At 40.8% G+C, this 111,362-nt stretch overlaps 1 protein-coding gene and 1 non-coding gene across 5 annotated transcripts; one reads left to right on the top strand and one right to left on the bottom strand.

Annotated features, from left to right (window-relative positions):
* The first annotated feature begins 19,904 nt into the window (after nucleotides 1-19,904).
* Nckap1 (NCK associated protein 1) lies at nucleotides 19,905-86,161 on the top strand. Of its 4 annotated transcripts, none has more exons than XM_021657461.2 (32): nucleotides 19,905-20,207; nucleotides 28,387-28,404; nucleotides 29,356-29,466; nucleotides 41,850-41,942; nucleotides 42,231-42,287; nucleotides 42,924-43,066; nucleotides 43,150-43,240; nucleotides 45,925-46,062; nucleotides 46,939-46,987; nucleotides 49,490-49,646; nucleotides 52,659-52,715; nucleotides 53,561-53,657; nucleotides 53,955-54,061; nucleotides 54,711-54,843; nucleotides 56,487-56,568; nucleotides 57,889-57,947; nucleotides 61,110-61,255; nucleotides 61,907-62,039; nucleotides 64,716-64,835; nucleotides 68,702-68,841; nucleotides 69,910-70,041; nucleotides 72,225-72,443; nucleotides 72,810-72,940; nucleotides 73,113-73,210; nucleotides 74,812-74,905; nucleotides 77,496-77,578; nucleotides 77,929-78,009; nucleotides 79,928-80,021; nucleotides 81,978-82,094; nucleotides 82,658-82,767; nucleotides 84,357-84,446; nucleotides 85,272-86,161. In XM_021657461.2, exons 1-32 carry the CDS (start codon nucleotides 20,100-20,102, stop codon nucleotides 85,386-85,388), a joined length of 3,405 nt encoding a protein of 1,134 aa, XP_021513136.1. In that variant the 5' UTR covers nucleotides 19,905-20,099; the 3' UTR covers nucleotides 85,389-86,161. The 4 variants fall into 4 exon arrangements, with proteins under 4 accessions (XP_021513136.1, XP_060246368.1, XP_021513137.1 ...); XM_060390385.1 differs by having other exon boundaries at nucleotides 41,856-41,942; XM_021657462.2 differs by lacking the exon at nucleotides 28,387-28,404.
* Nucleotides 86,162-106,417: 20,256 nt separating this feature from the next.
* Nucleotides 106,418-106,523, bottom strand: LOC132656173 (U6 spliceosomal RNA). The gene has a single exon (XR_009594096.1). It is a non-coding gene; the product is annotated as a U6 spliceosomal RNA (small nuclear RNA).
* Between the last annotated feature and the right edge of the window lie 4,839 nt (nucleotides 106,524-111,362).

A 111,362-nucleotide genomic window follows, 5' to 3' on the forward strand; every position in this document is an offset into this window, starting at 1 on the left:
TGCAGGCACATACATATACATCACTTTAAATAAGTAGGTACTTTTGAAAAAACACAAAAGAAGAAAGAAGCCATAGAAGAAGAAAAGCCCCACAATTAATTAGCAAAAGCATAGATGTGAAAACTTAAAACATGTTTGCAGGGACACGTTCTGGGTACAAAGGGTGCAAACTTTCAGAGTTCCCTAGAAGAACAAACTTAAAGGATGAATGTATTCCAAAGGGGATGTATTAGGCTGGTTACAGGACATGGGTTAGCTAACAGTTGCTGTTTCCTTAGTGGAGAGGCTGAGAAATCGGTGGATGCTCAGCTTACAGGTAGGGATGCCCATACAGTTCCAATCTGGTACTTAAGGAAGGCAGGCAGATTCCTGGAGAGACGTCAGTCTTCAGTCCAAGTTGCAGGATGAGAAAGCTGGGTTGTGCCTGCGGAGAAGGACGGCAGCAGTAACGAAGTAGGCGCAAGCCGCCAGTGGGGAGTGCAGGTGGGCAGACAAAAGGCAACAGTGTTTCCCCTGGACCACCACCAGAAAATGTTGCTGGCTACTGTGGCTTCCTCCTTGTTTAATCCTTGCAGGAAATGCCCTTGCAGACACACCAATAGGTGTTTATCTTAGTTGACAGCCAAAATTAAGCATCATAGTCATACTGTATTATGTAAACTTCAAACCCCATGTAGAGCTATTTGGGTTTACAGTGTTTATGGACATTGTGAATGCCATAATAAAATATTATTACAAGAGATGAAGAAACTATGTCTGAGGACCAATTAGGAAACTGAAGTATTAATTTAGTTATGAGACATGAAAAATGGGATTTTTTTAAAAGAAAGAAAAAGAGAGAGAGAGAAAGAGAGAGAGAGAGAGAGAGAGAAAGAAAGAAAGAAAGAAAGAAAGAAAGAAAGAAAGAAAGAAACCTTTTAAAAACTGATGACTCACAAGAGAAGCTGGGTGCAGTGGCACATGACTGGAATCCCAGCACTCAGGAGGAAGAGGCAAGTGGATCTCTGTGAGTTTGAGGCCAGCCTGGTCTACAAAGTGAGTCCAGGACAGCCAAGGCTACACAGAGAAACCCTGTCTCAAAAAAACAAAAAGAGTGACAGAGAGAAAGACAGAGACAGAGATAGAGGCAGACAGACAGACAGACAGACAGACTCAGGCCTTCATTGCTCTTTCAGAAGACCTGGGTTCAGTTTCCAGCACCCACAAGGTTAGCTCACAACCATCCATAACTCCAGTTCTAGGGGATCGGACTTCCTTTTCTCCATCCCTGCGCACCAGGCATACATAATACATACAGGCAAAACTCAAACACAAATAAAATAAAATAAGTAAATCTAAACTAAAAAATTCAAACAAAGTATGTCTGTTCACCCAGCCAACTGTTTACCTCTTAAACAGTTGTGACTGGAGTCTTGGGATGGGGAGGAGTCAATTGAGGGTCTCACCAGCCTCCTGAGTCTGGCGGTGCTTCCATCTCCCTCCATAAAGGAATGTTAATGTCTTGAGGGCCTCGCACAGGTCAACACCTTGCTTCAAAATGACTAGGGTAGCATGTTAGCTGAAGAAGTCCATCAAAGATAACTGATTGTATCTAGTTAGTGAAACATGACATTGGTGATATGTTTTTTGTTTGTCTATTCTTCCGTTTTGGGGGGAGGGTTGTATCCAAGCTAGTCCTCAAGTAGTTATGTCGCTGACGAGCATCTTGAATGACCTGCGGTCTCCAGCTGCAGACACTGGTGTTGGGCATGAACCACCACACTGAGTCCTTCTGTTACCAGTACACTATTAACCTCTGAATTTGACTCAGGCTACATGGTGATGTTTTTGAAAACTGGTTTTGGTGTCACTGTGCATTTTTAATGCGCAGGCTTCCCTGGTCCTTCCACCGCCAGGGCCCATCGCTGAAACAAACGTTATTATTTTACGGACATGGGGGAAGACACAACTGCAGTGCGCATGGGCTGTTGAGTATTTGTGTAACATGTGGTTATTTATGCCTTCGAAGCACAGATGATTCTGCCCTGCCAGCTGTAGAGTCACACAACGCGCGTCATCTCCATGGTAACCATTTCTAAGTTAAATATGTTCTGAACAATGGGCCCAAAATAGTCTAGTACCCCCTTTTGTAGATTTCCACCATAGCGGTGAAACACAGCTTGGAAAAATCTGATCCATTCCTTAACCAATAAGCACACAGACAACAAACACATCTAAACCTGCAGGTTCAGGCATGTCTTTGGGTTTAGGGAGCACTGTTTTTTATATTACAGTTTACATAAGTGTGTGGAGGTGTGTGTATAGGTGTGTGCTCACACATGCTGTAATAGCTGTGGAGGTCAGAGGACAACTTGTGGGAGCAGATTCTGTCCTTCCACATGTGGATTCTGGGAATACAGCTTAGATCTGTGAGATTTCACAGAAGAAGCTTTTACACAGTCGTCTCTTCAGCCAGGTCTCCTGTTTTAGGGGCTAAAGGCCTTTGTGCACTATTACCTAAGGAGAGTTACCCTAATAACAAACAGACTAAATGCTTCAGCCTAATTCTGAAAATGTGTGTGTTTATGTGCATGTGTGTGTGTCTGTGCATATAAGGATGCATAGTCGTGCCTGAGGACACGAAACTTCGGGTGTCATCCTCAGGAGGGCCTCTACTCCTCTAAGATGGGTTTTTGCTGTCCTGGAGCTCACTGACTAGCTGGACTCACTAGCCAGCAGGCCTCGGGAGTCCTGCCTCTGCATCCCCACAGCTTGGCTTATGAGGACACACCACCAAGCTCAGCATTTCCTGTGGGTTGCGGGTCAAATCCATGTGTTTGTACTAGCAGGGCCAAGTGTCTCACCGACTACACCATCTCCCAGCCCTAGTCTGGTTTTGTTTTTTATTGAAGTTGGTTGCACTTCCTTAAAGATTAGAATATCTTAATTTTCCTAAAGAGGAAAGCTTGAAAAGGGCTCAGGGTTCTTATATGGGGGCAAATACCATCACATAGTTTTACAGACAGCACGAATCAGTCTTCAAGGGCAAAAAAAAAAAAAAAAAGACTCAAATTTTGGGTGGGTAAGGAGGTGGGGGGGTAGATCTGGAAAAAGTTTTGTGAAACAATGTGTGAAGCTCTCAAAGAACTAATAAGGGGGCTGGAGAGATGGCTCAGAGGATAAGAGCACTGATTGCTCTTCCCAAAGGTCCTGAGTTCAATTCCCAGCAACCACATGGTGGCTCACAACCATCTAAACATGAAATCTGGTTCCCTCTTCTGGCGTGCAGGTGTACATGCTAACACACATTGCATAAGTAATAAATAAATAAATCTTTAAAAAAAAAGAACTAATAAAAATACATCCACTGACAGCCCCACCCCGGTGTGCTCATTCCACAAACAGACCTCCACATTCTTCAGCTGGGGTCAACCTCAGAGTCCCCAAAGAGCAAGAAACACTCTGGGACCCTCAGATGAGTGTGACCAGGACAACGGCCACAGATGTATAGACTCTTAGAAGGCAAAGCTGACTCTGCTCAGCCACTGTCATTGCTTGGCTCCTTGGAGTTTGTGGCTCTTACTATTCAAGATCACATCACAGTGTCCATGCCCACTAAATGCTCTGTGCTCCAGCACCTGGCTAGAAAGAAAGCAGTGTGGCGAGTCTGAGTGAGATACGGTACCCATGTGTTCTGTTGGTGAGGAATTCCTCAGAAACATCAGGGGGAGGATGCTGTATGCCTCCCATGACCAGGCCTGTTTTGAGAACCTACACGTGTTTAATCTACATCAACGTAAGCTGTGTACTTGTGCATAACTTGGAGAGAGAATTTCTCTTCAGGGCAATTTCCAGGCCTGTTCATATTTAGAAGTCATGAATAATTTGAATGCTGTTGATAAATATATCTAAATTAATCTCCAAAAAGGTTAAAACCATATGTGGAAGTATCTCTTTTACACAAAAACCTTGGAGCTGGTGAAGTGGCTCAGCTGGTAAAGGCACTCCCGATGAGCCTGACATTGCAGTCCATCCTCTGGGAGACCTCTGTCTGGCCTGCTCTTCTCTGACCTCTGCATGTGTACCTTGGAATGCATACATTCTCACCTACACCCACTAAGAATAAATAAAAATGTAATAAAGATTTTAAAACAGATTTACTTATAAACTTAAATTTTTTCTGTTTATTAAATTACAGAATCTTGTTGCTCTTGATTTTGAAGAGCACTTTTTCTCATGCTGTAAAACAATAAAGAAAATTAGGCCTGGGTAGTTTTGTGTGTTACCAAAAGCAGACATTTTTTTTTCAAAAATAATTCAAAATTATAAAGGTTATTATTTCACTATTTTATTATAAGCTCTTTTTTCAATGACTCTTGGGTTTAGCTTAAAGTTTACTAAATAAGTATTAAATGAGTATATTGTTGATCTTGTCAATAAACTAAATTAACTTTTCCAAAGCTTACAGCTAAGATTACCAGCAAAAAAACCTAAACAAACAAAAACAAAACAACAAATAAACCTTTTTCATTTATTTATAATGGGGAGGGGTAACTATTCTCACTAGCAGAACAAAAATTATTTTATAGTTTTCTTGTTGGTATAAGACCCTAGCAAATGTTTACTATTGAGGGAAAATAATAATACTTCACTCTGAGTACCAATATTATCTGATTAGAAAATCACAAGTTCCCAGGCACCTCTGGCTCATACCTGTAATCCCAGCACTGGGGAGCTCTGTGAGTTTGAGGCCAGCCTGGTCTACCAAGTGAGTCCAGGACAGCCAAGGCTACACAGAGAAACCCTGTCTAAAAACAAAAACAAAAACAAAACAAAAAACAAACAAAATTAAAAAAAAGAAGAAAAGAAAAAAAATGTGAAGTTGTTTTCCTTCTACCTACATAGCAGCCAGAGCACTTTTTACACACTCAACCTCCCTGCTCACGCCTCATTGCATGAATGCGCTGAAGAGGCGGTGGTCAAGGGGTGTTTCGGACAGGGCAGGCAGCACAAGGCTGGCTGGGTTCATCCTGGAGCCGGGAAAGGATGAAGGCAATTATTCTGAAGGAGGGTTCTCCCTCTTTGCTGGCAGTGACTCAGCACAAGGAAAACACCAGGGCATGCTTCCTCTAACTCTCTAAGATACAGAGAGCGGGAGTCCTCCGTCCCCTTACCACAGGCTGTTAGCTTAGGTTCTGTGTGCTAGAGATAAACATACTTAACTGATCTCCTAAATTTTGCCTTTGGAGTGGATGCTGCCAGGAATTTTGCTTTAAAAAAAGATTTACTTATGTGTGTGTGTTTATAACTTTTTGTTTGTTTATAACTTCAGTGCCTGAGGGAATTGAAAGTAGCTGTCTTTGAAAAATGTTTCAGAGGGTGAAAGAAGTGGCTCAGCTGTGAAGAGCAATGGCTGCTCTTCCAGAGGAATTAAAACCCAGGTTTAATTCCCAGCACCCACATGGCAGCTGGCAAACTCTCTGTAACTCCAGTTTCAGGGAATCTGACTTCCTTGCATAGACATGCAGGCACAACACCAATGCACACAAAAACAAACAAATCTTTGAGAAGGAGGGAGGGAGAGAGAAAGAGAGAGAGAGAATGTTTCAGAGCTTACTTTAAGAGTTTTTGAGGGCCAGTGAGATACCTCACTGGGTAAAGGTGATTCAAGACCCAGGACAAACATGGCGGAAGGAGACCAATTCCTGTTGGTAGTCTTCTGATATCTTCTCAAGTCCCATGGGACACACAGACCCCACACAAAAATAAGTAAATAAATGTAATCAACATAAATAATGAGGCTGGAGAGATGGCTCAGAGGGTGAGAACTCCTTTGCAGAGGACCCAGTTCCATTCCCAGCAACCAAATCGGTTGGCTCACACAACTCCAGGGGATGTGAAACGCTCTTCCAGCTTGCACAGGCGCCTGCACACCTTCCTCCCCACTCATATACTTACTCACAAAATTTTTAAAGTTTTTAAAATACAGGAAATTTGTTTATTATTATTTGTATTGTAGTTTTTATCCTACCACAAATAAAAAACATTCTGGTTTAGATTATAAGCAAATAAATTATTTCACACTCAAGTTTGGATAAATATAATTAATGAGTTAAAGCTGGCTGGGCATTGTAGTGGACACCTATAATGCCAGGACTCAGGTGGCTGAGGCAGGAGGATCACTGTGAGTTTGAGGTCTGTTTGGTCCACATTTCAAACCTTTGTCTCAAAAACAAAAATAGGGGGAAAAAGGTCAAAGATGGGTGATGGCTCCCTGCAAAATTAGTCTATCTCATTTCTCTCTCCCTCGCTCTCTCTCTCTCTCTCTCTCTCTCTCTCTCTCTCTCTCTCTCTCTCTCCCCCCCCTCCCTTCCCCCTAACTTTAGGAAACTCAGAACCTTTCTATAAAAGGTTACAAAGAAAAGGATACAAAGTGAAAGGGATACAAAGAAAAAGAAACCACTCACATGAATTGAGCTAATTTGTTTCCCACGGAGGGAAGACAACAAATTCTTCACTCCTAGTAACTGAGTATCTTTTTGTACAGTCTTGTTCCACAAAGAATCCAGGTCACTGACCTAAGTCTGGTAACCATCATTATCTAATACAGACTGCTCTTTAACGTTCCATGAGAATAATCAATGACTTTTTACTTTCTCTTTTTCTCTACTCAATGAAAACACTAGCAGTGTGAAACAGAGGCTCGATTGTATCAGTGGGTGGGATTGCCATGTGTTCCAAAAGTCAAGGGGAGCTATTTCCTGAGAGGATCTCTCAGCACCGAAGCATGCCAGTGTCCTGGTGTTTGAATCTCTCACCAGTGCTCGCTGCTGCTTCTTTGATGTTTGTGATCTTTGCGCATAGCTTATGTCTCTTCTTCCTCATGTCAAGTCTTTATAGGAAAGGATAATGAAGAGGGTGTACCAGCAACAGATTTCCTGACGTACTGCTTGCTTCACACAGAGCAGCTTTAAAGCTGAAAAACTGGCTGGGTCTACTTCAACAGCAGGTTTTAGAGTCTAAATTTGCAATGTTTCTGCCATCGTCCTAAGGCAAACTAAGTATGGCTTCTGTCGTGTGCAGAAACCATGGACGTGCTGTGAAACACTGCATCTAATTTAGGATGAAACGGCCAAGCCTGTGCCACTCACAGCAACGGGAGAGAGGGGAGGGAGACAAACGACAACCTGCAGGCAGTTTAAATCCTCACGCAGTTTTCAGCTTCCATGTCTTCCTTTCCACGAAAACATTGGCCAAGGTGTTCAACTAGAAAACAGAACTAGTTGGGTTTCACATTTGCAGCTCTCCTTCTCCTGTCTGTGGAGGTGCCAGGCTGGCAGCCAGAGAGCGTGATAAAGAGAGAACTTGAGAGGCTGATCCACTGTGGGTATTTGGCCTTGATAAAACGGGGGGCGCGCCCGTTCCAGAGGCTGCTGTATTAAACTGGTCAGTAAAAGGACAACCCCACAGCTTTAGGTGAGGTAAAACCTTCACTTTCTGCCATTTATGCCCAGCCAGAACCCGGACTCTCGACACAGTTACTTGCTCCGATTATACCTCTTTTCTTTTTTTCTCTTTGTGAAAAGGTTGACTACGTAGTCCAGGTAGACTGGAGCTCCATAGACTGCCTCTGCCTGCTATGCTTCTATGGGCTGAGTCCTGGACGGTAGGCATCGGTCACCATGCCTGATGGATGTTTCAAGGGAGAGTTCCCGTTAATCTATGATGCTTTCTATACACTCTGTGAAACAACAAAGATTGTGCTGGACTATGGATGTAGCTCATACATGACAGGTTCCGGGTTTGATGCTTAGCACCAAACCACACAAAACAACAAACTGTTATGAATCACTACCCACACCTATATATTGTTAGGATACAACAGCTCCTGGGATTTATAGCCGGGTGTTTGATGACAAGCAAATGAGAAATCTTAGTGCTGAGAATAAACACTGTATCACCATGTAAAGGAAATCTGCAATTGCTACACTCATTGGCTTTAAAGGTCTGCAGAAACTGCAGTTCTGTGTCTATGTCTGCTTTGACTTCTCAGGGAAAGGAGTGAAGCTGGGCTGTTCATCCCACTCCTTTCTTGAGTCAATTCATAGGATCCAAATCACCTCACCCTCTCTTAAAACAAAGCAGTCCAGATGAACTCTGTTATTTCCAAGTTGGGCTGTGTCAGCCAAGTTTCCTTTCCAACATATGCAGTTTCTGTAGTTTACAAACAAGCTCGTGTATGCTTATCTCCTGCGGTACACGACAGAACTGCGAGCATTCCAAATCAGCTTACCAGAGTTTCCTGCTCACGTCAATCCACTGCTTTACAAAACCCAAGGCAAGAAAGCATTTGTGAATGCACAGTAAGTGCTAAATTTCACTTTAGTATTTTAACTGTAGAATTAACTATTTGAAATAAGTAAAATGGATAATAGGAGATGGGATTTTCTTCTCTTCACAAGCTAAAAATAACTTGTTTATTCTTTCCAGTAGATACAAACTAAGATGATGGACTGGGAAAATGTGAAAGGGAATTATGGAAGTTCTGAGTAGATTATGATTCTAAAGAGCTATAAAGCAGCAAGGAGCAGAAGCAATTAAAAATAATGCAAGAGAAGCCTGGCACGGTGGTGCACAACTTTAATCTCAGTACTCAGGGAGGTAGAGGTAGGCAGATCTTTGTGAGTTCAAGGCCAGCCTGGTCTACAAAGCATGTTCAGGATAGCCAAGGCTACACAGACAAACATTGTTTCAAAAAACCAAAATTAATAATAGTAAATACAATAATAATTATTATAATGCAAGAAGTGGTACAACTTTAGTAAGAACCAACCTAGGTGGCACAGTGTGTTTTCATGTTTTAGTTAAAAACATTTTGAAAATTCCTTTTTCTCTCTATCTCCTTTCATGTAACCAACCTCAGCTTCTCCAATTCCTGATCTCACCTCTTCTATAGTTAGTTTTACACACACAAACACACCATATTGACTCCCATTCAGTATTGCCCTTATGTCCATGTGTTAGGGCTGACCACTTCATATCAGTAACCTATCAAAGAGCTCATCCCTGGAGAACACTGCTTCTCCGATTCTCTCTCCCTTAGCAGCAATTGACTTCTTAGAGGTTTTTGTTTGTTTGTTTGTTTTTGTTCTCTCCCCTGCCCAGGGATGGGTCCTAGTGAAAATTTCCCCCATCCATGCTAGCAAATGAACTGGTGTGGTGTCGTGCAGGCAGCCACAGCAGAGAGCTCATGCTACAGCATCCCAGTCACACTCACAGCACAGTGTCCTGAAGCACGCTTCCTGGTCCACCAGCTCTTGTACTCTCCACTCCTCCTTCCGTGATATTCCCTGATTAGCTGTAGGAGCACTGTAGATGCACCAGTTGGGGCTGGGCACCACAGAGTCACCTACTCTCTCAAAGTCGACCAGTTGTGATTCTACACTTATCTGCGGTGTAAGTAGTAGTTTTCAGATGCAGTTAGAAATCACATTGGCTTAAGAAAAGTGCAGCAGTGGGTTCTTCTCCAGGGCCTATGGCCTCTCCGGCCATGGTTACTTAGCTACATTTCTAGCGCCAGGCATGACTTCCATTCTGTTGAGCAGACCGTAAGTCCAATTAGTTGTTGGTTACTCCCAAGACACAAGTGCCACTACTGCACCCTTGGGGATATCATGCCATATTGGTCATTGTTATCGTTCACAGGCTTCACATGTGGGTAGAACTTTTGTTTTTCTCTCCTGTCAGCTTGCACAGCACCTTTCCATAGTAGTGACCAGCCCTCAGGGGGAAGGATTCCAGGTCAATTACAGCTCAATTACTCTAAGTCCTGTGTCCAAAGTGCATGGGTTCTTTATTTTATTTTATTACTTTTTTTATATTAGTTACAGTTTATTTACTTTGTATCCCAGCTGTAGACCCCTCCCTCATTCCCTCCCAACCCCACCCTTCTTCCCTCTTCTCCTCCCTGCCCCTCTCTAAGTCCACTGATAGGGGAGGTCCTCCTTCCTTTCCATCTGACCCTAGCTTATCAGGTCTCTTCAGGACTGCATTGTCTTCCTCTGCGGCCTAGCAAGGCTGCTCCTCCCTTGGGTGGGGGGTGGTCAAAGAACAAACCACTGAGTTCATGTCAGAGACAGTCCCTCTTCCCCTTACTAGGGAACGCACTTGGACACTGAGCTGCCATGGGTTACATCAGAGCAGGGGTTCTAGGTTGTGTCCATGCATGGTCCTTGGCTGGAGAAACAGTGCTTGGGTTCTTTAGCTATAAGGTTTTAACTTCAGGTTCTGTGAGGCGGCCAAAGGCAATGACAACAGCCTGTATTGTTTTAGGAATCTCTTGGAAGCCCCTGATCAACAATTTTAAGAGGTTTCACATGCCTGGCACTGGGGTTTTTGTTAGACTGTCTATGGTTTGGGGGATAAGCATTATCACCCCATGTGGCATAACTCCATTTAATACTATATTAAAGATATGATGCATATTTATATTTTATAATGTATTAACATACATTATACATACGTTAATATAATTTACATTTAATATATATTAGCATAATATGTATTATACATGCATTTTAAAGTAGTTTATAAAGTAATGTTTCCTCACGGCTTTTTAAAACATCCTTAGTGTTGTATTTCTCTTCCACCCTCTCCCTCTGTAACACCCTCCCTACTTTTTCCCTGGTTAGAGGCAACTTATCGTATATGACTGTGGTAACCCTGGATTTGCATTTACGTGGGAATATAAAGCTGAATTTATTTAATTTCAAACTGTATTTGCTTTTTGTGTATATATGTGTATATGGTGTGGCAGGGTGTGTGACAGTATACACTATGGTGCACATATGGAGGTCAGAGAAGAACTTTTGCAGGGTCATTTGTCCCTTTCCATCTTTCCATGGGTCATCAGGCTTACACAGCAAACGTGGAGCCATCTCTCCAGCCCCTACAATGGTGAATTTAAGCACTAGTGAACACCTGAATTATTAGACTGCAATGATGTCTTAATGAGGAAAAATCATCTAATGATGAGTTTATATACTTTAACCTAATGTATATTTTATAATAAAGGAAAAGGTAATGCCCTTAACATTTTCATATAATCACCTTAGAATTATAGTGATTATAGTGTATGCCTCACATGAAGCAGTGAAAATATCATTTTCAGAAATTATTACTTTGAAATAGGAGTTTTTCAAGCAAAGTAATTTAATGTAATTAGGTAAGTTTTTAATTTTTTTTTTGGTTGAATGCTAAAACACAATGTGCCTGCTATTTAAAGAAGGCTATTATGCCATAGCCATCACCCTACTCCCTTTCTGCTCCCTTCCTTCACTGTACTCAACCAACAGAGAACCCCACAAGCTTCCATTTTTCTCTGCATATGAATGTATATACCAATGCACAGTATATGATATACAGAGAAGGGCAACGGTGATGATGATGTTGATGGTGGTGATGTTGATGAAGATGACTATGATGATGCATGGGTGTATGCACAGGTCTGAGGACAGCTTTGTGACATTCTCTGCTGCTTTTACCTGGACGGGTGCTGAAGAGGGAGTTAGGCTGCCAGATTGCACAGCAAGCCCCCCAAGCAATGAGCCACCTCTCCAGCCCCTAACCAGCAACTTCTACTGCTCTATAGCAGGGTACCCAGCAAGGATCAAGAGTGGCTCTGTCCCTTTCTCAGTATGCATTTAGGGAGGACTTTCTCATCTGCCTAACATGACCAGTACAATTTAGCTATTAACAAGACTTGGTTATGAAGAGGGAATACATTAGCACATATCAGACAGCTGAACTGGCATACACAGTCCAAGAGCTCAGGACTGATACAGTAACATCTTTATCTGGCTTTCTTTCACTCGCCAAAACAAAAAATTGGTTTGGCCGCATGACAGCTGCTTCCTCTAGATCTCCTTCCTTTATGTCCTTCTTGCTTTCTTTAATGTGGTCAACTTCCATACTGCCACATTCAGCGAGTGCATCTCTGCCTAGTTCTCTCATGACCCAACGACTACTAGGGTAGGGATAGAGTGCCATGACAAGAGTACATACCTAGCCTGTGTTGGGCGACCTGAGGTCAGCTCCCAGCACTGCCACATAAACAAAGAAGGGCAATCTTGACTAGCCTTTTCGATTGACAACAACATGCTGAAAAACTTTCTCCTCTTGTTTCCTGTACTCCATTTGCCTATGATTTGCTGGTACCTCATAAGCTCTTTTGCTACTTTCATTTCCTTTACTTGGGGCCTACAGCTGTAGTTTGTTAGGTGTGGGGACAAGACAGACAAGATCCTATCTTGTTTATTTAACCTACTTTCAAACTTTATCTAGTTCACTGGGAACAAATACCAACTGTACTCTTATGGTTCCAAATTTGTATCTCCTTGGAAGCCCCATTTATCATATTCAGTTTCCCTACCAAGTTTTGAAGGAACCTTTACCTTTGAGACTGACCAAATGTAAAACTGTGAACAGATTATCTGTGTTTAGCTGGAAGTTAGGATTATCATAGGTTTAACTTGTATTATATAACTCCAGTTTTGTTCCATTGTTCATATTTTTAAGTACAAGGTGCTGAGTCCTGAGGCCAGGTCTTTGCATATGCTAAGGAAACACATTTCTGTGGATTCCATTGCCAGATTTATAGTCTAAGATTTAAAGATAAATCCAACCAAAGAGATCAATGAATGTTTTATACCCTGACATGGATTCTATTACATGTTATTTGCATATAGCAAATAAAAACTCATTTGCATTATGATTATAACAAGGAAATAAAATTAAATTGCTTATTGGATCAGATGTTTTTCCTCACAGAAAAAGCTGAAGGTCTTTGGATGATTTTAAAAAAGAATCTAAACTGGATCCTTGGTTTTGCAGTTCAGAAGTGTGAGTATGTATGTGGTGTATCACTGAAGATCTAGTAAGCTGTAAGCTGACTCTACCTGGATGGGAATGATTAAGCTGGGGGCTATAATTAATTTTTCATTGCTTTCTTTTTATCTTTTTGTATTGGTTCTGTTTCTGGTGCTCCTTAGTCTTCGCCGTACTGGAGAACAGACACTGCATTAACAATATAGTATGCATCTTATGATGTATTTTTTTCTATGACAAGTGTGGAAACCGCCATCCTTTCCCATGGGTCTTTGCCTAGAGTTAAGTCCCCTGTTTACACTACCATGTAGACAGTCTCTAACATGATTCTTGAATGACGACTCACTGAAAGACTTCAGTAGTTCGCCATTTACTTATGCTTCCCTCTTCTCAAAGTTCACCCCACTTTTTCCCTCTCTGAATCCGATTTTGGCAGAATGTAGCAGATTCCCAAAGGAAGGGATGGGCATATGTAATTAACATATGTATCTTAGGTGCTTTTAAAGAGGAACTTGTCCATATATTTTGAGCCAGCAATATCTGTGGTTAAGATCTGATAGAGGGGAAACTACTGACTTTGTCTTTAAGAACAGCGGATTATCACCTTTGACTGAAGGCATCCTAATCAAAGTGTTTTAAATCTAAGCACTCAGGAAAATATCAGCAATTTTTCTCTGTTCTTTCATTATGTAGTGAAACAACAGAGGGCTGGGTCAGCTAACTGATTTTAAAATGCAAAGTAAAAGAGTCTTCTCAAAAAATGAAAATCAAAGCAAACAAAAAACAAGACAAAAAAGACAAAGAAAGGAAGGAAGGAAGGTAAGAAGGAAGGAAGGAAAAGAACAAAACAAAACACGGAGTTGTATTGTGTTGGTCAGCTTCTCCTGGGCATAAGTGTGGCTGAGATTCTCAGTGACATTCCGCTGGAGAGAACTGATTTTTGCTTTGAGTGAGGAAAGGAGAGAAGGAAAGAGGAAAGGAGAGAGGGAGGGAGAGAAATATTACATGAAGCTGGCTTGTAAGGAAGTGGGGAGGATCTAGGAAGAGTTGGGGACTGGAAGAACAGGACCAAAATACATTGTATAAAAAAAACAAAAACAAAAACAAAAATCTCCCACAACACCAAAAAGCCCCACAGGCTGTGGTGCTGCAGGATACAATTTCCACATAAAAAAATAAAATGTGTTATTTAAAAATCCTTCACAATTAGCAAAGAGCCTTACATAAGCAAGTCTGTGTAGTTTCTGGAGTAACCAAAGCTAAAAGAAAGCTATGTATCTGTCAGGGAAAATATGTCAAGACATTAGCTGTGAATTGAAGAAAATACTTGTAGAAATTGGATAGGGTTAGGAAACTATAAAGGAAAAATGTAGAATCCTGTTGACCAGATGAAACAAAAAAATGTAATCTTACCTAACTGATCTTTAGTGTTAGTAAAGTAAACAGCATGCATGACATTTGAAGTCAGAGGAGTAAGGGATCTAATACCACATATGCTACTGTGTATGCGGTGGTCTTTCAGCAGGTAAAAGATAACTATCTACAAGTCAGTTTCTTTGTTAACTCATAGACAGCACTTGCTTACCATTCACTAGGTCTGGATTCTATTCTCCAGTATTGTATAGGAAAGAAAAGCAAACAGAAAAGATGGAATAAGATAATTAAGAGTGTGAAAACAAGATTCTATAACATCTCAAATGGTCCTTCTTGAGAAGGTATACTTATTAAAACCTGACATAGTGTAAGAGTACCTAATAAACATCAATTTAATTTCTATTCCTTATCTTATTTTTTTAATACAGGGATTATAATGTTAGTTGAAGAAACTATTATCATTAAAATCAAGTTTTGCTACAATAAACCTGCCCCCCATTCATATCTTCAATTATCGTGCACACACGTGCACGCACACACACAGACACTTGCATACATAAGTATAGGCTATTGAGCTGCTGCCTGTATGTGTACTTGTTTAGAGCTCACTTGGAATTGGATACCCTACCAGGAACTTCTCCTTGGAGAAGACTGATTCTTCCTTTCCCAGCAACCATTAACTAACTGCCTGTAGCTCTTCTCTTAGGGTAGGGTCTTGTGAGGGCATGTCAATTGGTGTTGTCACTGTGCAGGCTCGTTCAGACTTTTGAGATTCCTGGCTGCAGCTTGCCAGTCCTATCTTGCCAGAGCCTACCTCATGGCAGATGTTCTGGTCTCCGGTTCCTAATCTTTCTAACCCCCCTTTCACGATGTTTCTTGAGCTGTAGCTGCAGAGCGTGTGTTACCAATGTGTCAGCTGGGGTTGGGCACCCCCAGTCACTCATGGTCTGCATTTTGACAAATCCCTGTAGTCCTTTCCATCTGCTGTAAACGAAGCTTCTCTGACAAGACACCAGAGCTACTCATCTCCGGGTATAAGTCATAGCATCCGGGACGCAGTTAGGGATTTTATTAATAATTACTGCAGCAGTGGGGTCTTCTCCAGGGTCTGTGAGCTCTCCAGTCACAGCTTCTTAGCTGAGTTTCTAGTGCCAGGCTCGACTTCCATTCTACTGAGCGGACCTTACGTCCAGTTAGGTGGTTGTGGGTTCCTGACAATACACAAGTGCCAACCTTGCCCACTGGGAGCCTCTTGTCATAGTGGCCATTGTTGTGCTTGGATGGCCTTACACCTGGGTAGGACTACTTATTTCTCTCTTGGCAGCTTGTGCAACACCTTGCCATATTATGAAGGCCAGTCCTCAGGTAGGAGGCTTTCAGCCCAGTCCAAGCTTAGTTTTTTGAAGCCCTATGTCTGAAGTGTGTGAGGTCTTCAGCTATAAAGTCTAACCTTTAAGTTCTGTGAGGCAACCAAGGACAATGGCTACAGCCTATATCATTTGGGATGTCTCTTCAATTCTCTTAACTGAAAATAACTTTTAAAAAAATGTGTGTTTGTGAGTGAGTGTAGGACACGTTTTGGAAATGCTTTCTCATTTTCTCTCTCCCCACCACGAGGGCCCAGGGACTGAACTCTGGACATCAGACTCGGCAGGAAGCGTCTTTATTCACTGAACCATCTCAGCAGCCCTGTAAACACTTTTTTTTTTTAATTTAATGTTTTTTACTCACATGGATTTGGCCTATTACAGTTTCAGGTTAGTCTGTCTAAAAATTGTCTAAAAGTTGATAAAATCAAATAAGAGTAGTGTGCTGGCTAGTTTTATGTCAACTTGACACAAGCTAGAGTCTTTGGAGAGGATGGAAATACTTCTATATGATCAGGCTGTAGGCAGACCTGCAGGGCATTTTCTTAATTAGTGATTGATGTGGTAGGGCCTAGTCCATGTGGGTATGGCCACCCCTGAGCTGGGGTTCTGGGTTTTGTTAAGAAAACAAGCTGAAGCCAAAAATGGTGGAGCATGCGTTTAATCCCAGCACTTAGAAAGCAGAGACAGGTGGAGCCAGACTGCTCTACAGAGTGAATTCCAGGACAACCAGGGCTACCTAAAGAAACCCTGTCTTGAGGGAAAAAAAAAAAAAAAAAGGAAAACAGGCTGAGCAAGCCATGAGGACCAAGCCAGTGAGCAGCACCCTCCATGGCCTTTGCATCAGCTCCTGCCTCCAGGTTCCTGTGCTGTTGGAGTTCCTGCCCTGACTCCCTTTGATGATGAACTTTGATGATGATAAACCCTTTCCTCCCCACGTTGCTTTGGTCATGGTGTTTCGTCACAGCAACAGCAACTGTGGTGGTGTGAGTAAGAATGGCCCCCATAGGCTCATATATTTGAATGTTTAGTCACAGGGAGTGGCACTATTGAAAGAATTGGAAGGATTAGAAGGTGTGGCCTTGTTGGAAGAAGCATGTCACCCGGGGTGGCCTTTGAGATTTGGAAAGACCATGCCAAGCCTAAGAATCTCTCTCTCTGCCTTTGGATCAGTATGTAGCCCTCAACTATCACTCCAGCATCAGCCTGCCCTGCCCTGCCCTGCTCCTTGCTGCCATGCTTTCTTCCATGATGAAAACAGACTAAACTTCTAAAACTATAAGCAAACCCAACTAAATGCTTTCTTCTATAAGAGTTGACTTGGTCATGGTGTCTCTTCACAGCAATCGTGCAGTGACTACGTCAGTAATCTTAAGACAGTCAGCAGCTACAGATTTCTTCTACTGGTCACACTAAGGTATAAGCAGTTACAGTACTTGAAATTGTGTGGGAACCAGGCATGCTATACAGGCCTATAGTCTCAGCACGCTGGAGGCAGGGCAGGAGGACAACGGTCATAGGCACGTTTAATCCCCAGTCGGAACTATTGGGGAAGGATTAGGTCTTGGAGAGGCCTGTCACTGGAAATGGATGGGCTTTGAGGTTTCAAACGCCTATAACATTTCTAGTTAGCTCTTTCTGCCTCACACTTGGAGAAAGAGTTGTACACTTTCAGCGTGGGCTCCAGCAACATGCCTGCCTGCAGGCTGCCGTGCACACACAATGGTCATGGACTCTAACGCTCTCAATGTGAGTGAGCCTCCAATTAAACCAGTTCTTTCATAAATGGCCTTGGTATTTTATCACAGCATTAGAAAAGCAACTAAGACAACGACTAAGAGTTCAAGGTCGACCTGAGTTATGTAGTGACATGCCATTACAACAAAACAACAGCCTGTTCAGCCCCAAGCCACAGACAAACAAAAAGTTCATCTTCTGTTTAAAGTTATATATGGTTTTCTTGCTCTGTCTACACGGTCAGAGTTCTGTCTGAGCTGAGCCCAGATTGTCATTTAGGGCATTTTCAGCAGACTGACATTTTGGCAGCCCCACGGTTTGTAACTCTGGTGCCAGGGGCACCCTATTTTGGCTTCTGTGTGTCTAGGCTTCTACACAGCGCATTAATATACATGCACACTGAAACACCCATACAGGTAAAATAAAAATAAGTTCATCTTTAAAAAATACTTCTGTCCGTGTAGAGAGTTGATCCCTGGTTCCCTAAAGACACACACTGTTCTCTACATCCAGCACCTTTGTGCCTGTTTTTTCCTTTTGTCTGCCTGTCCCCAAATCTCCACAGCAGCTCTCCTTTTGTCTGCCTGTCCCCAAATCTCCACAGCAGCTCTCCTTTGTCTGCCTGTCCCCAAATCTTCACAGCAGCTCTCCTTTGTCTGCCTGTCCCCAAATCTTCACAGCAGCTCTCCTTTGTCTGCCTGTCCCCAAATCTTCACAGCAGCTCTCCTTTTGTCTGCCTGTCCCCAAATCTCCACAGCAGCTCTTCCCGTTTCCTCTTAGTTGTCTCAGGCTTTACTCCCAGCCTCTGGTCAATTTAAATGTTAGTTACCAGCTTGACAAGTAACCAAGTAACCTAAATTCCCCAATTAGTTAACAACAGAGTAAACAGCTCAACAGATGGTCTCTCTGAGGTGAAGGGGAGAGCGAGAATATCACGGGATGCAGCTCTATACATTACTACACACTGACAGAGAAACTTTGACTTTTTTTTTTTAGCGGGACTGGGACATTTATTTTTTCTTTAAGATTTATTTATTTATACAGTATTCTGCCTGCACGTGCAGCTGCAGGCCAGAAGAGGGCACCAGGTCTCATTATAGATGGTTGTGAGCCACCATGTGGTTGCTGGGAATTGAACTTAGGACCTTTGGAAGAACAGCCAGTATTCTTAACCTCTGAGCCATCTCTCCAGCCTGGGACTTTATTTTTGTTTTCAAGTCAGGATTACTTTGTGTAGTGTGCTGGCTGTCCTGGAACTCAATCTGTAGACCAGTCTTGCCTCTGAGTCAGAGTCAGAGATCTGCCTGCCTCTGCCTCCTGAGTGCTGGGACTGAAAGCGTGGGCCTCTACTGCCCAGTTGGACTAGGACTCTTTTTAAATTTTTTATTTATTATTTATTACAGTTTATTCACTTTGTATTCCTGCTGTGGCCCCCTCCCTCCCTCTTCTCCCCCTATGCTCCTCCCTTAGTCCACTGATAGGGGAGGTCCTCCTCCACTTCCATCTGATCCTAGTCTATTAGGTCTCATCAGGAGTGGCTGCATTGTCTTCCTCTGTGGCCTGGTAAGGCTGCTCCCCCCAAGGGGAGGTGATCAAAGAGCCATCCCCTCTTCCCATTACTGGGAAACCCACTTGGACACTGAACTGCCATGGCCTACATCTGAGCGGGGGTTTTAGGTCCTCTCTATGCATGTGGACTAGGACTCTCAACAGCGCGTTAAAAAAAGTCCACTCTGTGAACTCTCTCTGGTAGACCTCTGTAAGACTAGTAGATACAGTAGCTTTTTAAAATGGGTTAGAAGCTGTTTGTTACATTTCACTAGCAAGTTGCTTTGATGAATCCCGTATCTTACTAACTTCGGAATGAATGCCTTATTATTGAAGGTGGTGGGACATTTGTTATTGACAATGTATACAATATAAAATTAGCTCGAGTTAGGTAAAGCCCCAAATATCCAAATGCCCCGAGTCCCCCTCACCCCCGGGGAGTGGGAGTTTTTTCGCTCTAGTCATTCACGTGGAGACGCGACTGTTCAGGTTCGAATCCCCGTGCGATCAGGCGCGGACGTGGGGTGTGCTGAAGGCAAACAATCCTCGGTAGGTGGCGGGGTGGGAAAGCACAATTACTTCCAGGAGCGACCGGGATCAAGGTGGAGGAGGCCGGCCGCGAACCCTCGCACGCCGAACAACCGTCGGGTTGTGTGTGCCGCCTACCGCGTGCCCGGGCCTATCCGCGTCTCCTCCGGATGGTGCGTGTCCTCGACCGCTCCCTGCTGCGATACAGTCAGGACCTCCTTCCCGAGGCTCGGGGCGGCCGCGGGGGCCCGGCGAGGGACGGGGGGCGGGCGGCCGGGGTCAACCTTCGCGGAGGCCGCGAATCGCGGCCCGGCGTGCCCCGCGGCCCGGCCGGCGCCACAGCGCTGCCAGCGGCCTCGCGGGGGCGCAGGCGCGGCGGGTCAGCTGACCGGGCGCCGGGGCCGGGCGCGGGGAGCCGCCTCGCTCCCAGCCGCCGCCGCCGCCGCCGCCGCGCCTAGCGGAGGAGCCGGGAAGCGCGGCGCGGGCGGGGGCCGCGCTGGGGCGGAGAGCGGCGCGGGTGGAGGCGGAAGGGCGGCGGGCGGAAGCGGGCGGCGCGGCTGCTGTGTCACGGCGCGGGTGGGCGCGCGGCATGGGCGCGCCGCGCTAGGCGGAGGCCGCGGGCGGGGGGCGTGAGGCAGCTGCGCGCCCGGCTCCGGCGGCGGCGGCGGCGGCGGCCGCACCATGTCGCGCTCCGTGCTGCAGCCCAGTCAGCAGAAGCTGGCGGAGAAGCTCACCATCCTCAACGACCGGGGCGTCGGCATGCTCACGCGCCTCTACAACATCAAGAAGGTGCGCGCGGGCCGGCGAGGCCGGGCGGGGGGCGGCGGGCAAGGCCGCGGGCGCCGGCTCGGCCTGCTCGCCCGGGCCCCCGGGAGGAGCCGCGGCCTCGAGTCGGGCCGAGCCCCCGGCTCCCGGCGGCGGGGACCGGCCGGGCCGCGCATGGCCGCCGCCGTGCGGGAGGCGAGGGAGGGCGCGCGGCCTTCGCGGGCTGCGGCGAGCGGGCCCCGGGGACCCCGGGCGCTCGGCGTGGGAGGGTGGGGATGGGGCGCCCGACCCCGCGCTCCCCGCTGGCACGCTGGCTTCTCGGTCGCTCGAGGAAGCCCCCCACCCCACCCCGGCCCCGACGGCGGCGTTGTTGACGTTTAGGATAATTTCGTATTGGAGGTGGACGGGAGGGGAAAGCGAGGGTGGAACCGGTTTTCGGCTGAAATCCTCGTAGGCTGTGAGTCACTGGAACAGGAATAACCACCTTTCCTCTCCGCTCCTCCTCGTTTTAGTTTTCTCAGCCCTATCTGGTTAGCACCAAAGCACCATTCCTTAGATGGCTGTTCAAAATACAAACCAAGTGCTTTCCTATTGCTGTTCCCTTCTCAACAGTACGATGATTTGAGCAACTAACCAGTGGACCTAGTAAAAATCTGCGGGTCTTCAGATTAGGGAGTTGGAAGGCCAGATCGAAGTTAGGAAAAGTAGGTCTAAAGATGGGGAAAAAGGGTTGCCATTAATTTACTTTAGAGGAAAACAACCCCAAATCCATTATTTTAAGACCGCCTTGGTAAGCCTCATTGAATTTGGTACAGAGAAAAAGTTTGCCTTTGGTACAGTGTATACCTTTAAATCCTTGTGGAGTTCTGTGTATTTGTGTCCTATCTCTCATAACTTCCTTTGTAAGTGATATAATGTGAAATGTCCTCTTGACCATAGCTGTAGAATGTAGGTTGTTTCTGAGTATTGCCGAAGGTTCTTTTAAAATTTAGAATCCAAGCATTCCAGTATAAACTTGCTTTATTCCTACATTTTGATTTAGATGCTGGGATTCTGAAGCACACTGTTTTCAGTGAATAGTAAACGTTGGGAAAGGCCAGCTGTGTTGTTCTGATTACTCTCCTGGTTTTAATGATTGTCTGTAAACTCAGCACAGTCGAGCTAGGATGTATCCACGGAGTTTGTGCTCCTTGATTGTAACTTTATGGTGTCACTGCTTAATTAGTTTGGAAATCAAGTTCTATGTAGACTTTGTTTAAAAAAAAAAAAAAAAACAAAACAAAACCAGCAAGTCAGATGTTACTAAAAGTTACTGGTCCTGCGGTATTGTGGTTAAAGGAAATGGTTATGATGGTTTCTAGAAGAGGAAGTGAGAGCAACATCAAAAGTGATTTGGGTGCTTGAGCAAAACACTTTCTTAATGCAGCCAAGTCACTAAACATTTCTATGGTATAAATATAGAACTGACTTTAATGCTTCATCTCCATGTGGGAGATAGTAAATGGAATTCTAAGCATTTAAACTTACAATTCCAGTTCGATGCCCTTTTCTCAAAGTGTTTTTCACTTCCTGTTTTGTAAAACTTCAGGCTCTTATGTTGACTACTAAAATGGAAACTTATGTGAATTGGTTATTATATTTAATTGCCAAGCATTTTGAGTTGTTGAAATGCTGAATATTTCAGCACTTAAATGGATTTGTAGTTTCTGAAACTATTTTGCCTACTTGGCTTATGAGTTCCTTCTGGGAAGAGTAGTTCATTTTGAAACACTAATTCTTAGGGCATTACCTAGCACACAAGGCTTTGATCAGGGCAGAGAGAGGGAGAAAGAGAGAGGAGAGGAGGGAAGGGAGAGACAGAGAGAAGAGAACACAAGAGAGAGAGTGCGCAGGTGTGTATGTAGGTTACAGGAAAACTTGTGAGAGTCTGTTCTCTTGTTCCACCTTGAGGGTTCTTGGGATCAGACTAGGTCATCATCAGGCCTAGCCGCAAGTATCTTTATGCTCTGAGCCATCTTGCTGGCCCCTTGGTAGACTTGGGATCTTTTAGCCTGTGGAATTGCCTCTCTGTGTCTTCCCAGCTGGCTTAGGATTGAAATATTTGTAAGATTACCGAAAAAGGTGTTTGAACATTGAATCAAATTGTATCTGTTCACCACGTGTTTATAAGGTTCATGTTGTCTGCATCCTTACGGTAGTATAAATCACATGATCTTTTATTTATTTTTATGTTTATGAATGTTTTGAGTGCATGTATTTCTGCAGCATGTGTGTGCCTGATGTGCACGGAGGCCAGAAGAGGGTGTTAGGTCCCCTGGAACTAGAACTAAAACCTGGCACAAATGTTCTTATTCATCTTCCTGTCTTTCCCAGCCTAACATCTCTGGTGTTCTCCTGTATTTCTACATAACACACTGCATTTGGTTACCTAGCTACACCTCTCTCCCAGCAAGATCCGAATGTCTCGACACTGGACTTAATATGCCTTTTTCTCCAGTGCTAGAGAAGACATTCAGTAGATGGAGATAAAATGAATAGGGAGGAAGCCCTCTCAACATTGAGACTACCTAAAGCTTAACTTAGAAGGAAACATTCTTTTAAGAGACTATTTGAAGTTATCATAATACAGATCACATTAACAATTTTATTATTAAAATTTTAATATCATTAAATATTGTTAAAATCCATATTAAAATATTAATATTATTAAAATACTACAGTAATTTGGTTTAACAGGGATAGTTTTATCATTATCTAATTAAGTATACAGTTTACCAAAGCTTACAATATTGTTAAATTCTTAATAACAATATCAAATCTTACACTCTTAAGAGCCCAGTGCATTCATTAATAAATGCAGTATTGAAAACAGTGGGTAAAAATTCTAGGCATGTGATTACAATTAATGTACTATTAATTAAACTTAGTTTGAGTACTATTAATGAAACAAACTTAGGCCAATCATGATTCCTAATTGCGCCTCTTACATTGCGGGTTACATAGTTTTTCAGTGTACAGAGTTACTGTTTGGCTTTGTGATTTCAGTCAGCACTGGGAACCGAGTTCTGGAGACTGAGCTTGCCAGAAGTGGGCAGCCACCAAGTTAATGCTCAGTCTCACTATTTTGTCTTGGAAAATGAAGATTACAGGAGAAAATTTTTGTTTCACTGTTTCTCCTCATTCTAATTTTATGTTTTAAGTATATTCCCCATTTTAAGCAAAATGTCCTATTTCTGCTAGTTTACTTATGTGGTCCATTCCTTCATCTTGTACATGTTAAAATGCACCAGGGACTAAATCTTAGCAGTAACTGTAACAGGAGCGTGAGAACCTGAGGTTAGTCCAGCGCTGACCTAGAGTGCCAGCTGTGTCAGCCAGCCCCAGGTCCCGGTGAGAGAGCCCGCCTCAAAATAAACGAATGAATAAGGAAGCAGATAGATAGCTCAGTAAGTAAGTAAATGGTAACTCCTGAGAAATGCCACAGAGGTGACCTCTGGAGGCCTCTGTATGTGCATACATGTGCACACACCTAAACTCAACCCACTTAAAATCACAAAGGGAAAATAAATTTAACGCGCAAAGTTAATACAAAATATATCTTACCAAAGCAAATTGAGTTCAGATTTTCTCTCCTTGTAATACATTACAAAACCAAATAAAAATCTCCACTAATAATCACTGGTACACGGATAACAAAATGAACAAGATCTTTTCATACAATTCCATCACTAGTAGTCCACAGTTAAAAGGACAATTATTCCTGTGCTTGTATAGTTCTGTAAGGTTATTGGCATATTAATTCTACTCGAATATTCCTTTTAGTTGTTTAAAATTTGAATTTCATCTATCCACAGTCAGGTTTCTGAAGAACCTACTCTGAGTATTTCAGGAGCAGTGAGTGGCTCAGTGAGTAAAGGTACTTCTGCCAGGCATGGTGACCCAAGGGTGATCCTCAAGAGCCACGTGGAAGCTGGGCGTTGGTGGTGCAGCCTTTAGTCCTGGGAGATCTGAGATCTAGGTCAGCCTGGTCTTCAGAGTTTTCCAGGATAGGCAAGGCTACACAGAGAAACACTGACAAAAAAAAAAAGAAAGAAAAGAAAAGAAAAAAGATCCACATGGTGGAAGGGTAGGGCTGAGTGACTGGAAGGCTGTCTTCTGACCTCTGCATGTGCCCATAGCACATGTCAGCATGTCCCTGTCCACACTTCTCCTGCTGTCCCCCTTGTGTACACAAAAGAAACAAATTGTTCGCTGGAGAGATGGCTCTGCAGTTAAGAGCACTGGCTGCTCTTGCAGAGGATTGGGATTGGATTCCCAGTACCCACAGGGCAGCTCACAACTGCATGTGCTCTTAACTGCTGAGCCAACCCTTCAGCCCAAAATCAGGAAAAGTTTTAGTAAAGGATTTTGAAAGATACAGTGGTTTGAACCTCTTAAATACGTTTTTTTTTTTTTTTCATGATTTGTGCCTGGAGAACAGAAATTATAATTTCTTTATCTTTAGATCTGCAATTACTAGCATTTAAGTAAGAGCTAGAATTATTAATAAAATTACATGAATTTGACAGCATTTCTAATAATTTTGATACACTTTTCTCTTAGCCTAAACTATTAGTGGAATTTTTTTTCTACCCAAACTTAGGGAAAGTGTAAGTTTAAAGTAGATTGGCTGGCCAAAACATAGAAGGTACAGGAGAAAAAATGGAGTAGTGACCACTGACTATACAATTGAAAACTGTGCTGTATTAGAAAACTGACCAAGTGGACTGGTGTTAAGCGGCTGAGGTATGATAAGAATGAACATACTTTTCCCTACTGTGTTGGCATCCATATGGAGACCTACCTTCTGGTACTGAGAATTTAAGTGACGGCTTGTGTCTGGGTCCGGCTGACTAATCCTTGACCAGGGAGGGCATTTTCTGAAGCTCAGGCCATCTCTAAAGCATGGGTGCTTTTGACTATAAGAGCTGCTCAGGAAATGTTGCTTCTAGTCTCCGAGTTACAGCTGCTTTGTTGTTTCTTGACTTTTGTTTAATCTTTTATGAATAGGTTGTGGGATTTTGAGAGTGTACTACTTGAATTTTTAAAAAGTCTTGGTAAGTTCTTGAAAAATCATGTAGAATTAAGCTTGAAAAATTAAGTTGTGGTTTGTAGTCAGCTGTAAACACTCAAAGAAAGGTCTGAAAAAGAGGTATCAGTGGGAAAAAGTCTGTCAGATCTTGCCTTGATGTTTTTAGTCAAAGGCATATTATTTTGTGACTTACACAATGTATGCTGTTTTCTGGAAATCTATTCCTGGTGATAACATTAAACTTTGGTTTTGTGAGAAAATAGATGTTGAATTAACATATGAATATGAAATTGGAAATCCATATAGATTGAAAAGTTTTACTCTGAAAGTGAGAAGATGCGATTTAGACTGTATAGCTTATGTTCTTGACACTGAGCTCGGCACCTCACCTACCCCACATGTGTGTTTTAATCTTACTCACCCATAAGCTAATCATATCCTTGATTAAGTAATATGGGCTGTGGTCCATTTGGGTCAAAAGACAGGCCCTTTTCTCTGCACCCCTTTTTTCCCCTCCCCCCTTTTTTTCTTTGAGTACTGTGCATTCATACTGGGGACAGGTTGAGGGGCGGGGAGACGCTCAGTGTGCTGGGCAGGTACTGTACTACTGGGTTACACAGCCAGCCCACTGAGATGGCATGTAGGCTGATCTGGCTAGCCATCCAGCCTCAAGGATCTGCCTGCCTCTACGCTCCCCTGGTGCTGGCAGTACAGGCGGTTCAGGCATACTGCTCCTCCAGGTGTTTTCTTGGTTGCTGGGATCTGAATTCAGGTCCTCATGCACGCACAGCAGGCACCTGACATACTGAGCCCTTTCTCAGCTCCTTTTGTCAGCGTGTTTATCTGGTCTTTGTGATGAGCCTTTGTGAACGCATTAGTACAGATGGGGTTGGTAGCCAAGTATAGCGATGTTTTTTACTTTTATAAAGATCCAAGATGACAATTCAGAAGGAGATGATTAGTTTTAATTTTGATAGCATGAGGTGCTTTCTAATATATTGACAGTTTTTGTTCTAAAACGGTATAAATCATTTTCCTCCAACTTTTCTGTCCACAACTGAATTGTTTTTATGACTTAACCTTTATATATAGATTTCTGTTCAACTAGAATATTCCTACTGTGTAAAAACTATAACTGAGTTACAGTAACGGTATTTTGCTACTGTGTAGTTTACCTGGGTAACTTAATCAGATCATAGTTTAGTTTTTCTTGTACTTTTATTTTTTTCTGGGACATTCCTCATATAACTGTTTCTTTTTATTAAGTAAATATGTCAAGTAAGTTGATTTTAGAAAAAGTGCATCTTCTGTATATTCCTTATATTTATATTAGTTTTTTTTAAAGCATTCATTGTTTGCAAAATACACCAGTATGTTCCCCCACAAACACACGCCTGTAGAGAATATGGAACTTCTTTCTTAGGCAGGTTAGGGTATAATTCTCATCTCCCGCTTAGCTGACAAAGTCTTTGGTTACATGCCGGTCACGTGGCACAGCCAGGGCGAGAACACGGCTCCTGCTTTAACACTCGTGCTCTTGGCTTCAGGGATGCAGTGCTAGAGTCTGTTCTTAGCGCACTTGAGTTTCCGAGGTCAGTTCCCAGCACCCAAGCCCTAAGATAAAACATAAAGCTATATGCCTTCCGTAATAAAAACAAACACAGTATGTTAGACCTAGGGCAAGTGACTGAGAGAGGGAATTTCAGTTGCTAAGGAAGGTACACTAAATGTGCTGGTTCTAGATACTATGGTGTAGACTGTTACTGGTGATCTGTCTCCATAGTTGATTTCTAGGTAATTATAATCTTTATTATAGCCAGTCCTAATAACGGCATACATTTTTGAGCACTTATGTGCCAGTGCTAAATGCTTTACATGGATTATCTAAGCTCTTCAAACCCTCATAATGACATGGTGAGGTAAGTACTCTCCCTTCCACATCTTACAGAAAAAGAAACTGAGACTAGGAAATGTTATATATTTAAGGCCCCAGAGCTAATGAGTAATGGAGATCCAAGCCTAGCAGCTTCTAACAGAATCTGTCAGCTCAGAGGTGCTTTTTACCTATGGATACTGAACAGCACATAAAGAGATAATCCAATTCTAAAAGAAGTTATGTATAATTTCATTTTCCATTGAAATGGAATTCCTTTTTGTTTTCAATAAGAGCTACATACATACATATTTCTTTTGTGCTCTTGGGATTTGGGTACTGTTTTTATTGATAGTTGCTAATATACTGTTAAAGTAGGTACCCGGATTCTTAAATAAGTAGATTATAAAACATATATGGCATGAAAAGACAGTGTATTAAATCACTTTAGGATTCTGTACTGCCTTAGGCATGGTTGTTACGAGGAAATGCTAATTCGTAGTTATTTTTTAAGAGCAGTATCTTAGTTTTGTGAGTCTTGGTTATTTATGTTATATATATCTTGAAGAAAGAAAACAAATTAGAAGACTAGTCTATAAGAAACTATTTCAAAGAAATTATAGTCTGAGGGAAAGTCAGTTTCTGTTAATTTTATGTAGAAATGGATTTGCATAGTATCCTTGTCTTGTTAAAGGTTAAGTTCTAAATTTAAAAAAAAATTGTTTGATCTAAATTATGCTGAGAATTAGTACTGTGCTCCTATTTCCATTTATAAAAATAGGAATTTTTTACTGGATTTCTTTATTTTATGCTTTGGTTTAGAAGCTAGGTGATATTTGAAAAATAGGTTTTATTTGAGCTGAAGTACAACATTCAACCTGTAACAATTCATTTTTTATTCTTGGCTACCGTTTCTTTTTAAGGTATGTAAAATTTCACTAATGGTTTTGCTCCTATTTTTATAGCTGCATGTAGTCTTTATTTTTCCTTTTTCCTAGTATTTTAAGTTGGTTTAGAAAGAACACCAAGATACTGACATGGTTGTACACTTACACAGTAGTATTTAAATCTATATGAATCTGTTGTATAGTAGAACTCGCTACTTTAGTACCTTATAAATTGTAGCACCATACAGTTTTCATCTTGTATTGTTATTCTTAGTCTGCAGTGCATAAGTTTTCTACTGAAAAAGTATGTCATAGTTTGACAATCATTGTTTACACGTAATTTTCTCTCTTTTTATTACAATGCTTCCCCAGCAAGGACAAGTTTGGAAGGTTTGCAAAGCTTTTCACCTTCCCTCTGCCCGCTTGCCCGCTTTCAGATCAGTCTCATGTTCCATGACTTCTCTTTCTGTAATCCACAACATAGCCGAAGTAAACCAGGTCAGGTCACAGTGCTGTGTCTCCTCACGCGGCAGACAACTCTGTAAAGGCATGTGCTTTAAAAGTACTTCCCTAAGACAAAGCATCGCACTTGCACAAGCAGTCACCTCCTAACATTCCTTACTGCTAATACTTGCTGCTAAACCTTTCCAGTAACATTTGTAGCGTGCGTTCCAGTTCACTGCAGAGGAGGTTGTGCTGCTGATGTGGTCAGGTGGAGACATTCCCAGTATGCTTGTTTGTGAGCTAGAGCACTGACGGAGGTGCACTGCTTGAGGGGCTGCTGCTGTGAGGGACACAGTGTTGTAACTCCCGTCCAGAGGAACAGGAAACATGGTAGGAGCTAGAGCAGCTTCGGTCTTGTAGCTTCTAGTTCTTTTGAACGAGGGCTCTTGTATTAAATGTCAAAAGTGAATGAGGAAGCCTTTTGGAAAAGACATTCAAACATAAAAGCCTTCATTTTTATAACACTTAGACATTTCTAGGACTCTACTTAATATTTAAGTTTGTAATACTTGATTAGCTTCAGATGAATACAGTCCTACCTCAAACCAAAAAGGTTTTCATTTTCTTTTCCTTTTTTTAGGTTTGAGCTTTTTCCTTCACTGCTGTTCTGCGCTAACTGCTTTAAAACTTTCCATGCGTTTTTTTCAGTAGAAGAACATCTCTGTACTGTCTCCCATTGCATACTTCAGCTGTGACAACCCCTGCACTTTGCCTGTCCATTTTATCACCTGCTCACCAAAACCAATAAATCTTTCTGACTTCTGATTTCAGATTTGCTATTCTTCCTTGATTTTAGGAAGATACATTTTACTTCTTTCATTACTGTTGTTTTTGTAGGCATGTGGAGATCCCAAGGCTAAACCATCCTACCTTATTGACAAAAACCTGGAATCTGCTGTGAAATTTATAGTCAGAAAATTTCCTGCTGTAGAAACGCGCAACAACAACGTAAGTTCTTCAGTTTTCTACTTGTCGCACCCATTTATGAGAAGAGCATTGCTCAGTGTAATGTTCTGTCTCCCATTATCTACTGCTGTGTGCAACATTTGATTTACAGATTGTTGACCTTGTCTAAATACTTTTAAAGACAGTATTCGTTTCTCTGAAACTGGAAGAACTTCTAGCTCTATTTTATGCAGCAAATGTTGAATCTTAATTTGTTACACCATTTTCTTGGAAGGACATGTGACTGCTAGAATAGGCAGTGGAGGAAAAAGCAATGTGTGTGACTGCTTGGGGCATCTGTTCATCCTTGATCATTAGTTTTCTTTTGAAGGTAGCAGTGGCTGCACAGAGCTCTCACTGCTTTAGTGATGAGCTGTTTTTACTCTAAAATGTATTTGCTTCCCTGGCATTTCATGGTTCCTAAAAGCACTTCTGGAAGTACATGAAGTAATACGACTGGGGTCTTTATTCCCATATTAGTTCCTATGTGGGCACTTTTTCTTACAAAGTTTGGTCAGGTTTAATCTTCTTAGTGTGTTTATTTTTGGGTAGGTTTTTAAATAGTAATCTTATGAAAAACTAATTGTAGAATTGTTTTACTGTAACATATTTATAAATGCTTTATTGGTTTGGAATCTTTTCACCGGTCATTATTTTGTCCCATACTGCAGCTCTTGTTGTTTTTCTGCTTTATATAAAAATTTAGTCAAACAGTTTTCCCTCATGAGCTCCCTAACCTTGAGAATCTTTTTAAAAGGTATATTGTGATGTTTTTGTCCTCAAAACTGAATGTATAAAGGTATCACAAAGAGGTCCCTGCTAGAAAAAAAAAAAAAAAAAGGATTCAGCTCACACACTTTTAAAAAGATGATTATTTAATAAGGATAATTTAAAAAGCAAAAAACAGCATGGTGGTTCACTGACTAATTTTCATACAACCAAAAATTAAAACATTAAAGTAAATAAAAAACATTTTCCAAAATAGGTGGTGGTGAACGCCTTTAATTCCAGCACTTGAGAGGCAGAGGCAGGCGGATCTCTGTGTTTGAGGCCAGGCTGGTCTACAGGATGAGCTCCAGGACAGCCAGGGCTAGAGAAACCCTGTCTTGGAAACACAAACACGTGTTTGTTTTCAGTGCTTAGTGAAATAGTGCGTGATCTGCCAGGTGTGCTGGTACACTCTTTGGGTGGGCAGCTCTTGTGACAGCAGCCCGGTCTACACAGGGAGCTCTAGCCCCAGGGTCAGACTCCCACACAGAAACCAGAAGGTACACACGTGGAAAAACAAATGACCATGTCTCTATGGAGAGACTGTGTGCTCACCTGAAAGGAGTCCAGTGAAAGCCTGTCACTCCGTTCTGCCTGTGCCTGTTCCTAATGAAGTGTCCAATGTGAAAATCTCCTGAATTTGCTGTGTGGTAATTTTCACGTTCACATTGACTGAGTGTGAGATCCTAGACAATTATTAGGAGCTGATTAGGTACATATTAACTGTTTAGTAATAGTAAACATTTTTAAAGAGCCAATTAATTAATTTTACTGTTTTTAAAATGCTTCGCAAGCTGTTTATAGTAATAATGCTCTGCTGATCTTTGTTCTTTTATAGTTTTACTTCCCTTTTTGAAATTAAAAGCACTGGAAATTTTTGATGAACACTTTATTGAGATATGATTCATATGCCATATAACTTATTTCTTTGAAGCATACAGTTTAGGGTTTTCAGTATCTCCACAGAATTATTGAGTTGCACATACCATGTGTTGCCCCACGTGAAGTAAACTGATGATTGGTTTTCAGTGCACGAAACAACTCAGTTTAGAGCAGTTAATCACCCAGAAGAAGTTCTGCGTCCTGAGCATTGAGACCCCTGATTCCAGCCTCCTGATCCTAGGCCAGCCCTGATCTGCTTCCTCTGTCTGTGCCTAGTCTACAGCTGAGATGTAAATATAGTCATGCCATGTAATACTTTGTGACTGGCTTCTGCCACTCAACGCAGTGATTTCCAGCTTCAGGCAAATGCTAGCAGATTTCATACTTCATTTCTTTTTTATAGTGAAAATTATCCCACTGAATATAAAATACTTTACTCATTCATGAGCTAATGGATGTTTTTGCTTTTAGCTTTCTTGGTCATGAATAATAGTATTGTAAAACATATATATATATATATCTTTTCATGTGATACATGTTTTTTTGTGTTGAACCTATAAAATTGATAACATGTTAACTGTTACAAATATATAGTTACTATATATAATATATAGAGTTACTTTGCAGAGCCTGTTGGTCATATGCTTTTACAATTATTCTGTATTTGATATTCTGTGGTGTTCATTTTGTTTGGTTGTTTGGTTTTTTTGAGACAGGGCTTCTTTTTGTAGCAGCCCTGGCTTCCTTGAACTCAGTTTGTAGATCAGGCAGACCTTGAACTCACGGAGACCCATCTACGTCTGTGTCCCTCTGAGTGCTGGAATTGCAGGCTGTTTGTTTCAAGCCTCATCATTGAACAATGTATTGACTATTTCAGAGGTCTTATCTCAGCCTTGGTATGAAACTGTTAAAATGTTGATGTGAGACTCCTAGCTAGTTTAGATTAGGAAATAAGAACTTGAACATTATAGTTATTTTTCAGTTTCATAAAATTCATTAATAAAGGCTAGGTGTCATAGTGCACTCCTTTCTCCTTTTATTGCAGTACACGAGGCAGAGGCAGGCAGATATCTGAGTTTGAGGTCAGTTCTCTACCGAGTGATTTTTCTGGCCAGCTAGAGCTATAGAGTGAGACCTTGTCTCAAATAAAACAGCAAAAATTAGTTAATCGAAGTTTAAAGGTTTGAATGACAAGTGATGTCTGGCATTGATAGTAAGTGGCAGATTTCCTTCTGCCACAGAACATGCTTATGATTTCTCCGTGATTGACACTATTTCTACTTTGATTTATGCCTTACAAATAATACTTGTCTTCCATTTAAGAAAGGGAACTCAAGAATAGAGATTGTTTTAATGAAAGTCAACACTTTTCTTTTAAAGTTTCTGCACAGATTCTTTTTTTTAAAGGTTTATTTATTTAACACGTATTCAAAGCTGTCTGCCTGTACACCTGAACACCAGTAGAGGGCACCAGATCTCACTATAGGTGATTGTGAGCCACCATCACCCTGTGGTTGATGGGAATTGAACTCAGGCCCACTGGATGAGCAGCCAGTGCTCTTCATCTCTGAACCATCATCTCTCCAGCCCTACAATAGATTCTTTTAAGAAAAAGTTACTTTTACAACATTGTAGCTAAAAATGTTTCTGGTTTTGGTTCCTTCTGTAGGAAGGCCTCATTGTTATCTCCGAGCTTTTTAATTCTGTTGGAAGGCCTGAGCATCTGACTTTCAGTATCATCAGTGAACGCACTGCTGTTGGAAGCAGGGTTGCTGTGTACTGCATCCTCATTGTTTTCATTTGTCTTTGTATTCAGGCCCCTTTGTGGGCACGTATTGTATATTTAATTCTGGATTTAGGGGGGGAAACTGTACCAAAGAATGAGGGCTACCCCTTGCTCCCGTTATTATGTTGAATTAAATGGCTCATATGCTTCAAAGTGCGCTGATGAAATGAAGTTTTATTATAATTGTAACATACCAGTTTTATAATTATAGTAGCCACTTGTTCTGTCTCTGTATGTGGTGGGCTGTACATTTTGTTAGATTTTCTTTAATTTCAGACTGTCCAAATTATTGAATTTTCTATTATCTTGAAAGTTCAACTGTGAAGATGTCTGTTTCTCCTAGACGTGGGAAGATCTGTTATGATCTAACATAAGGAAAGCAACAGAAACCCTTTTAAAACAATATTATTTTCCATAGCAAATTTTGCAAATCCCCAGGTATTTATGTAAAAATTCTTACCATTTTTTTCAAATACTTTCAACTTAATTTTTTTCTGGTGTGTTCTTTTTTTTTCCCTTGAGTTTACATCAAAAATCCAGCTTATCAATTAAAAAAAGGAAAAAATATTCTTTAATTTCTAAACTTACAAGGTGGAGGCAGGAAAGTCAGTAGGTCAAGGTTATTCTCAGTTATAGCAAGTTCCTAGCCAGCCTGGACAACATGAAACCATGTTTCAAAATACAAACAAACAAAAGTGTAAAAAACATTTTGTTGGGCTGGGGAGATGGCTCAGTGGTTAAGAGCACTGTCTGTTCTTCCAGGGGAGCCGGGTTCAACTCCCAGCCCCCACATGGCAGCTCACAGCTGTCCGCAAGCAGTGCCGGGTGGTCAGACACCCTCACACCATTGCACATGAAATAAAATCAAATAAATTACTAAAAAATATTCTGTCATTGTAGAATTTTCCTATTGTGCATTGAGTATAATATTTTTATTTTAATTCCCAAAGTAATCGGAAATTATTAATCACAGTCATACATATATTGAATATATCTTAGGGTTTCTATGAACCAAGGACATTGTTAGTGATAGAGGGTGACAAAGGTGGTAGATTCTAGATCTGAACACAGGACATTGTCAAAATACCTTGAAGATCATTTCCAAACAAAGAAAAATATTTTAAGTTATGGATTTTACTTCTTTTCAGGAAGCACAGTAGTACAGAAGGCTGTTTTCTACTTAAGTAGCTTAAAGCACTCAAGGAGCAATACAACCAGCAGTAAAGCAGATCAACTTGCACAACATCACTGCATTTAAACACCATTATTATCCCTGGTGCCTGATAACAGAGAATATCAAATATCCAAAGAATGAATGAGCCTATTTGGTCATATTAATTGACTTTCATGTGTATTAAACACTGCCTTAGACTTATCAGGACCCCAAATCTTTTTAAGCTAAGGAGTCCCAGTGCTTTCTAAAAGTAAAGCTAATGCAGCTCTCATTAAGAATGCGCTATGGTTCCTTGTGAAAGAATAGGATTCTCGGCTTTAAACAGCATGTGTCTAGTAGGCATGTTAACAGTGTTGGGATCGCTGTAGAAGTGCCCTTGATGCGCCCTCTGTGGGAAGGAATTAGAAGGAAATGATAAAGACTTAAGTTCCTTCTTAGCCAGCCTTTAAGGGGCTGTCCTGGTTTTTCCCTGGCTTTGTGAGAGTACTATAGTGCTTCAGAATTTGAGGTCACATAGTAACTAAGAGATTTTAGGCAAATCATTTGGCATCTGAAGGCACCATCTTTCTTATGCCTAAAATGAAAATAACCTATCTCAAAGAGCAGTTCAATATGCCCAAAAGCATTTAGCATAGTCTGGCAAATGGCTTTAAAAAGGTAGCTGTTGTTTATATTACCTCTTTAACTCCCTGCATTGCTTCAAAGCCACTATAGTAAATTTCTAAGTGTTTCTCACTCCCCCATCCCCACCCCGCAAAACAACACCCTCACTTTTACTTGGATGGGTTTGTTGAAACAACATGCTACTGTGATTTGAGTTTCTGCTATCCTTTGAATAGCTCCAAGCTCAACAGCAAACTGTCATTGAACACTTTTTTCCTTTCTATTGTTTTCCCTGCCTTGAGCCATTATCATGTAACTTGATCGCTTAAACTAGAATTTTTATAATCTCCTTTGACTTTTATAAAACATCAAGCTGGATATTTTGGGCTTGTCTTGAACAGGGCATAGCTTCATCAAATTACCCCATTCAGGTCTTTGTTATCTATAGAGGCAAGTTCCATCTATCATAAGCCAAACATTGATTTTCACGTTTCCCAGTTTTCTCCACGTGCTGTTCCTTCCATTCTCCAACAGGGGAAGTAAACCGAACCAATATGTCTCTCAGAAACCTTGCATATCTGTTTTCATGGAGCAAACACTCACTCATTTGGGATGTCTGATGTCTAGGAGATTTAGGCCAACAAGTAAAACTTTAGTTTAAAATGAATGCGTATGACGTACAATATTGTACATGTGGTGACATTGAAATTCAGTATGAGTGTATGTATTCCCTAATGGAAACTGGATTGAATACTGTTTTTAACTAAATTGAACTTGAGTTCTAAGAAACTAAAAGAATTTCAGTACAGTGAGAAATAACTCAGGGAACCGTATTATTTTTAAATGACAGTGAAAAAGAAGAGCTGAAGGTTTTAAACAGATAACCAGTATTTACTTGGGTAAGGAAGCAAAAGAAGATGGGCTCAGTGGAGACTGTGAACAGCACCTCAGCATGTGAGTCTTGAGAGGCCCGTTAGAAATGCACTGAGCAACAAATTATGGTAGCAGTCTAGAACTCAGGTTAGGGTAAGCTAAGAATCAGAGAGAGTTAATTGCCAGGGATTTTAAGAGACTCGGACAGGACATGAATTGTTGATGAATGCGGAAGAGGATTTGACAGTAGGAACTGAAGGAATGTCCTGACTCAGTCACTGTTGATAATCACGAATTAGATTATAGCCAATTCAGCACCTATGCATTCTCTCTTACTGTAGGCTTCACCAGGGAATTGTAACTGAGGAAGAGAAGGACAGAAATAATTGAAACTGAGGCTCGTAAGAAAGGAGTTAGGCCATGATGATGAGTGATAAAAGAGGGGTGAATAGTTAAGGGGACCTCTGAGTTGAGAGGCTTGGTGGAAAAGTGTATCTAGTCTTCTAAAGCCATCTAATGACTCCTACTTTCCAAGAACAATAGATGTCCAAAAACAACTAAAAGAACCAAGGTAGGGCTGGAGAGATGGCTCAGTGGTTCAGAGCACTGTCTGCTCTTCCAAAGGATCAGGGTTCAATTCCCAGCACCCACATGGCAGCTCACAACTGTCTGTAACTCCATTTCCACGAATTCTGATACCTTCACACCAATGCACAAAAAGAATAAAGTTAAATAAATTATTAAAAAAAAAAGAACCAAGGTAAAGATAAATTTTATATCTTTGTTTTTTGACTGCTATCAAAGGAAATATCATCCTATCCTGTCAGTATGCACCCCAGGCTGTTTGTGGGCTTCTTCAGTTCTGGGCCCATCTTTACCTTCCTCCACACGGCCCACTGACCTCACAACTCTTTGGAGCTATAGCCTTCTTTACTGTGGTCTTTCTTGCAGTGCAACATGAGATCTTACCCCTCTCCTGTTACTACCAGTTGGTAAGTCCGTGTGGCTTGAAGCAAATGTGGAACTGCAGTTTCCCTGCCATCTTTGATTTTCTACCTAGGAATAGTTGTGGAACTGATTTTTCTAAACTATATTATTTACCTTCAGCAACACACATAAGAATGTCGTACGACTATAAATGTATATCCCTCAGTATAGTTTATGCCTCATGTCAAGTCTTTGTTCATACTTTTGCTTCACGTCTCTCACAATGTCTGATACTTCGTTTACAGTATTTGCTCACAAAATGAATGATGCATTATTTAGTGATCATATTTCATTCGCTTGACTGTCTGAATTACAGCTGAAAACTAGGAAAGAAAGCAGTTCTGCCCCAATTAATTTTCTCAAACAAAATAATTCCTTTCTGAAGGCATGTTTGTAGCAGCATTTGTTGTTCATAATTTCAAACTAGAAGCAATTCAGATGCCCATCAACTAACTGATTAATGAATAAACAAGATGTTATTAACACCCTCCCCCCTCAAACCAAATATCTGGACTCACATAGGAAAACACTGCTGACACATACTTATGTTACAGCCAAACATTAAGTACAGTAGGTTAAGTGAAGGAGTCAGATAATCCAAGTTCTGCATACTATTTGATGGTGTGCTGTAGGAAGTGACTAGGAAAGGAGAGGTTTTTGGAGATGGGAAGCAGATTATGATTTGCACAGGGCTGAGAATCAAATGTGGATTCATTGCCAGTGTCCTCTGCACTTTGGCTGTAGGTGCTGAAGCTCTGAGATTAAATTCCTTGTAAAATTTAATTTACATGGGCATGGTAGGTGACATAGTGAATAAGTATGTATTTTCTTCTGGAGATAAGTAGGAGAACGAGGAAGCAAGGTAGGGATTGGAGAGCACTAGGAGAAAAGTAGGTAAGTAGTTCAGCAGTTCAGCTTTCACTGAGGAGAAGTGAGCAGAGTCTGCCAGGCTTGACTAAGAGCGATGTCAGAACTCTGAGGTTGGTGACATGCAGGAGACCTGTGTGATGGCTGTTCAGGGATGAGGTTTGAGAAGGAAAGGTGCTTGTCACATTATATTTTAAGCATGCCAGCAGATTACCGGAACTTAAACCTTATTTTGTAGAAACACTAATACAAAATTTCAAAAATACAAAGTTGTGTCACACACTCCTCTTCCCACTGTGTTCACATGTTGCGCAGTGTTGGTTACAGTCGCTCTTGCCAAGGCCGAGTGTTGGCGCCTTCGGAAGCACCCTGCACTGCTGCTCTGTGAAGACGCTGGGGCAGCTCCAGAGGCCAGTTGAGAGCTAGGGCTGCCAGCACTTCTTGTTTAAATGTTGCTGAGGTGGGCTCTTACTGAGAGAGTTTCCCTGAAGCTAGAATTCCCTAGTTTTTCTGTTTCGTTTTTTGTCATACTTTTGAGGTGGGGTGTTAAGCCAAGGTGAGGCTAGCTGGAACTCTTCATCCTGCCTTAGCTTTCTGATTGCTGGAAGCATAGATGTGTGCCACCATAAAATAATAAAGAAGCTGGTAAATGGGCTGGAGAGATGGCTCAGAGATAAAGAGCACTGGCTGCTCTTCCAGAGGTCCTGAGTTCAATTCACACCAACTACAACGTGACTTTCAGACATCTGTAAGTGAGATCTGGTGCCCTCTTTTGGTGTGCAGGTAGACCACTGTATACATGATAAACAAATCTTTAAGAAGGCGATGACTATAATTAAAATCTCTAGCTGTGTTTCTTATGTTAAAAATTAGTGAGTTAGCCCTTGTAACTGTTGGTTCCTTAAGTAATTTGTCTTTCGTAGAAAACCAAAAAGTATCAAATGCTAAATTTTAATTCATGTTTAATTTTGTCTGTGTGAAAAGTGCTTAATTGAACCGAGCATGATTAATCAACAAGATATTTCAACGTAGAGATTCACAATTTCCATGACTGATACATGCCCTATTCCAGTTTTCACATCACTTATTTTAATGTTAATAATGGTGATAAGCCAGAAAACATAATGAAAGCATTATATGAATGTTTTGCTAAAATATTTTCATGTAGCACATGAATATGCTTTAAAATTGTCGAACACGTGGTTTTCAGAATAGTACCTCTACTGTACTGCTGTGTAACAGCATCACTGATTATCGCCCATGTAGGTGTTGACTCATCTCTGACCTTGCACCTGTCATCTTAGAAGTAATAACGTTCACTTTCCTTTTTTCCTTGTCGTTGAAGTCTGAGAATTGTAATATTTGACATCTTTTGTGCATGGTTTTATGACTTATTTTCACTAAAATAGGGAACATAATTGTGACAATTAGATATATAAATTACATGATCCTTAGAAAATATTAGCAATAATGCCAGACATACAATGAATACTCAGCAAATAATTTGTTTACTCCAAGTACTGTTGATAGTGTTAGGATCATTCACAGAATACTCCGTCTTTGCTTGAAGTAGCGGTCTGCAGCCTCCTGTATTAGTCTCCTAACGTTTAATGCATAGTGTCTAGGCTGGCCACTATTCAGTGCCGACATGTGCCGATGTATGCAGTTGCCTTAGTTAATTTTATAAACTAGTTCCCATGTGATGATGAAGATGGTAGACTCTGAGATGTTGAGTCACTTACCCTTTTTGTTTGCCCGATTGGAGATGAGCTTTCTCAAAGCATTTTTTTCCCCAAATACGTCATCTTCTCAGTCTGCATTATGATCCTTTACTTAATACATTTGGATTGAATACTTTTTTACTTGCAGAATTCTTTAAGTATTGGAGAAACTAAAACCTTGAGTCTTGAGCAGTGTCTGTATTGTCTGTATTGCTATAAATAACATTGACAAGCTAGAAAACAGTGGCTGCCATCAGGAGGTTGTTGTCGTTTAAGGAAGAAGTTAGTCAGTCAGGTGTTTTTCTGGAAAGGGAGTTAGTATTTAAGCTGAGTGGTTTAGAATAGTGGGATTTGGAATGTACATGGTGAGATTTTGATGTCCCTGTAGGGAAACAGTTAGAAATCATGAACTGTACGTAGAAAAAAGCAGTTTGTTTACTGGATAGATATGGAGGAGATTAAGGCTGGAAAAGTAAACAAGATTGTAGAGAGCATTAAAAACTCACTCACTTGAAACCTCCCATGTAGTCACTGTAACTGTAATACATGCTTTGGGAAAAATACATGCTTTTAAAGGAGAAATTTAGACTAAGGGAACTTTATTATTGACAAGGGAGGTGACAGGTAAAAATAGGACACATTTGAGAAGAAAGTGAGATTCCTGATCTTGGCTGTTACTAAGTAAAAATTTTTTAGATTTTGTGGGTAGTACGTTTTTATAAAAGTTACATTCTTGATATGTGAAATGAAGGTTTATGTAAAATATCATTAAGGGTTATAAGAGTATGTCGGTAATTAACTGTAGACTGAGGTGGGAAGGAAGACACTGTTAATGACTACCTCAGTGCAGTTGAAATAAATTGGGATTCAAAAGTCCCATATTAAAAGCAGCCATATTATTCTCTTTATATGTCTTTATTTGTTCATAGCTCTCACTGTCCTGGAACTCAAATGTAGATCAGACTGGCCTGGAACTCACAGAGATATACCATGCCCAGACTTTCGTATCTTTTTGTTTGTTTTGTTTGGTTGGTTGGTTTTGGTTTGGTTTGTTTATAGGACAAGGGTTTTCTGTGTAACGGCCCTGGCTGTCCTGGAACTTGCCTTGTAGACCAGGCTGGCCTCAAACTCACAGAAATTCACCTGTCTCTGCCTCCCAAGTGCTGGGATCAAAGGTGTGAGCTACATGTCTGGCTCATACCTTAGTTTTTGAACCTGATTTTTCCTGTTTTATGTTGGAACTCAAATTTATAGGTCTTAAAAAAACAAAACAAAACAGAAAAGAATCATCATCAGTCTGAAGTATTTAATAATGTTATTGAATAAGGTAAAGGTGTAATCTGAGGACAAGAGATCATTTTTAAATAGTTACTCACCTGATAATGCTGGAGAGTAGTGGTTATAAATGCGGAGAAACAGGGAATTGTTTTGAAACAGATGCATTATACAGAACAGCTGAGACTTCCTACAGAGGAAGCTGTGCATGGAAGTTACATAATGCAGCTGCAGACCTTAACTTCCCTGCTATCTATGGGGTAAACGAGATGTCAGCATTCATGTTTTCCAGACCTAACTGCTTCTTTAGATGTCCTACTCGGAAGGGTTTAGGCTGGTTGGCTTTTTCTGATGTTAAGCTCACATTTGTAAATGTTCTCCTTTAGTCATAATGGCTCAGTGTAACACTATATGTATCTATATGTATAGGTGTCTCTTTCCCAATACCTCCATGTAAGTATACATGACCTTATGAGGACTTCAAAATTGTGTGGGCTCTGGCAGCGTGTTGGATATTTTTAAGTGCTTTCTTGTATTTTCTAGTTATCTCATATCCCAAGTACTTCTCAGACACTTCATGTGTATTTATATCACCTGAACTATGTTTAAAAGGCAGATTCCTACTCAGCAGGCCTGAGGCGGGTCACAGGTTGCACCTTTCTAATGGGGCCCTCACTGATATTCACTGAAAACATGCAGAATATCTAGGGCTGGATGGTCCTGGAATCCTGGCCACCCCTTAGATAAAGCATCAAAAAGGACCAGTCTTCCAGAAATGATGGCGATAGCTGATTAATAAAAAAGCTAGTACTTGTACTTTTCATCTAGCTGATTGGAGTACTTGTTCCACATTTCCTTCACTCGTGTCTAAACTCTAGTCTTGCCTTTTTTTCTCATTTCTTTTTTGTTCTTGTGATTTTTGCTTTTGTTTAATATATTATTGTGTTCTGTGGGTCTGATCAGGGAACCGTTACTGTATTTTATGTTTGTATCTACATTTTATTTTGCATGCGTAACGTGGCTTTGCCTGGATGTTCTTTTTGGTAAGTTCCAACTCTATCTAGCATATTGGTTTTTGTAGTATAAGCTGTTTTTCATCTACTTTTCTCCCACCTCTAGTGAGCATAATCATGGTTTGTTTGTTTGTTTGTTTGTTTGTTATTTTAAAGTTCATTCGATGTATTTTCTCCTAACCTTTTTTTTTTTCGGTTTTCTGCTGTAGTGCAGTTTGGTACTAACCTGCCTAGGTCTGTTTTATGGCCTTCCACTGTGAGCTGCTGAGCACATTAGCAGTTGTTCTCTCAAGTGATTAGGTTTGAAAAAAACCTTAATCATTTAGAAGTCTAGAAAGCTTGTGCTTCCATATAGCCACCATTAAAAAAAGATAGTGTACAGTAACACTTGACACTTCTGTTCTCTCTGAAAATAAACTCTAATTTTGTTTTTACAGCAACAGCTTGCACAACTACAGAAAGAAAAATCAGAGATTCTGAAAAATCTGGCGTTATATTACTTTACATTTGTAGATGTTATGGAATTTAAGGTATGTATTTTTATGTGTAAACTTTTAAGATTACAGAAATGATTTACAATATGTTAAATGTATAAATTGCTTTGTCACTTATGTGGTAAAAATAGAATTTCAGAACCGAAGTCTAAAGTATACTTTATACGTTTGTATTTTTGGACTTTAATGTTAATTCTTCAGTGCTGGAGACATAGTTCAGTGGTAGAAGGAACACTTGCTAAGCGTGCAGAAACTGGCTTTCTTCCTCAGCAGCCCCCTTCAAAAATCATGCTGATGAAAATTTCATTAGGCTCTCCTTTTCAGGACCATGTCTGTGACTTGCTGAATACTATCGATGTCTGCCAAGTCTTCTTTGATATTGTAAGTATCAGTTTGGAGAAATTTTCCTAATTTTATTTATTTCCAAAGAACTAAGGGAAGTAATTGCTTTTCTTTAGAGAGAGGTTTATAAGTAAGAGTATAAGTTTTACATTATTTATTTGGCTTGCTGAATAACTTTTTTAAAAAGTAAAATACCATATTTTATGTGTTACTGAATATAAATATTTATTTTAAAATGGATGTTAATTTTAATTTTTTGTCTTAATTAAACAAACTGTAAAAAACTGGACAGTTTTCTTCTGTAAAGTCATACTTTATAGTTTTCTTTGTTTGACATTTTATATGTACAAGAAAGTGAGGTGAGAACTGTGTCCACTGACTTAATAGTGAAAAATACAGAAATTTAAATACTTCTTTTTGCTTTGGTGAGATGCGTGCCAATGCTTTTTTTGGTTTTGTCCTTTTCAGCTATTACCACCTTGAATACGGTATCCAACGTCCCTTTTCTTTCTTCACCAAGTTATGTCATAAACAAAAAACTTATCTTAATTCTCAAATTTTACATTTTTAGAGAAAGAAATTAGAAATCCAGAAATGGGGATAAACAAAGTATGTGGATTTTTGTGTGTGTGTTTCAGAACTGAGCAAGGAGTTAAACTTGTTTGTTTTCCCTAGACTGTGAACTTTGATTTAACAAAGAACTACTTAGACTTGACTGTAACCTATACGACATTGATGATACTGCTGTCCCGGATTGAGGAGAGGAAGGCAATCATCGGGCTGTACAACTATGCACATGAAATGACCCACGGAGCAAGGTAAGCAGATACTACTCAGAATGCATCTAGAGTTCTCAGTTTGAGGCCTACAACTCATTTGAATTTGATGTGTGTGTTTTAAGTGACCGAGAATATCCACGCCTTGGTCAGATGATTGTGGACTACGAAAACCCTTTAAAAAAGATGATGGAAGAATTTGTACCCCATAGCAAGGTAAGAGCTTGGTTTTTCTTGCTGTTTGGTTTTGGGTTTTGTGTGTTTGTTTGCTTGAGACAGGGGTGTGTGTGTGTGTGTGTGTGTGTGTAGCTCTGGATGTTCTGTAACTCTTCTGTAGACCAAGCTAGCCTTGAGAACACAGAGATCCCCTTGCCTCTGCCTTCTAGGTGCTGGGATTAAAGGCATATGCCGCCACTGCCTGGCAAAAGCTGTTTTCTGAGATGTGCAACAGTGCACATAAGGGATTGTTTATTCATGGGGAGTTAAAGAGTTAAGTTTGAGGGTAAAAATTATGAGGGGTTGTAAAGAAAGGTGTTTGTTTACCTGTGAGCTGACTAAGATTCACAGTCATGTAGAGACTCAGGAGTGTATTGATTATAAGTTACTGAGTGTGGTTTACCCGTGAGCTGATTAAGATTCACAGTCATGTAGAGACTCAGGAGTGTATTGATTATAAGTTACTGAGTGTGGTTTACCTGTGAGCTGACTAAGATTCACAGTCATGTAGAGACTCAGGAGTGTATTGATTATAAGTTACTGAGTGTGGTTTACCTGTGAGCCAGCTGATTAAGATTCACAGTCATGTAGAGACTCAGGAGTGTATTGATTATAAGTTACTGAGTGTGGTTTACCTGTGAGCCAGCTGATTAAGATTCACAGTCATGTAGAGACTCAGGAGTGTATTGATTATAAGTTACTGAGTGTGCTTTTAGAGGTAGGAAGGTATAGAAGGCAGTATTCTTGGGGCTACTAGTATACCCTACAATTGTGTCTAATTCACTTAAACAGCTCCATTGTTTTTCACTTTTTTTTTTTTTTTTGGCTAAAAATAGTTTTAAAGTAGCAGTCATCCCATGTGGTTGTTATAAGAATTGAAGCAGTCACTTCCCAAAAAAGTTTAGATACAAAATATAGTATTAGGAATTTAGATACAAGCTAGAGAAAGAGAGCTCAGCAGTTAAGAGCACCAACTACTCTTCCAGAGGACTCAGGTTTGATTCCCTATACCCACACAGCTGTTAACAACCACCTGTAACTCCAGTTCCAGGGCATATAGTGACCCTTTCTGGCCCTTGCAGGGACTGTACACATACGATATACAGATACGCATGGCAAAGCCCATATACATGTAGTAAATGTCAAAACACGTTTAAAAAGAGTGTAGATACAGAGTATTGCATCTTAACACTTTAGAGTCATAGTGTTGAGTAAGTTTTAGCTGTATTGTGTCAGAGTCTCCTGATGAGAAAAAGATGACAGGAATTTTGTGAAAATCATTTAAAATGTTCTTTTTTAAAGATGCTTTGATGGGAAGTAATCTTGTCAGGGTAACTGTCCTGCAACAGATCCTGTCATAGACCTACATGCTTCCAAAACCTTCAGGTGTCTCAGCCAACCTCATCACTGTAGGTAGAGAGTGAGGACTGGGCAAGATGACCAAGCAAAGCTCCTTGGCAAAAGTAGTGCCAACACCAGGACGCAGGCTCAGAGGAGGTGCGTCATGGTCTACTGTTGTCTTTGTTAATTAGCTAAACTTTTGAATAATACCAGGTTTATATGATGCTATAATTTTTCTTGCCATCCAGTTACCCAGAATTTGTTCATTGTTTTCTTATGAAGATTTGAAGATACTGTTCCAATTTAATTTTTTTTCACAGCTGTATTATGTAGGTTGAACATTTCTAATCTGAAGACCACAAATTTAAGATATGCAAAGCCTAAAGCATTTTCCTTTTGAGGACTGATGTGATCTCACGTGTGAAAAATTCTGCTGACCTCATACTTGGGTTGCAGTGAGAACATAGAACTCTCATGTATATTATATGTAATCTACATACATCTCTCTCTATCTATATATATATATACACATATATATATGTATATACATATACATACATAAAATACTGGGAACCTAGAGCACATTGCACAGCCTGTAGGCAGCTCAACAGGTTGGAGAGTGTCCTTTCCACGTGCCACGGTTAGTCTAAACCTCTTACAGTCAGGTCTGCTGGTTTCTGCTCCTTCTAGGCAGCTGGTCTGGTTTCAGAACCTTCTTTTCAGCTTTGCTTATCTGAGAGTCTTTTTTGCAGGTTCGTTTTCTTTTGTCTGAGAAGAACGCTTGGTTTTTATTTTCTACTCTGGCAGTGAGGGTCCTAGTGGATCCGGTCAGTTTGGGGGACTTCCTGAAGCTATTTTAAGTTTTTAACTTCCTGTTTAAATACCTTTCCTGTAGGATGCAGCATTCTAATCTCAGAGGTTACAACTCCTGGGTTTGGTTCCCAGCACTTGCATAGTGGTAGAACCTCTATAACTCCAGTTTCAGGTGATCCAGTGACCTCTTTTGGCCTCTCCAGGCATCAGACATGCATATGGTGTATATATACAGACATGCAGGCAAAACACTATTATAAAATAAATATTTATTTAAAAAATAAGAGTGCAGCATAGACTTTAATTTAAAGGCATTTTTCTTAAGGAACTAGCATAGTTTCCTGAGTAAAACTCCTACCCAGAAATGTCTGACTGTAACTTTTATAGAGTTTAAAACAAAAGGAAACACATTTAGAGGAAGCTGGTGACCCATTCTGGAGCACAGTTGGAGTTAGTCATGCACAGCCCTTGAGCCTGTAGTCTAAAGGGAGGAGGCACACTGTTCTTGAGCTGATTTCCTCTTTTATCAGTCTCTTTCAGACGCGCTGATTTCCCTACAGATGGTGTATCCTAGGCGGAATCTTTCCGCAGACCAGTGGAGAAATGCCCAGCTGTTGAGTCTCATCAGTGCACCCAGTACAATGCTTAATCCCGCACAGTCTGACACCGTATGGCTCCATTTTACCTTCTGAATATAGATCATTTACCATTTAGACAACAGTCTTCCCGTTCTTTTCTAATTGACGTTAGCCCTAAAAATGTGCATAAAAGTCATGCAGGGGTTAAAATTTCTTTTTCTTAGATCTCAAAAATTGAAGTTAATACACATGACCATTTTGTTTTGGGCTGGTTGGATGATTCAGTGGATAGAGGCACTTGCCACCATGCCTGACAGCCAGAGCTTGATTCCCTGGACCCAACGCATGGTGGGAGGAGAGGACCAGCATACTGTGGCGTGCGTGCCTACACAAATAAATGTAATTTTTAAAATTTATACAGAATTGTTTCTCTCATTCTACAGAAATTTTAGGATGTAAACAAGTATAAAAAAAAAAGGAGAAACTGTCTTACCAATTAGAGAAATCATTATAGTCTGTGATGTTTCCTTTCAACTCTCTCATCTGAGCGTAGATGCTGCAATTACAGAGCATGCACACTAACCATTGGCTCACTGTGGAGGAGCTGCAGAGCACCGGGCACGGGAGTCTGTCTCCATGTGGCTAAATAATTTGAAAAAAATGCAAACTCCTGAAGTGAGCTTCAGAAATTGGGAAATTGGTCATTGGCCAGAAGATAGTTTGGCAAGGGTATTCTTCAAAGATGATTCAGGGTGTACAAATGTAAAAGGCTATGGACTCACTGTCCTCTGCTGGCTGCAAGTTTAAGTAATTATTCAGTTTTTACCCAGCGTCTCAGATTTCTTGTGGTATTTGAACCAAGAAGGGGACAGAAAGAATTCTTAGGAGGAAAGAGGCAGAGAGTGACTAAGTAGAAAAGTATTTAAAGGAGTTATGTTAAGCGCAGATGTGTCTTCTCTTTTTAAGATGCCTTGTGAATACCTCTCTTTGGATGCAATGGAGAAATGGATTATCTGTAAGTAAAATGGGTTACTAAGGGACTACCCTTAGGTTTAAGCTTTAATGAGGAAATGCCTGCTAACTTGCCTGACCTCTGACCTTCATTCTGCAGTGAACACCTAAGTGTGCTTTACCTCAGTCATTTCTCATAATTGATCCTATCAGAATGTAGATGGCCATAGAAGTGAGGAATCTAGTTAAAGTCACACAGCTCGTTGGGGACATTAGACCAGGGAAGAGCTTATGCCAGAGCTCAGGATCTACATTGTCACCAGGATCACTTTCAACACTAAACTTCTGGGGGTTTTTTTTGTTTTGTTTTTGTTTGTTTGTTTGTTTTTAGTTAAGTTTTAATTTACATGTGATAAATGACTTACTGTTTGGCAGTTTGATAGATTCATCAGGGATAAAAGTATTAGCATGTGCTTCTAGGCAGCTCACAACTAGAAAAACAAATGATGTAATGAGAGCTGTAAATAGTGTTATAAATAGTCACCGTCCTCCCCACTGCTCGCTACCAGAGGGAATAGTTTTGAATAGTTTGTGCTTCTTTTTGATATATTAACTTCTTAAACTTTTTATTATAGAGGGAGGGGTGGTTCTCGAGCTTCCTAAGGCTGCAACCTTTTAATACAGTTCCGCATGTTGGGGTGACCCTCAGCTCTAAAATCATTTTCACAACTCATTTTGTTACTGCTGTGAATCATGACGTAAATACCTGGTAAGTTGTGTGTGTGGCATGCGACCCTGTGAAAGGCTTGTCCAACCCCGTGGGGCGCTGTCGCAGTTATTCTGCAGCCGTAGGGAAGCTCTTCTGTCATGCCTGTGCTATGATTTTTTGGTAAAATAATGAATGAAATTTTTTTTTTTTTTTTTTGCAAAATAGGTATTAGACATAAAAGCCCACAGTTTTGTTAGATTTGGCTTAGTCTAAAAATTAGATATTATTTAATTGTACTTGAAGATGACTACAGATTTTGAATACTGGACTGGTGCTCCCACTAACACTGACTTAAATGTGGAAGAGGAATTACTAGCGCATTCTTGTACCTAGACAGTTTAGTTAATTTTGTTACTTCTCAGATCTGTCATAGTGACATTTCTTTCTAGAAAGGTAGTTTACACTTCTATGTTTTGAAGCTGAGGCTTTTGAAATACTGGTTTTGTTTGATTAAATAATGACTCTTAGTTTTTAACTTTACGTTTATGGCTGCAACTGCAGAATTCTTGAGTGGGATCGTGGAGTTAGCTGCATGGATACCTGTCTTAGTCTTGATTCTGCTGCTGTGCTGAGGCACCGTAACTAACAGCAACTTGAGAGGACGCGTTTGTTTCAACTTAGACGTCCTGAATCAGGATGAAAGTCCTGACGGGAACTTGAGGCAGGAACTGAAGCAGAGGCCGGGGACAGGTGCTGCCTGTTAGCTGGCTCTGCTTGTGTCCTTACAGCTCCTGGGACCCTCTGCCCAGGAGTGGCCCCACCCAAGATTGACTGCACCCTCCCATGTCAATCACTAAATAAGGCTTATGTCTTACGGAGGATGTATCTTACGGAGACATTTTCTCATTGAGGTACCCACCTCTACACTAGCCATGCAAAAATGACACAGATTAGCCAGCACCTTGGAATTCAGGGTTTTGTTTTTTAAATGGGAATAACTGTTATGAAGCAGGAAAATCTCAACAAAAGTTGAAACTTTGTTTATATGTAGCATTAGTGTAGAAGGCTAGGGAAGGCATTTACAAGCATATATAGCATTATACATTTGTATAAGGTTTCCAGATTGCATAACCAGAAGTAAAAGAAGCTTAGAATTCATAGAAAGATAGCAGCTTAATACATTGCAAGAATATTGCACTTCAAGAGTTAATACTTGGATGTGCTCCCTACCCCCTTTTTTTTCCTCCTTGAAATAGTCTCCTGATCTAGCCCTGGCTAGCCTGGGACTCATTATGCAGACCAGGCTGGACTTGAACTCACTGCATGCCTGCCTTCCTCTGAGTGCTAGGTTAAAGGTGTGCCCTTCCATATCCTTCCTGCCTCTTACTGTAGTAGTACTGAGCTTTTGTCTGTCAGCTGTAACAGAGTGATGCTCTCATGTCTACTACATAAGTTAGTAATGGAGAATCTGCTGAGACAAGCGATGCTGTCACTCTAGCATTTCTTCTGGTGACTACAAAAATGGATTACTTTAATTTCCTGTCACTTCAACAACAGTAGTGATTAATATAGCATGTGTTCATTTCAATCTTTTGCTTAAACTAATGTTTTTAATGTTTCATTTAAAAAATTTATTCATAACCCCCTAAAACAGTTTGCAGAGTATAGGAAGTCATAATTAAACTTGAAAAATGTTGTTCATATATACATGTACACATGCCTGTATGGATGTATTACATTATGAACGGCTTACATTCACTGACGGAGGTTGTTTTCCCATCTGTGCTGTTACACAGTAACCAAGAACACTTGTCTCTGCAGTACTTGTAACTTGTGCTTGTTTTTCTTTGTTTGAAGTTGGCTTTATTCTGTGCCATGGGATGCTAAATACAGAGGCTACAGCGCTGAACCTTTGGAAGCTAGCTCTTCAGAGTAGCTCTTGCCTCTCTCTCTTTCGGGATGAAGTTTTCCACATTCACAAAGCTGCAGAAGATTTATTTGTAAACATTCGGGGGTATGGTGTTTTCAGTTTTATTCAATTTGTGGGAAGGAGGTGGGGAATGGAATGTCTTTCATAACAGTTTTTGTGATAATGGTAGAAATAAGATTTTTTTACACGGAACTTCACTAATTAAAAATCTTGAGGGTTTCAGAATTTGTATTTAGAGAAATAAGTGTCCTCTTTTTAATTCATACATGATTTTATTCATAAGTATTATTGAAAGTGAAATATAGAATAGATTGCCCAGCATGGTGGTGCATGCCTTTAATCCCAGCAAGGGACAGAGTCAGTCATGTCTCTGAGTTTGTGGATAGCTTGGTCTACAGAGTGAGTTCCAGGATAGGCTGGGCTACACAGAGAAACCCTTGTCTCACCCTTCCCCCAAAGGAGCAGAGAATATTCCTAAAGGTATCAAAAAATATCATTGAAGTACACCTAACAATTACAGAAGCCTGACCACAGCACTTAGAATCACAGTTCTTGATCTCAGTGCACCCAGAAGACTTACATTACTTACATTTGCAGATAATTACTCATTATCTATAAGCAAATGTGTTTCTGAAATGATTGGGAGTTTCTCTTGTTACTATCTTTAATAACTACATTTCTTTTGAGGCCCTGTAGCCAGTATATGAAGAGCCATGTTGAGGTCACACATAGAGTAGTCATATAATCTTTTAAAGTAAAGAGCAGATAAAATTCCTTGTATTTAGATGGTTCCTTGTCTTTATGCTGGACATAGTAACTTAAAAAAAAAAGTGAAATTTGTATATAGTTCATGTCCAGCTCAGTGTTTGGTGAAGTTGAGACACAAATGAAGTTTTTATTGGGTGTTAAAAATAACAGTGTGGTGGCACACCTTTAATCTCAGCACTGGGGAGACAGAGGCTGGTGAACCTCTGTAAGTTGGAGGCCAGCCTGGCCTACAGAGCAAGTTCCAGGACAGCCAGGGATGCACAGAGAAGCCCTGTCTTGAAAAAGCAAACACAAACAGAACAAACAACAACAACATTGTGTCTAGCACTAACCGTTCCAGCGAGTATGTATCTTTAGTGAGCATTTGAATTTCCCGGGATGCAAAGTAAACACAGGTTCTTGGCAGCACTATTATTTTGGAAAAAAACAAACAAATGTAGATTGTTCCGTGCACCCTGAGCTTTTTATTGTTTACATTTCCAAACAGAAAAAGAAAGTCTTCAACAGATGGCTATGTGACCTTGTGTGTGAATACTCTTGAGTGATTATCACCTAGATCAGGGTGTAGGATGTCTCTGTTCACAAATAAGCCTTTGTGCTTCAAGTCCCCACGCATTCTTCTTCCTTCGTCCCTCCTAAGCAACAGCTGCCCTGACCTCTAACACCATATTAGTCATTATAAGAAAAACAGTTTCTTTTCTGCTTTCATTTTATTGAGATTGTAAATGATAAAATTTGTTATTTACCTTAATAGGTTAGCCTCTGCTTTATAGAATCACTTAAATATATGAACATTTTAACTTAGTTAAAGTGCTTATATTCAGTGAACTTATATGTGGTGTAAATCTAGTGGTACCACAAAATTAATCACCTTTATCCTTTAGGTACTTTTATTTTACGTGAATGGGTGTTTCACATGCATGTTTGTCTGTGCACTATGTGTTTGCTCATCCTCAAGGAAGCCAGAAGGTGGTATTGGATTTTCCAGAACTAGAGTTAGGGATGGTTGTTTAGTTGTGAGCTGCCATGTGGGTGTTGGGAACCAAACTGGCTTCTCTGTAGGAATATTGAGCGCTCTGAATTGCTGAAACATCTCTTCAGCAGGGTCCTAGGTTTTGTACGGCCTCACCCCCACATCTGTCTTTCCTTTACTTATTTATTTTGAGTTATCAGTCACATTAAAAAAAAGAACTCTTATAGTCAAGTCATAAGTATGAAAGTGTATTAATTAGAAGTTGGAGAGATGGCTCAGAGGTTAAGAGCACTGGCTACTCTTCTAGAAGTCCTGAGTTCAATTCCCAGCAACCACATGATGGCTCATAGCCATCTATAATGGAATCTTGTGCCCTCTTCTGGTGTGTAGGCATACATGCAGGCAGAACACTGTATACAAAATAAATAAATAAATACACCTTGAAAAAGAAAAAGAGAGTGTATTAATTACAAGGGCCCATATTACATGTTTTAGGCATTTTCTCAAAGAAAAAAATGATTCTTAGAATGCTTACATATAGAAAATACGATTCATTTTGGTGTAAACTCAGGTAAGTTGTAAGGAATTTTTTTTTTCTGTTATGAATGTTGATACTTTTATTTTAGTGCAACATCCAAAGTAATCAATATTGGAGTTTCTTTTACTTTTTATTAGAAGGCTTTTTTAATCTCCTGTGGAGTGTCACTGTGTAGACCAGGCTAAACTTGAATTTACAGAGATCCATCTACCACTGACTCTTGAGTGCTGAAATCAAGGCATGCACCACAAAAAGCTCTCCTTCCCCCCGTCTGTCTTTCTCTCTCTCTATATATACTTATATATTCTCTCTATATATACTTATATAGACACATAGTGTGTAAAAATAAGACCGTTCTCTCAAAAAAATTTAAAGTAAATAAAATACTTTCCTGCCTTAACTTTCTGTCCCACAAAACCTTTACTTTCAAAGTTGCTGCTGCTGATTCCTGATGTTTCTTTTGAGAATTTATCTGTGTTTATGAGTGATTCTGCTATTATCAAAAGCAATCATTTTTTTGAGTACTTTAGATGCTTGGAAATGATTTAATTGCATCAAAAGGAAATTTTAGTATATCTAGGGCTTAAGAAAATAATAAATTTGTATCATGAAGGTTCATTGTATTTTGGATTTGCTGTAACTAACATTTTTTTAGGAAAATTTATAAAGTACTAGAAAATATATTCTGGGCAGGTAGACTTCACCCATCATCTCCTTTGTAAAGCATTGTTGTTTTCATTGAGAATAAGTTTTTCACTGTTCCTTTTATCTTTTTAAATTAAGAGTGACAAGGTTTATTTTTTTTCCTTGCACATAGCTACAATAAACGTATTAACGACATAAGAGAATGCAAGGAAGCGGCTGTATCACATGCGTGAGTAGTTACATTTATGAGGAATTTCTTCTTAAAATATTACTTTGTTCAATGAAGACAGATTAGTGATATGGAAATGTAGAAGATGAGAACTTTGAACTGAAGGAAAAATATAAAACCTCTGTAACTAGTAAATTGGTAATTAGTGTAGATCTTTGGTGTTTTGCAACATTGATAGGGAAGTTCTATGCAAAGGCCTTTTGTTTTAGCTGTTACCTGTTTTAAAATAGTATCATGGGTGTGTGCTTGTGCTTACCCTACAGTGCGTATATGGTGGTCAGAGGAAGCCTGGGAATAGTTGGTTCTCTCCATCTACTGTGTGGGTTTGGGGGATCAAATGCAGATGATCTATACTGATGGCGGGTGCTGTTACTAACTTAACCATCTCTGCAGGTCCTAGTTGTTAGCTCCTACTGCCACTGTGTTCCCTGTAGCAGTGCTTTGCTGACTGTTGTACGACCTCATGAACATTGTTATAGTCTTACACTGACACAAGCAATGTGATACCATAACATACTTTCAAAAGAAACTCCAATTTTATAGTCTTAAATTAATGAATATATAGGGATTAATGTATTTAAGACTTATAAACAACTTTCTTTCTCATGAAACAATTAGATACCTCAGTTTAGTTGTTATATGTATGATTATATCCATGAACGTGGACAGGAGGAAAATAGTGATACTGTCTGACCCATCAGTGTTTCTTTGGGGCAGAGAAAAGACAAGCACCATTCCATAGTTGCGGACAGTAAGTCACAAGTTTTAAGTCCTCGTTCACTGTTGTTCCCTATACTGTCCACCTGAGGGAAGCATTGGTGACATGGTGACATTTTTCCCAACAGTGGCTCCATGCACAGAGAAAGACGGAAGTTTTTGCGGTCTGCACTCAAAGAGCTGGCAACTGTCCTCTCGGATCAGCCTGGCCTGCTTGGTCCCAAGGTAGCTGACTGATAAATGTGCCCTGTCACACTGCGAAGGCGTGTCTTCTATAGGAAATTTGACTAAAGCATGAGCCGAGAGTGGGTTTGCTGGCTTGTGGCTCAGCATCTCACTTGTCTCTTTCCCTTGTTTCTCATGTGTGCACTCATCTTACTGGAACTGCTCTAAGCTCCGTCTTACGCTTGCTTGACTCTTGTGTTATTCTTGTCAGAGACTGTTGACTTAGAGCAAGACTATGAGTAAACTCGTTTTGATTGTTGAATAATCAAGTGTTTTTGTTTGCCTGTTTTTAAATAGGCACTCTTTGTTTTCATGGCATTATCTTTTGCCCGTGATGAAATTATCTGGCTACTCCGTCATGCAGACAACATGCCAAAGAAGAGTGCAGATGACTTTGTAGATAAGTAAGTTAATCCCGTTAGAGCACCATCTGTTTCCTGTTTATTTTGGTTGATGGGTCATAAGTTTGAGGACTTATATTAAAGCAAAGATGTTTTAAAAGTTCTTTATATAAAATTATTTAAATTAGAATGCAAAAACTGTAGGACTTTTAATATTTCTACTATAGTAGTGATAAGAAAGTTTTTTTCTTTGGCTCTGCCCAGTAATATTTCCAGTGCATTTAGCTTTCAAAATTATTCTGTGTAAAACATTAAATAAAAGTCATTACATGCTCTCATTGCCATCAATGTTGCATTTGAAATATCTTATTAGTCCCTACTCTGTCAGAGTTAGACCCTTGAAAATAGAATCAAACACATACAGAAAATCTAATTTTTTAAATATTTTTGACTAATCTTCAAAAAAAATTATGTATCCATGATAAGTCAAAATTGTACTTCGATTTGAATATTCTGTCAATTTTAAGTCTTAGCATTTTTTTCTTTTTATAATCTTATTGATATAAAATAATTTACAAAGGAAATAATTGCCATTAAAATTTAATGGCTTTTCTTCAGGGAAAAGTTCTAGAAATAATCCCAAAAACATTTAGTATTTTCCATGACAACAGTGAACTTATTCTCTGAAACTTTTCTCTCGACTTTTCACAAGGCACATTGCTGAGCTGATATTTTACATGGAAGAGCTTAGAGCACATGTCAGGAAGTACGGGCCCGTCATGCAGAGGTACTATGTGCAGTACCTCTCCGGCTTTGATGCTGTTGTCCTCAATGAACTGGTGCAGGTGAGAAGCTTCCAGTCCCATTATAAACTACACTCACGAACCAAATGGTCTAAGTAGAAATAAGCCGTGGTCACATCTGCCAAAGGGGTCATTGCCTATAGGTACAGAAACACATGTACAAGTGTGAACACGATAAAGACAGCAGTTACTTATTCCCAGGATGGATGTGTGCCCTCTCCAGGTAGTCATAAGTGAGGACTTGGAAAGGTCATGCTAGCCCAATGTGGATAAAGCATTGCTGTAGGCCAGGAGAAGACAGGCCAGCAGGAAAGATAAATCTTTCAATGTGCTGGGTGAACATGGATACGAGCCTGAGCTGGACAGTGCCTCAGTAAAGATGGATTGACGAGAGGCAGACAGTCTAATTGGTAATTGTTAGAGGAAAGGTTGGGTAGGGAAGACAAGATGGGGAGTAAATGAAAAACTCCATCAGAATCTTAATTCAGATGTCCTAATTTTATTTTTAGTTTGGGTTTTCCTCTTTGGTTTTTAATCTTTGCTTTTTGCTAAATGTTTTTCTGTAATTTCTTTAGTCTTCTTTACTTTACCATAAATTTTCTTTAATTTTATTGTAGGTAAACTAATAAAAAGTTTTTATAAACTTTTCTTTGCCCTATAGACGCACAGGTACCTAAAATTACTATAAACTAATGAGCAATATTTAAAAAGGAGCAATAAAATTCTCTTTAAAGCTCTGATTTTCCAGGAATCGTTTATTTACTTTATCCACTAGATGGTGCTCAGATACTTTTTTAAAAATTATTATTATTAAAGAGTAGTCATTCAAAAGGACCAGATCCCCTGTTATGTCCCCAGAGCATTACTGCCTTGTAATTTTTATTTACAGCTATTCACTAGATGAACTTTATTGCTCTTTATTATTTATTTGTACCAGCATATCATTTTAAAACAAAGCCAGACCTCCTGGTTTCATGTCATTTTGAACCTACCTTGTAGCTCTTTGGCTACTTATTAAGAAGCTTTACAGATTTTGATGTATTACTAAAATGTTCAGCCAACTTAAAATATATTAGAGGGCTTTATATAAAGTAGAGTATATTAATACGGGGAAAATTCTTAGCATTTCTCGTGAAGTAAGATGAATAGCAGTAGCACGAGTAACAGTGTTAAGTTCCTGTGTCCACTGATAGTGCATCTCCTCAAGTTGACAGCCGTGAGGGCTGGTAAGATGTTGGTGCTAAGGAAACGAAGGCTTGGTAACCCTCCCTGTTCTGTACAGGAGCAGAGCCAGGGGTCAGACGTAAGTCTGACAGGAGAGGCAGCTTTTTTGTTTTTCTCTCCCAGATTTAACGTAATGCATATTCATCTAACACACCAGTTTGACACAGAACATTTTCAGCATCTCTTACTGTGTATCTTTGTGGTAGGTTTCTCATAGATGTTTCTGACAGCGCTGTCCAGTCACTGCAGCTTACCTTCCTGAAACTTTCCATGCACATGGAATCACACTTTAATAATCTTTTGGTCTTATTTCTTTCTGTTACCATAGCATTGCTGAGACTTATTTTATGGGTCAGATCAGCATTTGTAATTACTTTCTCTTCCTGAAAGATCCTTCTGTAGTGTTGTTGTTCCGGTGTGTCTGTCCACGAGTGAGCCTTCATGTTGCTTTGTGTTTTCAGAACCTGTCTGTTTGCCCTGAAGATGAGTCAATCATCATGTCCTCTTTTGTGAACACGATGACTTCCCTAAGTGTAAAACAAGGTAAGTGCTGGCACTGCCTTCAGTCAGTCTCAAGTCAGATTCTTAAAGAAAGAATTTTAGCTGCCAAATTTTATAAAATCTTTGCATTTTTTTAATATATTTTATCTGTTACCTTTGTCTTAATTTACTTCTGTCAGAGCAGAAGTTTCCAAAATGGGTTTCAGGTGGTGTTCATAAAAAATGTGTTGGTTTTTGATATTTATTATGTGGGGAGAGGGGAAAAGGCATCTTGTGACAAAAAGGTGAACAGGGAGTACTGAGCACTGTGTGTGGCACGCATGTGACAGCCGTGCACTGTTATCAGAAATAGCATGTTTGTCTGAAGCCAGTCATGGTGGAACCTTCAGTGCCTGTACCAGGGCAGCAGAGTCAGGCCAGCTTGCTCCACGTAGTGTGTTCCAGTGAGGCCCTGATCTGAAAGCCAAAGAAGAGCAATAATTTAAAGATTGTAGTAGTCATGTTATATATGTATTCCATTTAATCCACAGCATTAAAAATGTAGTTACTTTTACTTGTCAGATTTGGAAACTGTAGATTTTCCAAAGGGTCTGAGAGCCAACCTCTCAGTTATTTGAAGGGTGGTGGTTTGAGGGTAGACTGCTCAGAGATGTTTCCTACAGCCTATGGCAACACTGTTGACTTTATTGGTGGGGCATGTGGTTGTATTTTGTGGCTGTGACTGGCAGCCTTTTCCCCTTTTCTTCCTTCCTTTTTTTCTTTCTTTTTTCCCAGTGGGGATCTTGTACTTTACTTCAGGTGTCCTCCAACTCTTCACATAGCCCCTCTGCCTCAGCCTCCCAAGTAGGTGGGATTTAGACATCAGGCCCTGTGCCTGGTTCTGACTCACTGGACAGGATGGCATCAGTGTTTAGCCATTTGTAATGTTGCCTTCCTGTCTAAGACTAATTCTTTTGTAATTTCTATGACATTTTATTAACTCACTTATTTTTAGCAAACATAAGTTGCTTATGGTTTGGAGTATTTTGAAGTACCCAGGTATGATAATGGGTGTACCAATACCACTTTGAGACTTTTTTTTTTTTTTAAATAACTGAATTGTCTTAGTTCTTTTACTTTGTTTTGCTTTTGCTTTTGTTTTTGAGACAGGCTCTCACTAGGTAGCTCTGACTATCCTGGAACTCACTGTGTAGACTAGGCTGGCATCAAACTCAAAGAGTTCTGCCTGCATCTGCCTCCCACGTGCTGGGATTAAAGGCCTGCACTACTATACGTGGCTGCCTTAGCTCTTAAAGTATAAAATATAATTAGTGGTTTATAAAGTCATTCATTTCTTTTCTTCCCTTGTTTTTGTTGTTTCAGTGGAAGATGGGGAAGTTTTTGACTTCAGAGGGATGAGATTAGATTGGTTTAGGTTACAGGTAAGAATAACTAGATTTGCATTGTTCTGTTTTGTTTGAATATTATAACCTTATGAATTAACTTACTGAAAAGATCTCTCTTTTTTTTTAAAGATCTCTTTTATGTGATGACCCACAAACATAAATTATTTTGTGCATTATTAGACTCATATAAATGTATTTCTAACAAGCTAATATAGGCTTTTAATAACAGGTTATAATTTTATGATATGAAAAATTTATATCCCTAGTTCTCTTGGTTATCCTGATTCATATATTTAAATTTTAAGTGGGAAAGCACAGTTTCTTTTGATGAAACACATTTATAGTATAGCTCTGAACTTTAAAAAAAGCTATTTGGTAAAAACTTGGACTTGTATGCTGTGCAGTGCTTGGCATAAGTAACACTTCCATTATAATGCCAGAGCAGCTATAGACAATGGAAGAACAGAGTGAGCTGTACTGCAGTAAAACTTTATTTATGAAAATAAGCAACTGGTCTGTAGCCCTGGCCTACTGTCACCTGATCTGCTGACCCAAACTTTTATTTCTGAACTACAGAACTACATAGTTTCAGACTTCAGTAGGGTCACTTTATACATATTTCTTGAGCATATTTTTAAAAAATCAATCTTAATTTCTTTATGTATATTATAAACAGTAGTTGATATGTCTTTATTGTTAGACAAAGAGAAGAGGGAGTTAGCCTGTTTGAGAGTGTTCTAATCTAACTATTGAGACAAGGCATTCAAAATACTAAAAAGAGCAGTTGAAAAATCTGAAAGGCTGGGGATGCAGAGATGGCTCAGTAATTAAAAGCACTGTCTCTTCCAGAGAACCTAGGTTTGATTCCCAGCACACACATGATGGCTCACAGCTGTGTATAACTCTAGTTCTTGGGAATCCAATGCCTTTCTCTGGCTTCCAGCCACTAGGCATACAGATGGTACATAGACATACATGTAGATAGACATAACAAAGATAGATAGATAAATAGGTTTGTTGTTTTAAGAATAGAATCAGATATCACAGATATTACTGTTAGCTAATTACAGCATTAAAAGTGAGACAACTGGAACCTGGAGCAATAACTTTTACACAGCATTGGAAAGATGGGTGGAATTGGAATATGAAGGTTGCTTGTTCAGGAAAGGAAGAAACTGACTTAAATGGACTTTGAGTATGAAGTTTTCTGTGTGAAGGAAACATGGCTGACAGGACCTCTGGCACTCACAGTGCTTGCAGGTTGAAGAATGGGAGTGTTGAGGTAACAAGCATGGCCAGGGAGAGGTGCAGGGCTGCGCAGGTAGGAGGCCAAAGGCGGCAGGATCAGTTCCTGGTTGTGTGCTTTGCCCCCGCTGGACTCCTATCTAGTTCTGATTCTAAGGTTGTCATTCTTTCACAGATCATTTTCATGTTTTACCTTTTCTCCTCTGGGGAGTTCTTTATCTGTGCATTATTAGCCGTTTTCTTGTTACTGAAGCACCCCATTCCCTTATCACATTAGTTAGGCACCTTCAGTTCCCCCCCAAATGTCATCCTTGCATCCTGTCTTGCATTTACTGGGATTGTTCCTTTCTTAAAAGTGGTTTAGGAGCATGCTTGTTCTTCCGTTCTCATCAGTGATTTCAGAAGTGCTTTCAGTTACTTCACTTGGCACAGCTTCTTCTGAATCTGTTTTCGCAGTGTTATTTAAATCCCGAGCATCTTTAAATGGAAATATTTATTAAAGTCATGGCCACAACTGACTCCACTTTTAAACAAATTAAAAGCAAATAAATACAGTTAGGCTTGTTTTGTTTGTTTTTTTCTGATGTATTTTTATTTGCTTTTTATTCTCTCCCCCGTCCTAGCAAACAAAAATGAAAACACAGAAAACTGCGTTTTCTATTAGTTGCTGTTAGTGAATGGGAGTGTCATCTCCCTGAAGGCTTTTTGCCGTTGTAAGAATAGAGGTTTAATTTTTATCTTGCTTATAAAACATAACTTAGCGTCATTCTGTAGGTGACAGGACATGTTGCTCCAAGAGACCAAGTGCTTGATTTTTCTAGCATGCATGTCAGCATGTGTGCATCATTTTCTTCCTGGGCCCAAGTCCTAGGCTAGGACATCGCAGATGAGTGCTTTTTCTGCAGTGGCTTTGCTTTGCAGCTAAGGGAGCCTGAGCTTAAGGAACGCTGTAGTCTTTCTATGGCAGACATGCTTCTCATTGTTTCAACGTAAACATCGCCTCATCTTTCAAGTTTTATTGCTACACATAAAACCCGAATAAGTAGCTCTGGGAACGATTAGTCTGGGTCTTGAATCTTCTTCGTGTGTAGCAAAATGTGAGAGTATTTGAGACGCATGAAGATGGTCCTCCTAATGGCCAGGACTGTCGGCAGCAGCTGGAATTTTGTTGCCCATCGCATGTACTCATTTTCCATACTGTCTCTGTAGACCAAGCCAGCATAAGCCTTTTGGCATGCTGCCTTCTAATTGACTTCTGCCCCTTTTTGCTTTTTAGAAACATCTGCTTTCCCTCCTCCTTCCATGTATAGCCAACTTTGTTATATAAGAACTGACCATTACACAGAGCCCGCAGGGTTCAACCAGGGTTTTGAATCCTTTAGCATGATAGATAATCTGGTTGAATCTCATTCTTCACCACTTCTTTTTCATTTGCACTCAAATTCTGGTCACTGTGACCAATATTTATCTGTAAACACCTCTCCCGTTACCCTTTGCCCTTCTTAAATGTCCATTGTTCCTGAACACGATTCTGATTTTGATTCAGTATCCTAGTCACGGAATTTCTCCACAACCTGCTTGAGAGTTGTAGCTAAGTCTTAAAACCTGCCCATTTTCATTTACTTGCATATATTTGTAGGAGCCATCAGATAAGTTTATCCTCTGTATTATTGTATTGTCCAGTGTTGTGTGTGTGTAGATGTTGCCAAACAGGACACACATATGGAGGACAGAAGGAAAACCTTTGGGAGTCAGTCCTTTTCTTCCACCAGGCGTAAGGGGTTGAACTAGGTCTTTCGATCAGCTACAGACAACCCCACCTGTCCAGCCAGTGCACCAGCACTTACTGTAAACAATTGTAAAAATGATGTTTCTGATACAGTGTTAAAGTGGTAAGATTTGAGTCATTAGTCTATCCCTAAACTACTGTTACTTGTTGTTGAACTGCTACAGGCATACACTAGTGTCTCCAAAGCTTCACTTAGCCTTGCAGATCACCGAGAGCTGGGAAAGATGATGAACACAATAATATTCCATACAAAAATGGTAGATTCCTTGGTGGAAATGTTGGTGGAAACATCAGATCTCTCCATATTTTGGTATGTTGTAATTTTCCTTAAATCTAAACGGATATGTTAAGTGATACTTAAATAATAGTGTTTCTTATAATTGATAATTCCTTAACTCATGATAAAATTTGAAGTTATGAATATCATGTATTCATATTCTATAGGTATTGCATATAACCTGTTTAAGTTTTTATTTAAAATGTTTTGATGTTATATAAACAGTATTACTCTGAATGAATGAATGAATGATACATGATAGGCACTTTGTGGGGGAAATAACTATTCCTTTATTTTTTTTTAAGTTACATTTTATTAACTCTATCCCAGCTGTATCCCGCTCCCTTATTCCCTCCCAATCCCATCCTCCCTCCTTCATCTCCTCCCTGCTCCTTTCCAAGTCCACAGATTGGGGAGGACCTCCTCCCCTTTCATCTGGCCCTGTTTTATCAGGTATCTTCAGGACTGGCTGCAAAGTCCACCTCTGTGGCCTAGCAGGACTGCTCCTCCCTTGGGGGGTGGGAAGGTCAAAGAGCCTGCCAATAACTATTCTTAAAGGAATAAATGTGATCAGTTGGTGATCTTTCTTCACTTGCACTAAGCACACTGACCACCCGCTGGACGCTGCATCATCTCCTGCTTCTAAGCTAGGGGCTGCTCAACTGATGATATCTTTCCCAACAGCTTTTACAGCCGTGCTTTTGAGAAGATGTTTCAGCAGTGCTTGGAGTTGCCCTCTCAGTCAAGATACTCCATTGCGTTTCCTCTGCTCTGCACTCACTTCATGAGCTGCACACATGAACTGTGTCCCGAAGAGGTAACCTGAGCTCAGCTGTGCTTCATGTACTGTATTTGCTAGAGCAAATGGGTAGCCAGCCAAATGTTCAAGAAGATGTAGTTACTAAGTTGTCTTTGCATAGAATCAAAAATTTTTGAGTAAATACATGATAAAACAGTGATCAGTAAGATACATGACAGAGGCATATAAGAATATACAGGGGTGCATAAATATGCAGGTATCAGTCATTTGTCTTTCAAAACAATTGATATTTTTGGTATTACTGTTTAAAGATTTACTCACATCCATATAATAATTCAATTCAATAAACTTTTAATACTGAAAGGACTTGAAAATCGAATTTATGTCTGTGCGTAGTGGCTCACACCTTTAATCCCAGTACTCAGGGAGACAGAGACAGGTGGATCTCTGAGTTCAAGGCCAGCCTGGTCTACAGAGTGAAGTCCAGAACAGCCAGAACTTTCAGTGCTCTCTTACACAGAGAAACCCTGTCTTGAAAAACCAAAGGGGGAAAAAAACTGTATTATGGATTACTGACTTGTTAACATTATGCATATGCTAGACAGAGCCCAGGTTTACTGACACTTATGACACAGATCTAAACCGACATACAGCACCTGAGGATAGCTAATGAGTAATTTTGAAGATCCTAAGTATCTGTCAAAAATGTACTGTGTATCAAAGGTTAAAAATTTTAACTTAGAGAAATAAGTTTTAATGATCTATTACACTGCCTGGTAACACAGTTGACAATAGTGAGCTAGGCATGCTGGTAATCCCAGCACTCAGGAGGCTGAGGCAGGAAGGTTGCAAATTCAAGGCTAGCCCAAGCCACCTAGAGATAACGTCTCAGGAAATAGAAATAATAATGGGTATTTTAAATGCCTAAAAAGAATAGATTTTTGGCATTTTTACTACAGAAATCAGGTTGGTGAAGAGGTTAACTCTTTTCTACAGTATTCACACAGATCATAATGTCAGGGTGCTGGGGTCCACAGTGTCACAGTGCTGGCTGGGGTCCACAGTTCGTGGTTTATTCCCAGAATTAAAGAAACAACCTGTAAATGAATAAAGCATCATATTGTATCCCCAGTCGATGCAATTACAATTTTACAACCAGTAAGGAAATACAATAAAAAGATATTTTCTCTGGTCTTTAAAAAAATTATCATTTTTTTAAGTATAGCAAGACTATAATTAAAATTGTATACACTATTTCTTTGTAACTTAGTGTTTACTCTCTTTTCTTAGAACTGCAGACTATGTTGAAAAGAAACTTGAGGTAGCATATCTAGATTGTGAGTATTCTGTGGGAAGAGGACTTTGAGAGAGAGGAGGTCACAGGAAGCTTTCTGAACTGAAAGGAAGACTTGTGTGACATGTTGAGAGACCCAATCGAGCCTGGTGGCCCAAGCCTGTCATCCCAAATCTGAGGCCAAGGCCAGAGGATCACATGCTTAAGGCCAGCCTAGACAGTGTAATGAGAGCACGCCTCAAAGTTTAAAGGGCAGAAGAGGTTAGAAATGTAGTGCACTGGTAAAGTGCTTACCAGTGAGGCCTGCTTGTCTCTGGGCTCCGTCCGCTGGATTCCCCACAAAGCCTCTGAGCTGCCCGCCACATACACATACAAATTGATGAGTATTTATGTCTGGCTGCAGTGTTTGGATTTCTATCACAGTTTGTAGTTGATTTGAAATTAAACTCAAGGTTTACCGATTTAGGAACGATTATTTTGTGTTTGTTCTATACCTTTATTTCAACAACTTAGAGGCTTGTTACATGACTATGGAAGACAAAATAAATTGATTCTTGTTTCCTCTTTGTTTAATATTTCATTTATTAAACAGGGAATTTATGACTTCATATACTGCATACTCTAGTTTTTTTTTTAAACAAAACCCCACCAAACAGCTCTAATCCCCAAAACTAAGCAAACACAGACTCCTATAGAGATTAAGTAGCTTGTTAGTTACATAGATAGAGCTATAAATATTTATACACAAGTGCATTAATAATATCTTGAAATTAAGTACATCATTTCCCCACCTGCTGAGTTCAAAAAATGCATGTTCAGTTTTGCTTTTCTTCTCTTCTTCATCCCCAGGAAGCAGAAAGGGAAGAAATAGTTTTCAGAAATTTCAAACTTCTCCTTTTCCCAACTTGATTTCTAATAATTTTATGTATCTATTTGAGCTCGTATGTGTTTATTGTAGAACTATGTCAGAATTTGTGTATTAGATGTAAATATTAAAGTGACTTGAGGTTAGAAAACTCTTGTCTTAAATCTTCTCATGGACACAGTGAACCTTATTTTAAAATACTGAATAACCAGATGTAGAACTTGGTGAATTTGAATGATGAAATATATCATTTATTATCTTTCTTTTTGAGGTAGGTTCTCAGTCTTGTGATGCCCAGTGCTGGAGTTACAGTTGTATGTTACCATGCCTGGCTAGATACTGTTAAGCTTTAGAGAGATCTTTGAGAATTGTTCTTAATCACAGTTTTCTTGTAAAGTAATTAACATTATTTTATATGAACAAACATTTGTAATTTCTGTAGTAGAAAAAGTCACACATATATACTCCCCCCCCCACAGCAGGATAGGACTGTAACTGAATTTTCATGTTTATTAAGTGTTTTGTTTAGATCTTTTTCTTATGACCTGTGTTATATCCATCTTCTGCCTCCCAGCGCCATCATATAGGAGACCGCAGTCTCTCCCTGTGTAATATGTTCCTGGATGAAATGGCCAAACAAGCCCGAAACCTCATCACTGATATTTGCACGGAACAGTGTACTCTTAGTGACCAGGTAATAATTGAACTTTTTCCTACAGATAGAAAATTTATGAATACAAGAAAATCAGTCATTCGATGTTACTTTTCTTTTTAAAATCTCTTACTGTGAAAAAAGCCCAGTTATGGACTCTTGTTGTGAACTCTGTAATGAAACTTCTTACAGATGTAAGGTTCGAGAGTCCATGTCTGCTCTTTATTGAGGAAACACACATTATCTACTTGATTTGGTTTTATTTAGTAGCTGTGATAGATTTTCATAGCTTTTTCTCATCTGCTTCTACTTACTGGTGTAACTGTAAAGGAACCCAATGAAACACTTGAAGGTTTCTCTAATTTCCTAAGTGACTAGTAAATTATTTTATACTATAGTGAGTTCCTAGAACTTAACCATACTAATGATTTTGAAATCCACTTTATTTCTATACTGAACTTCGGAATGGCTCATCTTTTCTCAGTAGCAATCCATAGAGTACCTGCGAGCCTTCCTGCTTTCTTGGAAAATAGGGTATACTAGCCCTCGACTCAGGATGTGTCACTTAGGTACATCCCCACTTGCCTAGCGTGCCCAAGGACCTAGGTTCAGTGCCCAATGTCACTGATAAATAATTGAAACCTAATAAATAAATTAGTTCATTGAAAAGTACCAACTTTATCTTGTATATGTTTTTATTTAGACGCTTTTTCTTAGTTTCTTTCAGTGGGATGTTTCATGTCCCAATCTGGGTGCTTCTTGTTCTTATTCAAGCCTCAGGGTCCATAATACCACTGATTCAAATCCAGGACTACAGCATTGTACCTCTCCCCTATTTTATAACCATATCTTTTTTTGCACATTGAGAATCTAGGTTTCTAGAACACAGATGGAAGAATTAGAATTTTCCATAATTAAAAAACTTATTTCTTCAAACATGCATGGAACAGTTCCATAGTAATAATAATATTGTCACCACAAATATATAATTACTGACAAAAATTTACAGTTTTTGACATATGTTCCTGGCACTAATCCTATTGGTAATGATGATACCAAGCTTATGAGTATTGCATGCTCCACTTTGTTGATGTGACTTTCATTCACTCTCACTACCTTTCTATGAAAAACATATGTTCTACTTCATGTTTATCTCTTTGGTGGTCCACTTTTTTCTACAATCTTTTGATTCGTTTTGGGGGTTGTTTTGTTTTTGGAGAATAAGAAAATTACATTTCTCCCTTCTCTTTCCTCCCTTGAAATCCTGCATACCCCCCTGCCGTCCTTTAAGTTCATAGCCTTTTCTTTCATTAACCGCCATTGCTTGCAGACCACGTACACGCTCCTCACTGTAACCGACCATTTGGCAGTGGACAGCCAGTTGTTGTGCTCTCCCCGGGAGTCTCCTCAGTTGCCTGTAGCTTTGTGTAGGAGTGAATTCTTGTGACTTTTTTTGTCCACTTTGGCATGTTCATTGGTGTCCCCCTTGTTCAGCTCATGTTTGGGCCGTCATATTTTGAGCATAGTTTCTGACATTACTAGGAGGTACAGTCTCAAAGCAAAAGCCATGATCCTTTGACTCTTAACAATCTTTCTGCCCCCTCTTTTGCATTGTTCTCCGAGTCTTCAGTTTAGGAGTGTCTTGTAAATATATCCATTGGGACTGGCCTCCACAGTGTGCATTTTGATTAATTGTGGTTTTCTGTAAGGGATGCCATGTGTTAAAAATAGTATTTCCTTGATGAAGTGTGAAGGCTACATTTGTCTGTAGGACCAATATTTATAGAATGTTGTTAGGGGTTATGCTAGTTTAGTAAATTAATATTGTAGATTTTCCTCTGATAGCCATGACTTTACTAGCTAGCACTGAGTAGTTACCTGAGTTTCCAGTACTAGACATGCTGTCTCTCTTGTTGAGTGGGTCTTAAGTCTAAGTGACAAGCTGTTGCTTCCCACAAGGTGTGCATGCCACTGCTGCAGCCTTGGGCTATCATGCCATTGTGGTGGCTGCTGTAGGGCATAGGCGTCATAGCTGGGGAGGACTGTTGGTTGCCTCCTTCCTTTGAAGTTTGAGTAATGCCTTCTGGTACCATGAAACATAGTCCTCAGGGACCTTCAGGTTAGCTCCAGCTCAGAGGCCTCTGGGTCATTTCTGAAGTACATGATGTCTTCAGCAAATAACCAAGGGCAACAGCGATTGTGTGCTTTGTGAGTCTCTTGAGCAGCGCTGGTTGTTGGTTTTTCTAATAGTGTGTTTTATTATTATTCCCTTTAAGATGGTGTGGAATTATTTTTGAAACTTGTGTTTCTTCTAGTCTGGTATGAATGTTGTTATTTGTGTTATTTGTATTTCTTTAATTTTATATGTTGGGTTGGACTTTTCTATAGAAGTATCTGTAGTTTATAGAAGTATCTGTAAAATGTCAACATTTTTTTTCTTATATCAGCTCCGTGTGGAATTAAAACTTGGTATTATTTCGTACTTTTGTATGCAGTTAATTATCTTAGATTTGTGAAAGACTTAGTGGCAGGTGGTTTTTCTTGCTGTTCCAGGTTCCGCTTCTCCATTCTCATACTGACCTGTGCCCTCTTTCTTTTACCTTTTTAATTCTTGTACAGTTTAATTCTATTTCCAGTTCTACTCAACATGGGACATTGTCCTTGGTAGAGTGTGGGCTGACATGTTGAGAGTTAGTGGGACTTGAAGTCCTTCAGCCCATTTGTGGGGTCCCTTGCTTAGGGTCTCAGATTCCCTGTTCCTTCTATCTGTTTTTTCATGGACCCTGTGATCATCAGGCTCTAGCTAGGTATATTGGGGTTGTATTTTGGATGTTGTTATGTTATTCATAGGTTTGGGTTTACATTCCAGCGTTTGTTTCTATGTCAGTCAGACTTAACATTCTGGTTTTTAATTCATAACATTGCTGAGTAGTTCCTTAAATATTTTTATTTTTCCTCTTTTTTAAAGGGAGGTACTGTTACAGCACACATTTCACTTGGCACAGTCCTGTGATTATTCCCATTTCCTTAGTTGTTGCACATATATCTCTGATGACAGAACTGCTGGCAGAGGCCATCATTGTCCAGCAGAGATATGTGATCCTCATGTGTAATTTAGTTTTTCCTGTGATCATGTTAAAATTTAAACAAAGAAATAGGGGACACTAACTTTAAAGATGTTTTACTTATATCTAAATTTTTCATCATTTTAGCATGTAATTGTAAAATGTCTTATACTTTTGTAATAAATCTTTAAAATATGATTTTTTTGATTGTAGGACAACTAATTAGATAGGAACATTTCGAGTATATAGGTAGCATGAGGCAGCTCTGCTGTGCAGTGCAGCTCTCATCTACCTGTAACATTGTTCTCCTTTCTTTTTGCTTGATGTGTTATCTATCAAACTAAATTATTTACGAGATTTTGTAACAATGGTTTTAGCATTAGATTAGGTAGAAACCTTTTGATTTTTGTACTTTTTTTGCCACTACTTTGTTTTGTTTTGTTTCATTTTAATTGTTTCTGCCGTCAGTGTTAGAATTAGCCTTACAAAATGTATGTGGCTCCATTTGTAAAAACTTCCGCTACATAGTATTTTCAGTAGCTACTGAACACATTTAATTTCTTTTGTCTAGATCATTTACATAATTGCAGTGACTGTTAGATCTGACTCCATGCTTGCCTGGGATGTTTTCACTTGTCTTTTGAATAATAACTTGAGTAAACCTTTGTACTTTAGTAAGTTTCTGCCTTCCTCCATGCTCTGGAGGGCATATGGTCAAGGTAGGTAAAGTGTTCCAAACATTTCTGTCTTATTGCTTGTCCTGACTCAGCCAAGGTGTCCTGCATTAGTTTATACGTTCAGAGAAGTTGCTGCAACAGTGTAACGTTATTTTACCAATTTCAGTTACTGCCTAAGCATTGTGCCAAAACCATCAGTCAGGCGGTGAATAAGAAGTCAAAGAAACAGACTGGCAAGAAGGGGGAGCCTGAAAGGGAGAAGCCGGGTGTTGAGAGCATGAGGAAGAACCGGCTGGTGGTGACCAAGTAAGCCTTCTGCTCTTGTTACCCCTTCTCCTGGCCGAGATGCTTCGTCTGCGGCCGTATAACCGAGATGGTGATAGGAAGTAAATAGATGGCACTTTCTAGCCCTGAAGAAAAAGACAAAACAAAAGCTTTGTAGATTTGATCAGCTATTGGTACTTTATTTTAGAATGTACATTTTTGAAGATCCATTCTTATTGCCATTGTTGTAACAAAATATCCAACAGAAGCAATTTTAGAAGGAAAAGGTAATTTTGGCTCAGGGTTATTTTGACACAGTCCGTCATGGTGGAGGAGGTAGGAAGGAGGCCCTGGGCACATTGTATGGTCATCCAAGAAGCAGGGAGGGATGCTGGTGCACAGCTTGCTTTTGATTTAGTAGGCCCTGGGGCCTCAGCCCTTGCAGTGACAGTGCTCAGTCAGGGCAGGCCCTCTCACCTCTGTTTCCCTCACACACACGGGTTTGTTTTCTAGGTGATATAAACCATCACATGTATAACAAAAAGTGTTTGTCTTGATGTATAGAAGAGTAAAAGGTCAAGAATCTGTCTCAGATATTCTGAGGAGTATTTTTAACTTAAGTCATGTAGCAGATATTTAGCACTTAGTGATACATTAGAATGTCTCTAATACCATTATCTGAAAATATAAACATGCTAGCTAGCACTTGGGGACATTTGTTAACTTTTTGATTATTGGGAAGTAAAATATAAGTAGACAGTTGAGTGAATGTTTTGTTAAGTGTTGTCCTTGGTCCTAAGATGAAAGCCACTGCCACTTTATAGGCAGTGCTCCATCTCCCAGAGGAGAAGTTACTGCTGTTGGCCACAGAATAAGCCCCTTTTCCTGTGGTTGCTCAGGATATTCTTTATTAGCTAAATGTATAGAAACATGAAAGATGCTGTTTAAAATTGCTTAGTTGTATTAGACCTAAGCATTTTGAACTATCAGTCTAAGAATAATAGATCAAATTCTGCAGTAGTCTCTGTAAGTCTTGATAATTTATGATATTGATTTGGAATTACCTGTGATGAAGTATCATTTTAATTCTTATTTATTACTGTTTTTTAGCCTTGATAAGTTGCACACGGCACTTTCAGAGTTGTGCTTCTCCATAAATTATGTTCCAAACATGGTGGTCTGGGAGCACACCTTCACCCCGCGGGAGTACCTGACCTCTCACCTGGAGATCCGGTTCACTAAGTAAGAGGGCTCGCGACTGCTGCTGTCATTAGCTAGTACCTGTCCCTACAGACCTTCATTAGCATAGTGAGTCAGACTGCTGCACCCCAGGTAGCAGTGGACTGAGGATCACGGGGAGCAGGGACCTGAGATGCATGTGGGCAGCAGGTTCCTGTCCCACACTTATTAATTACTGACACTGCCAACGTCAGTAAGTTTCTCCAAATTTTCGGTTGTCATCTGCAAACAAATGACTAGCTTAATCCGTCTTCAGGCTTATGGGAGCTCAGTGAATAGGGGCAGGTCACCAGGCCGCAGTCAGTGAAGAAAGAACAGAGAATTGAGTGAGAAAAGAAGGAAGCAGCGTGTGTCGTTGAGTGCCTAGCCCTGCTCTGCCTGTGCGCACCAGTCTGTCAGTTCTGAGTGAAGGGTTACAGGTGCTGGGTGAACGTGCACAGACTAGTAAAAATTCTCCGAGTTCTGTGAATGCTATTTCAGACTTCTTAAAGTTAATTACTAAGGAATTGTTTATTACCTAATAATTTTTAATATTAGAAATCTTAGTATCTGAAAATTTTGTCAAAGGATTTTTAAAAGTTTTATGCTCATTCCTGAGTAATAGCAATGGCCTGCGAATCATGGGGAACAACGAGCTGAGACTTACTGGGCTCCTGCCCCATAATTACTACTAATTACCTTCACCGCCAACGCCAGTACGTCTCTCCCAAGTTTCTATTGCTATGTGCTTAATGTTGTCCTAAGGAAATGGTATAAAGCTTAAAACTTAAGTTGGTGTGGTAAGAACCTGCACCAAGAGAACAAAATAGGACTGTACAAAACAGCATTAAACCAGGTCGGCTTGGCTAGGGAAGTGGTTGGTATTGAACACTGCCTTTGTTCCCTTTATCAAGTCAGATACCGACAGTAAAACTCCAGTGTTTAGACCCAGGGGACATTATGCCTTCTGGTGCTTAACCTTCGGCTGTGTGGGTGTCAGGCTGCTGGGGATCTGAGGCTCCATTTTCAGGTCCCATATTTCCTTTCTAGAAATAGTTTGGTTATAATCTGTGGGCATGCTCTTTTTTCCCCAAACCTTTGTACAATGATTAGGGTGGAGACAAGGGAGCAACTCGCTTTGTCCGTGTTTGTTTTGTTTTTATTGTTTAGTTTTAGTCTTAGTACTCAGGGACCAAGTACAAGAATCGTGACTTTCATCTTCAGTTGCCTTGTCTGTGTGTAGTCCTAGCCGTGGGCTTGGCCTTCTTAAAGATGCATCTTTACAAATAACAGTGTAAAGTTCGACGCATCTAATGCTTGCAGCAGCTGCTTAAAGTGATAGTGACTGGTAGGATGGCTCAGCAGGTAAAGGTGCGTTCTACAAAGCAAGCCAACACTTCATAGGAGAGAACTGACTTTACAACCCTGTCCTCCCACCTCCACACGGGTACCATGCATGTGGGTGTACACACACACACACACACACACTTCCACATAAATGTAATTATCAATACTTAGCAGTAAGGCAATTTAAATAAGAAATTTTAAGGGAATAGACGGGACTAATGTAGAAAAACATCATTTAGAGTTAATTAAAAATCATTAAGTCAGGCAAACATTTATAGGTGACTGTATATTTGTCAGCTTTAGACTAGCAGGGATACGTTTATACATGCCTAATTGAACTGTTTCTCTAGTTATATAATTACATGTCTTTTTAAATGTTTGGAAACTTTGCTCATTCTAAACAGACTACCTCCAAACAGTGACTCCTTTTAGAGTTTACTTATGTTTTGAACCATATTTTATTTCATTTCTGAAATGTTAGTAATGATAAGTACATAGTCATGGTATAAGTATTGGGATTGTAGTTTATTCACATAAAATCTAAAAAGCTTCAAGCAGCAATGCCAAGCAAATTTAAGCAATAGATTAAATAGCTCATTTACCTTACTATATTAATGCAGTTTTTAAAGTCCTTTATGTGTTTAATCATTGTCATTAACTTACATTTTCAGAATGTCTTTCAATTATTTGTATTCCTATTCATCACTTTTTAGGTTATTGAGATAATGACAGTAGTGATTTCCTGGTTTTATTTTAGAAATCTTTAAAAATTGGTATATTATTCATTTGATATTAGATGTTAGATTGGGTAGATTGTTTACATAAATGGGAAAAATCTTACCTTTTTTTATTACCCCCAGATCAATTGTTGGCATGACAATGTATAATCAAGCTACGCAGGAAATTGCAAAACCATCAGAGCTTCTAACAAGTGTAAGAGCATATATGACTGTACTCCAGTCCATAGAAAACTATGTACAGATTGATATCACCAGAGTGTTTAATAATGTTCTTCTTCAACAAACCCAACACTTAGACAGTCATGGAGAACCAACCATCACAAGTCTATACACAAATTGGTAAGAAGCACATTTGGAAATTTTGAATAATGAAAGTTCTGTTTTGTGATGAACTCCTTAGGAAAACCATTTTAGGCTTAAGTGCTTATATATGAATCTTGCCTGCATGTATGTATGTGTACTACCTGTGTGCTGGTACCCTCAAAGCCCAGAGGAGGGCAGCAGATCCCCTAAAAGTAGAGTCATGGCCAGTTATAAACCAGCATGTTGGTGCTGGGAGCCAAACCTGGGCCTTCTGAAAAAGGAGCCAGTACTCTACCCATTGAGCCATCTCTCCAGCATCATGCGCTCATTTAGTTTATCGCTTAACTTAAAACTTAATATAGGGATGTACACTGTAATAAATATTTAAACATTTCTCTTTAGGTACTTGGAAACCTTATTAAGACAAGTCAGCAATGGCCATATAGCCTATTTTCCTGCAATGAAAGCATTTGTGAATTTACCCACAGAAAACGAATTAACATTCAATGCAGAGGAATATTCTGATATATCAGGTAAAAATTATTGTGAAGAAAACTTGATTGTTTTACATGATAACTTGATTTTGGCTTGGTTGTTTTGGCTACTAAGTCTAGTTTATAAGATGGGGTGGTCCAGTATGGCAGGTTTTTTTTTTTTAATATATTTTGTCTGTCAATAAACTAAAATAAATTAATTTCCTTTCAGAAATGAGATCGTTATCAGAGCTCTTAGGCCCTTATGGGATGAAGTTCCTAAGTGAGAGTCTCATGTGGCACATTTCATCACAAGTTGCTGAACTTAAGGTACACAGTCTTCATCAACCCACCTTGCTGTCCTTGCTTGCAGTGTTGAGCTCTGAACCTGTGACTCACATGTGTTAGGCAGGTGCTCTACCACTGAGCTCCATCTCCGGGCCCTTTCTCAAGTTTTTATTTAGAAACGGTCTTGTTAATCTTCCAGGCAGGCCTGGAACCTTCCATACCAGCCTCACAAAAAGCTAATATTCCAAATGTAGGCTACTGTACTACATGACTTTAATTCACCTTTTAAACAGTACTTACTTTTTGTAAATGTTTTACTTTTTGTAAAACATTTCAGGAACGTTAGAAAACCTGGAATCTTAAATTAACCTGACATGAAAGTGCCAACATGTAAGTGAAATTGAAGTGCTTGCACAGTTTCTCAGTGGCGTCTTGTCTTAGGTACAGGTGAGAAAACAAGAGGCCTGAAACGGTGAAGTAACTTGGAAAAGAGATTGGTGCTCAGGTTTCTCATTCATAATCAAGGCTTTATTCTGTTGCATAATGATGCTTTTATTTGATTATGTTCAGAATTCTAGCCCAAGTCATTTGTTCCAATTTATCGTATTGCTTTCCACATTTCCGCAGATTGTGACAGGAACATTATTAGATTATTGGGCAGTATTAGAGCTTGAGTGCAGGGCCACTCAGGTAGTAGGCAGGTGCTCTACCTCTAACCATGCACCTGCTGTTTTAGTTGCGGTGACTATTGCTGTGGTGAAGCACCATAACCAAAAGCAAATGGCAGAGGAAAGGGTTTCTTTGGCTTATGCTTCCACAGCACAGCTCATCCCTGTGGACTAAGTCAAGCAGCAACTCAAGCAGTCTGGGAACCTGGAGACTGGAGCTGACGCAGTCTATGGAGGGGGTGCTGCTTTCTGGCTTGCTCCCCATGGCATGCTCAGCCTCCTTTTCTTATAGAACCAGCCCAAGTGGAGACCCACAGTGGGCTGGGTCTTCACTCATCAATCACTGTTTAAGAACATGCCCCAGAGCCACATCTTAGGGAGGCACTTTCTGAAGGAGGTTCCCTGGTTTCTAATGACTCTAGTGTGTGTCAAATTGACATACAACTAGCCAGCACCCCTGGCTCTTAGTGTTTTCTTTTATCTTAAATTCTTTAAGCTGGTTGGAAAATGTCTTTAGACTGCATAATGTTTAAGTAAAGATATTAAAGGCAGCAACATTTTAAATTACCATTTTTATCACTTTAGGAATATGTCAGTGCTAAGATGATTATATTGAGTAAGCGCTATGTATTCATAAAATGACTGTAGATTTTTGAGAGAATTTTAATTTGGGTCACTAAAACTTTTGGAACTTAGCAGACTAGAAAAGTTAAGTTTCAAAGTACTGTTGTGTGTCTAAGCGTACAGTGGTCCATATATTTCTGCTGAATTTTCCTGACCTCTACTTGAATTGGAAAACTGAAGGAAAACAGTAATCTTATAGAAATAATTTTGAGTCTTTTAGTAAAACAGTTGTACAGCATAGAACATCTGGACTTGAATTTTGTTTTTTATTTTCCAAATTGTAACTCACAAGCAAGTTCTTACATCATCACACAAAGATCTGTTCCTGATTGAGCTCGCTCTTTCTCTTAGAAACTAGTGGTGGAGAATGTTGATGTGCTAACACAAATGAGGACCAGCTTTGACAAACCAGACCAGATGGCTGCACTCTTTAAAAGATTATCATGTGGGTAATTCATGGTACTTTTTTTGTGAATATTCGAAAGTTCTAACTCGCAATATTTAATTTCTAGCCAAAATTTGTAACATGAATGCAAGCAACAAACTTTTGAAAAGTGTTCTTTAGCATAAAGAGAACTAGAAAAAATGTAGTCAAAGGATCCTTTCAGTGTATATCTTCTTTTTCTTTTTTTGGTGGCAGGGTCTTAACTCAGGCTAGCCTTAAACTCAAAGGTCTGCCTGACTCTGCTTCTTGAGTTGTTAGGATTAAGGATATGTACCACTACACCAGCTTTACTTGAAATGCTTGGCTCTATTTTTAATATGTCAGTTATTAGGTAGTATTACCTTTAATGAGTTCTTGAACCCATTAAACTTAATATATGAAGTCTATGTTAATTAGACTAGAAGGTAATTAACTCCTGAGTCTAAAACTTTCTAAAAACTCATCCTTGCTAAAAAGTCCGATCTCTGAGTGAAGGCTATGGTATGTACTGACAGGTGTTACATCTCTGTAGCCACGACTGCAGTCAGCAGTTGTGTTCTCTCAGCACCCTGCTCTGTTGTCTCTGTTGTCCTCTTCCTACTCCTGAACTCACCGTTTCTGTCACCAGACTCGTTTGGCTTCTCTCACCTAGCATGCTCTTGAGTATCACCTGTCGCTGTTGTGCAATGGATAATAATTTGGTTTTTGTTTTGTTCTCCTTTTTTTTTTTTTTTTTTTTTTTTTTTTTTGCTAATTAGTATTCTGTTGCATGAAAACTTGAGCCTATTGCTTACCGCTTAATTTTTTTTAAAATATCTTCCTGAACCTGGTGGAGAAGCTATACTTTACTCGTACTGGTAAAGATCTTCAGAATACTAGAAACTTAAGAAACACAAAATTCTTTGTATTGGAGAAAGGCAGAGTGAGTTCGTTTCTCTACAGAAATCCCAGCGTCCTCAGTAGCAGTGTGCATGCTTGACATGTGCCAGATCTTGGCCTCTTTCCTAGCCTCAGTGCATCCAAAACAGTGCCAGCACTCGGAAGCAGAGCATGCGTGTGATAAGCTTGCCGCTTGACAGTTTCCTCTCAGAATGGTTTTATTGCTTGTCTTCTGCTTTTAAAACCTCACGTAATAAAAATTACCATAAAATTAGTGCTAGAACACACTAAAGATGGTCTTTTAGAACACAGCAATAGTTTCCAGAACTTAAAAAGGAAGCAGTAAGGGATTTTGGGATGTGATGTTTATCACAGAAGTGATACTGGTAACAAATATATACACTATAATTTCATACATCAAGATGAAGGGAAAAGTGGAAGTAAATAGAAAAATTTTAACCTTTAATTTGTATTATTATTTTGCTATCTCTGTGTTTTCTCTATTCTTCATTGTTTGTGTTTTTTGTTTTTATTATTTGAGATAGGGTTTCTGTGTGTAGCCTTGGCTGTCCTGGAACTCACTCGGTAGAACAGACTGGCCTTGAACTCACAGAGATCCATCTGCCTCTGCCTCCCAGAGTACTGGAATTACAGGCGTGTGCCACCAAACCTTTAATTTATTATTTTGCTATCTCTGTGTTTTCTCGTTTTTGTTTCTCAGTTTTGGAGTCAGCTGACCATTAGCCCTAAATGTACCTGATGCTCCTAGTAATAAGCAGACTTTTGATTGGATCTTTTGAAGCAACTAATACACTGGTCCTTAACTTTGCAGTTGAGACAAAATGGAACATGCTAAAGATCCAAAGAGAATTTTCAGATTTAAAATAAAATTCACTGTTCCTTACTAAGATTATGCATGATTAAATTTTGTGTATAATAAGACTTTGGGATTTGCTAAAACAAAAATTATTGACTCTTTATGACCCATGTTTATAAAATTGGCCCTAAAATAAAATATATTAAGCCTATTTTATCTGTTGGCAGAAAAAGAAAAGATGTGCTTGAGAGAGGCTTCTTCTGAGCAGGTGGCTACTCTTTAGGGTGAAATGCTTTCAAATGTCCTCACCTTTGACCCTCTCTTGAGCTTCCTTCCCCTCACATCCAGAAAGCCGGATGTTCCATTTAGAACCAGCAAGTCATTCTATTTAAAGAGACAAGGCATCATGATTTACTAAACGTGGCTTTGAATTGGGGATAGGTGTGGAATTTGCCTCTCACTTTCACACCACTCTCTGTTTTATTTACCCTTTAGAAGTTTTAATTAGTGAAGCTTTCTCTCTTTTTTTGTTTTATCTTTAATTACATTTAGAGTGGGTGTGTATCTTTGTGTGCTTCATCTCTAGCTCTCTGCTTACAGCTACCTCTGCCAACTTTATGAGAGCATTATTTCAAGATCATGGTGAATGTGAACTTCTAATTCATTTAAAAGTACAGCGTTTGTGCGTACAGGTGTGTGTGTGTGTGTGTATGTGTGTGAATTGAGAAATATTTTAAAGTTTAAATATTGGCTATTGATGTTTTTTTTAACATTTGTTGAATCAGATTTCCATTAGTCATGGTATTTATTGCAGAAATTTTGATTTTGAAAGTTTTCACCAAAACTATTAAAAAAATCAATTTATGTTATGTTTTGTTTTTTTCTTTCATTCCTTCTCCCTTCCTTGCAATTTAGCCGTTGACAGTGTCTTGAAAAGGATGACGATAATTGGTGTTATTTTATCCTTCCGGTCATTGGCACAAGAAGCACTGAGAGATGTAAGAAACCATTTCCAATCATCTCTTTCAAAAATTAAAATTCACCATTAGCAGTGATAAGAGTAAAATTTCAGTTTGCGTAGTGATGGTAAATAAAGTGCATTTTTGGTTTGGTATTGAAATTTGGTTAATGTACTATTTCAGCTGTGTTCTACATTAAAGCACTCCTTTTGAACTATGCTCATCTTAACACTTAATACATATCCTTTCCATATATTTTGGCCTTTTATAAAGATCCAATAAAAGTTAATACTTTCTGTGAAAACATGATTTTATCAAATGGTAGTATTCATAAGTGTACGGCAGTCAATTGTCACTGACCCGGTGTTTTCATTTATTGTCCTGCCTAGGTTTTGTCCTACCACATTCCTTTTCTTGTGAGTTCCATTGAAGATTTCAAGGATCACATTCCAAGGGAAACTGACATGAAGGTAGAGCTTTTGTTAGCCTTTGTAGTTTTAAAGTGAGATGTTCACATTACGTAAGAAATAAAATGTAACAACTGATAGCAGCATGCATGCCTGTGATGCGGCTTCTCTGAGCTCCCTGTGCCTGAGATCCCTAAGCCCGCTGCAAGTCAGGCAGTCTTCTCCCATCAACTCTAAGGACATGGAAGTTTGTTTAAAACGGATCTTTTCCCCTTGTATGGTCCTGAAGCTGAAACGTGAGTTCTTTTAAACTTAGTTGTATTCAGTGTTAAAAATCGGTATTTTAAAGCCTTTTAAAAAAGAGTGTTATCGTCTAATCAAAACCCGTTTTCTTTGATGCTTATTTTTTCATTAATGAATACAAGACAGGAAGTTGTTAGCTTTTTAAATGGTCCATAGTTATTTGTTTTAAAACTTTTGATCTATGTGATCCAACCACTGATTTAATCCCAGCTGTGATTTCCTAGTAAATTTAAATCACATGATGTACAAGGAGGCATAGGTATTTAAAGTGTCCATGTTTGAGAGATGATTTTGTACTTGGTTTAGTATGTCTATTTGTCTGTCTGTCCGTTTGTCCCAGGGATCAAACACAGGTTGTCAGGCTTGGTGGCAGGAGCCTCTGCCCATGAATAACTTGACTCTTGAATAGTGTTCAAGTTTTATAGTGATGGCTTTCAAACTTTAGGGTAGGAAAGGATTTGAGCATCTTCCTGTGTAGCTCACACTGGCCATGCACTCTACATAATCCTCCTGCATTGGCCTCCCAAATGCTGGGATTACAGATTTGTGCCACCATCTGTCTTTTTACCTTTGCTTTGCCTCTAGAGCTTGAACTCATTGCCAGGCTTATGCAGCAAGTGACTTTCCCACAGAGCCATCGCTAGCCCGCGTAGTTTTATGTTTGAAATGTCAAGAGTTAGTATAGACTTTGTAGACTCACGATTTGTACATTTCCACCACTGAATTATCTTTTCAGCTTCTTGATAATATCCAAGAATTACATTAATTTCATTATACTTTGACTTATCTCTTTTTTCTTTTGTTTGTAGTTTTTCTAACAAACAAACATTGTCTTGACAAAGGTCATCAAGATTTATAGCTGTATTTTCTTCCAAATTTTAAAAAATTTAACTTTTATACTTTTGATGCATTTTGAATGGATGTTTGTGTGTGGTGAGCAGCATCATAGTGAATGCGTTTTTTGGTCTGAGCTTTATTAACTGTAAGATCAAAGATAATTATATGTACAGTTTTCACTAAAATATCAGCCTAGCTTGAATAATTGGAATCCATGCATGATGTAGAAAATTAATTATCAGAAATTGCTTTATCAGATTTTTTTAATTAGTGCTTCTTAAATTTTTCTGTAATTAATTTGCAATGTTTATAGATCTGATTAAGCATTGCTTATAGCTCTGATTCTACATCTGATTAAGCATTGAATCCCTGATGTTTTTCATTAAGCAACTGTGGTCTTAAGCATAGGGTCAATACTATTAATTCACATTTGTTTGTTTATTCATCTCTTGGCATTTACTGTAGCCCAGGCTGGACTTGAACGTTGAAGTGCTGATATTACAGGCATGCGCCACCACAACTGGCTTCATTTATCCATTTCTTCAGACTTGATATTTTACATCCATGTTTCCAAGACTTTGGAATGATTCTGTAGATGTTGCCACAGAGCAGCTACAGCCTTGTCTGTCTCCCCGGCGGGCAGTGCTAAGGAGCAGGCAGTGTGCAGTGTGGTAGCTGCCCTGGTGTCCCTGCTCCAGCCAAGGGGCTGAATTCCTCTACCCTGTGTGTGCCTGCATGTCAGGCTACCCTGATTTATACCGTAACTACTTTCTTACTGAAGCAAACTTCTTCAGGTGTTTTGAAAAACATTTATTCTCTGTAATTCTTGTGTTTTTTTCAGGTTGCGATGAATGTGTATGAGTTATCATCAGCTGCTGGACTGCCATGTGAGATTGATCCTGCATTAGTGGTAGCTCTTTCGTCACAAAAATCAGGTATGATGCATTAAGACGTGTAGTTTTCTTGTTAAAATTCTAGGTCAGCCTAGGTATTCATGTGATACATATTTTCGCAAATATCTTCTTGGTGTTATGCTTTATTTCTTTACTTGCTTGTTTATTTATTTACTTAGTTACTTACTTGTAATTGGAATACATCAGAATAGAAAAGACAGAACCCTTGCTTTGGAATTTTTGCTGCACTCGTTACTATCCAAGCCATACTCCTAGCTGAGGCTGTTAAAGCTGTTTCGTGTAGATATGATAGTGCAGAGGAGCAACACCAGTGCAGTTTTAATAAGCTCAAGGAGAAGAGGAAGAACCACATAATACAAATTGAGATGGAGGAACAAATGTAGTCAGAGAAAAAACAAACTCGGGAGAAAGTCCCTAAGAAAGTAGAAAGGGAATCCTCAAGCATATAGCGTTAGTGAGCTGTGGAGAAGAGAGTGGAGTCGGTGGCACTGTTTCAACGCAGCTGAAACAGCTCTGTTGGGAACACAAAAGTAAAGCCGCTGTAGCTGGAGGCAGGAGGAAACGAAGGCATCGAGCTTGGGTAGGCCCTGTACATTTAGTGCCTAGGCTGTACTGCAGCTTATGAAAGGACCTTCTGAGATGGAGAAGATGAGAACGCTTGTGTGCTGGTGAAGGCAGTCCTTATGATTGCCAGGAAGCTGACAACTAGAAAAGACTGTCCTATTTTAATTAGAAGAGTCACCATAAAAAGTTCATATATTGGGCTGGAGGGATGCCTCAGTGGTTAGGAGCACTGTCTGCACTTCCAAAGGACTCGGGTTCAATTCCCAGCATCCACATGGCAGCTCACAACTGTCTGTAACCTCAGTTCCAAGGAATCTGACACCTTTGCACTAATGCACATAAAATAAAATCAAATAAGTTATATTTTTAAAAGTTGATCTATTACTTAAAATTGACCATTTAAAAAAAATTAAGTCCAGTCCTTTGAAACATAGTACCAAAGATGTTCCACATAATTCTAGATTTCTCTACCGTGAAAATAAGTATCTTTTTATGCATTGAAATGCCCTTCTCTCCTCTTGACTTTAATTTATTTTTAATTGTTTTTGTTTATATGTTTTGCTTGCACTGAATGAGTTTTGCCTGCACTTACATATATGTACCATATGTGTGCCTGATACCCAACAACTAAAGGAAAGGGCATCAACCCTTGGAGATGGAGTTACATATGGTTGTGAGCTACCAAGTGGGTACTTGGAACTGAACTCAGGTCCTCCGCAAGAGCAGCAAGTTCTCTTAGCCACTGAGCCCCTTTTCTGTCCTTTTGAGCCAATGTGTAGTCATTGAGTTCATTTTCTTTTTTATTATACTTTGTTTTTCTTCATTCAAATAATATATTTATTATTGCTTATAGATACATTTATGATCAACCAAATTTTTTTAAAGTATTATGTATTTTATTTTTTCCCTGTGATCAATCCGTAGTTATATGTACTTGCAAACTGCGGAGTAACTAGAAGTTCCCAGGTGTAAGTATTTTAGTGAAGGTCAGGCTTACAGCTGCAGAGTGTGTTAAGTATTTTCATTCATAGCTGCTTCCTTCTCTTTTCTAAAATGGAGAAATAAGTAATGCAGTTTCCTTGCAAATATTGTTATCCTTTAACCAATATATATACAATTATATTCATAGCTATCTTAGGGAAAGAAAGGGATTTTTTTTCTTTTAGTGAGTTTTCAGATTATGGGATAAAAAAATGTATAAATGGTAATTTTTATGGTGTTCTCAATCAGTTTTCATTTAGAAAATTGTTTTTATTGATTTATTTACTTTACATCCTGTTAGGACATTCCCTTCCCTCCTCTCCTCAGTTAGGAAATTTTAATTAAAATTTTATTACCTTTATTTTTAGGTTAGACTATTTCTTAGATAATTTTGAAGGAAAGGTTGATTTTTATTCCTCATTTTTTCTTTAGAGAACATTAGTCCAGAAGAAGAGTATAAGATCGCTTGCCTCCTGATGGTCTTTGTAGCAGTTTCCTTGCCTACACTGGCCAGTAATGTGATGTCGCAGTACAGCCCCGCGATAGAAGGTACCTGGCTTCACACTGTGTGACAGTGAAGGCACATTGAGTTTAATGCTACATATACTTTCCTCTTTGGGCAACTAATGTTCTTTTATGATAAAATGTAGATCAGGTTCTGCCAAATAGTAGCTTTGTAATGGGCATCTGCTTCTTTCTCTAAGCCCTGGTTTTCTGAAATGAGAAATGAAATGTGTGTAGGTCCGCTTAAGCGTGCAACAGAGGATGTACATGTCTAGATCATAGGGTGACTTTTAGGGGCTGAGAGAGAACGTGTTTTAAGCACCTTAGCTCTTACTGACATTTCCAAGGTGTCCAATTGAGTATCACGTCTTTGGAGAAGTTTGCCTGCCAATGAAATATTGACCTGGTCTTTAGTTGCATCCATGCTGTGATATTGAAAAACACTTGTGCTCATAAAACGAAAAGAGTAAATCACTTTACATCTGAACACTTAGTCACACAGCTGTTTATGCAGACTGAGGCGACATTAAAAGCTTGCCTTGTATGTCTTACAATCTACAGTATTTTGGTGTTACACAGACTATACAAACCTGTTTGTTCTTTCCCAGGGCACTGCAACAATATACATTGTTTGGCCAAAGCCATCAACCAAATTGCTGCAGCTTTGTTTACAATTCACAAAGGAAGTATTGAAGACCGACTTAAAGAATTCCTGGCGGTATGTCTATTCAAATATCAGAAGTTAGGACATTTTACAAAAAAAAACAAAAACAAAAAATTATACCTATTTATGTAACAGTGAAATCCAATTTTATTTAGTGTTCTCCAATGACATTTTTGTCCTCAGTTTATTAAGAATATAAATCTCATTGATATTGTAATGTCTTGTTTTTGGAAAGAGAAGCAAGTTACATCAAGTTTATCATTGTTTTCCCTCTAGCTGAGCTCTCTCTCTTTTCCAGAGCTCTGCCTTTTTGCTTAAACTAATGTTTGGACCAGAGGTTTTCATCACATTGGAAAAAAAAAAGTTTTTTTAATTTAAAGAAAAATGGAAACCAAGAGAGATAATGTGTTCTTTAAAAGATAGAATTTACTCATTTCCGTTCGCATAGGAATAAAGACCATGAATGGTGACAACCTCCGTATTGAGAGCTGTGGCTGTGCATATGGGTAACACCATGATGACTGGGGAGGCAGAGATAGATTACCGTTGACAACCTCTCTCCAGAAACCAAAGCTGGAGAGAGGGCTCGTCAGCCAAGAGTGTGTGCGTCTCAGCTCGCAGGCCTGCGTTGTACAGCTCACAGCCACCTGCGTCTGCAGTCCCAGGGAAGCTGACACTGCCTTCCGGCCACCATGGGCACTGCACACACATGGCACACACATACATTCAGGCACTCACACAAATGAATAAAATAAATATTTAAAACAGTTTTAGCAAAGGGGATTTTTTCCATCATTGACTAGTAGTTGAAGAAACCCTATTAGTTCTGGAATGTGTAAGCACTGTGACTGTCCCCGTGCCCTGGTTATGTTTTTGTTTCTGAGACCCTTGTGTCTATCGCTCTGTGCTGTGGCGTACACTCTGACTGTAACCTTCCGTTTGCCATGTAGCAGCAACACTAGAACAGTTTCCGTTTTACAACTACATTAGCTCTTCCTTCGGTTTCCAGAGTCTCTGCAGAAACCTTTCCTTCCTGTGGGGATGCCCACATTTTCACAGGGAGGAGAGACGCACTGCTCTCCTTGTCTGTACAGTGCCAAGCGGCAGAGCTGGTGTGTGGCACCGCGGTATAGCAGTGTGCTGCTCTACCTGCCATTCAGCCAAGTACCTGATGAGCAAGTGACTGACAAGCAGGTACATACATAGGATGGCTGCGCTGCACAGAGGACGGCTGGGACAGCAGGGAAGGTGGAGCACAATGATGAAGCTCCATCTACTTGGAATGGCATGTAATTCAAATTTAGGAACTGATTGGGAATCGGAGAATTCTGCACTTTTCTGTTTTGTTTTCCAACCATGGCTGGCCATCAAAAGCAGAACTATTTGTAAAAGGAGGGGCTGCTGTTTAGTTATTATAGATCTTGAGAAGAGAAAAAAAAACAACTTGGATACTTTTAGGAAACAAACTTGAGGAAAATGTCAGTTTAAATGCATATTTGTTCAATGTGAGGTCTCTAGTCACCGTACTTTATACATTGAATAGTTGAAGCATGTTGGAGGTTGAATTGTACTGAAAATGAACAAGCAAGTGAGCAGTGTGGTTCATTGCCAACCTCATTGATTATATGTGTGTGCCTTTAAAGCTTGCGTCCTCCAGTCTACTGAAAATCGGCCAAGAGACAGATAAAACTACAACAAGAAATAGAGAATCTGTTTATTTGCTACTGGATATGGTATGTCTCATTTCAAATTAACTTTTATTGATAACAAAAAAAGTTCCAGTCCTTGGTATGTCTCTTCTTGGCAAGTGAAAACTGTATTGGTGTTTTGTATTTTTCTTGTGAATTTTGGTTTTCCTCCATTTCTTGTTCACTCCACCCAAACCATATACTTTCTAAACATCCCTGCAGAGCCTGCCACTACTCCCATTCAGCCATAGTCGATAATAGGAAGTAATGAGACCACAGGTGGGTAAGCACTGTCTGTCATGCTGTAAGGGTGTGCTCAGGCCTTGTATTGCCTGCTGTGCCAAGGTCAGGTCTCTGAGCTTCCGAATGGCAGTGTCTGGGAGTCCACCTTGAAGCTCTTCTTGCAGGAGTCTTCTTTGCCTTCGGAGGTCTGCATCTGCCTTGGGGATCAGCACCTTTCCTGATCACTCAGGCCTGGATTAGTCTTGGTTCCTTTTGAACTCTAGATAGAATTTATTGTTTCCATTCAATTATGGACAGTCTCTGTGTGTATGTGTGTGTTTTACTTTACAGTCTAGCTTGGTGTTGAGCCTCTTAAAACGTGCCATTACATTTCTAATGCTTTTGTATTCCTTTTTGTGTTTAGAGTATGGCTGAAGATCTATGCTCCCTGTGTTCATACTGATTAACTGATAAACTTGAGAATAGCATTTAAAAATATTTTGATAAAGTTCACTCTAGCACATTTGGATTTTAGATTTTGAAGTAAAATGGTTTGTGTCTGTTTCTAGTGAGAGGAATGCAGAGTTGTTGATTACCACTTCCATTTAGTGAATAGCTTGAATTTTGACACAGTTTTTACTTTTTCAGATTGTCCAGGAATCACCATTCCTGACAATGGATCTCTTGGAATCTTGTTTTCCGTATGTATTGCTGAGAAATGCATACCATGCTGTCTACAAACAAAGTGTTACATCTTCTGCGTAGAATACGCACTCGAGACAAGCACGAGTTTTTGTTGCCTTGTTTTATCTGTGAACTGTGGAACTATTTTACCTTAACGCCTGAAAATAGTTTTGTGGATTAAATTTTCTTCATGCCGATGTATTTTCTGATCATGGGCTTCCTAATACGGTTGTACTACGGTATATTTGGTTGATTTAATTACACATTCTCAAAAACTCAGTGAAAATCTATGATTTTAGAGTATCATTTGTTTGAAATACCATTAACACTATGTTTTTGATAACTGATAATGAAAAAAAACTTGCTTGTTTATTTCTGAAAAAGAATTGTACTTAGTGATTATTTTAGATAGTGATATGATAGCCACCATCTGTGTGTAAATTATTTCACGTAGGGAGAGCTCTGATCTGTACCTATGCTTCTTTCTGAGATGAAGACTGGATGTGCATATCTGTGATGCTTACGAATACATTTCTACTTTATTTTAACATTTGCCAAACTAAATACCTAACACTGTTTAACCCTAGAAACGTTAGACAACTGGAGCATTGGAAGCAGATTCTGAATTTCTCAACCAGCAGCAAACGCTGTTGCCTGTAGAAAGCCTACTGATAATCTCATCCCATGCTGCCAGTTTGGCATCAGCGCTACCATGTACCCTGCTGTATAATAAACAGCCAGACACTTGTCAACTGTTGACACAGGTGTTAGTCCTGAACCACTTTTTATATGTTTTAAAATTTGGAATTCAAGTGTATCTGCCATAACATAAATAAACACTAGACTGTATCACATTTTGAATGCTTTCTTTAAGGTCTTTGGAAATTTATTCGACAATATGAAATTTTTAGTGTAAACTTTGTTTAAAGTAAAGATAGGTTTAGGGATATCTTAGAGTATTCGATAGCAGATTCATTATTACATTTGTTTAAATGTTTTAGAAAAAATACTGAAATTAGGAAATAAAACCACATGACATTGTTTTAAAGATAAGAACTTAAAGAAAGTGTGTGTGCGCGTGTGTGTGCATGCGTGTGTGTTTGTGGTTTGCTAATTGTATTTATTAGCCAATGGAGTTGTTGAAGAATAAGGAAGAATGGGAGTGACCATGGAGCAATGCTGTGTTGTTAAGGACCAGGTCAGTGCTAGGAGGGAGGGCACAAGTGTCCCTGCCTTGTGGTTGCAGGACGGCTCGTTGAACTTTGCCTACTGATTGGTGTGGGACAGCACAGGGAGCCACCATTAGTGGCTGGTAGAGAGAGTGGGGTGGGATCATGGTGCCACGTGGCTCCTATGCTCCTGTTTGTGTACAGTTTGTATTCAGAATAGGAATAGCTATTATTCAGGAGCTGACATGGACTAGTAAGGATTTCTAAGGAGAGTTTTAAAAGAGAGTAGTTTCTGCTATTCCCCATGTAATTGTGCTAAGAGTTAATGCTGTTTGAAAGATGTGTCAGCAGGTAAAGGTACTTGCCACCAGGCCTGCTCACCTGGGATCCGTCCCTAGGACCCAGTGTGGTAGGACTGCCAGCTCCTGCAAGTTGTCCTCTGACCTTCGTGTGGGTGTGCCACACACATCCCACCCCAACTAAATAATAAATAAATGTAGTTTTTAAATTAAACCTCACTGTCATCATCCGTCCATTTCATGCATGACTGACTCCAGACTCTCACTTCCATCTAAGTGTTTCGCTGGCCTAACGTAGCAAGATGGGGTACATTGGCCATCTGAAGTCCAAGACCTGCCCATAGGGGTCCATGCCCTGCTTTCTCTCTGCACTGTCTCCGAGCCTGAGGTGTGAGGACGTGTTACTGCTCAGGATGAGACCTGTAGGTGGGGCCATGCAGTGTGCACTGAAGGCCAGGTTGCACCTATAAGTGCATTGACTCTAACTGCGCAGCTCAGCCAAATGCTGTGTGGCTGGCTTTGCAGTCACCGTTAGGCCTAGACTTTAACTGAAGATGATCAAAAAATATCTTTTGGACTCTTATGCAAATAAATAATATTTTATCTAAAAGCTAGGTAGTTTTAGTTGTTTTTTAATGTTAGTGTGGGATCATTTCCCAGTTGGTCAGCTGCATTGCCTCCCAACTCATGAAACCATTCGTACAAGGTGCTGTGTAATTGCTTTCAGCTCCTGTTGAGGTTGCCTCCAGATTGTTAAGATTTGCTTTTATCCGTTAGTGACTAGCCACGGCAAACACACTTCCCCGTGAGAGTGGCTTGAATATTTGTGATTGGTGTGTAGTTTCACTGAGGCATTCTCATAACCTTTATATGCTAGTAGATGTTTTCAGAAACCAGGACATTTTTAAAATACCCTGTATTTGGGGGGGGGAAGAGCTGAAAATGTTTTCATATGCATTTTCTATATTATACAATGACTTGAAAATAATATCCATGCACTTTGATATGTATGTCTGAATATTTGCATTTCCCCAAGCTTCACGTGTTGAGTGTAATCTCAGTGTAAGGTACTGTGGGGTGGGTCTGTGCGAGTCGACTCTGCTGCCACATGAGGACGCAGGAAGGCAGCACAGCCTCTGAGACAGCAGGCGGCCTCAGCAGACAGCGCATCTGCCAGCACCGTGACCTGAAGATCACTCCGTCTTGGCCACCCAGTCTGAGACATTTTGTTAAAGCAGCTCACCCAGACTGACACCCTGGTTCTGGAGATGGAACAGTGGAATGGTGTAGTGACACCATTTAAGGAGGCTTTTAAGACGAAAATCCTGTTTCTGAATTTGCAGCTGTATGTCATCATTTCATGGTGTGCATGCCAATTTCAATAGAAAAACTATAATGAGTGTCAGATAAATACTTACCTTCTAAAGACATAAAAGAGCAATAGGGAAACTTCCCTTAGAGTTACAGCTAGGAGGATGAGTATGTTCATTTAAAATCATACTGGATTGTTAATAAAAGAAAAGGCCACACTAGAGAAGGAGTGGTGAGAGGATTGAGTTCCAGGCCAGCGTGGGCAGTGTAGTGAGAGCTTATTTAAAACAAAACAAAACAAACAAAAAACGAAGGAAAAAGACAGCTAGCTTACAGATTATGTGTGGTCATAACGTGGTGACATCATCAGTACACATGTTCTGGGTACTGATAAAGCGTGATGAAGTTGTCATTTAATTAACTGTTGGCCTTGCAAAGGCTGACACTAAGGAATAAAGAAAACAACTTGGGATGGCAAAGCAAGGAGAAACTTAACCCTGGCTGATGCTACTGACCATGCCAAAAATACTGGTAAAGTAATAATGAGAACAATGTTTATTGAGAGCTCTGTATGCATCACATTGTGCTGAATTTAATTTACTTTAACCTTGAGTGTTGTTCATTTAGTTCTCAGTCCTCTATTATGGTAAGCCGATTTACTGATGTGGCTGCTGATGCACAGGAAGGAAACTGTTTATATAAATACTGCAAAGAGCACAAGTGAAGAGGTAAGCCTGGTCTAGAAGCTCCATTTTTGACTCTTAGATGACTCACGTTTGAATGTGGAATTTTCTGTTCAACAGCATTTAAAGCTCTAGTGCTCACTAAAGTGCAAGGCACAGAAAGCAACAGTAAGTTCTTCCACTGCTCTTGATATTATGTATCTTCATGTCCATGTTTGCGTCATCTCCACCAAATTGCTCACTGGGAATTTTCCCAACTGTCATAAATGAATGAGGAGCTGTCTCTCAAACAGGTGTCTGCTGCCCAGTATTAATAGCTCTACTGAAAAATAGTGTCAGTGTGTGTGAGTGTTGACTTTCTAGCCTGCGTTTTAATACTGTGGCGTGCTCTTTGGGTACCATGCTCACTCCTTGGTTCTTACTGGCCTTAATTTATTTTATTTGTGTGTGTCTCTCCTGTCCTTCTCAACTTCCTGTATTGAATCAAGATTCCTTCCTTGTCTGTCTCCACATTGTAGTTTGGCTCTGAAATGCCTCCCGTGCTCACGCATTTAAGGACTGGTTGCCAGCAGACAGGTTTCGAGAACTAGATGGATCCTAGTGGCTCTGCCTCAGTTCTCCTCTGTGCTGTGACAGATACCTGATAAGAGTAATTTAAGAAAGGAAGGGAAGGTGTCCCTCACGGTCGGGGTACAGTCCAGGGTGGTAGGGAAGAACATACCCATGGAGCACCACCTCCTAAGGCGGCGGTTCTCGCCCTATGAGTGGACTCCCACATCAGATAGCCTACACATCACGTATCATTGTGATTCTTTACACTAGCAAATTAAAGGTGTTGGGGGGATCACCACAGCAGGAGGAACTGCATTAAAGGGTCGCAGCATTAGGAAGGGTGAGAAGCACTGACTTGGGTTGTATCTTCCCACTGCATGAGCCCAGCTGCTATGCCTGTTCTTGGCTAAATCTGGAATTAGCTAGGCACACCCGGGACAGAGTTTTCTTGGATTATTGGAGATTGGAAGACCAATCTAAGTCTGGTCCACACCTTTGGGTGGCAGCCACACAATGATGGCGAAGAAGGAAGCTTTTGCTTTTTTGCCTGCTTGACCTCCGCTCTCTAGCAAGTTTATGTACCCTGCTGCTGAGGCGGCCCCTCTATGGCATTAGAGCCTACTCTTTGGGATTCTGATATATATTGAAAACCAGCTGAGATGTCCAGCCTACTAGACCGAATGGCTATTGGATTCTTGGACTTTACTGTCTAGAGACAGCCACTATTGGACTACCTGGACCACAGCCTGTAAGCTGCTCTCATGAACTCCCTTTATATGAATCTCCTGATGTATGCATTTATATAGACATGAATTTACATTCACTCTGTCAGGTCTGTTTCTCTGGAGAACCCTCATACACTAGCCAGTCTAGAAATTCCCCACTGACAGTAGCCACAAATTTACAGTCAGGGTGATTTTTAATTTTGTCAATTTGACAATCGAGGGTATCAGACGCCATAGGACTGGAATGACAGATGGTTGTGAGCCATCGTATGGATGCTGGGACTTGAACCTGGGTCTTCTGGAAGAACAGCCCATGTTCTTTTTTTTTTTTTATGTTTACATTTTAATACTTGAGAAAATGTAAGTTAAAGTGGATACAAATACTGCTGGCACAAAAAAGCAGAATATATACAAATACAAATTCATGTAGAGTGTATGAAACTTAGATGTAAGAATACATCACAACCTTTATTAGCTCCTTTTAAGGAAGTAACAGATTTTAAGTTAGACATATATAATGATCACAGAAATTATTTTCTCCACACTATTCTTTTACCTACTAAGAACTACAGCTGGATATGGTGGCTCAAACCTGCAAACCCAGTACTCAGAAGGCTGAGGCAGGAGGATTCCTATGACCTCAAAGCCAGCGTCAGCCCATGTTCCTAACCACTGAGCCATCTCACTACCCCAGAGTGTTTGCTTTGCTTCTTCAGAAATTGCCTTCAAAAAGTTTTATCATCTTTTTAGCAGTATAATATCATAATTTCCATTCATGAAAATGTGACATTTTATGTTTAGCTGTGATCTGAAAATAACACATCTTAAATGAGAAAGAGTGGTTTCCTTAACATATAAACAAGGCTGCAATTCAGTTTAAGACTGTGCAGGTTGTATTCTAGAATCTGGGTTTAGACTGTGCAGGTCATATTCTACAAGCTGAGTTCAAATATCAGCCCTTTGTTTTCAACTTTGCAAATGCCTTTATAACAGAACTTACTGAATCATGATGCGGTGGTTGCACGCTGGTGTCTCATTCTGATACTATCTTGAGGTCAGGTCTATTGATTTCATCTCTGTGTGGCCAGGTCCCTAACTGCGGTGGGAGATGGAAGGCCTGGTGGCTGGAAAGGTCTCCTTTGGTAGGGTTGCCCTGGGCTTTTCTTCATATGGGAAAGAGATGACTGTTTTTCTTGGTTCTGGTGGGGGTGCTGTGCATCATGATTTACAAGAGATGAGGGAATGAACAGTACCTGGAATACTGGTATCTCAGTGATGACAGAAAGAAGTGGTTTCCTCTATTAACAGCAAAATAATTTGTTCGCCTCGAGATTGGGAAGAGAGGCAGGATCTGGATATGTTGTCTGGGATTAGTGATGGAAGCATCGGCGAGATACCAAAATGACTTTCCTTGCTGGAGAAAAAAAAAAATTGGAAATGCAAATGAAACTTGGAAGAGCAAAGAGAAATCACAGAGCAGTGGGTGAGGTTGTTGCCTTTGAATAGATGATCTTTCCATTCTGGTGACTCACCTCTAGCAGGAGTCAGTACTTGATAAAAAAAAAAAAAAAAAAAAAAGCACTGGAGCTTGGCAGCACTTAACTGTAATCTTACCCCTTGGCTGAAATTCTTCCTGCACCCAGGCTGGCCTGGTGATCTGATGTCAGCAAGCGCAAGAGATTAATAAGCCTTGACATCTTATCCTATCAGTGTAATACCTAGCTCTTCTCAAGACTGTGCTGGCCACTTCTTTGGCACCTGATCATAGGGAGAACCGTAGCACTTCATAGCTTTCAAGACTGCAGCACAACCTTGGAGAATAAATGTCCTGGTTGCTGCAGGTCACAGCACCCAGCAGTGACTACAGAGGCAGCTGAAGCCTGCAGCAGACTCTGCTGTTTCTGTCACAGGCCCAGGTGCTGCTAACAAGTGGGCTGGGCTCACACCCGCACTCCAAAGGAGGACATAGCTCTGAATTAGATTCCCTTCAGCTATGCACTGCTATCTCCACAGCAGTGCTTGAGCTCCATATAGCATGTCACAGCGGAGGAAAAGAAGTGCTTGAGAAAAGAGCAAGCCCAAACCGCATTGTGGAATCCTGCTCTCGAGGCTCTGCTTTGCTTCAGGTGCTTTCATCGCAGTGTGAGAAGTACAGGCCCCCAAGACTGTGTTAGGGAAGACTCTTTGAGAGGTCTGGGAGCCCAGGGCAAGCCCCCAGGTAGAGGAGACAGGCAAAGAGGCTCCAACAACCAGTGAGTTCAGACTCCCAGCTCCAAGCTTCACGTATGGTCTTGGCTTTATCAGCATTTACACATACAAATTTTAAATTGTGTGTGTATACACCAAATTTCAAGCAGTAAAATACTGTTATCTGTCCAGCCATTAACCTTTTTCACTCTGAAGAATATTTGAGTGTTTTGGGGGATTTTACTGGACAGAAATTGAATTCCTCTTTTTGAATCTTGAACTTAACTACATTAGAAATGGCCTAAGGAGTTCAGAAGTGAACGTGCTTATGGTGGGGGTAGCTTGGAGGAGAGAGTTCCTGCTGGGAGTGAACAATATCCCGGGCTCTATGTCCAGCGCTAGTGCCAGCGCTTGTCAGCCACAGCTGGGGTGACTGAAGCCCACTCTCAGCCTCACAGTGAATCCGAGGCTTGCCTGGAATACACGATATCCTCTCTCTACAACAAAATAGAAATGTGGAGTGGCTTCCAGTGCGTAACTGTTTTCTGAGTAATTATAGAGTAGAGCCTCTCTACTTGATATCTAAACAATTGTGGTTGAAAACACACACCCACACACACCCGGTTATTTTGCCTTTTCTTTTTGCAGTCCTGAGGATTGAACCCATGGCCGCCTGCATGGAAGACAAGGACTCTACTACTGAGCTGCATTAAGCTGATTTATCCCTTAACAAATGGCTCCTTATGCTTCCATTTTCAAGCAGTGTTAGGGGAAAGTTAAACATCAGTTTCCAGGCTCAAATGTGTGCTTCTTGGCAGCAGTTAGAATGATCTGTCCAGAGTTCAAAACACCAGCAACTTTACCTCCTGCTTTCCTTCCCTGTCATAAACGAATTGTAAAACCTAGAAACAGTAAGCCATATCTCAGCATCAGTCTGATATAGTAGTTTTTCAACAAAAAATACCTACTATGTGCCACCTAGAGGAGCCAGATGGTAAAAAACAAAACTGCTAACAGAAAGCACAACTGACTAGATCTGTCTGTGGTTATGTGTTCTGCCCATAGTTTCGCTCAGGAGAGTCCACCGGGAGGGGTGCTGTTAAAATACTTTGTTTTGGGTTCCTTAGTGCCTCTTTCTCCCTTCTCTACCCCAATCCCTTCCAACACCCCAACACCAGGTAGGAGAGAAAGAAGCTTAGTGGGGAAAGGGGGCATCAGCTACTTCCTGCTGTTGAGGGTCATTGGGTTCCTTGGGGCAGGTCCAATCTTTGTTTCAGCAGATCTCCGACTTCTTGTCAAACTGCAACAACAGCCACCAGGAGCATCTCGGGGGGGGGGGGGGGTGGAGTGGCCAGGGGAGTACCAGCATTCTTCCTTGGAGCACCCTTTCTCTCTCTGGGCTCTGGCACTTATTCCCTCTCAGAGCCCTCTGATTTAAACTAGCTGCAGCTGGCAAAGAGCCCTTCTCAGAGGCCCCATGAGGCCATTAGTTTGGTGCTGTGGACCATCTGAATCAGTCCAATATCCTACACCTGGGATTAAAATGAAAACATGTTTATAATAACGTAACTGAGTTTTAAAACTTCCAATCCAGAGGGGCATCTTAACCTAAAAAGTCTCATGGAGTAAGGGCTGGGCAGGAACTGGGAGACTAACTGTGTTCAAAGGTATGAGAGCAGATACCAGCAGAAAACTAACCAGGAAAGAAGAATGGAGTAAATGCATTGTATTTCCCACTGTGATAAAACACCTTGCCAGGACAAGTTCTGGAAGAGTTTATTTGAGTTTATGATTTCAGAGGGTTGGAGTCCGTGATGGCGGAAACAGCGTGTCAGGAGGAGGAAGGTGGTGGCCATGGTGGTTAGAGCTGCAAGCTGAGCCCACATCTTGAGGAACAAACACAAAGCAGAGAGAACAAACTGGAAATTGCACCATCTTTAGATTCTGCAAGCCCTCCTCTAGTGACATACTTCCTCCAACAAGGTCACACCTCCGAAACCTCCCCAGACAGTGCCACCAACAGGGGGACCAAGTGTTCAAATACATGAAGCCCAGGGAACATTCTCATTCAAACCACCACACGCCCAAAGAATCATGAGGGGCTGAGTAAAAGAAAAGGCTCAAATTGTTTTTCACCTGAGAGAATTTAACTCGTCTTGTAACCAAAGGGCTCTTCGTAGAAAATATCTGCAATAACTAGTTGTTGAATCTGGGCACATTATTTCTCAGACAATGAGGACAGGAACCAGATAGGACCCTGACACCATGGAACTTAGAGACTACTGGAGGCAGATGGCACATTTCACTTTGCCCATGACACAAATCATTTTTGTTTGATTTTGGTATTTTTAGGTTTGTTTGTTTACAATTTATTCATTTTATACCTCTATTGTAGGCCCTTCCCTCAGCTCCTCCCAGTCCCACCCTCCCTCCTCCTTCCCTCCAACCTCTTCCCTTAGTCCACTGAAAGGGGGAGTTCTCCTCCCCTGTCCTCTGACCCTAGTCTAACAAGTCTCATCAGGACTTCCTGGATCCTCTTCCTCTATGGCTGGGTAAGGCTGCATCATCATGATCTGGAAACAACCCAGATGTCCCTCAACTAAGGAATGGATACAGAAATTGTGGTACATTTACACAATGGAATACTATTCAGCAATTAAATACAAGGAAATCATGAAGTTTGCAGGCAAATGGATGAATCTAGAAGAGATCATCCTGAGTGAGGTATCTCAGAAGCAGAAAGACACATATGGCATATACTCACTTATAAGCAGATATTAGCCATATAATATAGGATAAACATACTAAAATCTAAAGCCCTTAAAGAACCTAAACAAGAAGGACCCTAGGGAGGATGCTTCAGTCTCATTCAGAAGTCTCATTCACAAATCTTAACAGTGCTCATTGATGCAGGAGACAGACAGGAAAACAAAGAATGATTGTTGAGCAAGACTGTGTTCACCCCGCAGGGGCTTGAGTGAAAGCCTCGTGTTGTTCCTCACAGCCAGTGCACTGGTGGGACTTCTGAGAGTTAACATAGTATCTGTCGCTGGCAGACAAAATGAGTTACACTTACACAAAATCCAGCCTCACTGTCCTTCCCTGGGGTTACTGTACTAGCAAGTACATGAGTTTAGGTTTTGTTAAGAGGTGCAGAATAGAGCAAGTGGAATGCTATAAATGTTGAAGCTCATGTTTACTTCAATGACTAGTTATAGGCCATTTTCTCCATTGTCCTCTCGCATTCACACTCAGTCCTCATGGCTAAGAGCAGAATGCTCACAAATGTGGGTTCCTCCAAACAGGAGGCGGGAATGTTTCCCTATCACAGAGCATCACTGAGCTTGTTGAATGTGCCTTTCCTATTTCCTACATTCTCATTTATGCTGAGAAAAGTCTTGCTTGAATATGTAACTCAGTACCTCAGAGTTACAAGGTGCCAGAAAACGGCCCGGCCTCTCCAGAACACTGGGAAGCTCATGGTGGAAACACTTTGATCCCTGCTGGCTTTTTAATGGAGAGGATTTAAGAAATCTTGGCACAGGCAGAAACAGAGCTGTGGTGGCTGTTTATAGCAGGTGGATTTTTATCACTGGATGAGAAATGATTTGTTGAAGCCAATTTATTAATGCCTGATGGGCAGCAGGTTGCCCTGAAGGCATACTTTTCTCACATCAAAACTTCCTTCCTTTTTTAAAACTAGCATCCAAAGATATTTGAAACAAGTTTGTATTTTCTTTTATAGCCCATCATATGCTGAACAGTAGGACCGAAGCCTTCTGGACTTCTGTGGACCTTTTTTGTTCTTGATGTCATTGATATCGTATCTTGTCAGTTGGCCGCTGCTTTTAAGGGCTGCAGACTTGCTGAATTGTTTGCACTTCCTGCCCAACTGAAAGAATGCAAAGACATGAAGTGTCTTTTGTGAAAATATAGGAATAATACAAAAGCTGTTCTCAAAAGGCCTATCGGAGTGTGTATCAATGGAATAACGGCTCTCTGCTGAATGCTTGGAGAAAAGAGCCATATTGACTCATTGAGGAACTTTCTTCTGACATTTTTAAAAAATAATCTCCATCAATAAGCGCACCCTCCCAAGAAAAGCAGGTGCTTTTCAGAATAATTAACTGGAGAAACAGGAGTGGAGCATGGTATGCTGCTAATTGGTAACTTTGCTAGCTCTAAATCCTAGCGATGGCCATTCACAGATGACGCTTTAAAGCTTGAATACTGGTTTGTATGTTCATAGTCTGGGAGTGTATACTTCTGTGTTTCCATACCACCATACGGTCAGTTTAAAATCATAGCATGTAGGCTGCATTGTGGATTGAGCCCTTTCCCATGTACTTACTTCTCTCTTGCCTAGGGCAGTAAAAGACCCATTTTCTGAGGTCACTGGATTCTTTGCAAGGTGTGTACAAGTCAGCTACTCCATGTGTGAGTCAGATGCAGTAAGGAAAGTGCTCCAGGTGTCATCACTGGGGCGCGGGACTTGGTGGTTCCAATGCCTCAGGGCTGTGGAGGACTTCGGTGGCTATGGCAGAGCCTATGATGGGCAGGAACTCTCAAGCTGTGTTGTTCAGTGTGCCCTGAGGTAGCAGTGCCATCCTCCAACTTTCCACACTTCTGGTACCCAGTGTCCAGGTCTCAGTCTGCAGCATGTGGCACGATGCTTCATATTTCATGAGTGACTTCCCATGTTGGTCCTGCCTGGGCCACTTCTGCTCTATCATGTCTGTCCTCATGACAGCACCCTTTCTCTGCCTCTTCTTTCTCCTCTTCTCCTCCTTTTACCTTGTGGTCCCTGCCAGAGAGAGGGCTCAGTGTTCGCGGGCATCTGCTGCTCTCAGAGGACGTGAGTTTGGTTTCCCAGCAGTCGTGTCCGCAGGTCATGATCGCCTGTAACTCAAACTCCAGGGGATCCAGTGTTGTCTCTGGCCTCTGCAGCCCCCACACGCATGTTCATGTACTCACACACAGACACACGTGAATTAAAAATAAACATTGGGACGTGAGAAATATTCACATATAAAATATAATATTTTTCTTTCAGAATGAATATGATAAAGTCTGGTAATTAGTCTATTTTAATTTTTTACAATGCATATCATTTAAATGATTTTTCTTCATTTAAAGTAATATTTCTTTCTTGAAGAACAGTTTCATATTTACTGAAGAAAATCCATGTTAATCCACGAAATTTACAGATAATCAAAGAACACAAACCTGAAAGTCACCCTAGACTTTATTCCTTAGAAAGTTAGATGTTTTAATATCTGTATGTAAAAGCATATAATATGGAATACTCTACATTAAGAATTAAAATCCATATTTGTCCACAAGTATACATAGCATATATATTCTACAACTATATGTATTTAGATGTATCTATATTTACATCCTCAGTTAAGCATCCTTTATCATCTACCTCAGCAATTATGTATGATGACACTTTCATTACATCATGCAATCACCACTGTTAATGTGTGTATGTGTTATGGGGATAATGGGAATGGGATCTAAGGCCTTGTACATAGGAAAATGCCCTCTCATTAGCTACACTCTGGCCCTGTTTGAAAACTTTAAGACTTTTAACATCGTGACCATTTCCACAGGGAATTTTCTTCTCCTTTTGTCTAGTCTGAATCACTTTAATGGTCCGTGCTTACAGAGTGTGCACCAATCTGTGATTCTTCATTGGCATACGTTTACAAACACAGAATTCTAGGTTAGGGTTGGAAGGCTTCTGCCCTTCCGTGGCCCTTTGTTCTGCAGACCATCTTCTTCAATTCCTCCCAACAGGGTTTGACAGGGCCCGCTTCTTTGCCTCATACCAAACAGTGTTTAAAGGTTTTATAGGCTCTTCTTACTCTGAACAACTCAAAGTGCCACAGAGATGTGCTCGTAACAGTGTTCTCAGTAGCAGGAAGGGGAGCAACAAGGCCATTAGGCTGCCATTAAACCATACTGTAGAGCCTCACTATTTGGCTGCAGTAAAAAAACGAAATTCAGATTAGGTTGAGAGAAGAACAAAAACAGACACTTAGGCAACTGACTTCCCAATTATGCTTATTTATATTGAGCAGAGAATGATTATTTTAGTTAAGAGTGACATGGTTAATTCTGTTACATGATTCAATTTTTTCTTCAACTTATAGTTTCAAAACAAAGTGTAGTATATGACTGTATGAGAGTTTAGTATAGGACAATTTACTGTTACCAGGATAAAATAGCCTTTAAAAAGGTCTTATAAAGGGAAACCAAAATGTATTTTCTATTACCAAAATATTCTATAAGATGGAATTTGTGCATGGAGTATAAGCTAATGAAAATACAGATTTAATTTTCTAATAGCACTCTTTGACTTTAGAGAATTGTACCAGTTTATTAGAATGTTCATCCTGCTAAAAACAAAACATTTATAAAATTGCTTATGTTTTTGCTTTGTCTACAATAAGCCAGACTTACTACCCTTTCTGTTACATTTGCATAAACTAATGTGAGTATGTATGTATGTATGGTCTCTGTCCTTATTTCCTGACATGGAGCTTGCAAAGCCCTTGATGTTCCTGGCTGTTTAATGCCTTTGGCTCTGGTTAGGTTACTCCAGCTGTATCCCTGGATGGATGCTAGTGCCTTGAAGGACCAAGCCATGATGCCAGGATTACAATCTGAAATGCTAAGGGGGAAGGCGTGGCAGATGGGGATGGACAGGGACTCCAGACAGTGTCTTCGAAAACACCTCTGAAGTATGGAATTCTTAGTCGGATACCACTAAGTAGAAGAGTATGCCTTGAATTCTTTAAAACTCAGTGGTCTGTGTCTTTTCACCCATCTTCTTCCTCTGTTTGTATTGTGAAGCAGTAACTGTTCCCCTGAGTAGAGGATCATGGGAACCTTGCTGTGTCATCAAGTCAGGTGGCATTTGTGGCTAACCTGAGGCCCCAGTCCTGGTAACTGGCATCTGAAGCTGGGAGTGGGGCGGGGGAAGCAGCCTTGTGGAACCCCTTAATCTAACAGATCTTAGCAAAATCCAGATGGCCAGTTTCAGAGTTAAACTGAATTATAAAAAGCCCTGTGGATATTTGCAGAGAATTGGATAATTGTTTAGTATGGGGAAAGCCGCCATACTTTTGGTGGCCAGAAATATTAGTGTGAGAAAAGAAGAGGAGGAGGATGGGAGGAGGAGGAGGCTGAGGAGGAAAGGTTTTTTTTTTTTCTTTTTCTTTTTAAATTTTATGTGTATGAGTGTTTTTCGTGTCTGTCTGTGCACCACATATGTACAGTGTCCAATGGAGGCCAGAAGGGGCATTGGCTTCCTTGGGACTGGAATCACAGCCTGTTAACAGCCACCGTGTTGGTGCTGGGACCTGAGAGATTTCATCAGATAAGTCGATATGTTGAAAGTCCTTTGCTGTTTCTGAAGAGCGGACTCTAGTTTCAGTGAAACGACACTGAATGATCACGAGATGGCTGTGGGGAGGAAGGGAGGGAGGGATGAGCGACACTTGAGCTACGCCATCACGGCGTGCTTAGCCCTGTGCTTCTCTTGTACTGTTCACTGGTTGTTGCCATGCGGCTAGATTCTCTCCTCTCTCCCTTGACCCCTCTCCTCACCCTGACATCTAAATTCATGTTTACTTCTGCTGGCTGCACATCCCTGTTCCATCCACCCGAGATGTTTATGAAAGCATTTCCTAAACAGATGCCGTTTCTTTCCTAAGAGTCCTGCTGCCAGCCATTAAGATGAACCGTCTGGCCTCCCCCGCCCCTAAGTACTGAAAGCCTGGGCAGAAGATTTACTTAAGTTACCGGCAGCCTGCACTCGGATTATGTTTCAGCCCCACACCCCAGACAACCTACTCCAACCCACCACAGTTTCCTTAGTGACCACATAGCGTGTCTTGGCTTTGCTGAAGGAGCATATACTTCCGGTAAGGGCATACACATCCATGTTCTCGCTTAAAAGTCCTCGGGTAGCTGTACTCAGTAAGCAATGTGTTTCCCTACACACGCACACACACACACACACACACACGCACACACACACTCCTGCCACTCTCATTGCTACTGAGTCCCTTACTAACAAGACATTTACAATCCTGTGACATTAGGCCAAGAAAGAAAATCAAAACTCTTCCACACTCTAAATAAAACTAGTAATAAAATTGAGTGTAGGGCCACAAGGAGACAGTGGAGAGCAGAGCTGTGCCTGGGAGAAGGGGGCGCATAGGATGGTATTTCCATGGCACCAAGATCACCTGGCGTGTTCTGGTTGAGCTGAGGAGGTTGGCTTTACTGGAACAGCGTACACGCTTTATTAGGACAGCGATGTCTTTCTGACGCTTCAGCACTATTATGCTGACCTAGCAGTAAACATGTGCGGACTTTCATTTTAAAACCTTATTAGTGAGGTGTGGTGGCACACGCCTGTACTCCCAGCACTCGAGGAAGCAGAGGCAGGCGGATCTCCGTGGGTTCTAGGCCAGCTTGGTCTACAAAGCTAGTCCAGGACAGACAAAGCTACACAAAGAAACCCTGTCTCAAAAAAAACCAACCAAACAAACAAAGAAAAACAACAACAAACCTGATTAAGTGAATAGATTTTGTAATGTATTCATAACTGGATATGGTAGTGGATGCGTATAATCTCAGCATGCAGAAAGCGGGTTAAGAAGTTTTGAATATGAGTCTAGCCTAGGCTGCATAGATGAGACCCTGTATCAAAAGAAAACAAACATGTTCTGTTTCCAGGTTCCAGCTCATATTCCTAATATACATGTATACACACACACACACGTTTCATCGTGTGTGTATGTACAGGGGGCAGCAATCTTTTTAGGATGGCGTGACAAGTCATTCCCCACAGGAGTGGGAAACCTGAAACAGGGGGAGACCTCCTGAGGCTCAGCAGGCAGCAGTTCCAGTTGGCGGAGGCAGCGTGGGGGCAGGGCGGTGCGTGGGCACAGGTGTGTCGGCGTGCACGGCTGAGTGTCTGCGCAGCCACAGAGGCCTGTGTTCCGGTTGATGAGGCAGGGTATGAGTGCTTTTCTTTCTTGTGGCTGAGGAGAGGGTTTTGGCCGTGTTTATTTTAATCTTGCAGGGCATTCTGCATGAGGAGGGCCCTGACAGGTCAGTCTTCGGTATCTGTCATATCCAGAGTTTCATCAACACCCATTCTGTCTCCCGGTGCTGTATTTTGCCCTCTGTGAAAGGAAGAAGGACACAGAAGGTGTCTATGCTCCAGAGGCTGCCACTAGCGGCACCCAGCACCCTGTGATGTGGCTAGAACGGTCCACTTTCTTGCCACCCAAACTCCACCTTGGCAAAACTTGCCAGCTCGGTCGTCCATACTCCAGCTAAGGGCTCTTTCATTGACAACCGGTGAAAGGAGAGCACGTTATAACTGAAAGATGAAGAGAATAGTGACCGTGAAGAAGAAAAGTCAAGGGGAGATGGAAGGAAGGAATGGAGGGAAGGAGAGAGGGAGAAAGAAAGGCAAGGAAGAAGGGAGGGAAAAAAGTAAAAGGGAAGAAAGGAACAGGGATGTGATATGTGGAGGACTGCGGGCTAAGAGTTTATTTCATGTTCACTACATGAATGGAATGTGGAAATAGAAGGTGAACCGATTATTTAGCCCCAAACAGCAGATACCTTTAAACCTTTAAAGCATTTCGCTTTGAGGCACCCGCCATACGAGGATGCAGAATTTCCTTTCGGATGGAAAGAGAAGGAAATAATGCTTTTAAAGGCAAAAAATCATAATTGCTAGTGTTTATTGGGATTTATCAAGCACTACTGTAATTGCTTACACACTTCAATTTATTTTTCATAGCTATCATGTGATCAAGGACTGTTCACTTGTCAACTCGCAGCTGTGTAAGTCAAGACTGAGAAAGGTTAAGGCATTAGCTCCGGGACACCCATCCACAGAACTGCTGCCCTCAGCAACTATGGGAAGGGACACCACCTCAGTGTGCTGAGCCACGGAAAGGCTGCGGTCCTCCGGAGTGTGCCAGGGCTGAGTCACAGGCATAAAATGCTCGCTCTATTTGCAAGGTCTGTAACTTCTCCCGGCTGCCTGTGCTGTCATCCTCTCAAATGCTTTGTAAAAATTTCTCTTGTCAACGTTGAAAGGGAGAAAGAACACAAACATTTGTCTTTGGATGCAATTGAGCTTGAGACTAAGAGAAAGGTGGAAGACGATGGCTGAGCCCACGAAACCTGTAGCAAAAGAAGAACTCCAGGCGCAGGTTTTGGCAATTGCAGAGCTAAGCAGGTAGCTGCTGCAGCAAATGCAGGCCGTGTAACTGAGGAAGCCGATGCTGCATTGCTGAGGCCTCGGGATGTTCTTCTCTGTGGGCTGAGAGTCTGGAAAGCCTTGGGCTTATTTGCACTTCTGTATTTTTGTATTACCAGAAGAAGGAGGTACGGCTTCCTCATTGTGGCCACGTCACCTAGATTTTTCTGCCCACGTCTGCTAGCTACTCTTGACGTGGGTGGCCTTACCCACAGAAGACTTTACAGACTGGGAGAGAATCTGGTTACATTCAGACTGGGATGACTAGTTGTTGATCATGGGAACAGTGCCCTGGAAGAAACACTGACATACAGAAAAGAGCTCTGATCTGGCCTTTGACCTTGACACACTGAAAGCTGGTACAGGCCTGCAGAACGGGGCAGCCAGGTAAAGCATGAGCCTGTGGAGGCTGACCCCAGGAGGACTCTGGCATATGCTGGGCTTGAGATGGCCCCGCTGAGCTGGGTCCTCCCTGAACCTCTGATGTGACAGCCACAGTGGGTGACTTCTGAGAGCTGACTGTGTTTCTCCCTTCACCCTAGAGCTGGTTCTCATTTCACTTGGAAAATGTGTTGTGGAATTTAAAATCCATTACTTTTTCAAATCAAGTTCTCTCTCACCCCCTACTTTCTTATTTGTTTGTTTGTTTTTGAGTCAGGGTCTCACTATGTAACTGTGACCATCCTGAAAGTCACCATGTAGGTCAGGCTGGCTCAGACCCATCCCACATCCCTACTCCAACGTGGAAGCAGTTTCACAAAATTTTTATAGTAACAGAATAGAGGATGCCGTAAGTCAAGGTGCTTTTCAAATACATCGGTGGAAACTTTAAGTAGGCTATTACACGGATGCAGGGGAATCTCAGCTGTGGGCCCCAGGTACGTCCCTTTGGTTGATAGAAACTACAGATTAGTTCCATTAATACATTCCAGGAATCTTTTCTCCATTAGCAGTAAGCACAGAGGTGGGTAAGGAATGGCTGTTTGGAAGGCTAAATGACAGCCCAAGATAAATTGTAGCTAGGCTGGGGACCTGCCACACTTCAGTGTCTCACGGTAATTGAAGGCCAATTTGTCACTCAGACTTTTCAGTTGAAGATGTAACCACTTTCTGGAAACTTTCATACTCACAACCCACGTCAGAAACATGTCCCAGCAGAGAACAGAGATGTTATCACTGATAACCAGTTCACTGGGGAGCATGGCTGCGTCTCTGAGTGCCAGTCCGCTGGGTTCCCTGTGCAGGCGCCTCGGTGATCACACAGGCCACCATAATCAGAGTGCCAAGCAGAGTGTCCAGAGACCTTTGTCCTCCCACAGAAGTTGCTCTTTGTCTGCGCTGCTCCTGTATTGTCATCCCGTGGGGAAGAATGGGTGTTTTCTCTGTCTGGAAGTGAAGTACGGTTTCACTTTCCCTGCATACAGAGTCCACCCAGCACCCTTCTGCAGCCCCAGCGCTCCTGGCATTCTCCCTCCAGGTCTTTCCTTGCTTGGAGGGCTTCATGATGTTCTGAGCACATTTTTCCCTTGAGAAATTTAGCAAATACTGACTTTTTCTATTTCCAGCCTTTTAAAATAGATACGACACAGACTTCCTTGTGGTAAAGCGGATGTTGCGAGCACACAAAAGTTAGACACAAATGAAGCCATCCACCTTTCTTTTCTTCACTTTCTCCTAATGATTTACTTCAAATACCAGTAGTAGCCTTTGTGATACAATAGTAACATTAGCTCTAATGACTTATAAATGCAATGGAAATATGTAACCTAACATACTTTAGATCTATATATGAAATGAAAACAAAATCTTAATTCTCAGGGGAGAAAATGTAATTTGAATTTAAGTGGAAAATATAAAATCTATAAATGCTTTAGGAACACTGCATTTGTTTAACAAAACAAACAAGTTAACCCATAAATGGAACCTAGTTGTATCTGTTTGCTTAGTCCAGTGGCTCCCATCCTTTCTTTTTCTTAAAATGTTTAATTTTATTACAATTTATTCACTTTGTATCCCAGCTGTGGCCCCCTCCCTCATCTCCTCCCTTGCCCCTCTCCAAGTTGACTGATACTCGAGGTCCTCCTCTCCTTCCATCTGACCCTAGCTTATCAGCTCTCATCAGGACTGGCTACATTGTCTTCCTCTGTGGCCTGACAAGGCTGCTCCCCTTCCTCAGGTGGTGGTCAAAGAGCCAGCCACTGAGTCCACATCAGAGACAGTCCCTGTTCCCCTTTCTAGGGAACCCACTTGGAGACTGAGTTTATAGGCTACATCTGAGCAGGGGTTCTAGGTTATCTCCATGCATGGTCTTTGGTTGGGGTATCAGTCTCTGCGGGGGCCACAGTGCCCAGTTTTGTTGTTATTGTTGTTCTTGTTGTTTGGTTTTGTTCTTTTTGGTTTTGGTTTTGGCTCAGTTGGTCTCCTTTTGGAGCTTCTGTCCCCTTCAGGCCTTTCTATTTCCCTCTTCTTTCATAAAATTCCATTCATTCTGCCCAAAATTTGGCTATGAGTTTCAGCCTCTCTTCAATACCTCGATCAGTAGACTCTTTCAGAGGCTGTCTGTGACAGGCTCCTGTCCTATTTTCCCTGTCTTCTCCTGCTTCCGATGTCTATTGCATTTGCACTTCTGAATGAGAATCAAGCATCTTCCCTGGGGTCCTCCTTGTTGTTTGGCTTCTCTAGGACTATAGATTTTGGTTTTCATCCTTTCTAGGGCTGCGACCCTTTAATACAGCGCCTCATGCTGTTATGAGCCACAACCATAAAATTATTTTGTTGCTCCTTCATAAATGTAATTTTGCTACTGTGAGGAACTATGTGTAAATATCTGATACGCAAGATATCTGACCTCTGTGAAAGAGTTGTTTGACCCACAGTTGAGAACCACTGCCTCAAAGGCAGCATTTTTCAATAGAAGCCTTGGGTTAGTGGCCCACTGAGGTAAGCTTTTCCTCTCTAACTGGGAGAGAACATCCGGACGGACATTAGCTGATGTGTCCACACCAGGCCCTCCTGTTGAGTCGACCAAATCAACAGAATTAACAAGCAGAGGAGTGGTGATCTGTTCTGCTCTCATGATTCCCAGAGACAAACAAGAATGAATCATGGCTGGAAAGACTGCAAAGAGAGTGACAATCACCCCTGTGAGTACACCCAAGTTTGTTTTTTTTTTAATAATTTTTTTATTTAATTTTTCATCAATTACACTTTATTCATTCTGCATCCCCCCATAAGCCCTTCCCTCCTCCCCTCCCAATCCCACCCTCCCTCCTCACTCTGCATGCATGCCCCTCCCCAAGTCCACTGATAGGGAGGTTCTCCTCTCCTTTCTGATCTTAGTCCATCAGTTCACAACAAAAGTGGCTGCATTGTCCTCTACTATGGCCTGGTAAGGTTGCTCCCCCCTAGGGGGAGGTGATCAAAGAGCAGGCCAATCAGATTATGTCAGAGGCAGTCCCTCTTCACATTACTATGTAACCCAATTGGACTCTGAATTGCCCTGGGCTACATCTGTGCAGGGGTTATGGGTTATCTCTACGAATAGTCCTTAGTTGGAGTATGAGTCTCTGGGAAGTTCCGTGTTCAAATTTTCTTGTTCTGTTGCTCTCCTGTGGAGACCCTGTCCTCTCCAGCTCTAACTATTTCCCAGTTCTTACCTAAAATTCCATTCACTCTGCCCAACAGTTGCCCATCAGGCTCAGCATCTGCTTTGATAGTCTGAAGGGCAGAGGCTTTCAGAGGCCCTCTGTGGTAGGTTCCTACGTTGTTTCCTGTTTTCTTCTTCTTCTGATGTCCATCCTCTTTGCCTTTCCAGATGGGGATTGGACATTTTAGTTAGGGTCCTCTCTCTTGCTTAGTTTCTTTAGATGCACAGGTTTTAGTGGAAAAATATGGAATGCTTCACGAATTTGCATGTCATCCTTGCGAGGGGCCATGCTAATCTTCTCTGTATTGTTCCAATTTTAGTATATGTGCTGCCGAAGTGAGCACACACCCAAGTTTCTAATAGAAGAAAGTTCTCAGTCAAAGCAAAACTTAGAAGGTCACAAGGAGTGTTTAACCATTCTTGTCCTTGTGATGTTCTAAACCATGCCCTTTTGTCTTAAATCATTTAAATGTCAGTGGAGAAAACCATATGAAGTTAAAACTATCCCTAAAGCTCTCGTGGAAAGGGAAAGATGGTACAGGACGGTGGACAGGCCTGGGTGTCTTGCTCACTTCCCCAGGCGGGTGTGCGTGTGTCTTTCCCTCATGGTAAATCATCCGGTTCTGGGACTGTTAAGCCGAGAGAGCTCCCCTGCCTCCCTGACCTGGCCCTTCACAACCCGGACACCTCTACCCACAACTAGAGAAACAGAGGGGGGGTCTTCCGGGGAGGCACCGCCCTCCAAGGCGTCTCCGCCTCAGCTGCGACCCTCCTGGTGAGCCACTTCCGCACATTATACCTCTCACCAAACTGGGGACAAGTCGAGGCCTTAACTTCAAGAGCAGAGCAGAGAAGGTGGTTGGAGACCAGAGGACAACAGCAACCTCAGAGAATCTCCTGGCTAAGATGTCCTTGATGGCCGTTTAGGCATTTTCTTTTGTCTTCTCTGGCAACCACAGAGATTTGGATTTACGTTCCAGAACCTCTTTTATTCCATCCAGCAACATGGGATTATGAGGAAGTAAAAATTGTGGTAAATGATTCAAGATTAACGGAGGACATAGGGATTCCTTTGAGCTTCATGAGACCTCTGACGTTTTAAGTTGGTTGTGTTGATGGCCTTCCTATAGTCTTTCAACTATTGGTGTAGACCCCTTGCAAGGTTGTGTTGGTTTGTATTATAGAATAATGTTAACATTTTTCCCCCAAGAATAATAGAAATCTTTTTTGAAAAGTGAGACTATTATAATTTACTTATTTTTATGTGCATTGGTGTTTTGCCTGCATGTACATCTAAGTGAGGGTGTCAGACAGTTGTGAGTTGTGGGAATTGAACCATGGTCCTCTGGAAGAGCAGTCACTGCTCTTAACTACTGAGCCATCTCTCCAGCCCAGTACAGTAAGTCCCAGTGGCCAGGCAGTACGGCATTGGTCTCATAACAGAATCCTCAGTGGTTATCTCTCGACTTAAGTTTTGTTTCTGTTGCTGACACAACTACTCTGGAAATCTTAATCACTACTGCTAAGCACCCCTTGAAACTCTTCCCTGTTGTAAATCAATATAATCATACCCAGGTTGATGTGAGCCCTGTCTCCGGGTATCTGCGCTAGATTCTCTGTGATTTTCCTGCTAAGGGGCATGTGTTGGAAAACCCTGCTGTTTGAGGTAACAATCCACCATCTCCAGATGGTCTTCTGAGCTCAGTGCTGGGTGCTAGACTCCCTCCTCCCTGTAAACAGGGCCTCCTACTCTCTGCCTGACCTCATCTGGAGAATGTCTCTAGGCTTAGAGGCCTCTAACCATATCTGGAGTATAACCTTTGACACAGCTCACTGCAAACCTCTCCCCCTGCTGCCCATAGGGTAATTAGGTGCTGTGTTCCCGTTCATATGATAGGACCACGATGGCAGATGCAAATGAAGCATCCCTGGCACTTCAAACCCCAGCCAATAGTGTGCATCCCTGGGAACCTTCACCCGAATAAAGCTGAGCAGTCCCACTGAAGCTGGTCCTGGAAAGTTAGGTCACCATGCTCACAGGCCTTCCGAACCACCCATTTGTCGCTTCTGCTCCCTTGTCCCCGGGGACTGGTGGCCAGCGGCCCCTGGAACAAGGGAGGACCACAGGCATGTGTTACTCTCTTCAAGATACCGATGATGAAATTATGGTTGGTTTGTTTCTAGTCCAGGCTATACTTATCATGCCTGCCTAAATTAGAGGGATAAACAACTTAGGTTTACTTGGACAGTTCCCTTAGTTCCTAAGCCCTTTTAGTTGACCATTAGTTCTTGGCTGGATGGGTGACACCTGTTTCTAGCTGAACCCTCACCATCCTACCCACCTCCAGTGACATTAATATAACCTTTTTGCTGCAACCACTTATACTGTGCTTAAATGTCCTCTGAACAATGATGGGCTTGTTTTTCTGGTCTTCAGGTCTGTGTCACTGCTCCTTTTGCTGTTCTTGTTTCAGGTTCTTATAGCTTCATGAATTTCACAAGAAATAGTTATGTTTACTACCTGCACTGTACTGGTTGCTTTGTAACTGACTGCATCCGTCAGACTTTACCACCTGGTACTTTTGTTGTAGTTAGACAACCTCCTTCTCGCTGCTCCCAGTTAACTCACCTCAGCCTTGGTTCGATGGCCTGGAAACATGGGCCTTGGAGTCCCTTTCTAATGCTTGAAGTCATCCTAGGAGACTCATCGCTGCCCTTGTTCCAGGAATCACAGCTCGTGTTAGTATCATAGGTGGAGCCATGGCTGCCTCTAGTCCATACTGCCGATCACGTAAATAACCTTTCTGGAGGTCCCATTTATTGATTGTTGCTCTTAGAGCCTATGCTGTTGGTGTTCTGTTCAGGAAGTTGCCACAGAGGGCCTCTGAAAGGCTCTACCCTGCAGGGTATTGAAGCAGGTGCTGAGACTCATAGCCAAATTTTGGGCAGAGTGCAGGGAATCTTATGAAAGAAGAGGGAGATAGAAAGACTTGGAGAGGACAGGAGCTCCACAAGGAGAGCAACAGATCCAAAAAGTCTGGGCACAGGGGTCTTTTCTGAGACAAATATGCCAACCATGGACCATGAATGGAGATAACCTAGAACCCCTGCACAGAGGTAGCCCATGGCAGTTCAGTGTCCAATGTGTTCCATAGTAATGGGAACAGGGACTGTCTCTGACAGGAACTGATTGGCCTGCTCTTTGATCACCTCCCCCTGAGGGGGGAGTAGCCTTACCAGGCCACTGAGGAAAACAATGCAGCCACTCCTGATGAGATCTGATAGACTAGGATCAGAGGGAAGGGGAGGAGGACCTCCCCTATCAGTGGATTGGGGGAGGGTCACAGGTGGGAAAGAAGAAGGGTGGGATTGGGAGGGGAGGAGGAAGGGGGGTACAGGGGGGCTACAAAGTGAATAAAGGGTAATTAATAAAAATAATTTTAAAATCCTGCAGCAGCGAACAAAATCATTAATTAAACTCTTCAAAAGCGTACGGTGAAAGGGAGGAGCACTCTTCCAGGTTAAAGGACAATACACCAACAAATCAAGAAAGCAATAGTGATACTGGATTAGTTACTGAAATAATCTTTGGTATTTTGATAAGGTCCATAAATTACATAGCGGTAACATCTCTGTTAACTGACTAGTGTGTTTTAGACTCGTGTATGTAAAAATAAAGATGTTTGCAATTCACTCTTTGATTAAAAAAAAAAGAAGCCAGTTTCTATTAAAAAAAAAAAAGACCTTTCTGGAAATGTTCCTTTGGCACTCATTACTCAGGAAAAGGTAGTGTGCGGGCTAGAGGATAGAGTCAAAGCTTTAGAGGAAGGCATTTCATATATGGGAACTCAAATTCAAAATATTAAGATTAGGCTTGCCACTTCAGGTCATACTAACTGAATGGCTTTGTTCTGTGTAGCTCCTCTGCCTTAGCGCGGCTCTCGGTTACCTGGGAACGTCCACAAGGAGTTCGGAGTAAAGCTGACTTGGCCCTGGATGCTTCGTATCAGTGCCATCTCGCAGGCTGGCTCGCAAACCGCCTCATAAAAAGGGGGGGAAGGGGGCTAGAACTTCTCTTTTCTTTCTTTTCTTTTGCTGTGACTGAGTCTTCTTTCTCTGATTCCACGCGTCCTACTTTTGAGTTTTGAACCCTGAAGGAGTTCTGTCTGGACTGGGGCAAAAACAAAACAGAAGGCAGATGGGGGAGACAGACACACAGACAGACAGACAGACAGAGAGATTGTGCAAGAATTTGACCCGTGGAGCACAGACCAGTGCTCACTTCTTCCTGTAAGATTTGAGGCGAACAAAACGCGTTTAACAACGCATCGTGCTCACGGCTCACCTTCGAACTCATCACAAATCCCTTAACGCGCCTCAATATTCCAGTACTGACTGTTATAAACATCCCCTTCAACCCTGTCATCTTCCACTGAATTAACTAACTTCGGGCTTTGTTTTCTTCTGTAACACCAAATGACTGTAAAGAAGGCAGTTTATTAACTGATAAAACGGCTTCCTAGCCGCCATCTGCTGTTGATTTCCTACGAAGCGGACACACTTCCTTCCGAAAACACGGCAGTCACAAACGCTGTTAATGATCATCTTTGGAGATAAAGATCCCGTAAACTCCAGTCGGCCGCCGACATTCCCCAAGTGCCAGCGGCCCCGCCGGGGTTAAAAGCGCTCCCCGCCGCGCGCTCGGAAGCGGAGGCTGACTTTATCTCCCGGCTCTGACGGCGGGGAAGGCGGGTCCGTCCGCTTTGTTGTGGCTTTCGCCGTCCGCGCCCGCTGACTCCCGACGCTCCGGCTCCGGCTCCGGGGCTGTCCTCTGAAGGGGCTCAGTGGTTGGGCCCCGGCAGGGCTTCCCACGCACGGTGCTCTGGAACCGGGGGGCGGGGGCGGCCACAAACAGGAGCCTTCTGCAAGGAGCAGCCGGGGAGGGATCTGTTTTCTATTTTCTCCTCCGGATTGAACTCATCTGGATGAGAACCGGTTTCCTGTTTACTATTATCATTACCTGTGTGGGGCAGTTTGCCTGATGGTTTATTTCCCGTTAGATGAAACCGCCCGTGGGAAGAGTTAGATAAACCTTCTGTGAGAAAACTCGGCGGGTGGTGGTGGATCTAAGTGCTTTAGAGCAGGCTCCACTCTTACACTTAAAAATAAAATTTTTCCCCCGA

Source organism: Meriones unguiculatus, chromosome 8 (genome assembly GCF_030254825.1).
Source record: "Meriones unguiculatus strain TT.TT164.6M chromosome 8, Bangor_MerUng_6.1, whole genome shotgun sequence".
In the NCBI taxonomy this organism is placed as follows: domain Eukaryota; kingdom Metazoa; phylum Chordata; class Mammalia; order Rodentia; family Muridae; genus Meriones; species Meriones unguiculatus.

What these genes read in the sequence shown, in the direction of transcription:
- Nckap1 (XM_021657461.2), top strand. Translation starts at nt 20,100, where the DNA reads ATGTCGCGCTCCGTGCTGCAGCCCAGTCAGCAGAAGCTGGCGGAGAAG. An exon ending in ATCCCGCACAGTCTGACACC is followed by an intron (nt 46,063 to 46,938) that starts GTATGGCTCCAT and finishes TCTCTTTTTAAG; the next exon opens with ATGCCTTGTGAATACCTCTC. An exon ending in TCAGATCTCTCCATATTTTG is followed by an intron (nt 61,256 to 61,906) that starts GTATGTTGTAAT and finishes CTTTCCCAACAG; the next exon opens with CTTTTACAGCCGTGCTTTTG.